Source organism: Patagioenas fasciata, chromosome 2, assembly GCF_037038585.1.
Source record: "Patagioenas fasciata isolate bPatFas1 chromosome 2, bPatFas1.hap1, whole genome shotgun sequence".
NCBI lineage: Eukaryota > Metazoa > Chordata > Aves > Columbiformes > Columbidae > Patagioenas > Patagioenas fasciata.
In genome coordinates, this window is record NC_092521.1 from 125,202,960 (window position 1) to 125,343,072 (window position 140,113).

Consider the following 140,113-nt stretch of genomic DNA (forward strand, 5'->3'; position numbering starts at 1 on the left):
ATGTCCACCCCACACATGGAACATGGAAGATGCCTTTGCAAAATGCTCCATTTCAGCCCCGGTTGTTTATATGGCAGAGGACAGGGTGGGCTGGGAGTCACAAGTCCCAGGAGCTCCCATCCCCATGCTGTCAGGGTCTCGAGGTGCACCCTGAGACAATCAACCACTTTGAGCCACTTGGAGAGGCAGTGAGGCTGCAGGTCAAGGAGAGGATATGGCTGCCCCAAGGGGCAGTCCCAGGCTGTAACCCACACCGGAGACCGCCTGCTTCCATGGGCTGAGCTGGTGGTAGGAGAAAAAGAGAAAACTTAAGGCAGCTTAATCCAGCATTAAAGTCTTCACTAATTCTCTCCTTCCTGAGGACACCTGAGCTGCAGGGCTGGTGTGTGGGGGCTGGCGGCTGCCATTCCAGTTGGCTCAAGCAGCTGCAGCCATCAGCAGTAATTGTCTCCAGCAAGGTACAGTTTCTGCAGGTAGGATGTCCCAGGGTGGGGTCTCTGCTCCTCAGAGGTCGCCCCAGATCTGGGGAGGGAGTGATGCAGCTTTCTGGACAAAAGGCTGGGGGATATGTCACATAAACATCTCTGTTGCCAGGTGGGAAATGCTAAACTTCTGTGTCCCTCCAGTAGCATTGCTTGAGAAGAGGGAGACGTGGTTGCAGGGAGCAGAGCTCTCCCCTTACGCCAGTAGTCTGATCTACTGGGACCCAGGAGAAACATGGGTGCTGTATTGAAAACTCTGCAAAGGGCAGGCAGACACAAGGCAAGGAAGTCCTGTCTCACTGGGGCAATAGCACAGGTCATATTCGGAACAGTTCATGTAGAGATTTTATCCTCAGTTGCTGCTGACAACAAGTGAAATTGTTGAGTCTGTGAAAAGGTGAGATGAAAAAATTCCAAATGGTTCTCAAATGTATGCTTCTAAAGTAGCTATAACCTGTCAGTTATGGCTTTCCAGCTTTGTATCTTTATAATGTGGTGATGCACACACCCGGATCAGAAGTAACATAAAGTAACATGAAAAAAATCAGATTGATGCAACATCTAAAAAGGAAAAAAAGATACAAGAACAACATACTTCACATTTCCCTGTCCTCTTGAGTTGTTAAGACCTACTGAGGCTGAAGCAGCTTTCAAAAATCAAAGAACTAAAAATAACAAAAAGTTATTAACTCATCCAGATGTATATTCACAAGGGATGCCTACTTTTAAAATAAAAGGACCAAGATTGCATTTTTTTTAAATCCTTGCTACATTATTTAAGTGTACCATAGACTGTGGTGAGTATACATACCTATATCTTCATTGACTTTGCTTTCTGCAATTCACACTGATTTTTTTTTTTTTTTCTCCTTATCTTTATTTTCTACTGCTCGGTAAATGAAATCAGATGATTCCTGGTTCTTCTGCCCTTGCACAAAGCAGCTGGGCCTGTTTTCACCAGGGCATAAGCATCCACAACAGGGCTCTTATCAGCCCAAGGGGCAGGGGTTGAGGCCCAGCCTGGAGGATGCTGGCATAGGGCAAAGAAGGTGAGCAGGGCATGAGAGTGAGTACCACAAGTTTCGGTACTGGCTCAACTGCAGGATTGCTGAGTGCCCTCGGGGAGGTCCTGGGCCAAGTCCTGAGCCACAGTCAACATCTATAAAATGGGGATGATATTTTCAAAGCTTACATGGCTTTCAGGATGGTAATGACTATTAACGGTCATGAAAAGCTCCACAGGGATGTGGTCCTTATAAGGGCTGCTTTTTTCTCTGGAGAGAAAACGCTAATTCAAATCAGCTGTCCCCACTGGTATTAAAATTGCTATCACTGTTCGCCTTTTGGCTGTCTTGGTGCAATCTTTCTCATTTTAGAACTAAATCTGCATTTTAAAGCTTTAAACTGGAATTTGACCTCCACAGCTTGGCCAGATTCTTTGAAAATAAGGGTTGGAGCTTGCTTTTGATTTTCAGTTCGCACTCCTGGCCACAACTAGGCATGAAAGCATAAATACTAGCCATCAGCATTCAAATAAAAATGACTCTGGAGTCCGAGGAAAAATGGTACCATTATTTGGAAGCCGTACTACAAACTGTCAGTTACCCTCCTTCAGAGCAATAAAACACAGATAGTTTTAGTGAAGAAGTAAAATTAGTTCCTGAGTTTCTGTCCTGAGTTTCCTACCCCTGACTGCTATTCCAAACTGCAGTTTAATTCAGCTGTTTGTGTGAAGATGCCCTATTGGGATAAGGCAGTGAATCTAGCCAATGTTGCGGAGATGAATGCCTTTATTCTTCCTGAAATAAAAATGGTGTCATGGGATCTTTCATGCCTCCCCACAGACAGAAGCTTGATTTAAAATGTCATCTGAGAGATCACATCACTAGAAGCACATATTGCTTCCCAGCTCAGTGCTAGGGTGTTGACAGAAAGCAATAAAGTGTCCTCAGCCATGACACGCAGTTAGACGTTGTGCTCCAAAGTGCGGCTCAGCACTCAGACACCTGCGCTGTGGCAAGGGACAACCAGGCTCTTTGGTCTCTGGACCACAATGGCAGGATTGCACACCTTCGCTGGAGATATTTTCCTATGTGATTCGGTGTAAGTATGGCTTTGTAAAGAGCTAATGAACTTGAAACATCCCAGCTGCAGCATTTACTCAGCTCGGCTTTTGACAGTGTAATTTACTTTTCCCCATCCACACCGCTATTTTCAGACATAGTACTAGTATTTCAAGTGTAAAGATCCTTGCTAAGCAGAAACTTCCCCACGGTTTATCTGTTATTTAAACCATCCCTTGTGATGTGTTTGCTTAATGGTGTCAACAAACTCCAGCTGACATTGCTGGACCTCATGGACTCCCGTCATGCCCCTGAGGAGGACTGGAGCCTGGGTCACCAGGAAGCAAAGGTGGCTGCTCCTGCCATCAACTGGGAAAGATGGAGCAGTAGGCAACACCTCAGCTTCATCCACCCATCACTGCAGGACTACCTCTCAGTCCAAGCCTCCTGACTCAGCAAAGAGCTACAAAATCTCCAGAGATAATTTGTTTTTGCCATGGTCCCCACAGAGTTTCTTGATTGAGGGAGAGAAGGAAAGAGTTTTGTGGTTAAGAAGAAGGCAAAAGACGGAGTGTGCAAAGGAACAAGGCTTCACTGGCTGGAGTGGGATTGCCCTGAGGAGAGCAGGTCTGTGATGGGCATCCAGAACGTGCCTGGAGAAAAGGGCAGCCCAGACATGGCCCGCTTGGAGAAGCACTTTCAAATGAAAAGTGCTGCTGTTAGTAGCTTGTGACTCTTCAGGCTTCACAAAACAGGCAGCCTGGGGAAATGGAGTGCATTGTGTGTCCAGGTATGCTTGCAGAAGGAGTGAAATTTTCACTGAAGTTGCTAAAACATGATTTTTAAGCCTGGCTTGACATCCTGCCCATCCCATTGCACAGTATGTTTAGGAGAGGCAGGCAACAAGCAGTCAGGGTACTGCTTAACCAACACTTGGCCATGAGAAAAAGGCTACTTTAGCCACAACATGGAAATCTCGACTGCAATGAGGTTACTACCAGAAGTAGAGATGTGTCCCCACTTCCACCACACAGCATGCCTGGCTTTCTGTCCTGGTAGCCCATGTCCTCTGGAGCAAACCCTTTCTCACCCATCTCCAATCTTTTTGTGGGAATTTGCTGTATTGGAGACCAGCTTGGGGCTACTTTTTTTGGCATGGGGTCTCTGGGTCAGCTCTGCTCAGGTGTCCTCCAGAGAGGTTTCCAAGACAGTAAGTGAGCCAAATACGTAAATTATCCTGGAAAAAAAAAAAAAAAGTGTTCTTCAATGATCCGCTGTCTTTACAATGAAGGCAAGAAGTAAATAATATAAGCAAATAAGCATATCTGTGAGGCCACTAATCTGAGAGGGAAGAAGTTGAGCTGATGGGGGAATGACAACTTCACAAGTCAAAGGGTTTAATGGCATGGCACTGGCTCCTCAGCATACGAAATCTGGTTCAGTTTTTGCACTGCTCAAATCACTGTGTTGGTAGGTGCTGGCCTGCATCACTGCTGACCATCTCTGCAAGCAGGGAAAACTTGCTTGTTTGTCTGCAGCCAAGGTAAGGGACTCATCTCATGCTTCTGCCTGCCCCTGTGCAGCATCACTTGGGTCACAGAAGCGAAGGACAGCTTTTCCTCCATGTCCACTCCCAGAAACAGCTTCTGAGACTGGTCACAGAAACAACTCTGTGTGAAGCATGCCAGCAGAGGCCAAGGCAGCAGGCTCCCCTCTTGCACTCCTACAAATGCTGCTGCTGAAACACAACCCTTGTTTTAAATCAGCTGCAGTGAAACGGAAGGCTTTGAGAAAACAAACTCCCTCCAAACATATCCTTAACTTCATTTCCTCTGGTGGCCCTCCTTCTTTCTTGGCTAGGTTTCATGGGTCCCTTTGTATTTTTTTTTCCTTCTTCTAATTTTAATTCGCATCCCACCAGGAGCTGTTCTTTCATAGGATCTGAACTATGAAGTTTCAGATGGCAGTGAGAGCTGAGACAGGGACTTGCCTGTGTTCTCTCTGCTTTTTTCTTTTCTCCTTTTTCTAGGTTTTAAGCTGAGCTCTAACATACTCCATATTTTATCCATTACAGAGGATTATTTTACACCACAAGAAAAGTAGATTGCCTGCCCAGTCTGTAATCATACTAAAAAGATTAAAACAATAATAAATACAGGGTTTTTTCTTAAAATATTTTTTTCCCCAAAACTCTACTTCTATTGAAATACAGCCATTTGAGCATTATTTATTTATTGCATTTCCAAAACCACAGTTGGATCATCCTTATCAACAGTCTCTTCTTACAAAGACAGCAATTTTCAACACCCTAAACACGGGTAGGGTTAAGATCTGCTCACCCTAGCAGTTCAGCCAGAGTAAAACTGGCAGAGCCTGGCACCATTTCTGTTGAAACTGTCTTCTGAATCAGACCCGGAGGAGGAAGGTGAGTGATGGGCTGGCTCCTGCTCTCCAGTTTGCTCTTCCATGGGTGGCCTGTGGACTCCCATAGCCACATTGCAGCAGACACCACCCATGCTTGCTGTGGTCTCTGGGACTGGTTCACACAAGCATGCAGACCATTACTCGCTAGGCATGGTTAATGAGGTCTTTGATACTTTAAGGCAGTGGATTAAATTATTTTTGGCAAAAATCTGATCTTAAGTGCAGTACTCCCAACCCAGGCACTCTGGTGGGCTCCACAACTCCACCAAAATGCCACTGACTGGGATTGGGGTTTACATCTGACAGATTTTCTTCTCTTCCATTTCTCTTGTTGGCAGAGAAAGTTGAGGTTTGCCTCATGAAATCCAGCCCTGGAGCACAACCGTCCACATCTTTGGAGGGCTTCCTCAGGCCTCTGCCACTCCTTTGTGTGTGTGTGTGTATTCATATATATATATATACGTGTGTGTGTGTATATATATACAGATATATATATGTGTGTGTGTGTGTGTGTATGTATATACATATATATATGTGTATATATATATATATATATAAAAGCCGGTTGCAAGTCCTTCCCGAGGCTGAGAGCCCCGTGCTGCAGACTGACCTCCAGCCTGGCGGTGTCCCCGCCGGCGTTCCGCTCCCCGCGGCGCCAAGCCCGGGCAGCGCTCGAGTCCGGCGCCTCTCCGCAGCCCGGGGACCGGGGCGAGGGGAACATCCCTGTGATGGAGTCACCAGCCGCTGGGTGACACTCTTGTCCCGCCAAACCCCGCCGAAAATGCTGCCGAGGCGAGGGCCGCCAGAAGCCGCGGCCGGGGACGCCCTGCCCGACGGGTGCAGACCTCAGCCCGCCCGCACTTTGGTTTCCCGCCCGCCTTCACCTCAGCAAGCAAACCCGCGAAATTGGGCACAAAAAGAGTCCCTCTCCTCGAGAGGGTGCACAGACAGCACTTGCGATGTGGGGAGGTGTTCCCGGTGCCGGCAACGGGCAACCTTTTGATTGGTATAAGGGGTAAGGGTTTTAATCTAAAGTATTCAGGCTAGACGTGAGGAAGGAATTTTTTACAATGAGGGTGATAAAACAGTGGCACAGGTTGCCCAGAGAGGTGGTAGATGCCCCATCCCTGGAGACATTCAAGGCCAGGCTGGACGGGGCTCTGAGCAACCTGATCTAGTTGAAGATGTCCCTGCTCATGGTAGAGGGGTTGGACCAGATGACCTTTGAAGGTCCCTTCCAGCCCAGACTGTTCTATGAAAACACCGCCGAGTCCACACTTTGTGTTTTCTGTTTGTCTGGCTGATTTCTTCCTCCTAAACAAATCCGAGCACTCCGCAATCACTGACCTGCACTGTGGTGGAGTCCATGATCTCCCAGTCCCACTGTTCAGCAAAGGCACAGGAGGCTCTGCCCAAAGACCTATGGCATTGTTTCCCAATCAAAAATGCAGCCTATGGCACTGGGCAGTGCTGACTAGGCATAAACCTGGACATCCAAACTATGTGACAAAGCCCTATCAGAGTTATGCACAATGCAAAGCTGGAGACCCTCAGACTAAGCCTTTATGACAGTATTTAGGTATTTTACTCCCATTGGATTCAATAAGAGTTTAACACTCAGATATCTTTGTGTTAATCACACTAATAAAAGGTAAGTGCAAGAGAAGTAGGTTAACACAGATTTTGAAGTTCATAATTTGGCAGCAGCATTTTACAGCGTATTTTCATAAACTGAGTTCATTTTGTCACTCTGGTAACACTAGTTACTTAATTTTTTCATGTTTTTTATTAAATAGAATGAACTTTTAGATGCAAAACACTAAATCGTGTAGCAGCGGGATAATATTTTAAATTAACGTATTTTCATATTACTTGTGTATGTTTATTTTTAAGCTGGCAAAGAGCAGATGGGCAACTACCAACAAACATAGGATAGTGGCAAGAGCAGCTGGACAATGCATCAGGTCATCACTATTTAAAAATACATAATTGGGACTTGACTATCAGAAGTCTCTTAAAAATGGGAACCAAGTTCTTACTGCAAACATCAAACAAATTTTCCCGTGTTCATCACTGGTGAAGTTCAGCAACCAGCTGTACTTATGGGCATTTCAGTCTATTTAGAGTATTTACACTGATGTTTTCCAAACAAAAGAAGAAACAAGACATGGGAACAACTCAGTAAATACAGATTTCAGATGTAACATCTACTGAAAAAATCATTAAGTACCTACCTATCTGTTTGACCTCAGGTCCATTAATTCCAGAGTGAAAGCTCTGACAACTGCTTCTTGGTGTGGGCTTTTGGAGAAGTCTTTCTTCTTGGTCCACATCGTTCCCCCACAAAGGATGCCCCCATCCTACATGTGCACAGCAGCAATGTCCCCCTGTGACTTCTATATCCACTGGAGGCTGATGAACCCAGATCTCCACTGAAGCTCTAAGACATCATTCCAAGTGGCTGCCAGCTATGCCCAGTCAGAGGAATTCCTCCTGGAAATGCATATATTGAGGGATTGCAGATTTGACGGGATTTTATATGCTGTAGGATTAACCTTTACTCAGCCTATATGCTGGGGAGGAGGATTTAAGTGATGTGCTGCAAAATGTCCTCTGAATATATTAATATTTTCTCCTTCTTTCTTATTTCACTTTAAGCCTTATTCAGGAAATTGCTTGTGGTTTAAAGGTGAGATCTCTGATCTACCAGCAAATACATCTCCCAGGGGCCCAAATGTGCATTTTACACACAAAAACCACACTGGTGTCTGTCAAAGCACCAGTGTGTAAACCAAGGTAAAGTGGAGATGCAGAGAACGGAGAAGTGTGCTCCTGGAACCACAGCAGATGAAATAGCCCATCTCTGGAACTCAGCAGGAGCTCTGAAAAAACACAGGATACAGCACTAGCAAAACCGTTCGAACGGCCAAAGAAACAATTATTTGCCTGAATAAAAAATGGTTGAAGGTTAGATACGCCTTTTCTTGAGCAAAACTGCATGTTATTGTTTGGGTGGTTTGAATTTCTGAAGGTTGGATTTCCAATATAGTCCAAATATAGCCTGAGTGGGAGTTCAGCCATTTATCATCCTGGGAATACAAAGCAGATCACAGACTAGCCCCGAACTGCTCGTTCTTGCAGGGTAATCATAAACATGAAACAGGTTTATGTGCTTCAAAACTGAGTGGCCAGTACTTAGCACGGCAGGCCAAAGAACATTTATTATCCCAAACCCTGCAACAAGCTGTAAAGATTTCAGTTGTATCCAAAACATATCATTAGGTCTTCTCTTGATTTCTGGAAATTAGAATCTTCCCAAATATCTCTGAGTGTTTTCATTACTTCGTAAATTTTCCCCAAATAGTTTAGACAAATGATTTTCAGCAGATGGCTTGTTATGAATAGCTTGTGAATTTTTCACTTTGACATCTGTACTGTGTTTACTGGGTGGTTTAATCAGTTCCTGGGCTGAAAGACTGAAATGTTTGCAAGGGAGGAAAAACTAACACAGGATACTAAATAAAAAACAGTGCATTTCAAGGACAAACATATTCAGCGGACTGGACTCAAACACTTTGAGAGATTTCCAGCCATCGCTGACTACCCTGTGGATGCTGGATTCCATGATGTATGTATACCCACAAATCAAACTCATCTTGCTCAGACAAAAGTGCAATTGTGAACCTCTTATTTTTGGCAGCCATGTTATATAGTCAGAACTCATTAGCAGAATTTTTGCTCCAACGAGTTATATTTTAACCACATGCCCAATCCTGACTGTCTCGACACTGATGTGGAGGTATTGTTAAGCAGAGCTGCATGTCCAAACGGGGCTACTTTTATCTCCTTGCTTTGTCTTTCTCAAAATAACATTGGAAGATAAGGTACACTCTTTCTTTGATCACTAATCTCCGACTCTTGAATGGTGACCACAAAGGATAAGTATGCATTGAACAGAAGTCCTAATGACCAGCACATGATTACAGTTTCAAGGAATGGGAAAATTAAAAGAGAAAGCAAAAACCCCAAACATGGGTGGAGGCTGGAAAGGAGGAAAAAAGGGTTGGTATAAAAAAACTCAAATATTGTCAACAGAGAAAAACCATAAAACAAGCCTATGCATTTACTGATAAGAATTAGCATATTCTTGCTTCAGTGGTGTCCTTTCTTACATGAAGATAGTTCAATTAATAAGAAAATCACAATAATAGGGAGCAAGCCATGAGGACAAGGATTGTCTCTGTGGTACGTTCATTTGGTGCATGGTACCAAGGGGTCCTGGCTCCTAGCACTGCCATAATGCAAATATTAAATAAAAACAGTGTGGGAGGGAGTGGCAGGAGGTTGTGAGACTGCAGTGGCAAAGCCATCTGCAGCAGTGCAGGCTGCAACACGCTCCAGGCTCCAGCCGTGCCTTTTCTCACGCCAGATGCTGCTGCGCCCACCGCCTCGGCTCACCCCTGTGTCCCCAGCATGTCTGGTAAGCCACGGCCGGCCTCGGGTTTCTTGAAGGCTTGTGATTTTCTGCGCTGAGTTGCCATCCAAATGGTAAGTAATAAACCCTTTAATAATTAATAACCAGTCAGTAATATCTTAAATAATTCAACAAACAATTTGTCATCTTTCGTTGTGATAGAAGATGTTGGCAGAAGAGCAGCTGAGAAAGGTTTCGTGTCCATCTCACCTCTTCCCAGGAAGGGCTTTGCCCCAGCCCAAGCTCAGCCAGGTGGGTGCAGCCTTCAGGGAGCCCACCTTCACCTCAGGGGTTGCAAGTGGAGACCTGCCAGTCAGAGGAACACAGTGAGCCACGTTCAGCAATCCTCTCCTGTAAATGACGGGTATGCCCAGAGACCTATTTCTGGAGACATTCTCCTACCCACTGCCCACAGTGATGAGACACTGAATTCGTGTCTCCCTTGTCCCTGCTTTCCTCTTGCAGAGCTGTGCAGACCCTGGAAGCCACAGCTCCTGCTTTGGAGGAGCCTGGTGAGTGGCCAAATGGCCCTTTATTCCCATGTGGTTTAAGCAGCAAGTCCCAACAAGAGGGATGTTATCTTCCAAAGGCATGGAGAAGACCTTGGAGCAATGATTAGTTCAGAGAACCATCCCAGAAGACAAAGCTCCAAGAGAAAAAAGACACCAAACATGCTTCAGTAAAAAACAGTAATCTTACCTGGTTAGACTGTAGCATATGTCTGCATTGTAACCCTGACATCACATTTAGCACAAACAGCACCCAGAAAAGTCAGTTGAGCTCTTCAGGTGCTTAAAATCATACAAATGCTTAAGATTGTAATTCAGCAAAGCACGTAAGGAATACAAGTGCTGTTGGCTTATGCATAAGGAATGTGCAATAAGTTACAGAGAAGCACGTTTTTTATTATGTTTTAAAAGAAGTCTGTGCTCTTATTTCCAAGTAGTTCCAATCCTGCTAACGGATATGATCCCCTGCACACAATCTTTTTTAGGCGAAGATGTTGCATTGGTTCCAGAGAAGTTATGCTGGCAGAAAATGTGGTTCCCTGCAACTTAGCCGTTCCCCATGTCTAAATAATTATTCTCATTTAAGAGATGCATTTTAATTTAATAGCGTCCACCCCGCTATTAAAAGCGCTTAAGATGACCCCAATCTTCTTGCGAGCACCAGGCTGGAGCAAACAGGCAGACAACACACTGGAGCATTGACGAACACCAAGAAGGATAGCAAGGGGACCAGGACAGAGCATTAAAGAGCTGCACTGCCCAAGAACCACACCAGAAGGAAGCATGGGCCATTTCTGCCATCACGACATCCACACTGCGCTTTGAGGGCAAGAGCTGGGGCGTTTTGCAGGGCTTGCTCGCAGGAGATGGTCTAGCCCAGAAAAGCAAGGGAAAATCAAGCAGCACCATTCTTACCCTGCAAACATGTCTGTGGCTAATTGGTACGACACAGCATTTTCAAAAGCTCCAAAGCAGGGCTTAGGTGCTTTACCTGTCCCCAAACAGGTGTAAACCTCTACTTATTAAATCACTTCGAAAATTCCTTCTGGGCTTGAAAGTCACTTTGGTGACACAGAACAGGGAACAACAGCTGTTTTTATCGGCAACCCCAGAGGACAGGGGAGCAGAGGCAGACAAGCCTTTCCTTGCACAGGAGGGTGCTGGTCCACAACCTGCCCGGAATCCCCTTGCACTGAGATCATGAAGACAGCCCCAGCCCAGTGGGAAATGGCTGGAGATTGCAGGCAGCTAGGCTGAGGCAGCCCTGAAGCTTTCTTTGAATCAAAGGATTTGGACTTTATCCCGTAATGCCTTTTCTGTAACAAGTAACATCTAAATTATCTCTCATAGGAGCTAGTATGTGTGTCAGTGCTGGCTCAATGCTGCCATTTGCCAATGAAGAGAACTTCTTTGGGAGCTCCTAAATAATCTCATAAATACATGTCCTTGCTCACAGGTCTGCTCACCCACTAACACCAACACAACACTAATTAACTCCTCAGAAGTGCTCTCCTAGCCCTTGGTTTCTGCTGTCTCTCTCCAGCCCTGCCGATGTTTCTGCTTCAATAGATTTTATCGTGCTTATGAGAATCCAAACATTGTAGGTGCTGTGTGACAGCAGGCTTGTCCCACAGCTCACTCCCATTTGATGGTTGCAATAGTTTTTGACTTCATTTTGAAGCAGTCCTTCCTCCGCTTTACAGGTTTTTCCTCTCAATAACCCCAGAACCTTTTTCGAAAAGATACAAGCTGACACAGTTGGTTGATGTCAGGAAAACTGTCAGCTACTGTATGGGCAGAAATCAGCCTTCTGGGAGATGCAATGCATTATTCATCATCTTCCGAAGATCATCTAAAGGTCAGGCTCTTCTGGCCTCGAGGTACATAAGATATGCGTTCAGCGTTATGGGCTGGCTACAGTTCCTGTACCTGGAAGCCTGAGGTATTACGCAAGGAGCTTGCATCAGAAACTTGAAAAGCAGAGATGGCTTCATAGCTTTGCAGATCACTGTTGCTGGGATCAGATATAGCTATTTATGGGTTTTTGGAGACACCCTCAGTCTACCATGTCAGGAGAGAATCAGCACTTCAGGCTTTGTGAAAAGGTAGTGCTTTTTCTGTTTCACTGCTGAGAAGCTACAGTTTTTACTAGTTTTTCTCCTAACTTTTGGATCTGCAGAGTCAGAGAATAAAAGCCTAACAGAACTTCATCTTAAATGACAAATAAATTAATTCAGTTTCAGGGCCACCATGGCAAGGTGCCCAGGGCACTCAAGGCAGGGCAGATGCTGCCTCAACTCTCAGCTCCTGCTGTCTGGGTTGGGTGTTCTAATTTTTCTGAGATGTCCAGTTTCCTAGGGGTACCCACCACTCTGGGAGTTTTGTTTTGACAGTTATGTAGTCAATCTCAATCATCCCCCAGCCATGCTTTTGGCCAATATTCAAAGCATCTTTGGGAGCCATTTAACATAATGAGAAGTTTAAAACATTTCCGTCTTAGAAACAAAATATAACTACCCAGTTAGGTGGAAGATTTTAGGGTGCTGTATCAAGCTATACCAAGAAAAGTTACAAAATCAATTTAAAAATTCAGGTTTTCGATATCTGGGATTTAAAAAGACAATGATTGAAAAGTTATCAGTTCTAGCATAGCTATTGTCAAGCAGAAATACCGTTTGTATCCTGGAAGTACAAAGCATTCCCTCATACCTCCAGAAATACCAGAGTATTTTCTGTTTGCTCTGATGCTGCCTTTGTTTCTACTGGTGAAGACAGACACATTAGAAAGGCTTAAACTGGACCAGATTCACATATTCAAATTTGTGCTGGTCATTCACATTGCAATATACATACAATTAAAAGGGCTAACAAGTACAAGCAGAAACAGAAACGCATCAGGCTACTAATTGTAGCAATGGTGTAGGATAATGTGTCTTCTTCTTCTACTTGAGGAACATCTGTAAACCAAATACAGTGATTCTTTTTCAATTGCTTGAAAAATAGACTGCAATGCCGTGGATTGATCACTGGTCAAACTGCAAAAGTTCTGCAATTTTAATTGCAGTCATTAACTGCCACTGTCCTGTGTTGTCCCCCCTAAGTAGTACCTGGGGCTTTGCAGGGTTGCTGTTTCCCAGGCTGCACAACACTCGCTGTGACGCTGTGAGTGGTAGCTTCTGCGGTCGTAGCTATCACACTGCACAGGGATCTTCACTTGCTCGTTTTATCTTACTTGAAGGCTGATTTGTACATCCGTCAGCTTTAACCAGGTCTGTGTTTGATCTGCCAGTCAATGCCTGACTTGAGGTCTGCTGTTAGCATCAGCCCACGTACTATCCTGTTTGGATTTGGTTGGTGAGACATAAAACATGATAGTGTTTTGCCTCGTTGCTTGGGTAAGTGTGGAGCACACGTGTGATGGAAAATGCAATATGCATGCACACACACCATTGCTAGTGAAGGGCATTAATCTGTCCCAAATCCAGACTTAGAAATACACTGGATAATCTCAGAGTTACGCTGAGGACCACTCTACTGTGTCCCCCACCACCAGCTGTAAACAACAAGAGGGGTCTGGGTGCTGAGGGGAGACCCGTGTGGTGAATTATCTGGTGTAGAGTTCAGCTGCTCAGGCAAGAACTGTAATGAGCTGCCCTCTGCCTAAATGACATCTAATTTCCTGGCTTGCAGATGGGATGTGCATCAACCCCACTAAGATATGATGTGCCTTGGCCCACAGCTTCCTACCTAGCTGACACCTGACAATGGACTTGGAGAAGCCTCATTCATTGTCTTTCTTTGCCTCAATTCTATTGGCGAGGTCTCAGCTCAGTTCCACAGACTAGGGGAGAGAGACATTCTCCACCCTGCAAGAGGGTCTTGCTGGAGACCACAGAGGTAAGCTGCATACACACAATTCCATGGGACCAGAGGAGGTGCACCTGAAGGTGCTAAGGGTGATGGCCAATGTTGTTGCAAGGCCAAGCTCTGTCATCTTTGGAAGGAATGGTCCCTGATGACTGGAGAAAGATTCCTACCTTCAACAAAAAAAGGCTGAAAGAGGAATCTGGGGAAGGACCAGCTGGTCAGACTCAACCCAGTGCCTGGGAAAATTACGAGGTGAATCCTGAGGGACTCTGTGTCCACATCATGAAGGACAGGAGGGTGGCTAGGAATAGCCAGCATGAGTTATCCAAGGGCAGTGTGTCTCTGATCAGCCTGCCTGCCCTTCTGATGGAATAAGTGACATGCTCTGCAAGGGTGAGGAGGACAGTGGATGTCACTTTCCTTGACTTTAGCAAGGCTTTCACCATGGTCTCCCACAACATCCTTGTAGCCAAACTGAGGTGGTATGGGCTGCATGAATGGACTAGAGAGTGGGTGACAAACTGTCTGGATGCTTAGACTCCAAAGGGAGTGGTCATGGATTCAGAGTCAACCAGGCAGCCAATTATGAGTGGTGAGTTTTGGGGTCAATACTGGGGTCAGATTCGGTTTACATCGATATCACCCACGACCTGAGCAATGTGAGATAACACACCCTCAGCAAGTTCACAGACAATGTCAAAGCAGGAGGAGCTCTTTATCCTTAAGGGCAGGGCTGCTGTTCAGAGTGACCTGGGCAAGGAGGACCTCATGAAGTTGAACAAGGACAAATGCAAAGTCTTGCACCTTGTCTGGGATAGCATCTTGCAACACTGGGGACTTACTGCCTGGGGAGCAGCTCTGCAGAAAAGGACTTGAGGGTCCCAGTGAGCAACAGGTTGAACATGAGCCAACAGTGTGCTCTGGCAGGGATGAAGGCTACCTCCAGACTGGGTTGGTTCTGCAAGTGTGTAACCAGCAGGTCGAGGGAAGAGATCCTTCCCCTGTTTTCAGCAGTAGTGAGACTGCACCTGGGGTTCCCAGTGCGAGAAAGATATGGATATGCTACAGCAAGTACAGCAGAGCATCACTAAGATGGTTAGAGAACTGGCACATGATGTGTGAAGAAAAGCTAAGGGAACTGGATTAATTTAGCCTGAGAAGGCTGGAAGGACAAGAGGCAGCAGTCATGAGTTGCAGGAAGGGAAATCCTACCTGAACGCAAGGAAAAACCTCTTTGTTGTGAGAGGCAGGTCAGACACAGGAGTGGGAGCACAGAGAGGCTGGGGAACCTCCCTCCATAAAGATTTTCAAAACCACCCTGGCAGCATTTTTGCTGCCTGCTAGCAATGCAACAGCCACTCTTCCAGGGACTACAAGAAACAAACCTCTTTTACTCGGCTTATTCTTAAATGCCTAGCAGGAGCCAGAACAACAAAAACTACCATTTACTGAGTGAAGACCTGAACACTTCTTAGGAATAGAGAGACTGTGACTGGCCCAAGGGCAGCATAAGGGCAGGAAGGTGAGTGCCTGGAGCTGTGGCAACACTTGGTCTCATCACCTTGGTATGGGACATCAGGGAATTACTGAGAAAGCTGCTAGTGGTCACAGTTTAGTTGGAATTTGGCCTGGAGTGAAGTCAACAAGAACAAAAAAAGCCTCTGACATCAAAGCTTTCCTTTCAGGGTCAATTTACACCCTTGAATTGTCTGTTGTCTGAGTCAATCTAACAGCTCGCTGCTGAACAGGACGGGTTTGCTTACCTCCAAGGACCCCAGCCCTCTCCTGCTCACCCAGCTCCCTGGTCCCACTACCTCCTCTGCTTGAGAACTCATCAGCCCCTGCTGTCAGCTGTCCAGGGTGTCCACAGACAAGCAGCAAAGTGCAGAAGCTAGAGGGAAGGAGCAGGGCTTGCCCCTTTCTGAAGTGTTGAGCTGTTAGATTGGTTCAGACACCTCCTGTCACCTCCTTGCAAAGGGCTGGGTGGGAGAATGGGAAGGAGGAGCTAAGGGAGTTGTCTAACTGCAAAAGAAAATCCTGCCATTAGAAAGGCAGAAGACAGAATTTCCCTAACTTAGTTCTGACAACATCACTTGGATGGCCTCAGTGTGTGAGAGACTCCCTGGTACGTGGTGGCCACAGATGCAGTAGCAGTCCTCCCCAAACATCCACCCTCCCACACTGCTGGCAGTGCTTAGACTAGCTGCTCTGCTTGGTCTCTGCACAACATATTGCAGGGTGCATTTACTGCCCACAGAGAGGAGGCCACTGACTTTGTCCCCTCAGGTGTCCAGAAGGGCAAAACCACAATTCCCAGATGGATGTTTCTCTTCCATTTACCTATGGACAAGGAAGCAGGATCTCCAGCTATCTAACATCACCTAGTATAGAACCTGGCAAGGAGAGATTACAGATTTACCATTTATTTTTACATAAAAGAAGCTAGCAACATGCATGGGTCAAATCATCTTTCTGCTTCATGCATCACAGCCTAGAAGGCTGCCTTTCCTACCACTGCTGCAAATCAATCCTTCGAAAGTTTCCTGGCTCAATCTCCAAATCACTTATCTTTGATTGTTTCTAGTTCCACTGTATAGTCTATCGTGTCTCAAGGCCACGGGACAAAAGCCAGGAGTTCTACAGTGCAACTGCTCACTTAATTCCTTGGGTGTCTTCCCTGCTGATATACAGCAGAGATTGGCAACTAATCTATATATAGTACAGCACCACAGTCGAGACACAATGGCTGCATTCAGCGTGCATACATGATGATGTCAGCAATGGCTGTTTAATTGCATCATGGGAAGTAAGGGGAGAGAAGAATTGGAAAAAAAAAAAAAAAAAAGAAAGGGGGCCCCTGGCCCCTCCACTTTACCTAATTTCCTTCACCGCCAGATGGGAACGCATGGGAATGCTGGCCCCGCATCTCGGGACCTCCCTCCCCAAAGCCTGGCATGGCCACATCTGTTTCCCTGATTTCCTACGCTTCTGATCTTCTTCACCTGCCCTGCACCCCACCACCTTGGGCGAGCTTCCTGAGATGCTGCTACCGCCATTTGATTTGGCTTCCTGAGGCTCGCTCCCTCCTTCCTTATTTTTACTTCTCCGGCTTGCAGTAGCATCCAAAGGCCGGTAGCTGTGAAACACGGAGGAAGGGTAGGGTCTGCACTGTGGAGACCACACAAGCCCCTTGGCTGCTTTTATTTAAACAAATGAGTATCTGTACTGCCAGGCAGTGGTTCACAAAAGAGGCTGTCAGGCTCAACACAACTTCACTGCTCTGCGGCTAGCAAACAGAAGGTATACAAACTTCTCTTCCCAGCAGCCATCCATCACCATAAATGTACATGGGTTTTATTTGAAAGAAGGAACAACACCCTGCTTTAGTAAAGCAAAAGAGGGAAAAGATCCTCGGAGTGACAGCACTACCCTCTCTGAGACCTACAGCATCAGCCAAATCAACAGCTCTCCAATTTCCCCAAAGCCCTGCCTTCCCTTTGCAGTTCCCACTCCTGCAAACAGTATCCGTGGTATCCTCCATTTTAAGAAAGTTTCCCTTTGTCTTATCCCCCAGCCTATTTATAGCTCCTGTGGCAGAGGTGTATGCAGAAGGATTTACACCAGCAGGCGCAGGGCCCTTCAGGGCACAGGGAGGAGACACGCCACAAAGGACATTTAATAGCCTCCAAGAAATGCACAGCTTCTTGGGGCACATTTTCTGGAAGGAGGCTCTCACCCAAAGGGTTCCAGCCATCTGTTTTCTCATCAGCACATGAGAGGGGCTGTGACGTGAGTGATGGGCTGCTCTTGTAAGCCCACTTTTACGAAGGACCATAGGGGTGCCATTGGGGTCCCACACAGGAGAGGAGACAACCATCAGCTCCCACTGCCAGGGAAAGATGCCCAGGCAAGAGCTTCTCCCTCTTTGGCTCCTTTGTGGAGCACCAAGGAGGGGAAAAGCCTCTTCACAGGCCACTTCACGTTCCCAGAGACTTTGAAGAGAAGCTGGATTGGAGACTCCAATGGCTCGCGTATTTCATGAGCACACAACAGTCTCATCCCGTAACTTGAACTTGGAGGAATCGCATGATGCAAGGCAGCAAAAGGTTCCTCAGAGTCCATCTTACAGCTCTCCCTACAGGAAATGGAATTATAACCACAATAAATACTCACATGAACCAGAAACTTTGATTATCATTCTGCATGGCTGCTGGCTTGTTCATTTGCTCTTGTAAAGGAGCATATTCCCTTTGCATGTATGTCACTGACCAGTGTTGGTTTCAACATACAAAACCTTGGCCATTTCAGGTCCAGACTAGCTCAAAGCCTATTTCCCGCTAAGGACAATGCAGAAATACCTCTGTTTTTCTCTCTCAGCATTCAACTTACGCCTTCGGAACTGACCTGCCTTGGTCAGAGCAGAGGTGGGAAAGAGCAGCACCTGAATGAAGGTCAGGATTAGTGCTGCATGTAACACAAAATCATTTGAGGGCATCTGCCACTTTCCAAGGGTCATGGTTTGACAAGGCAAATGGCATTGCATGGCCCTGAAGGAGAAGTGGTCTGTCCAGGTCCCCCAGGGAATGATGATGAGGCAGAAAGGGATTGTAGAATCATAAAATAGTTTGGGTTGGAAGGGACCTTCAAAGGTCACCTGGTCCAACGCCCCTGCAACGAGCAGAGACATCTTCAACTAGATCAGGTTGCTCATAGCCCCGTCCAGTCTGGCCTTGAATGTCTCCACAGATGGGGCATCTACCACCTCTCTGGGCAACCTGTGCCAGTGTTTCACCACCCTCATTATAAAACATTTCTTCCTCATGTCTAGCCTGAAAGGGATGGGCAACACGTGGATGCAGATAGCCTTAAGATATGGACGATATGTCTTTGCAAACAAGCAAAGAGATGGAAGATACTTGTGTCCCTCTGAAGAGGCTAAACAAGCACCTCACTCTTCCCCACACAAGGTCAGCCATCGCGGTACTGCAGCATGTTAGGGAACACTCACACGTCCTGTTTTAGGGGCTGAACTGGGGGCTGGTAATGAATAGCTGAAGGTGCCAGGCTTCTTAGCTCCCGCAGCCAGATCTGGAAGGGAACAGCTGCCCGCGCCTGGAGTTTACACAGCTGTGGGGAAGCGTTAGCAGCTGACAAGCTACTCTCCCTTGAACGGTAGCATATACCACCTCTTGCGGTTAGAAGCACTCCCCCAGCTGAGCAAAAGTATCTTGTGGATATGAATAAGAACGAAGGTAGAACAGACTTTTGAGTTACAGACGAGTTAACTGTCCAGAGAGGATAAATGTGAAGTGAGGTATCAGAGCAGCAGCGGTGTCAGGAAACGGGAGGCTAATAGCAACACATCTGCAACTATTAACCCATAATGTTGGCACCTGCTTTCTACCTCCATCTGCTCTGAGTTTGCATTTCTTGACCTGCAGAACATGTTTACAAGACATGGCTATTTTGCCAAGCTTTTCCCTGAAGGGAAAAATGATCTGATGGGACATTTCATTGAAGATGAGTTTGAGAGCTTCTAATACTACTACAGCATCAGTTTTTGCAGAAGTCCAGCATGCAGACAGTGAAATCACTTGAGGGCCAAAGGCTGGATTTTTAGGCCATTCCAAATGGTAGGCATCACATCTGAAAGCTGTGACAGGGTTAGAGCAGAATCAGGGTGAGAAGAACAGACATTTACATTTTCTGGCTTTGAGCCCATCCTGGGGGGCAATAGTTGCACTGTCATCATAAAAGATTAAAGCCAACACAGGTACTTAGTCTAACAAGAAATCTGATTGAACAGATGGTGAATAGAGAGAGATTTGAGAAGTCTGGAAGGGGAAACTGGTTTTAGAGATGCAGTCATTGGGAGGTAAAGGTGCTAACAGTCCTTGTGATGCGAAATCCCACTATGTGGTTAAAAAGGGTTGATTTTCATCTGTAATTTCTGAAACAAAGAAGGATGAATCGGAAGGCACAGTAAAAGAAAAAAAAAGAAAAAAGGAAAAAAAAAAAGAAAAAAGGAAAAACAAGAAAAGAAGAAAGATGACTTAGTTTCCTCTCAGAGGCATACCAGGTAGTAGGAGAGTTAGAGCAAGGCTTAAGCATAAAGGTGCTCAGAGAGACTCTATCAGTAGAAATGAAAAAAACTTTCTTTAACATCCAAAAATGACACCTTCACATCAGCTGACTGCAGACCTCAGTGCTGTAAAGGCAAGACAGTAGGTGTTTACTTCTCTCTGAGAATGGAGAGTAGAGGATCAATCCCTAAACCTGGTTGTGTCTCTAGGGCTAAAAGTAATGTCAGCTGTTTGAGTGCAAGATGCCCACTTCCCAAAGCCAGACCTTGAAGGGTGTAGAGATGCAAAAATGCACACCAAGAAGATGTATAGATTTCACTTGCACACGTGTATAGAGAAGGCTATCTCTGTTCCCCTCTGGATCCCATCACATCCTAACAAGCACATCTTTAAACTCAAGGTGACCCTGCTGTAGAGCAGACGGATGGGTGGAGGAGGGGGCATCAAGAACTTGAATTAATATGCTGAGCAAGCCAGTTCCCAATGATTTATACCATGGGGACAACTTCTTTGCTCCCCAACCCTGCACCCTGCTCAAAATCCAGCACACCATACAGGAAGCTCAGCAACACATGCAGAAAGTTGAACTTACTACTGTACTTACTAATGGATCCAATGACAGATATATGGTTGAGCGAGAGTCAGTATGCAAGAGCAGGCATGGCAAATTTGGAATCTGAGGCAAATTTAGAAGTTTGTGCTCACAAGAGGAAAAATGAGGGAAAAAAATAGCACAAATCAGTGCTAAAGTGGCTGGACTTAAATGTCACAGTTGTCCATGAAGTGTAGTCATGATGAAAGCCAAAAAACAAGACGGATATTCCTCTGAGTGTAATTAATAAGTTGCTAACAGTGAGCTAAAAAATGACAGCAAAACCTTCCTTTTTGATTTATCTGGGACTATTTGACAAATGTGAAAACCCCCAAAATTACACCAGCATCATGGTTTTGCCGATGCCTTTCCCAGGGGATAGACCTGTGGGAAGTATTCCCTTTGTACATTGATTTACTAGTCAAATTCTTGAGTATGGGAGGCAAAGATCCAAGCAAGAGGCAATGCTCTGTCTCCTGCCTCTTTCCTGATGAATAAAGAAGGAAGGGGATTCTTGGGTGCACAATAGTAGTTCAGTCCTGTGTGTTTATTATTACCTATGCATGTTCAGGGACTTGGACCAGCTACTTGGCTTCTTCTTTTCACAAGCCCTGCTGAGCTCTGAGCTTGCACAGTGAGTTAGTGCTCAACATAGCAGGGCAAACAGTATCTGACTGCTGGACCACTTCACGCAGGTGGTATAGGGGAGAGCTCCTTATGTGAATGTTTGCCTCTAAAATTACAGTAAAATATCCCCAAGCCCACAATTACTGTACCTGGTTCTATTTAACAAAGCTTTTAACCTCCAGACCTCTGGCTTTTCCAGCTGTATTGCTTTTGGCAGGAACACCGTTCTGTTTGTTCTGTAGTGCTGCTGGCAGAAAGCAGATGCTTTCCTTCAAGCAAACGAAGCTTCCAAGTACGGACAGTGGAAAGCACATCCTGACATTGGAAGCAGATGCTAGCAACTGACTCAGGTGCAGTCTTCTGCCCCAATGTCCTATTTTCCACTAAAATATAAAGGGTAAAAGGAAAAAAATATGTATTTTTAATGAGTACTGTAGCTGCAGTGGCTGGACACTTAGTCAAGGACAGACAAATGTTGCCAAACAGAGATTTTCCAACTAGGTGGAAGCTGGACAATATCCTCAGAGCTTTTTGATACTGTCTCTGAAGATCTGGACAGTCATGCCCAGATTTTAGCATTGTTAGAATGTCTTAACAGCTAATGTTTTAACACAGCCCTGATTTCAACACAGTTTAAATGATGGGCTTGCCTTTAGTACAAATGACAATGTTTCAAATTCAGACCAGCAACAGCATATGAACGGAGGACAAAAGAAAGATGAGAGAAATGGATGTGAAAAATACTGGAGAGAAGGAAATAAATGTGAGAAATCTCAGCATAGCGACACAAAGGAGAACAAGCAGAATGCAGAGAAATGCCTCAGACACTCACGTAAGCTGTGAGTTTTCATTTATTTGGCACAGAGGGACAATAGCCCCGCTAACCAGGATAGCTATTGTTCTTTTGTTTTTAAGAAACAAAAAGGGTAAATGCGAAGCACTAGCTTCCCAGGGAAAAATCATATAAATAAGTTCTCATCCTGCTGTCTACCAAGGAACCAGAAGCCTCTCGTGCTTCACCCATCGCCCTTGTGCTGTTATTCACCCATGTGTTTGTCAGCTTAGAAAACAAATGAAATACATTGAGGCCTTGCTCTGTCTGAGGAGAGCTGAGGCTTTTTTATGGCAGAACAAGTTAATTGGATCGAAAACCATGAAGTCAATGCACTAAGCAGAAAAACACACGGTGCTATCTGCTGTGTAGTTGAGCACACACATGCTCCAGCAGCTAATGTTTCAGAACGGTGTATAATATTGTATTCTCTTTAGCTTTATTCCAGCGTTTTTCATTACAAAGACGGAAAGCCATCTGTAATCACAGGAAGCCTGAAAACTCTGCATTCCTTCGGCAGTGGTGGAGGGAGAAGAAAAGGAGGACTTTGACCTAGAAAGACAGAGGTGCCCAAATATGAGGATGACAGCTGGGGAATAAGGACCCACTGTTCAGGGACAGTGAATTGCTTATAGGCTTTTACAAGCTGAGGGAGGGTGTAAGCTGTAAATGAGGTTCAGGAGCTTTGGCACAAATACAGTGGATCCTGTCAGCAAAAAGGACCTTCTACAGCAGATAGGTAGCCTCGTGAACCCATTAGAGCTATTTGAAGCACAGACCCACAGAATTCCCCTCTTCAGGCAGTTAGCTGGAAAGCAAACAGCTGTCACGGAGGAAGGCAGGGATGTCAGATATGCCTGGAGACATACATCTGGGAATTTCTGCCCAATTAAAGTATTTCTGAACGCAAAAGATGATGGTTTCTACTGAGAGAGCCAGCGGAAAGCATTATCTGGGAAACCTGAACAGATGAACAGCGCATTTGTTGTTCAGGGAGTTACCATTCTTCACAACAAACTGGCTTCATCTGGAAAAGGACAAGCTCCGTGGCACCATAACCCTCTGCAGCAACCACAGGACAAGCAAACAGAGCTGAGGCAAAGCTCAATGATTTTTTGACCTCTGCTAGTCAAAGTTGTGGTGGGTTTCACCTGCATACTCAAATACGAATATATGGATATGTAATATAAAGAACACAGCGCCCCAGCCAAATCCTTTAGTGATACATACAGCAAGTTCCCAGATGAATATACCACTGAGGGGCATAATAAATATTCATGCTTATTTACAACTTAATGCAGGTTAGTTGCCCCATGGACTTCATCAGTGATTCCCATTGCCTGGTGTCACATGATGATGTTAGTGCTCCTGAGTTTCTCAGTTCTCTGAAGGGTTTTTGGTGAGAGATCCTGAGAGATCCTCGCATGTGTAGCTCATCACTGTGTTTGGTCCCTGTCAGCAAAAGACAAGACATCTTTGTTTTTAAGTAGATGATATAAGTTAGTGTTATTTGTGTGTCCAAGGCCTAAATAGCATTAGTTATTTGAATATCTAAGGCCTAAACATGGCAGGAACATTGTTCAATGTATTTTAATAACCTGATTCCTTTTCTGTGTTGTTTGGTTTTTTTCAATTTATGATCATTACTTAGCACTAATTGGTTTTGAGCTTATTTTTCTTACTTACAAACGCTTTCATTTACAAATACATCTGTATCTTTTCGTATTTTTATTCCTTTCCCTATTTTTTTTGGCTTTTCAAACCCTGAGCCAATTTAACGATTTAAAACTTTCCAGCATTTCCACTTGCCCTGCTAAGGGTAAAACGCCATGCGTCCTCCCTTGCTAGCACAAGCCCCACTCAAACAAGAGGGTGGCCACTCAGTCATGCTGCAGCTACAACTTGCCTTTTAGCAGTTGCCGGTTGCGAGGCTTTTCATTAAAACAAAATAATCGTTGCGTTTTTATTGAAGTTCGGTTTCGCAGCAGTGCAAATGGCATCGCCGCTAATTTTTTGCTAACTTCATCGCGTCAGTTTAAAGGAGAGGAAACGTCTGCCCCTGGCGAGCAGCAAACCCCGGGCTCGCCCTCCCGGGCGCGGCAGAGCCGGCAGCAACCGCAACGGCACAGAAAGGAGCCGGAGATCACCCCGGGACTGGGCGTCAGAAAACAATTCATCGAGCGCCTTAATGTTTAAAACTGCATTAACGCCCTGATGCTTTCAAAGAACGGCCCTGGAGCCCCGCTCGCATCTCAAACGAAAAAAGCGCGGGGGGGGACACGGGGGGAGGACGGAATGGGGGTGGAAATCGCCTGAGCCGCGTCCGAAACGCGTCAAACCAAACTGGGGGGGTGGCGGCGTTCCCAGTGCCGAAACCGGCGATATGCACAACTCGCGGGAGGGCGGCGGGGCTGGATGCGGGGCGGATGGAGGGGGGCCGGTCGGGCAGGAGGGAGGGCGAATGTTTCCTGCCCGCCGCCACCGCCCCCCGGCCACCCCCCGCAGCCGGGCGGAAGTCAGCCCGCGCCGTCGGAGCTTAAAAGGCTCCCGCACGCCACGCCGCCCCAGAGCCGGCGGCCGCAGCGGGGCCGGAGCGAGCGCTGCTGCCAGCCCTGCCCGCCGCGCCGAGGCGGGCCATGCGCTGCCCCGAGCCCTGAGCTTTTTCTCTTCCTCGCCCTGGGCCGCCCGGCTCTGCCCCTCCGCACCCCGCCAGGCAGGGGGAAGGCGTCCGGCGCGATGGCTCTCCCCGGATCACACGCCGCCCGGGACGGTGCTGCTGCATCAGTGAGTAATTTCTGCTAATTCACCCCCCGGAGCTGGTGGGCTCCGGCTGGGCACATCGCTGGGGAGACGGGCGTTTTGGTTTTTGCTGCTTTTTCCCCCTCCTTTCCTCCCCCCTTTTCGGGTTTTATATTATTTTTGTTTTCTCAATAAAACACCACGCGAAGAGGCGAGATGACAAAGGAAATGTGATCCTAGGCGCTGCAGGGGCTCAGAGCGAGCGAGAACCGGAGAGAGGAGGAGGGGGTGAGGGTAGCTCTCTCGGATAGCATTGCACAGCGGCTCCAATTTGTGCGAGCGAATATAATACACCCCCCATGAATAATTCAGGACGGCCGGCAGGGACCTGCCGCTGTTCCTCTGCTCGGCCGCGTCCGCCACAGCGTGTGTGAGCCGTGGCGCTGACCTGCCCGCGGCCGGCCGGGAGAGCCACCCCAGCCACCGCGGCCCCGGCGCTGCCTTCCGCGGGGAGCCCGGCTTAAAGGAACGCGTCCAGCGGGAGCGGCGTCTCTTGAGAGGCGAGAGCGGATTGCTCTTCCCAGCCGTCCCCGGAGCCCCTATTTCCCTTCTTTCCTACCTCCTCTGTGTCCCGCCAGCGTGAGTCTCTGCCGGTGGGGTGGGCACCAACGCCGCCCTCCATCCCCACCCCCCAGTCATGCGGTGGTGGAGCAGGCGTCGGCGGGGGAGGACTGGAGCCGGAGAAGTCTGCCTGGCCACTGTGTTTCAGTGCCTCTCTCTCTCCTAGAGCTGCTCTGGATTGCAAAAGTGGAGAGGGGAACTGAAACGAAATTTCCCCTTCCCCCCCGACAAGCACAGGTTTAAAGGAAAAGAGGGAAAAACCCAACACCTCAAGAAAGAGCGAAACTTAATTTAACCCCCTGCTGCCCCCCGCTCGCGTCCTTCCCGCCCGGCCAAGAGGGACTTGCACTGCCGCACCGGCGCCCCGACCCCGTCCTGCGGCCGTGGGAACCGGAGCCGAGACCCGGCGGACAGAGGTCCCGTCCGCGCTGAATGCGGTGGGGATCGGGCGATCGGCGCCCATGCACTTTCTGTTTAGGAAGAAAACAAGTAACCAAACCACGTTGTCAAACTGCTGACCCAAGGGGGAAATGAGAAGACTGTGTGAGGTATTGACCGATCTGGGAATCGATACAATTTGTCTAATGCAACAGGGGATCGGGGGTTAAGTACATGTGAGAGAAGAGAGGATCCATTTGCCGAGAGAGAACGGGACAGCTACACCTTGATACCAAAAATAGTCCTCCCCGCAGCAGCAAGCCCGGCAGCAGCGAGGTACGACGGCGAGGATCCAGCTCCCTGCAGACTGCCGGATCGATGACACCGTATTTGCAAAACTGGCCAATCGATCCCACTTGGCAAAACGACTGATCGATGCCAGCTTGCTCCTAAGCCGCTTGCAGAACTACCTTCAACCCACGCCGCTCCAAACGTCCCCTGCCTCCTCTGCTTTTCTCTCACGCTTTTTTTTTTCTGAGGGAGGTGATATACTTTTTTTTTTTTTTAATACCTCCCCATCGGGGAGTCAGGCCCATCGCAAATGGCTTCGTTTCCCGAGTCCGACTTCCAGATCTGCCCGCTGTGCAAGGAAATGTGCGGCTCGCCGGCTCCCCTCTCTTCCAACTCCTCCACCTCCTCGTCCTCCTCGCAGACCTCCAGCTCCTCCGGGGGCGGCGGCGGCGGCTCGTCCTGCGGGGGCCCGCCGCGGCGGCTCCACGTCCTGCCCTGCCTGCACGCCTTCTGCCGCCAGTGCCTGGAGGCGCAGCGGCACCCCGGCGCGGGGGACGCGCTCAAGCTGCGCTGCCCCATCTGCGACCAGAAGGTGGTGATCTCGGAGCCCTCGGGCATGGACGCGCTGCCCTCCTCCAACTTCCTCCTCAGCAACCTGCTGGACGTTGTCGTCGTGGCCGCCGCTGCAGACGAGCAGAAGAACGGCCGCGCCGCCGGGGCCGGCCCCACCGCCGGCTCCGGAGCGGGAGCGGGCGGCGGCGGCAACAACCGCCACCACGGCCGCCCGCCGCCGCCGCACCGCACCGCCGGCTCCTCGCCCGCCGCTTCGGCTGCGCCCTCCTCGACGTCCTCCTCCTCCTCATCGGGCGGCGGCGGCTCGGCGGCGCTTCTGCTGCGGCGGCCCCACAGCCGGCAGGGCGAGCCCCGCTGCAGCTCCTGCGACGAGGGAAACACCGCCAGCTCCCGCTGCCTCGACTGCCAGGAGCACCTGTGCGACAACTGTGTGCGGGCGCACCAGCGTGTCCGCCTCACCAAGGACCACTTCATCGAGCGCTTCTCCGCCGCTGCCGCCGGCGGCTCTGCCGCGCCGCTCGCTCTCAGCCCGCCCTACCCAGCCTCTCCCTACAACATCCTCTCCGTCTTCCCCGACCGGGCCAGCTACTGCCAGCACCACGACGACGAGGTGAGCAACTGCGCGGCGCGGGACGGGGGTGGCCGCGCTCCCACCCCTCGCCGGCGCCAGAGGGCCCCCGCCCGCCTCGCACCCTCGCGGCGGGCGGGCCGGCCCTTAGGGGCGGGCGGCGGCGGGGACCGGCCGCGGTGTTTCTTCTGGCCGCGGAGACGCTCGGGTCTTGCCGCCCCTCGGGGGCCTGGGGTGGGAGCTGGGGCCGCCGCGCCCCTCAGTGGGACGGTGCGGGGGGCAGGAGCGGCAAAGGGGTCGGGGGAGAGTGTGCGGCGAGGCGGCGGCGGCGTCCCCAGGCACCCTGTTCCCTCCGGGCTTCGCTCCTGGCCGCCGCCCGGAAGGTGGTGAGCTGAAGGGGCGAGGTGCGGGAGCCGCTGTCCCGGTCGTCGGAGCCTCGGGAAGCCTCTGACGCGGCGGGAGCATCGGGCTGTCGCGGGAGCAGCATGTCTGAGAGAGCTTGTCGGGCGCGTAGTGAGATCGTGGAGGTGCAAGCGGGAAAAGTCTGGAGTCCCTTAAGCCCCTTGTGTTTGTAATGTAAAGTTAAATTACTTCGTGGAGTGTGCTTTATACAGTGTTCGGCGTGTAGCCCACCGAAGAAAGAGAAAACAAATAGTGAAGGAAGTAACTGTAGTGAGGAAATTACTATTAAATATATATATTTTTAATTATTTTTTTTTTATTAACGGTAGCCAGAAAGTTAGCAAAGACGTTCACTCTTGCTTATACCAGCTATATCTAGTGCTCTTGGTTAACATTTTAGCTGCCTCTACGGTGCAAACGAGCTTTACTAGTGTAAAGACGGGAACTTGCTTTATGTGGTCTTCATTTAAAACGCTTTGATTGCACGTTTTGCTTCTAGTGATCCCAAGTATTGTCTCAGATCTAAAATAGGCTGCGGCTTCTTCAAAATGTGCTGAAAATGTCTTAAGTTTCACTGGGACATAGTTTCTTGCTGTGATAGTTTGAAACTTGATTTTCATCTGAAATTGGAAAATGGCGGTCTGCTGTGTCGTCCCTCCCTTCTATGGGGTCAACGCTGGGGATTTTGCTGGAATTTTCCAGTAACTTCAGTGTTGGGAGGTAGTTTTCCTCCCAGTATGAAATGGGACAGCACAACAAACTGCTTCAGTGGAAAAGCCCGCCTGAGGACAGGCCTCGTACAAGAGTTTTCTCTGGGATGCTTGCTTAACTGATACATGAAGGCGTTTAGTGAACTATGGTGATGCCCTTGTCTTCAGTTTTCAAGGATGCTTTTCGTATCCTCCAATGCTACTGTATGTCTGAAAAACAATTCTAGAAAGTTCTGAGGAGTTTTTCTGGTTTCTTAAAGTTGTGATTGTCAGAGGACAGAAAGTATGAATTTTGCGGAAAAAGAAAAATCTGAAATGACATTTGGAGACGTGGGGGGATGTGCTTGAAGGAAAATGAAGTTGCCTTTTTTCCCCTAAGAAAAACAAACAACCCCCAGCAACCTTAGGGCAGTTGGGCTGCTTACAGCTTCTTGTGGTATCTAAGTATCTCCCCACTAGTGGGCTTTCTAAAGAACATACACGATAGTGCCAGAAATGAAGCATGGTGTTCTTAACATGCTAAAAAAAAGGCTAAGTTTCTGCTTTCATTTTGGAGTATAACTTTAGACTTCTAGTACGGCCTAAACAGTTTCTAGTTCTTGTGTTCTTATTATCGCAGAACTTCATGTTGAAGTGTGTAAAATGAAACGATGGAGGGCTGTTTACCATAGCATAGAATATCCAGCTTCTGAAGCAGATGTATTCTCCACAACTTAAAAGAGTAGTTGAGACAGGAGCTCGAAGGTGTTTTAGACTTAAGGTGGTGTACAAAGTCTACAAAGGTGTTGTAGACTTAAAAGTTTAAATTGCAAAGGGAAGATATTCTAGCCGTACTTAAACTGCACAGCTTTTCTAGAGGTAACTTCTTTAAAAAGCTTGCTAATTTACTTTAAATGACAAATATCTTGTTTTCAACAATATACTTTGAAAAGGGTACATGTCTCCTAAAAATTGATTTGGGGTGTCCTGCTGTCCTGTAGACCTAGAAATTATTTTAAAACAAGTGAGCATTTTCTAGCCTTCAACTCCTGTTGAGAAAGGCTTTTATTCTGCAAATTAATGATCTACTACCTTGATTAGTGAGTTTTGGTGGTTCCTTAATGTGAATGTGCCTGATCAGTATTTGCAAGTATTTAGTATTCACTCAAGGGGAAACATTTTGGAGAGACTATAACTATTTGGAGCAGTTTGTACTGTAAACCTTTCCTGCTTTTGCTAAAAGTGTGGGCGAGGTTTACAATTTTTTGAGAAGGGGTGGCTGCAAAACTGTGAGGGTTATTGCTTGTTTAATTCTAAGAATGCTATTTACAGCCTCATAAAAGGAACGATAATAGAAAGGCAGCCTTCCAAGAGAGTACTTAAGTGATGCACTAAGTACTTTGTTTGGTTCTCTAATAGTGTAAAAACAAACCTAAAATGCAAGCCTGAGATGCCAGCTTGAAATTTTTAATATTAGTATTTATAAGCTCTGGTTATGCTAAGTATGTAAGTGGAAAAAGCTGGTGACAGAGCAGGATATTCCCTCAGACCAATGTCATGCAGGTAAGTTTGAGCTCAGGCACATCTCATCTGTAAGCTGCTAGAATAGTAGCCCTCCCAGATGCGGAGTTCTTTCCACAGGATGTATCATCTTCACCCTGTTTAAAGTTATACAGAGTTTTTACTCTAACCCTGTCCTTGAGACTATTCTGGGCCAAAGCAGCTGGCTCTCTTACTTTCTGCCTCCTCACCTAGAACATGATATTCCTGTCCTTCCTGCATCACTACTTCACTTGTTACCTTTGGTTCTGTTCCTCTCTGGTCTTTCCACCCCTCCTCCTGGGAAGCACTGTCACTTCCCCATAATTTTCCTTCCTCCTACCCCTATTTCAAGAGTCTTTAAAGTGAGGAGGGAAATAGCAATGTGGGTGGTTACTTACTGGGTGTTCCAAGTCTCAAAACAAGACTACAGATATGTATTTGTAAGACAAGATTGATGTTGTTGCTCATCCTTTCAGTGCAGAGAAGTGCAGATTTCAGCTCTTTACCAGGATGTCTGGAGCAGTCTCTTGAGTTGGTTCTGGTCTCAGTTGAGCTGTTGACTAGTGTAAAACAACAGTGCATGCAGTCACTGACAGCTTAACAGAGAATATTGAGTGTTAATGTAGTGGCAAACAAAAAGTGGAACTCCGAAGACTGCTTTCAGTGTGGCTAGTGCCTGCAAATGCTACAATGATGCATGAAAGGAAAAAGTAAACTATTCCTGCAAAAAAAACGAAAGCCAATCTTTCTTTGTCATGGAGCTGCTGTTGAAACCTGGTCTGGTTGCTTACTGCTTAGAACCTGTCTGAGGTAAAATTGCTGCTGGGTCAGCAAGAAAAATGCTTAATCTCAGTCAAATGCTTCAAAGCATTCTACAAATGTAGCAATATGTGTTGCAGCCCTGAAAGATTTTTTTAACTATGACCATGTTTGTCGTATGGATGGAATAATCAATGTTACAGTAGTAATTAAATGTTATTGTAATGATAAAAGCCACTGGAACAGGACTTTAAACTTGAAAAAGGGTTTTACCTTAGTCTTACCCATAAGTATATCATGTATGCTAACTGATAGAAGTCAAAGTGTGCTTGACTGTCTCATCTCTCAGACCAAAAGAGCACCTCTATTTTTCTTTTCATAAAATTTTCAGTAATAGGCTGCAAACCAAAACAGATGCTTAGAAAATGTTGGAACAGCTGTAGGATACTTGGCTTGCATGATAAACTACCTGAATTCAAATGACTTTGCTGTTGCAGAAAGTGGAAAGGACTTCAAATCTCAAGTTAAATAATGCGGGATTTCCGTTATGCCCAGTCTCAGCTGCTACATGCTTTAGTATCACTTGGTGATAATGGTGTCAGATGGTCAAAACACTTCAATAGCAAACTTCCAACACTTTCTAGGGAAAGTGTGGAGTTGCCAAATTCAGTCAACTTAATGGTCTGTGACCCCATAGTTCTCATTGCTTTACAGATTCCATTTTAGAAGCGGTTCACAGGCTGCAAGGCAAAACCCTGTAGCACCATGGCTCACCCCCACAGCCAGAAAATATTTTAAAGTTCTTTCTCCCACTTGCCCTTAGCCACACTGTTCTTTCCTTTTTACTTGCATCAGTTCTGGCTCTGGTTAGATTCTTTATTGACCAGATTAATTCACAAATTTGGAAGTTTCTTGCTACATAAGTGAGTTGAAATGGCTTATGGGGGTATTGGTGCATGTGGACAAGAGTGGCTAAAATTAGATTGCTATATTGAATTATAGAGTTGCATATGTTCCTTGATTTGTCTTTATAAACTACAAAAAAGTACACTTCTCCTTACCGTTTTACAGACTGTAAAAGATGCAGTTTTTGAAAGCCTGTGTATATATAGGGGAAGACATTAAAACATAGCTGTTAGCTGAACTAAGAGCTACTCATCTAGTGCTTTGGCTGAATTTGCTGATTAAATTTATACCGAAGCCGCTCTAATGTAGAGTGAAGCTCTGATTTCATAGTGGGGAGTGAACTGTCTGAATATCTCACGGCTGCTCAAAGAAGGGGAGCTTGCATTTTCCTTCTGTTCTCACCAACCTTTGTGTGCAATCAGGAGATGCTTCTGTGACCCAATTTAACTCAGTATGGTAGAAAGCTTTTTCCTCCCTCTTCTAGCATTGGTATAAATTAATTTGAATTGTAGAGGAATCTGTTCCAAACTTACCTGGTGTGAGGAAAAGGAGGAATAGTGTGGTTAGGAAGGAAGGCTAGGGATATGGTTCCTTTTGTGTAATGACTTGTCACCACTGCCAGACACTGAGCCCTGGTGCTCTTAATGCTATTGACTCACATGCCTCACCAAAACAGTTGGACTGTTGGCTAACACAAAGGGAATACACCAGTGTCTTTTCTTTGTATCTTGCTCAAGGGTTATTTATATGAAACCATAGCATGTGATACAAATGTGATGCAGACTCTTGCTGTTCCTTTTTCTAATGGTGAGGGTTTTGTACCTCCTAACAAAACAATAAAAACTTTCAGAATTCCATTCTGGAAGCATGGTTCTTAGTGTGTCATACTTCATTGTGTTGCAGCTGTTGTGGGTGCTATAGGTTCAGCTTTACAGGAGAATGTGCACACAAGCTAGAGAAATACATACTTCCAATATAAGTAAGAAACTGTGCATATACTTCACAATGATGTGCACCCTTCATTTATCATACTCACTGTGTCTTTTATCTTCTGATATCAGATGTGCATGCAGGTGCTCAATCTGAAGACAATACTTTGGATGAAGTTACTTCCTTTTTAACGTTTTCCTGATGAAGAAAGCAGGGCAATGAGTTATCTTGTTCATGGTTTATGTAATGTGGACTTAGCATCTTTGGAATGCTGAAGGGTTTTCATAATCTCTAATTTCACACTTTTTAAAAAAATTAGAAATAATGTTCAGGTATCTCATGCTAAACAGGGTCACCTTAGCTTACACTGCTTCACTTTACTTTCAGCTGCCTCTTCCCCAGCATGCCATTATTTAGCTCCTGACTCTCCTCTGTAAAACTATTTTATCTGCTTCTCTTTTGTAAGAGAATGAAAACTTTGGGTTTGAAACAGCTTTTAATACCATACCAGGCAGACTCAGAACCTCCTCTCATTTACCCTGCTTTGGTATGACTGATGTTCAAATACTCTCAATGTTTTAGAGTAAATACAGCAAAGTTTGGGGGTTGGGGGGATGGTGTGTGTGTGTTTGGTTGTTGCTTGTTTAGGGGTTTTGTTTGTGTGCTTGGTTTTTGTGTGGTTTTTTTTGGTTGGTTGGTTTGGTTTTTTGTTGTGTTTTTCTCCCCCTCCAATGATAATCTGATACTGCTACACTACTGGTCTAATTAAACTGGACTTCAGATAGTTTCCAGTGAGTAGAAATTGGAAGAACCAGAAATGTCTTGTCTGTTCAGGCAACTTTCATGGACGGTTTATACTTTGAGAACATCTTTTGAAAAAACAACAGTATCAATACAATAGAAACTTGCAGGCTGCAGCAGCATAGACTTCTGAGGTTATAACTTTCTGTGAAAATAGGACTGGACATGTGCATATAATAGGCATGAAACTAGGCTACTGTACACTGAGAACTTAATTGAACTTCAGTTTTGCTAAAACCAGTGTCTTGAAGTGTACCTCATTACTTGGAGAGAGAGTCTGACTGCATTTTGCTTTGATTTATTGAAGAAATCTTGCATCATGTGTAGGAGTCTCTCCTCAGCTAAATCTTCAGAACATGTAAACATGCTTGCTAGACCATGCTTCCTTAGAGGAAAACTACCTAGTTCCTCTGTTTTAGAGTTAAGAATGTAGCATTCCTCTTTCAATGCTGTCTTGACCCTGTCTTTTCCTAGTTCTCCTCCCATGCTCCCTTCCTTCCTGTGAAGTTGTTGGTGTCTTTCCATCAGATGAGGAATCATGTGTTGAGAGCACAGATCTTAAGCTGTGTGAGCAATGCACTGAATGCAGGACTAGTGTTACCACAGATAAACTTTCACGAAAGGGGTTTATTGTCTTTAGCTGTAATCCACTTTCAATTACTTTCAGTTACTAATGTAATCTTAGATCATAATTATGTAGTAATTTTTAGTAATGCATTTACACTATCATTCTAAGTCTTAATTGAAGTGCAGCAATACTGGATGGGAATGGGGCTACTCTTAGCAATGTGAGTATTGGTTAACGTAATGAATGGATGTCTCTATCTAAAATATGTTATGCATATGTCCTTGTTTTAGCTGCTCTCATCATGAGATCAGCTGCAGCTCTGTCCATGGGTTTCTGCTTTCCTTGGCTGTGCTTGTTGAAGGGCTATGTGGGTGGGATCGGTTTGGTACTCTTATCTAACAAATTATGCTCATGCATCAAATAAATCTTGACAGTCACAGGAATAGAACAAAAACATGTTAAAGAATCAGCAATAGTGTCTGCTAACTGTTTTCTAACTTGAGTTCAAGAGTTTCTTTACTATGCAATATCACTTGGGACAACTTTTCCTTCTCCTGTCTTAAAGAAGAGAAACTGTATGTGGCTAATCCAGGAGTAGTACTTTAGGAAATAAGTTCTTTTAACTCCAAGCTCCTTCTTACTTCCCCTTATTTAGGAACTAAAAATGCTGACCAGCTTTGAATACTCTAGCTGTTTAGTATGAAAAGGAGTAAAACTTGCTACCCACAGATGAGGCTCACAACTATAATGTTCTATGTCACTCTTCTGTTCTGCCTCCTGGATACGTGTAAGAAATAAGAGTTCCATTCCTATTATTTCACTTGGGTGTATAACATGCATTTCTAAAACCTCAGATGGTGAGCTTGTTGGATAGGATGATGTCTGGTCAGCAGTTTGCCTACATATGTAGGTGAAATATTTTTGAAGTGACTAAGACTGGAATTGGAAACTTTAAATGAGAATCTTGTTGGTTTACAATTCTGCATACTTTGTGCTATGCCTCTGCACTGGTGCTGACTTGGAGAAAACTACTTACCTTCCAGCAGTAGGTCAGCAGCCTGAGGCAATCTTTGAACTTGTTTCGCTAGCCATGGGTGAAAGTCAGTTTTCAGAGTTGAATATTTAAAATTCTGAGGTTGGTGAGATATGTCTTCAATGCTATAGTGAAAGTGGTCTGTAATGAACAAACGAACATGTGAGATATCTTGAAGTAATTTCTGAAATGAACAGATTAATCCAGAGGCTGCTGTGCCCCTGTTGTTGCCTCAGTAGTTATACCATGGTAACCAACAGGAATAAGACATGATCTTCACTAAGATAACACTAGTAATCTGCAAGGCTTCTCTCAGTACCAGTACTTTAAAGGACTGTCAAAATAGCAACTGCCTGCCCTTGGATCTCAGTGCTTTGGGGGAAAGAGGGTCCTTTAGCTCAAGGTAATAGCTAAACTTGTGTTGCATCACTTTCTCTTTAATGTTGGTCTCCATGCATAAGCAAAATATTTAAAGGTATTTTGAGTTTGCTAAAACTTATCTTTTCTAGCTGTTTGCTTGTATTTCATGCCTATCCCATACATTTTGTGGATAGCCAATCTTATTATAAACTACCATCTACTGTAAATATTTCCTTTCTATAGTTAAGGTATTGTAAGTGTACAGAACTACCAAATGCTGTGTTTGTCTGCATTAAAATGCTGGCATGGACCTGAAATTCAGAAATCAAACTTCAAGGGGAGCTTGTTGCTGTGTCTTCCCCTTGACCTGTGTTGTCTTGGGTTTTGTGGGTTCTATTTGCATATTTAGGTGCTTGCTGCCCACAGTGGCCGGCATATGCCAGAAGACTTAATTTTATACAGCCTTTTGTTCAGCTGCTCTTGCTTAACAAAAGGCATATTGTTATTTAGGGGAAAATGTCAGCTATCACACTTCAAATCCTCCCATCTTCCCTTCCCCTTTCACTTCAGTGGTTCTTACTACTCGTGCCATTGACAATGTCAGACAGTTAAGTGTACAATATAAAAATGTGTAGGCTTAAATATTTGCAAGCGAAACTTGAACTTTCTGCATTATGGATGCTTTTAAGCTTTATAATCCAACCTAGGGCTGCATGGAGGGACTAGGGAATGAATGCTGCTTTCCTACGCAAAGGTTGGTGGTGTGGTCTGTGAATTGCCAGTTAACTAGTCCTTAGGTACTGCTCCCTGTTGCCTGACAAGGTTACTATTCCTCATCTTCTCTAGCCTGGAGTAATGCCATGCCAGGTGATGTAAGAGGTAAAGATCAGGAAGCTTCTAGGGGCTTGCTGTGTCTTTCTGTGGTTTGGAAGTCAACTATGTAGTTCTAAAATGTTTAAGTAAATGCTTGTGTATGTGAAGCAGACAGAGCCTGTTGCGTCGAAGAAAAATTTGTTAGAGAATGGAAAAAATCATCGTGCCTGCAAGCTGCCTTTTTCCTTTAAAAGCAATGCTGCTAAAGAGTTAAATTTCGCCCCCCTGCAGTGCACCCCGCCCCCACTGCTATATTTGGTGTGCCCAAAGGCACTGGAGATTTAATACATTGAAGTTGGAGCGTGAAGGAAGGGGGTCTGCAGGCTGCTAGACAAAGTCACTCGAATTTCAAGAATACTTGATCCATACAGGGATGTTACTTGAGAAAGGCATGACTTCTCTGTAAGAAACTGGTTGCCAAGTGAGCTGAGTGTCCTAAACACAGTTTTTTGGGGCTATATGAGTAAATTGGAAACCAGATTTTTCTTTAATTGATGACTGATAAGTAAGCCAGCCAAAGCTGTTGTGATAAACATTTCCTTTCAGAGAACAATGGTTACTTGTAGGGGAAGATGAAAATTGTGATTCTTCCAGTGAAGTGCTTGCAAGTTATAGAAACTATTGTGTGGATAACTAAATTCTCTGTTGTATCATTGAATTGACTGAAAAAATGACAAGTATATTTCCCCCCCTCTAGTTACTGTAGAAGCAGCTGTAATGTTGCAGTGGTGTCCCAGCAAAATGTGTTTTGTGTCAGCTTCTGTTAAAGGCTTTTAAATGGATGGGCAAATATTTTGGGAAGAGAGGAGGGACAGTTAATGCAAAAATTAAATTCAGAACTGGACATATCAGGTAGTGGTCTGGAGTGGATTTTACCCTGGAAGAAATAACCAAACTAAGAACAACAAAAAAAAACCCATGAGGGAATTAGAGAGGATCAAGTACGAAAGAATTACTGGAACGCTGAGGTCCCAGCACTGCTCCTTTAATTAATGAAATGTTAATGAGGGGAAGATAAAATACTCTTCCTGTTTCTTCCCCTCTTGTACTTGTTACAATTGTGTTAAGTAATAATCTCCTCTCTTACCCCCCATCATGGAAGTACCTGACAAAAGTCAGGAATTAATTAGAATTATAAATGGTGGCTGTTGGCAGTTCCCCGAAAGGTAACAGCATGCCCTTGGAGTGAAGATGTTGTCTTTCTCTAATCTAGATACTATGTATTTTAATGGACAGTACTGTTTCTTGGTAGCTCTTGTTCTCTTCCAGCAGTACTTATTTTCTCAAAGACTCGGAGCCTCTTACCAGAGTGGAGAACAATGAATGTGTGACCCTTGAGCTTTCTGTTGCTGAAGCACAGCTGCATTACTAGAGTTACCTTGTAGTTCCATTACTTGAGTTACCTTGTCTGGTGTTTGGGTGGGATGGTTATAGTGTGGTTGGGTGGGATAGTTAATGTGGAGGTTAGTGAGCAGTCTAAGCAGGCTGGTGGGAGTGGAAGCAAGCCTTGGAGGATCTTGAGCTGATGTCCTCTGTATACCTGGCATGCTACTGGAGGGCTGTCTTCTCTAAATCTTGGGCTACGCTTGAGAGGTGCTCTTCCCAGTGACAGACTGCATACAAATTTGATATACTTGATGGGATAAGTTTTAGACTATTGCAACTTGTCAAAACAAACATGATTTTTATCTTCATGTTATCGCCTTTCTGGCAGAGGTGGTGTTATCCCATCTTTGGATCTTGTCAAAAAGTAGTTCAGTAAGTACCTTTGAGTCTGAACTGTTGCTCTGTAAACAGTAGAAGCTGTGTCAAGCCAGTGTAACAACTTTGCCTCTATAGCAAAAACAAGTGGAAAACCTCTCAGGCAATGTTCATGTGAACCTGGAGGGGTGGGAGGGTTTCCATGCAGAGTGGGTAATATTTTCAGGGAGCCAGCTGTAACCTTCGATTGCATGGGATGCTGCTAGTTAATTAAAATTTCTTCATGATCCAGGAATATAGGGCTTCCAGATAACTTAGATTCTGTTGAAAGTTCTGAAACACTACTGTTAATTTTAACATGATGTATACATACATTTCCCTTTGCATGAGCCTTTGGTATTGACTGGATATAGGTAAGGTCAGGATGTCTCTGCACAGGCTGGAGTAGTTGGGGTCTCTGCCTTGCCACTTAAGCTTGTAGTGGCACACTATATACTCAGGCTTGGATTAGATCCAGAGGCTCTTCTTTCACCTGGATGCTTCACGGTCAGTTCTCTTCATTTATTTTCTTGTGCTTCTGAGTCACTAAAGTGAGTTCAAGTAGTATGTGCTTACTGATAGTATTTACTAGTGTTCCTATCTTGGTCTCTAGGCAACAATGCCAAAAAAAACCTTCTACATTGAGAATAGAAATGGGAGAGCTTTAAAAGTGCAGATGTTAACATTAAGCTACTAGAACAAAAAAAAATCACCCTGAACCATTCTTACAGTAAATAGCTTCATTTTCATATCTCAGTCCTTAGATGCTGCACAGCAATTGCATTCTATTTATCTACAGGAAGGACATAATTTTATACTTGTTGTAGAAGTAATTTAGGGTATTAAACTGCTCATTAGCTTTATTTTTCATTGGTTTCTAATTGGCTCATCTAGCCATGAAAACTGTGTGGAGGACTTGCTCAGCTGCCTCATTTGGCAGCTGGTTTCTTGCAGAGAAGTCCTACCTTTAACTAACAACCTTGCAAATATGATACAAAGTTAGGATTTTCACCCTGTATATGATGTCACTTCTGAAAGCTACTTAATGCCAGCCTATGCCATTCAGCAATGAACAGGGCTGCTGAGGAGCTCAAGCTGATGAAACCCCTCAATGGTGTAGACTTCAAGCAGGGTCCAGGCAGAGTGTTGATATAATGTTTGATACACAGGCAAAGCAAGGTAGCTTACAAAAAAAAAAGAGGTGCCTCACTAGCCTTTGCATGGGGATCCCATGTCATCTAAATCTGCATTTCTTCTCTACTTCAGCCTCCTTCAGACAGTCTGTTTTATGTCCAATCCCTTCCCATATTGATCAGTAACAAGTGGCAGGGTTCACTGCCTCCAACAGAGGAGGAAGGAAGCTAGTGCCAGGCTGCCTGAAATCAGGGTACGATGGAGGTAGCAATACCCTGCAGTGAAGATGCTGTAGGGACGAAGAAGTACTTGAAGTTCCCTTTTGCCTGTCCAAACTGTTTCATCTTCTCTCCTTCCCCGGCTCTGCCTTAAATCTAACAACCCAAACCCTGAAAGAGAATTAAATAACATGAAAGCTCTCAATGAATTTTTGCTGAAAGCTTTAGTTTCATTTTAATTATAAAGCAGTGTTGTGACTAAACATTTCACTTTTAAATTATTTTTTTTTTTGCTAGTGCAAGTCACTGTCTAAACATGGAGCATGTATTCACTACTCTGAACTATTTAGTAATAAGCTTTTTCTATTGCTGTTCATTTGTCTTCATTCTATATTTGTCAGTATACCTATAAACATAATTTTTTATATAGTATTTGAAGGTTCGGGTAGCAAAGTAAGACTGTCTTTTTCTAAATGAAAGATGTATTGACAGTTAATCTAGGAATAATATATTGAACCAGTATCTGGTCAGAACCGTTGTTTTGTCTTCACCAATGTTCAATACAGGTATTTCAGAAAAAAATATGGAAGGCTGTATAGTATGTAGTTTCGGAGTAACTGGTCCACAAAGTGTCCTTTGATATATTTTTTTAATTTGTATCTAAAATTATAATGGGGAAGCTGTAAAAATGTCCTGTTTTATACTCTTTAACCTTAGTTTTGTAATGTGACCGTAGGAAAAACATAGTCTCAACAGAAAATACCATAATGCATTAAATTTAATATCTTCCTGACTGGACAATAAGACAGTATTTTCATCATTGTTTTTAGTGTTTGAAGTTTAAATTCATCTTAATAACATCCAAGGAGGAAACACAAGAGGAAACACTTCTCAAAAGCTACAGGATAGATTGGGAAGAGGAAGTGTTCCATGTTAAAACAAAGGCCTAAATAATAATAAAAAATAATAGTGATACCTCCCAGCTGAGATTACTGTGTGCTGTCCAAATATGCTATCAGCAGGTGAGACTCATTGAAATAGTGTGCTAGCTTGGAAATCTTGTATATTCTTCTAGGAATTCCTTGGCATATGAGAGAACTGTACCTTGCAGAATTCAAGTGCATTTGTGTATGGCTTACATTGGAATTGAAACGACAAACTACTCAGGATAATTATATATTCTCATAACTCTGGGGAACTGACAGAATTTAGTGTATTCCCTGCTTTGAGAACAGTTATCTCATTCTTTGCTGTGGCTTATAATTTTACCACAAAGTTTGCTGGTATTAATTTTCCTAAGGTGTGTGTAAAGAAATAGTTGCCACCTGTATTAGTGGGCTCTCATTTTTGAAAACAGATTGGCAATTTTCCATTTGGTTCCTTTGGCAGACAGCTGTAGTCCCTTGCCCAAAGGAGGGAAATAATCCAAGGTGACTTTTACAGCTGCAAATCTAGTAACTTGGTTTGGATGCACATATACTGACGAAGTAGCACATGGTTTTGAGCAGTATGATATGGAAAAGGTATAATAATTTATACTTGCGATCTGAGAAAGGAAACTCCGTGTCAGAGACCTTAGTCTGACCCAGGCAAAATGCTGCCAGCCGTTCGCTAGGAGCAAATGGCTGTTGTTGAAAGATATTCTCCTAAATTGGTGAGAGTCAGAATATCATGGTGTGTGGGTTGTTTTTCCTCATTTCATTTATCTGTTTTTCTGCAAGCAGGGGAGACATTCCTGCCAAATATGGATGTCATGGCCCTTCTTCTGCTACAACTAGGTAGAAGTGCTTTCAGAAAAGATCCTTATAAATCAAAGTTTAAACAAACAATTAAAAAAAAAAAAATAAAATAAAATCAGCCAAGCAAATTCTCAAAACACCCAGCTCTCGTGGTCAAAGAAGCCACTTCTTGGAGTAAGCTGACTTGTTTCATGTTTGATCCCATATGGAGTTACAGAGGGAAATCATTCCTTGAGTGCTTTTGTTAAATAAAGCTGTTGCCATGAATTAAGCAACACTGCCCTGGAATGTTTCTGATCATGGTCTTGCAGAGCTTGTGACCTTTGCACTGAACATGTGAACTGAAACTTCATCTTCCAGTGTTCAATAACCGTGTTAAAAACTCAGAGGTGAGGCAGTCTTGGGATTTCCTTAGGCTAGCTTAAATGCCAAGTGAAATTTAAGTACTGATTTATACAGTTACTCTTCCTTTTGTGTAAATTTGTAAATTGAAAAAGCTGAAATCTTAAGTATTTTAAATTTGGGAATTCTTAGTCAAGTTGAAAAAACCTGCATAGACGAATATCTTATGCTTTCATTTATTGGCGCTTACTAAACCACTAAGATATTGTACCTTGTTCAGAAGCATCCCATTACTATTAATCTGGATGGCTGTAGTAGTAAATGACTACTGTGACTTAAAGCAATTGCTCTAAACCAAGAACTGGATATAGCACCTGAAGAGGCTGTTCAGTTTAGCTGGGCTGCAGCTGAAAGGGAGAGAACAGCGATTTAAAATCTGCCTCTTGCAGTGTATCACTGTTTGATGCAGCTGGACTCTCTACCCTACTAGAATGCTATAAGTAATTAGTATTTTGTTTACCAGGTAGAAACACTGCCATCTCTTGGTTATTAATTGTCCTGACATTTAAAAAAAATACTTATCGAGTTTCTTGTGATGTTTTCTGATGCTGTGTTTTTCAATAATCAGTTGTATGATGAAAGTCTTAATATCACATACTGTAGGCTTGATTTTTGTATGAAAATCTTAATCATTTACTGATCCCATCCTGGAACAAGAGGAAGAGGGGGTACTACTTTGTTCAGTGGCTCTCAGCTCTTTCTGACCCATCTCTGTGTATTCTTCCCTTAAAAAAAATATAATACGGGTTTCTGTTCTTGCTAGATTACCTGACCAAACAATTTAGCAGTAGTGCTGGCATCTGAAAGTAATGTCTGGCACAAGGGGATTCAGTCTTAATACCCTAGAAAGGGATTGTCATCTTAGTTTTGAACAAATTAAAATAAACCATATTGATAAAATATTGAATTCTGCAAGGTTGGGGAAAGAGCTTCCTGTTTGGTTCTGACCATGTTTCTGATAGCAGTTTTGGTGAAGCTGGCTTGAGTTGTCTAAAATATTGCAACTGCATTGTGTGGGCTATAATAATTAACCCTTAATTCCAGAAGACTTCCCCTGTTGAGACATGGGTCAGGCTTCTACCCAAATGCCTTTTCTTGCTGTAGGCAGCCTTGTCTTCTATAAACTTAAGTTGTTGTGCTGGCTAAGTGTTTGGTTACACAGTGAAGCATATTCCTGAGGATGTATAGAAAAGATTGACTTCTTCAGCCCAGTCAGCCTGCAAGTATGAAACCTGCCTTGAGGAGCACCCTTGATGTTGTTGATTCTTACTCTAACAAGCCAATCCAATGGCGTGCTGGGGAGACTTTGCACTTAAAACCTGCCCAAGTGAAAGAGAAGTCTGACTTGCTACTTCTTGGAGGACATTTCCCATAGAACCACTCTAGTGCAAAGCAGGGATACCCATATCCCGAAAGGTGCTTAAGGGCTGTAATGGCAGTTAGTGCAACCCTCACCTCAAGCAGCAAGTTTTAGTGGAATGTAGAAGCTTGAGATGGAGACAAGGTGCTTATAGAACATGAGAGGGCTTCAGTGGTTGAGTGGGATTGTCAGGATGCTAACAACATCCTGGCTTCTATATTAGCAAATGGAATTAATTTATTGGTGTGTAACTTAAGCTCCATGGTAGGGATAGAGGATCTGTGTTTCTGGCATTGGTTCAGAAGTTGTAGCTCAAAACTCTTTCCCAAAGGCAGTCTCCTTCTTACACCCCCTACCACAGCCCCTTCAAGTGTGGGGGTAGGAGGTCATGGTGAAGTGGCTTTGTTCTGTTGTATCCCTACTGTACACACCTCTCAAAGATGAGGCAGGTGTAAATCTAACTTCCTGTGAATGAATTTTCAAGTCTTAACTTCTGGGATTGTGGTTTGGAATCTCTCGTGGGAGCCATTGAGCTTTATAGAGCAGGACCTGAGTGACTGGCCCAAAAGCGAGCAAGGGTGAGCCTGGCTTTCCTCTTCAGGAAGAAGGGATAGGGGTCTGGGATGCCAGGTTGTGCTCCACTGGCTCTTATTTCATATCACTAAATTCTTTATCTAAAATTTAGAAGAAAAGAGGACTCAGACTTTTGTATTACTGCAGTACAAACTAGAAAATAATTTTGAGTTGCTTAGAGATATACTGTAGCCATAGCATATAAGGTTTTACTGTGTGATCTGTATGCTTCCTTTTTGCAGATTTGAGAGGAAATAGAAAAGGGTGAAAGATACTATGCAAGCTTAACTAAGCTTCTCTCACATCTTGACTTTTTTTGTAAGCACCATTAGTTGTCTAGTTTTGTGAATCATAAGGTTGAGAAGATCTCTGAAATTTTGTTCATAAAATCATATTGCTGCTCAGCCTTTTGGCTAAGATAAGTGTAGTGAAATTTTGTTATTGGATTTAAATGCCAAGTTACATGACAGTCACAGAGCTTCCTAAAATATTTATTTACAAGCAAAAAAACACTATGTTGTGTTTAGTTTTGGTGTACAGATTAAAGGTGTATTGTGTGGAGTGGTGATGCTGTGTCATTAATGAAACTGCTGTTTGGTGTCTGTTTTCCAACATCCTTATAATTGCAGAGTCGTTCATGCTATATAAGCAGTAGTGACTGAGTTTTAAAATGGAGGCTTGCTGGAGGGAGCAAGGATTGATGAGAGAGTGCATCTGAAAATTACTAGAAAACAGTAATTTTCGGAAGTGTATTTTTAGTGGCAGATTCATTAAGCTAAAATTTTAACTGAATAGTTCTGGCTAATTTTTGGTAAAAGTGAACAGATAATGGAAACTTCACAAATGCTTGCGCAGCTATTGTGATGGCTCAGTATTTTGAATGTAAGAACAAAAACATCTACCTTAAGATTATCTCTTTATTTTCTAGTCTTTTTGACAAAGCCTAAGAGTTTTTAACATCTCAAAACATGTTTGACCTCCCCACCCTTAAGCCATTTCGGCACTCTTTACCATTGCATTTCAACAGGAAAGAAAGATCCTTTTTATAGCCAAATGGCTTCCTCTTCTCCCTCTTTCCCCTTCCATCCCCCACCCCAGAGTGCCTCTCTAGTGCTCAGGCTTCAGCTGCTGCCTGGATACTGGCTACATCTGTCTTGTTTAGATGGTCCTAAGGAAAAACAACACAGAATGTGACCGGAGGGCCAACAACAAGATATGTTTCTCTTCAAATTTGAAAGGAAGCCCTGCACTTGCTTCTGCCTGTTTCCCTAAACTGTTTTAAAATCAATCATGGCTAGGGCTGGTAAATGCCTTTTCTCTCCCTCCCCGAAATGGTCACACTCAAATATTTGAAAAGTCTAATGGGTTAAATATGATGGTGTTCACAGGACTGTTTCCCCTTGTACAACTTCCAGTTTGAAATAAACTCTTTTTATGGGCTCTTGCTTTGAGGCAGCCATTGGGAAAAGTTTCAAAGAGGGATAGTGTTGCTCTGGGTGGAATTTGGAGGTTTCAGCTCCATAAAATGCTTGCACTGACAGCAGACTGGGCTTTTGTACTTGGATTACAAGGGACAGCATTAAAAAGTTGATTTTGGTTCTGAGCAGTGCTTGATGTTTTGTGGGGATTGTGGTGTAAAAGATGGTAACTGTCAAGGAAAAGTAATTATGTGGGGGCAGATGGAGGACAGTGCAATTCCTATTTTGGGATAATTTTCTGGTGTGTTTTTTTAAGTGCAGGGTGAATGCTGGGATAATGACAATCTATGCCAGTCCAGAATGGTGTTATGAAGTTGTAGAGTGGTGGTTTTTCTAAATGTTAATCAGCTTGCAGGAGGTGGGAGGGAGAAGCAATGCGACTTGATCCTGTTCATAAAATTCAGCTATAGTTGAAGTAGAATTGCCCTTGTGACAGTATCTTGTTACACACAGAAAAGGAGTAAACTGTCTGAAAACATCAGCATGTTCTCATGCATTTACATCACAACTTGTGTGTGGCTGGCTGTTCTGAGGTGCTAGCTTTTGGTTAGCAGTCTCTTTACCACCCCCCACCCTGGATAATGTGTATTATAATGAACTGCAGGGAACAGAGGAGAAACAAATAGCAGAAGAAATAGCTCTTGTAAGAACTTGTGTTACCCCTTGTTTTAATAATGGTTGCTACTGTTATCCATTTAAGAACTAATTAGCCATTTCATTTTTTAATAGGCCTATCTCGCAGTGAATAACTACAGGGGTATGAGCTGTATTTTACTGTTGTGATGTTTTAGAACCATGGAATAAAAAAAGTATATAGGCTTAGGAGATGCAACCTAAATAGCTTGCATGTTACTAGTGTGGCAGAGGTGTCTGAGAACTTGGTCCTTTAAATTTTGTGGAAACATTGCTAGAGTGAGATTCTGGGTTTCATTTCAGTGTTTCCTCTGTAGTAGCAGTGCTTGAACTTTGGAATCCACTTTCCTGGCTTTTGTGTGGGGAGTCAAAGCAAAATGAATGTTTGCACTGAACTCAGCACGTGCGCTGAGCTTCAGATAATTATTTGGCCTTTTAACATTCTTGTATTTGGCATGTTGAATCTGCTGCATAAGGTTGTCCTCTGTGTTAGTGCACGAGATGCAGAAAGTAACCTGGTCAGCTCACAGGAGCTTTAGCTTTTATTACCTGTGTGTTGCTGAAAACTGGCTTGTGATTCTGTGCTCAGAGATACATAACCTAACCCAGCTCTGAGCCTTTTCCAGCTTGTGTTGGGGAACAAAATATTCTGAACTTGTCTTGAAGGCATGATAAAGACAGGCTCTACCTCAAGGCAAGTTGTCTCTTAATACATGTTGTAGAATTTGTTCTAGATGGGGTAGTTTAGGCCTAAAACTATAGGAATGCTTTTAAAATGTTTCACTGTGTAAATATGGATTCAACAGGGAAACAGATATGCAAAAAGTGAATTTAATAACTCTATTTCCTCTAGACTTGAAGGGGTAAATTCCGGTTTCATTCACTGATTTAATAAAAATTAGTAGGACATCTGTTGATTCTCAGCATGCCTGAAAGAGGTCACAAACTGAAATAGGCTGTGCTTGCACCTATACTGTTAGGATTTAAGTGCTGGCATAAGCTTGACACATACATTGGTTGGATTTTGACCCAAAAGAGTTGTGGAGCCCACTGAATCCAAATGTTCTTGTAAGTAAACCATAGCTTTGTCTGCAGACTGCTGTTGAGAGGTGTGGATTTCCCTGGCTGAAATGACCTGCTAAAGTTTTGAAACCTGTGTATACTGTTTTACATTCTGTGCTTTTCCTCTGCAGAAAAATGGAGTGAGGGAGAGGAATGCAGATTAGTAAATTAAAATGGAAGCGGAGGCTAATGATTTTAAAATTAGTAAAAGTTTTTTTGAGAGATTGGGCTTTTGACTTCCCAAAATAATGCTGTGAGGACTGGTCTTGCTGCAGAGATCCTGCTCTTGGCCCATAGCTCTGTACGCACACCTCTTTCTCTGGTGTGGAGCCAGAGGGGGCTGCTCAGTGCCCACCTTACTGGGGAGGTAGGCCTGAAGGACAAATGATCCATACTCAGAAATAGCTTATGACTGGGGGAAATGCTCTGGGCATTAAACATAGCCCATGTTGGAAAGTGCTAATATGAATCTGCCATTTTTATTCCTCATCATTGGAAGCTGATGTTTGGCCTCTCCAAGACTGCCCTGAACGCCTTCAGCTCCTCAAAATGGAGGCTGTGTGCCGGTACAGAGGCAATCAGCACGGCTGCCGGAGGGCGTTCCCTCCCCACCACTCGGCTCCTTCAGGCGGTTCTGCTATGTGGTGGCCCCAGCGAGCGAAGGGCACCTCGCTGCCGCGGGGAGGAGGGGCAGGATGGCCCCTCTCCGGCGGCCTCTTCCCACCTCTTGCTTTTACCTCAACACTGGCTCTTACACCTGTAGTAGTATGTGTATCATGTGTATCCTCAACATTGGTGCGAAAAGCCATATTAAGAAACTGAGCTGACTTGTGAGCAATGTTATGGGCAAGTTCAGAGTAGTCTTCAGGCAGATCTGATGGTACCACAAGGTGCTGATGCTTGCATGAGGGACTTGACTAAACTGTGGAGATGCTGATGGGGTGGTGGCTCTTTCATAGGAGGGTTTGCTTGGGTCAGCCTTAAAGCAGTTGTGAAACCCCTGCTGCGTATTTGCAGACACAAATCTGAGGTCGTACTGTTTCATCTTGGAATCAATAAATGCTTTATAAGAGTTTGTAACCTCTTTGGAAGCAGAGCTGACTTCTGACTGTTTCCACAGCATAGCGCTGGGGACTTCTAATGCCAGCTACACTAGAGGGGAGCAATGGTGTGTGATTGGGATCATTACCTGAAGCTGAGGATCTCTCCAGTGTTGCATTGCTCCTGTTTGACACCATGAAACCACAGTACTAAACAGCTATCTCATACGGTAAACCTTAAACCACATGGGTCTTCAAGTCTAATGTATTGCCTGCTGTGAATTTGCTTGCTCTTTTTTTCTTCAGCACATTAAACTATGCTGCTAACAGAAGAGCAGTCTTTATCAAGAGGAGACATTGGTCTGCTGCATGAGCTGAATGCAAAGTCAGTGTTAAAATCTGTAGTAGTGGGTTCTTCTCTCATTCCTCAGTTTACAGAAGCCTTCTGAAAATTCTATCTTGGAATGGAACTTTTACACTTTTAGAGTTGTTAAGTTGTAACTCTTTATCTTTCAGATGTGCTGCTTGTGTCTGGCACCACAACTTTTCACCTGTCTTCTAAGTCAATACTTGTTTTTTGAATCTGGCTTTAATGAACAAATGTAACTTTGGGTTAAGGGAAGAATATTAATGTACAGTGTAACTGGGGCTTCTGTTCACTGTAAGGGTCTTTTGACCTGCTTATTAGTGGGGGCATTGTTCTGGTAAGCCATTCCAGGACCCATCCTGCCAGTCTTCTGCACAGGATTAATCATTTCCTCTTGACCTCCTGCTCTCTTTTCCTAACATGTTGCATTGATCAGAATCCTTAACTCGCAAGTTCGCTCCTGTTTTTTAAAAATGGGAGGAAAAGGAGGGGGGAAGGAATGCGAAGAAATTAGATATAATGTCTGCTGTTAACATTCTTAGTAAGGTTTTTTCCTTCTTGACTCCTCCCTTCTTCTCCCAAGAAAAGAAATCCCTTCCTGGTATGTATTAGCGCCAGATCTCAAACATCTTGAGTGCCTCTGTTTCACTGGAATGACTTTTTTGAACATGCAACTTCCTGCAAGATCAGCTTTGCTTATAAAGGTCACATGTAAAGCTTTACCTAGCTGAGGCTTTCAGCTACTGATCTACCAGATTAGAGCACTATATTAATCTTCTCGATCTGCAATATTTCCATCATAGCTAAGGCAGTGTCAAGATACTGCATGTGACTCTTAATTTTGCTCTATTTTATTTATGCCAACAGAGGGTATCTATGAGATCATACAGGGCACCTTCTAATGGCGAACTCCATTTGTCTTTGACAACATCTCTGTTATGCCTTTAAGGGAGCTGTTGACTTTAAGGTACAAGGGTCTGCTGCCACCCAGTCTCAGATTGTATCAGTAGCAGAAAGAAATACTTGTTCAAATTGCCCATGAGTCCCTGTATTCCCCTTCTGCCTGTGGCTGGCAGCTGAACCAAACTTCACAGGAGTTAGAATTCCAGACCTAGAATTTCACTTTGCCTGAGCTAGTTGTTGTGACCCACTGTGTCCAAGCGTGGTCTGACTTTGGGGAAGGCTGCTTCAGCTTCCTTTCCAAAGGTGTTAATGGCAGCTCCAAGGGAGAGAGTTAGGCTTAAGAAAGCCAATGGCATAAAAACAAAGGGCTGTTTCCTTTTCTCGTAGAACCTCTTTCTGTGAGGCTGTGTTGTGGGTAGTCTTCCACTCTCAGCCCTTGCTTTTCTCCAACCAGGAAAGAAACAAGTGGTAGGACTAACATCTTCTAGACAGAGATAATTTAACTTGCCTCTGAACAATAATGCTGGCTGATGAGCTGTTCTAGGTTCACAGCCTTGCTCAGGTTAGAAGAGTGCTACATGTCTGTGCCTGTTCTTGGGAGCACTTTGTGCTACTTGGGGCTACCTGAGGATTCATCTTTGTACCCTACTTTAGTATTGGAATGGCCCCAAAGGGGACTGAGCTGTGTGACTGACAACACACAGGGTTGAACCTGTGTTTCTGAACATCAGAAATAACAAAGCTAGAAGTGGACCATGAACTGCAAAGTAAAACTGGATGTTATTTTCTTAGGAAAAGCAAACAGATTGGAAGCTCTGCCTCTAGTGAAACTCATAGTCTCATGGAATGGAAGAGTGTGACTAGAAGGCCCGTCCACTGGGCCCGCAGAGTCAGATTGAGACACAATAGCCCTCTGTTTTGGAAGCTGTGAGGGTTATTTGCTTTTAAGTACTTGTTTTGGAGGAATCTCCAAATTTCGTTTCCTGCCTTGAGGTGGGGTTATGGGATCATCCTCTCAGTAGGAAATCTAGGATGCCTAGTGATGTCTTCTCATTGCCCTGAGCAGCATGTTGGGACTGAGCAAACAGATCCCATCACAAGAAAATACCTTTTTATTGCTTTGTGTGCATCACAAATGCTGTGGAGGCAAGAGGGCATTTCACCAGAACACCTCCATGGAGATGGAAATGGGCCTGTTGCTTGGTAAATAGACCAATTAACCAAAGCACCTGCACTGAAAGAGAGGGTTCAGGCTAGTAGTTCTGGCACTCAGCATAGGAGAGCTGGGGCTAGGTGAGAGAAGCTGTACATATTGACTGCTTCCCCTCTCACTGTAGAGTACATGTGGGGTGAGGGTACTTTCAGCTGTGCCCAAGACTTTGCATTAAGTAGTTGTTTTTAGCTGCTGTTGGCCACCACACCCGAATATCCAGGCTATTGTCCCTGGTTTTTGCTGCTGGCTGTTGTGCTCTCTACCAGCCCCCTCCTAGCATCTGGCTCTAGTGATAAGAGGCACAGTAGAAAGGATGAGGAAGAACAAGCAGTCACAGAAGGAGGCCTCCTTGGTCATCCCTGGTTTAACTAACTCCCAAAGGTCTTTCTCCTGAACCTTCATTGTAGAAGGCCCCTACTGTCATTAGGTGATTATGAAATGGGCCCCTTCAGTTGGGGTGTGGAGGGGGGGTAGTTGCATAACACTGTAGCCTTTTCATGGGTTATGGTGATGGACTGTATTGGCAATTATTACCCTATTCAATCAAAAAAATGGCCTATTGCCCTATTTCTGAAACTTAAGCTGTGTGGGCATGCATATGATTGTTTTCATCGTTGAGGCTGGGTGCTTGCACAAATCACTACATCAGTGACACTCGAGGAGTTTCTTGTGAAATGTTTCAAATTTTTGGTTGCTTTTCTTTAGTCCATTAATAGATATGAGAATCAAAATCTAATGGAAAACCTTCTCTGCTTATACTAGAAAAATCTATTTTTCAGTTTCACATGGCAGCCACAATAAGGCTGGGGAAGGATCAGGGCTTGTCAGTCACCTGGAGGATTCCTGTCTTGCTACACTCCCATGCCATGTTCTGTTTCAGAGCAAATGATTACCTGTAAGTGCTGGTCCAGTATCTGGCTGCTGGTTATGATCCAGACAGTAAACCTGAACCCCTAAGGGGCTCTAGGGTATAATCTTGTCTTATTTCTAGCTCAAGCAATAAACAGAACTATGTTTTCAGGAAAGAGAGCCTCCAAGTAGCTGAATTTCATAAGTTTGTGGCAGAAACTGTGTCAGTATAGTCCCTAATTCCAGAATAACTTTATTATCCAGTCTGAAACAGTGTAATTTGATGACTGGCCTGTTCATATGAGAACAAGTCTTTAAACTAGAAATGTGAGGATTAGCTATTTTTTGCAAGGCCTCTTTTGAGCTTTGCACATCTTACATACCTCTTGGGACCATGGAAGGTAGTGTGGCAAGAACTGTAAGAGTTAATTCAAGTTGTAGCTTTCAGACCTGATGCAAGCTTTAGTCTTTCTCTCTTGAAGGGAAATTTGCAGTAGTATAATCTAGCCTGTATATAGGAAACAGTGGGCACATGTGGGCTGCAGAAAGTGAGGGTGACACTTCCATGGTGTCTCTAGTGAATTTGAGCTTGTGCTCATGTGAGTAAGCCAGAATGCTAACCAAACAAAAATCAGTTGCGGGGCGGGGGGGAGGGCTGCTTGTTGTTTTGGTGGGATTTTTTTTGTCGTGCTTGTGTGTTTTATTAGTGTTTTTCCTCTGAAATACTGTGATGGGGAAGTACATGCCTTCCAAGTGTCTTTAATGGCTTCTGGTGTTGTAGCTCCTTCAGTGCTACCTGAACTGGGTACCTACAGAAGGGATTAAGATCAGCTGCCCATCTGTATATCTTAATTTGCCAACAGGATGAACTTTGGAGTAGTTTCCTCTAAGAAATTACCAGTATGGTCTTAACAGTGTTCTGTTTTGGTAGTATTTGTTAAAGCAGACTAATATTATTCCACTGATTTGAGCATTATAACATCAGTTTTTTTTCGGAGAGAGGAGTTGTGCTTCCTGTGGTTAGCTCTGTGACCTGAATGTAACAATCTGTGCTCAGAATGTGTTATGTTTATATTGGCTGTGTGATCTTGAACCTTTCCTAGAAAGAAAGGGTGTGGGAGGAGAGGTTGTTCTACCCATCCTTATTCACTAAGGTATTTGTTAGGGTAGTATGCTTTTCACCTGGCCAGTAAAAATACTGATTGTATTTAAAAAAACAAAAAAACAAAAAAACAAAAAAAACCCACAAAACCAGCACATCTGAGTAGTTAGTAGCAGAGGGGGTGTATTTTTACTCAAGTCATTAATACCTAATTGCAGTTTTCTGAAAATACTCCTTCCCCCACCCGCTGTTAGGGCTTGTGGATATATAACTTTCAGGTCCATGCCTAAAGTCACTGCTGTGACTCTTAGTTTCTCATGTGAAGAGCTGATAAGTGACTAATCCTTGAACCACTGGGACATGAGGAGGGAACTCTGTTCTGTTTGGACAACTTGCTGTTCTTTGAAACACAAAGGAAAGCAGTAGCTTTTAATTTTTTTGTGGCACTTACAATAAGGTGTGGGCTGTGTGGTGCTTTTAGACTAAGGAAATTGTTTGAAATGGCTTTAAAAAAATACACATAGAAATGTCTTAAATACACATAGAAGTCTTTTAACAGCTGATAGTATGCAAAGTGGTTTTGCATGTGTGTGCATGTGCTCAGCTACTAATGGAGGATTGAACATAGTCTTCAAATGTATCTTGGTTGTGTGGGAAAGCCCTTTGATACCTGTGCTGCCCTTTGCCAAGCAGCAGTAAAACCAATCCCTTTCTAGGAACTTGGAAGCAACCAGACTAGAACTTGGCACGTACAACATGGACATTCAGCACGGCAGTTTATAGGCACCAGTCAGGAACTATTACCAGAGGGCAGTAGCAGATGCAATTAAAGGTTGTGGCAGCTAGAGAATGACAAAATGAGAAACTGGCCTTTGCTTTGTCTTTGCTGCTTCAGCTATGTTTAAAAAATATTTTTTTTAAGAAAAAGGTCATTGATGGGGACACAGACTAATGTGGTGTTCTGGTCCTCAGTCTGAAGAAGCATGATCTTGAATGTATTGTTTTAAAAAATACGCAACTAAGTAAACTGCTTTCAGCTGTAATTTCTGACAATTTAAATTGTTACAGGAAAGAAATACCATATTCTAGTATTCTCTAAAGTGCATTCATTATGTTCTTAAACTCTACTTGCTCTCTGCCAGATTAATGAAGGCTACTTGAATGAGTCAAATTCTTGAGTGTCTTTGCTTTAAAGTTTGGTAATTTCATATTCATTATTTGCATTTACAGCTTCACAGTGCGAATTTGGTCTGGAGCGATTAAAGAGTTAGTTTAATCTTTGCCTGCAAGACCTTAAACTCCTCCTTCCCTCCCACCTACCCATTTCAAGGATAATATTCCACTGTGCCAGATTGCCCATATTGCCACCAGAAAATTGCTTGGACCACTTCTTACAAAATCAAAGGTCAACTCCATGCCTTGGTGGCAGCTGGGAAACTAATGATTTAATGCTGCTTTGACCTTTGGCTTCCTAGTCCGTTTGAGTCTGACCCAATGTTTTAATTTTCCAATACTGCTGGGCAGTTGGCTTTTGTCTGTTTCCAGATGTAACTTGCATATTGAGGCCTGTTACTGAAGTGAGAACAAAACAACAAAACATCTCGGCCTACAAAGGGGAAGGAAAAATAACAGTATCACTTTCTTTTTTTTTTAATACTACAAAATACATCTGTCCTGTGAGATGGACTCTTCTACAGCCAGTAAGGTCAGGTTAGGAATAACAAAATGTGAATATTTGTCTAGTATTTACATCTAGACTTAAAGTATTTTAATGGTAATCTTACTGAAATGCTGCTTTATTTTTACAGGTCTGTAAAAAGCACTGGAGTAAAAACAGTAGCTCTTTCCCCTTCTGTCCTCTGTCTCTCCAAAATGGACTTTTCCTCCAGCAATAACAAAAATACTATGTTTGATCTGATACTGGGAAATGTCAGAAAAATAACTAGTTGATTCTCAAAAATGCATGTGCTTGTTATTGGTAGGGGAATAGAAGTGTAAAGTGAGATGGAAAGCAGTGGTGACTTAGCCTTTTAGTGTGATTAAGAAGCTCCTTTTTTTTTTAAAGCACTGTGACACTTCATTATGAGTACTTTGTCATGTAATTTTTGGTGTACACACAAGGCAAATATTCTTTAGGTTTTCACAAAACCTGTAATCTTGCAGCCATTGCCGGTAGAGTTGGAATTTGCTATTAATGATGTGATAATGGCGGGGAAGGCACCCTAAGGTGGCTCATCTTTTCCTAATGGAAAGACTGCTGATTGTTTAGAAAGATCCCCATTGAGTACTGTTGCATATGGAAACTCCTCTTTGCATGAAAGTGCAAATATCTCATTTTGTCTGGTCTGTCTGCCCATCTTTATTCCTGCCTAAACTACTCTGCAGCTCTCAAAGAAAGGTCAGCTCATACCCGGGCTTGTGTGCGAGAGGTTAGTTTTGCAGAGCAGATGGGCTCCTAAAACTTTTATGGTCTCCAGTCAAATCACCTCAAGCTGTAATCTCATTAAATCTTAAGTGAATCGGTGGATCTGGTTATTACTTGAAAGCAGAGTTACAGGAAGCGATGTTCCCCATGCAGTAGGTCTGTCTTGGCAGTAAGGGACCAACGGGATGTGCCTGTGTGTGGCTCTTGTGGCAAAAATGGTGTGTGGGGTGCAGCAAGTTAACCTTTTGGTAGAGGACAAAGGTAGAGAAGCAGCCTTTCCTGCAATCCTTGTGGTATTACCTGTATGGAGTTTTAATTCTCCCTGTTACTCTTGATCACACGCACCCATTACACTGTCCCAGTATGTCATTTGTTGTAGAATAAATTAACCTAATAATTTGCTTAGCACTGTGCACACAGTTGCTGAAAGAACTGCTTGATGGCACTGTCCAAAAGCCTGTCCTACTTTTTTTTTTTTAAATCAGCATATTGTTTTCCAGAGTTCATGTGCTAGAAAACATACATAGAACAATATTCTTAAGGCAGGCAGGTAGCTTCCTTGAAATGCTTTTTGACCAAGCAAACTTGGCTCAATAGGTTAATTGTCTTGTGCTCAGAAATCTGGTTAAGCGTGTTTTGTTCTTTTCTGCTTGGATTGCAGAAAGTCTATTTTAAAGAGGATAAATCTAATCTGTGACCTCCTCAGACTTTTTTCTTAGCAGGCACGGGACATGTAGGACTAGTTTGGCAATACATAAAAAAATTAATGATCATAGCTTAACATGCAAGACCTGTGTGTACAAAAGTCTTCATAAAAACTTCCTGCTGATTGCTCAGAGATATTAAATTTGTCTTGCCTACCTGCTTCTTCCCTCCCAGGGGGTGGGGGAGTGGAACCATACCTTGTGTAAACCCAGACTTTTGGTGAATTGATGTACCTTAACTGCAGTCAGACTCCTTGACAGTGCTTGTTAGAAATAGCGTATTTCTAGTATAGAAGTCCATGGTGCACTTTCACATGCTTTCACTGTAATAATGGTATCTCCTTATATATGTATTGTGCATAACAAAACAGCATGGATTTTATTACAAAATGCCTTTATTTGTAGTAAGGCTAGTGCATATTTTTCTCTTCAAGAACTGGGCAAGGGTTTAACCTTCTCAGCCATTCCCTTCTCCCTTCTTCATTTAATAAAGTGAGTCACATTTTGCTCTTCCTCTTGTATGTAGTTCAGCCTGGATAGCATTTCTTCTCTTTGCTGATGATTGAACAAGCTGCCTAGATTTGCCTGTATCCTGATCTGAAGCTCAAACAAGGCTACAGTTAAAGTTCAGGGTAAGGCTAACTTGCCTACAGAAGCAATCTAAAACTAGTGTTACGTGGAATGGTGGTTGCTGCTATAGAAGACATGTGCTTTCACTCAACGGTTCAAATTATCTAAACATTTTAAAGATTCAAAATGCTTTAAAATCCTTAAAAGGTCCTCAAAATACTTCACTGAACCATAAGAGGGTGGCATCAAACCACTATAGTTTGGTTAGACCAAAATGATAATGCTCTACAACAGAATTTACTTGATGGATGTATGAATACATGCACTATGTACTTGGACCCACAGGAGCCCCATAGAATGGGTTAAAAATGCAGTGTGTATATCAATTGTCATTTAAACCTTGATTGGGGTGGAAGATTGTCCTCACTCTTCCAAAACTGAACATGCTGTTCAATAATGGTGTCTATGGCACAATGACAAAGTGCAATTAGTAGTGTTTCTTAATCATTGTCTGTAAGCACCTTAAATCTGCCTTGCAGTTTGAAGCAATAGTAATTCTGTTCTTCTTTAGTTTTCACTTCACTGAATGCTTATCTCTTCCCACTTCTCCTGAATTCAAAATAAAGCAGTCTTCAATCCTCTCCATAAGGAAAATGGCTGTTAGAGTAGGACACTGTGTAACAGTTAAATCTATGACAGAAAGGCAAAAAGTATTGGGAGAGGGGGATGGGGCAGTGTTTAAAAAAAAAGAGATTACTTGGTGGGGTGGGTGTGTGTGGAAAGATAGGCTTTAAACTTGCTTGTACCTATATTTCACACATTTGGAAATTAGTGTGAGGCAGATAAGTGATTAATCTAGTGTTCTGAAACTCATGAGGTCTTGCTACTGTTTTGTTGCTAAAGAGACAAACAGCTGGTGATATATGAAGACATACTTAAACTGTCAATCAGGGCTTGTCTTAAGTCTTCAGATAGAAATAAAAATACTCTATTTTTTTATGTCACTCTAGAAAACACTTCTGATTCCCTGTAGAAAACAGATCTCTGTGTTCTTGTATGTTTTTATGATTTACAGTATCTCTTTTGGCAGCAACTGCAAAGCTGTGTCATTATGTGATAGATAAGAATTTGCTCATTCATTTGCAAGGGATTAAAGAGTAACCTGCAGTAATGTTTGTTGTATGATTATTGAAATACCCTGTGGCTGTTAAGACAGCCAGGTCTTCCAAAACAAACATTAAATACTAGAGTTCAATTGGAAGTAATAGTGCACTAGCACCCATACATAGGTTAACACTTCCATGAGGAGTCTTTCATAAAATGTAATTGTACAATCCTCCTTAACATTAAGCAGAATTGTAACAAGCCTATTAATCTGACTAATTTAATCTGGTACTTTACTACAAGAAGCAAAGCTTTGATCCTCAAGGACAACATTGTTTTTCTGAGTAAGATACTCAGTATATGTGCCAACTCTTGTGCTGGGAGCAGGTAATGATTATTTTTGACATGCAAGGTACAATTTGATGGTGTTAGCTGAGAAACCCTGTTATAGTATATATAGAATACGCTTTTAGAAGTTACTGCCTGGGTCTGGAGGAAGCAAATGTTTCTTTCAATGCAAGCCAAATTTGTTTTTGCTTAATTAAGAGTCTTCATTTATGAGGAATCCCAACTGAAACCTCAACATGTTGTAATTTTTCTTACTGCTCTGAAACATGTGTACTTAAGCTAGTAAAAGTTTTACGCTTGCATATTTTTAGTGCGTGAGCATTTGGGAGGATGATGGTATAGAGGGAGAACTTGGAATTTTTCTTGTTAGCCATTTGGGGGTTTCAGTGAAGAGAAGTTCCTTCTAAGGCCTTATTCTGTGAGGAATATATTCTGTATGTGGTTACATAGTTGTTGCAAAAATAGTGTTTGGGACACAGTAAGGCAAGAGGAGCAGGGAAAGCAAAGAACAGAGTGGATCATTTCAGTGCTTCCTTTGTGCTTTCCACAAAACCTGTTCCACATAAGCAGTAACAAAAAACATTGCAGTATAAAACACTTGGAATAGGTTTATATGTCAGTTTTCCCAGACAACCATCTTGCCTGTGCTTCCTAATAAAAGGCTATAGTTGGTAACTTTCACTTTGACCAGAGTTTGATGTGCATATGGCACTGGTGGTAACTGGGCTTGTTTAATAGGCATGGATTGTTTCACAATTAAAGAAGGGGAAAAAAAAATTAACAGCTCCTGCCGTGGGGGTTCAGTACCATGGCTGTTCTTGTTTCAGCTTTCCTCTGAGGACATGAGAGGTGCAAGGCAGAAGTGGGAGGAACAGCAGGACTGGGCTGTTCCCATCAGACATCCAGGCTGCAGTAATAGCTGCTGCCTGATGCTGAGGTGGTGGGGGGAAAGGAGACAAGGATGACACTTTTTTCTATGTCCGCTGTCTGCCTCACACCCTTGGCCAACTGTCTTGGCCACCCTTGGCCACCTAGAAAATGTGTGATGGAGGAATTCTGTCCTGTAATATCCCAGGTGAACATTTTATGCCCCAATGCACAAATTTATATTACTGTTCCTTGTTTTAATTGTAACATGGGTTAAATGGCTGTAGGATCACTATGGTTTTGTTTTTAAATTTAAACTTACAGAGGTACTTAATTTTTTGTTATGCAAGAGTATGTTTTACCACAAGGAGTCACTGCAAGCAGCATAATCCCTTGAGTAATTGCTCTTGCTGTACTGATATTAGCTTGCATAATACTAGGTAAATCTCTGAAAAACTGATATTGGGAAGAGGGTTGGGGGTGGCAAGACAGATGAGAACAGGTCAGGGACAGTGTCTTTTACAACTATGTGGAGTGATTTGCCTACCAGACTACTACACAAACTGGAATCACCAGTGTCTAGCAGTGGTGGTGTTAGCAAAATGAAGCAATTCAGATTTCTAAATGTTAATAGCCCCCTTTGTTAAAAGGGCTTTGAGATTTGTTAGTCTAAAAGTTGATCTAGTTCTTCCTTCATCCCAACACAAATCCTCCTTTTTTAAAAAAGTTAGATGCTTTTTTCTTTCTGTAGAAATGTAATGTTATTAAAATGATTTAAACAAATGTTATTAAAATTATTTTAAACAAATAATTAGTACAAAGAAACCTCACAGAATGTTTAAAGATATAAATAAGACATTGAGCTACCTCATACTTTTGTTTATAATGTTACTTCCATATAAAAATGGTTTTAAAGCATTGTTCTGTACTACTTGTTTTGACTCCGGGTTCTTGTGCTCTTCCCGTATTATTAGCAATAAGGGCCACACAAATAAGGGGAAACAACTAAACAGTAAAGCTGTAAAGTGAGCTCAGAATTCATAGTTGGTTAGTTTTTTAGTATTTTCTAGCTACTGTGGTTTGATTTGCAGGTTAAATTCCCATGCTGATTAAACTTGGAGTTTCCAAATACGCACTCAATCTTTTTCTTATAACAAATAAGTTCTAGATGATGTAATTAAAGCATCACACTATGTGAAAGAATGTGTGCAAACTCATGTTCTAAAGAACATTTTTTCTGAACCAGTATTTCTAGTAGTACTGAAAACCAAAGAAGGGGAGAACACAAAATGAAACAAAACCCCAAACAAGCTAACAAACAAAACAAACCAACAAACAAACAAAAAAAAACAACCCCAAAACCCCATACAAAACTGAAAACTAAGATTCTACCTGATAGGTTCTACTTATCAGCTTAGAATAGGTAAAGCCACAGTTTTTCTTCCTCATGCTATTTTTTCCCTAACAACTGAGCATTATGAATTTAAGATGTCTAGCCTGATAGGCTTTCTGAAACCCTAGAGAAGCCCTCTAAAAACATTTATGGGAATCTGTTGCACTAAAGTAAACCTTCGTAGGTAGTGGCGGTTTTACTACAGAATAGCTCTATAAGAAAATTAATCCTACAAAAGACCTGTTTATGCTGAGATCAGGAAACTGCTCTGGCAAATTCCACACAACTCATCAGCTGGAGATTTTTCACAATTGGCTTCTCTTTGGCATGAGTACTAGATGGTCCTTGAGTGAAATCTGGGAACTTTAGGGTTTATTCCTCTTCCCACTCCCCCCATTAAATCATAAGGAATAAGGTTTGTTTCCAGTATATTAAGAAACAAAAACATGTGATAGTTATCTACTTGCAAGGCAGATAATAGTGTTCTTGCTGTCATCTTTCTGTGTGAAGGTGTTGCTGAGGACCTGAATGGCAGTCATGTTCTCTGCAGTGGTGCAGGAACAGTGGTGGAGTTGGGGAACATGGATTTTGAGAGGTGAGGCCTACACACAGAGCGGGATGGAGGAGCCTTGAGTGACTGTCTCCTGTTCTGGCCTTTTCTATGTGTAGAAAGGAAAATTCAGAAAGCTCTAATGCCAAGCTGTGCAGGAAAACAGAAAATGTGTTACATCATAGATGTGTTGAAATGTGGTTCTCTCTAAGAAACAAAATGTTGCGTGCAATAGCAAAGCAGTGTTCAACCCATTACGATTTACGGCATCACTGAAATCATGGCCAAGCTTTAGCTGAGAACTACAAGACACTATAGCTTTTCAGAGAGCTGGAGAGTTAAGGAGGCTCAGTGAAGGATTTGCAGGGACTTAAAGCAGTGACTTGGACAGATGGGCATGAAAGTGCAACTGGGTCCTGTCCCACTCCAATGTCTGCTTCCACGGCAGGCTGTTAGCTTGCTTGCTTGAACTGTTGAATATTTAGATCCACCCACTGTCCCCTGTGCCAAGACCACCCTGCTGCTACTCATGTAATGTAGATTTGGCACAGAAGCTGCATTTAAACAGCTAATGAGTTGCATGTTGAAGCACAAGCTGGTCTCCCCTAGTGAATTTTGTAAAAGAGCTGATTTATCACTGGCTAAGCAATCTATGAGCTACTGATACTATTGCCTTTTTCCATTGACTGGCTACTTTACCTGCTGTAGTGCTGAAGCAGAGGCTGTGGCTTTTATTTTAAAACACAAATGCACCTTTTCTTACCCCAACCATTTTCTTTAAAAGAAAATTGCGGGATGTAGATTTAATGTTATATAGTAATTAAATAACGCACTGTAGGATAATTGTACCTGTGCCACTTCAGTATGAACATCAGAATACTAAGCTTTGCTTATCTGAATTTAGAAAGAATTTGGAGCCAACAGATGCTTAAACCAGCTTTGTCAAAGGTGTGAATTCCTGTCTCCTAGCCCCCGGTTTGCAGCCTGTTGTCATACTGTTACAGTGATGATCTGGCCTTCAGAGTAAAGTGGGTCTTGATTGTCACTTATAATCCCAGTCCTTTTGAATTTGCGGATGCTGTTTGCCACAACTTAAATGGTCTCTGCTTCACTCCTATCTGGCTTTTAATACTCACTGGGTTTTCTAAACTAGATTAATGGAACTATGTGTCTTCCAAAAAAACTTTGCCTTTAACTAGATGATTTGACTGACTCAGCTTGTTCATGTCACCACTCTCTAAAATATGCAGCTGTTTTTACTGGTTTCATGGCATCACAGCAGGATTGAAGGTGGTAAATATCAAGAATTTTAAGAGTATGATGATAGTCTGGTTTAACAGCCTGTTTAGCTTATCGGACACAACTCCAGGTAGATACTGTTCACTCAGTTAAAATTTGAGATGAACGATATCAATGAGAGGGTTTACAGTGATTTAGAGCTGTGAGGTTGGCCAAGTACCAGAACTGAACCACGTACCTTAGCACTGGGGCTCAATCAATATTTACCCAATAGATGTCATCGGTTCTGGCCCTACCGCTTTTCTGATCCCAGGGTCAGCTCATTGAATAAATTGTTTTCTAAAATTATTTTTCTGCTGTTCATAAAGATTCCCAGATCTCTCCACAGAGACAGTGAAGAGGGGACAGAAGGAGTGAAGCAGGGGGACAGAAAGGAGGAAGGCAGGAGACGTAGGGCTCTCTTGTAGAGTGGCGATCAGTTTAATTGTGGAGTGACATGACTGTGTCATTCATACTGGGAGCAGTGCTGGTTAGATCTGGGGTTTTATAAGTGAGCTTCCTTCCCCTTCATGTGGTGGGCCCAGAGATACCTGTGTGGCTGAGGAACTGCAGCAAGGCACAGAACCCACTGGAGCATGTGGGAAAAGTGCTGGGAAAATGTATGTGGAATTACAGCTTTATTTCGTACAGGCAAACTTGCATGAGTCTTAAAGTCATCTGTTAGCTGGGCTTTTATTAATCCATGTGGGGTAGGGAAATCCAGCTGAATTTAACAGACCGGCTGAATGATCCTCTTTCACTTGATAAACTTAAAAATGGACCAAACCCTGTCTCTGTTCATCCAGGTGGCAAAAAGAAGGTAAAAAAATAGCAAACTGGTTTCGCTAATTCCAATTGGTGCGGTTTCCTGTGCGTACTGCATGCCTTATGTAGTATGGGCTGTGATGCTTCAAGGTGACCATATTCTTGTAGCAACTTTTTTAATTAAAGAATATTGACCTGAATTTGAGAATTAACTGTTTTGTCTGCTGTGTAGACCTTCTGGAGTTGCTGTACCATTTCCCATTGCCTCTGGATGCAGTGAGGAAAATTGGTGTTAAGCTAGTCTCTTCTACACCTGAGCATTAAGTCAAAGTACAGATTTGAAGAGTAATTTGATCATTATGTGGTACATAGAAACATGAGTTTATCTCTGAAAGTGAAATGTTTCAGGTATACTAGGAAATAGCCCATAGTTCTGATGTATCACATGGTTTGCTCATACATTCAGTCATTATATTTTGTATTTAAATTATATCAATGCAGATGTTAAGGTTCTTAATACTCTGATGGTGGTGTGAACCAAGGTAATTGTCACAAATAGCTATTAAAATGGAAGCTGAGGACCAGCTTCCTACAGAGTAAAAATATTACTACTTTCCACTTACACTTGCAGCAATGATCTGCACTGAACTATGGGCCAGTCATCCTGGGTGGTGTATTTATGTGCTGCTAAAATTAAAAATAAATAAATAAAAAATGCTGCATGCATGATGCAGGCAAGCAACTTTTTCTCCAGTTCTGAGATGCTGGGGAACAAAAACAAGCATAGTACTGAGGCAGGAGGACCAAAATTCATTGGAAAATTAGTTTATATTAAACTTCATAGTCATGTAAGCTTTACACTCTACCTAACAAAGCCACTGGTGTTTGAGTTACTGTCAAGGGAACTAGATAATAAAACACCTTTAGTAATGGAAAAATTTAGACTATGATTGGGTTTTTTGGTCATAAACTCAAGCTAAGTTAACTTACAAATGCCATACTGAAACTTCTCCATAAGCAAAAACCAAGAGGCTACTGTTTTGTCTGTAGATTTTAATTTATTGTTGTTGGTTAAGGTTGTGTTGGTTAGGATTATAGGGTAGCTTTTAGAGCATCAAATTTATATTTTAAAATAATATGACTTTGTGTTGCTGCCTTGTACAAATTCTTAATGCTGTAGGCTTGAATAAAATCATTGCAAGACGCTAAAATGTCATGACAGAAAACAAATTCTTCAACATAGTTAGATTCCGCATGCTCTATTGACAATTGTGTGCATATGTGCTCTGAAATGAGAGAAATCAAGTGTTTGCAAGCTGGGAGGAGAAGGGCACTGTGAGTATTGCTGAAGGAACATTTATATAAACACAGGTTAAGGATAAGCTGCCTCAACTGCTGTCTCTGCTGAATTTTCCTCTGTCATGGTGCCTACTACATTCCATTGCTTTTGTCTGGGCTTGGTATTTGGGAAATTTTGGTGAGGGCTGGAATGGGGAGGGGGGCACGCTGGAAGCTGGTCAGCAGTAAGGAGAGAAGGGTTGGTGTGGGAATTGTGGAGTGGGGTCAGGGTTTAACTTTAGTGGCCATTCATCAGATGATGATTGATTGCTGTGCAGTCCCGGGGGACGTTTAACAACATCTCCGCCCATCCCCCTGCCCCCTTTGAAAGCAGATGGACCAAAAAATGGGGAGAGCGACACCCAGGAATTCCTGCTGTTGTAAAATGTTTTTTACGGTGCACTGTACAGCCTTTCCTGAAGCAATCACATTTATGGCCTTGCTGTTGTATTTCTTGGGCTGCTGTGGCCGTAAAAGATGAATAGCCCTGTAATATGGTTCACTGATTCTGTTTAAATTGAAGTAGGCTCCCTTTATTGTTTTGTGTCTAAAATTGTATGCCACCAATTCAGGAAATATTTCCTGTTTGGGAAATAATCAACCCATAGCTGATTTATTTTAAAATAAATCACTTTTCACTATCTCTGAAACTATTCCCCTCTTGAGTCTGACTTCTTCATTTAATTTTGATGGAAATTCTAAAATACTAATTCATGTAGTGATGCAGTTATTTAGTAGATACATTTTTTTCTTTTAACTTGCTTATGACTATTTTTCCTTTACTAGGAAGTTACCAAAATGGATGTTGGAAAGGCACCAGTTAACACTATTAATTGCTTAATAGTTACTACAGAAAAAAAAAATCATTAAATGCAATTTACATAACAGAATTTATTTGAAAGGACAAATCTCTCTACTTCTCACTTTTGTTGTCTATAAGAACGTTTGTGTAGTTCGGAAGAAACAACATGTTTGAAGGTTTTGCTTATAAAAAAACTAATTGGAAAAGAGAAATTAATGGGACAATAGTTAATTTACGCTTGCTGGATCTTTGAACTTTATCGCTTCTTAAGGTGGAGGGGGGGACGTTTTAGGACTCTCCTCTTAAGTACTGTGGAGGGTTTTTTTGTTGTTTTGTATGGTGTGTGTGGTTTTGTGTGTGTGGTGTGTTGTGGTTTTTTTTGTTTGGGTTTATTTTAAGCTTAGTATCACAAGCTGATCTCCATAATGGAAAACTTAGTATTACTCTTCCTTACCACTACCCTTGCTTATCCACATTTCAAGAAGCCTTGTCATTTGTCATGTAATGAGCACAGGAGGAGCAATATGTCACTGTATTGATAGTGCAACTGAAATTTGGGGTGTCCTTTTCACTTTGAGATTGGAAGAAGGGAAGGCTCTGCCCACCTTTTAGGTACACCACAAGTGCATCAAATCTGAATTGAGAACATGCTTTTCTATCATCCTACTTCAATAGGACAATATATTGTTGGTATGAGCTGTTTGCAGGGTCTTGTTTGTTGGGGGAGGGTAGGAGAAAGGGGGGCTTACCACCCTCCCCCCCCCGCCCGTCACCCCCTCCTTCCTCTTTCTATTTAGAAACAGGCATGGAAACTTAATCTAGCAGTATGTGACCTTTGTGGCCATGACCTAGGGACTGGGATGTGAGCAGGCTTGAGCATAACAATAAATGCCTGGCTGTGGTTGTGAGCACAGGCAAGATGGAAGCTGTGCTCCCAGCTTCCTTAGCCCAGCTGGCACAAATTCCCCCCTGACTCTTGCACCCTGCACAGCTGGGTACTTTGCAGCTTAATTCTCTGGGAGTGTGGTCCTCCTGCTTGTGGTCAAGCTGATGTACTGTTGGGTGCTCCTGATGGCCAATATGTGAGACTGACCACCAGAGGAGAATTGCCCTTCTTGTTCCTCTGCCAGCTTGGGGTTACTGTTGAAGCCTTTGTGTCCAGAAAGGAGTTTCTGGAAGGTTCATAGTGTATCCTGAAGCTGGCTGGTTCTTCCAGCTCCCTTCCACGCTGAGAGCAGTAGCGTTTATACATTTGTGCTTTCTCACGTGTGTGTTTAAGGTAACTGTTGTCTGTCATTCTCTATTTCTTCTTTGCTCATGCCTGTAAATGCTGTTGCTCTCAGAATTTAAATATGTTTCCACCATTTTCTTTACTAAGAAATAGATGAGGTTTTATCAATGACTTTGTGGTGTTTACCCAAAAGGTTTTTCCCCTGCTATGTCCTATGTAATCTGCATATTTCTGAAATGAGATTGTGGCTTTCGTCTCTCTTCATTCTCAATTTGGGAGTGATGATTTACATGACATTTTGGTGGGTGACAAGAGGCAACTGAACAGCTTAAATTTAGTTTCTCTTTGGTTTGAACAGCTGGGTGACTCTTTACCTTTGGGTGATGTTACCTTGCAGCAGGAGTGCCTGGGTGACAGGACTGATTTGTGGTGGTTTACCAAGCTTTTGCTTCTGGTGTTGACTATTTTGGAGGACTAATAACAGATTTTACTTGCTTCTCGATTTCTATTCATATAGTCACCATTTTCCTTTCAGCTGCTGTGTGTGGTTGAGGCCCCAAATCCCTGCTGTATGTTTTTAGAGTATATCAGATTCATATGACTTAACTTGATACCCAGTCTTGGTTTTCATTCTCCCTCAACTTTTCAGTTGTTTTAAGTGAAGTCGTTTAGGAACATGTAATAAACATTCCCTGTAATTTCAACATCAAAATTACAGAACTGCACGAGCAAGTGAACATTGATACAGATTTAGACAAGCACAGTGTAAAGACAAGGAACACTCTAGTTGAAGGAAGATGATTCATTTGAATAATGCATTTCAGAGCCAAGGCAGCTTTTTTACATCTTTCCAACAGTGTCTCAGATGCTCAGTCTTTGGTAGAGTTTAGTATTTGAACAGAAGCAAAATGTAAGTCTGTTCCTGTTTCCTTGCAGCGAAACAAAACCTTTTTTTTTTAAAAAAAAGGTTTTAGTAAAATCTGACATGTGTGCACAAAAACACATACCCCTTTGAGAAATTAATCCGTATACCGCTTCAGCTGTTGCACTTACAGGAGCTTAAAATGTCACTTTATGCAGCACAGGCAATCTGAGGGAATCACCTGTCCTGTCCTTCCTCTTTCTTTTGAAGGAGAAGGGAATGGGAGATGTTATGCACCATATCATGAACTGTTAGTTGGAATTGGGAGTGGCTGGATGCCAGCTGTGAGAAGACAGTCATATCAAATACTTGTCCAATCTCTTTTCCACTCTTGCTCCTTTCTGTGAGGTAGATTTCAAATCACTGGTGATGGAAAAATTGTAGTATGAAACCTTGTTTGCCATTGTACAATGCATTTTGGACTCTTCCATGATAACCTAGATTTCGCACTCTTAACAAAAATAATGTAGTTACAAGCAAGATTTTGAATACAGAACTTTCTTGTGTTGAAGTGTGGTACTCATTCACTTGCATCTTACAAAAGAAAAAAAACCCCAACCTGATTTCTGCTTCCCTCTACTTGCATGGAAGATGCTATTTCTGTGTGCTGCTTCCCCCTACTGGGTGGAATGGGAACAGTTGTGGCTGATGAATGGATCCCACTTCCTAGGCTAACATCTTGTGTAAGACTCTCATTGTGATTTGAATGTAGGGTTTTGAAGTGCTTTGTGAATAGAATGGGGTTTTAGTGGTTACCCACAGTTCACTGTAGCATTTGAATTCTCTGTTTATTCTGATGTTCCAGTCTTGTATCACTAGCATAGAAACACTATGTCATAGCAAAAAGTTTTTGGCTTTGCTGTTGGGAGTGGCAGAAAGGGAATCTTGCCGAATATTGTCCCTGCACTGAACATAAGGGATTTGCATATTTTGAAAACACAGAGGATTGTTTTTCAGCATGCATAATTTGCTTTCCCTTTCTGGGGTGGGTGTGCTGATGCTCCAGGTCTCCAGTGCAGTGATTATTAAATGACCTGCTTCAGAGAATGTGGTGTTTGTGTATGCAGGAAAAGTCTTCACCTGAATCTTGCCATAGATGACATCTCCAATCTCCAAGTGTTGGCAGATGGTTTCCGCTCTTAAGAGGAGCTGATGTGGACACTCTTCCTAGTATTGTATTGCAAAGAAAACAATGATACTTCCATCTAGCTGTTAGAGTATGATTCGGAGCTTACTGGGAGGGGATAGCCCTTCCTCTCTGGAGAAACTATTGTGAAATCTTCACCTATTGCTACTGCCTCTAGCCATCTCCTTTGTAGTTGAGTTGTTGGATTTTTTTCATCATGGTGTTGTTTCTCTTTAATTCTTTATTAAAGAGTGATACAGTTTTGTTTTCTTCTAGGTACTGCATTTCTACTGTGATACCTGTTCTGTCCCCATATGTCGGGAATGTACCATGGGACGACATGTGGGTCACAGCTTTATCTACCTCCAAGATGCCCTCCAGGATTCCAGGACTCTCACCATACAGCTCCTGGCAGATGCTCAGCAAGGACGACAGGCTATTCAAGTAAGATACTCCCAACTTGAGTACGTTATTTCCCCCTCCTTCTTCCTTCCCCTTCCCCCCATGCTTGTCTGTTGCAGGGCAAGGTGTCAAGGCACAAAGCTCTCTGCTGCTGTCAGTCTTCTCACCCCTTCTGTTCTCTCAGATCTCTGACAGAAGTGACTGTGGAGCTGAAAACAAAGTGATATTATATGAATTTTGCATTCTTGCAGCGTAATCCTGTCACATAAATCACAATATATATGAAGCACTTGAGCGTGAAGCATTTTGAAGAACGTTTTGATTTTGTTTAGCAATGCCAAGCCTGGTTTTGTTTTTAAAACTGAGACCTACTTTTGTGCTTGTTACAGCATCTAGCACTGTAACTACCTATGATTCTGGTTATGTCTTCAGTGTTTCCACCAAATGTACAATACTAATTAGTTGTTTGATTAGTGTGAAACTTCTAATCTGCCTGTGCAGAGGATCTGGAGGTATTTCTGTATGAGGATTACTCTGCACACACAGTTGCATACTATATCTGCCTATTATTGTGTTCTACCCCAGCTATGTTTTATAATGCAAATATAAATCATAGAATGTCCTGAGTTGGAAGGGACCCACAAGGATCATCAAGTCCAACTCCTGTCCCTGCATAGGACAACCCCACAGTTCACACCATGTGTCTTGAGGGTGTTGTCCAGTCTCTTCTTGAACACTGTCAGGCTTGGGGCTGTGACACCTCCCTGGGGAGCCTGTTCCAGTGCTCCACCACCCTCTTCATGAAGAACCTTTTCTTAATGTCCAACCTAAACCTCCTCTGGCACATCTTCCTGCAAATCCCTTGGGTTCTATCACTGGTCACCAGAGAGAAGCAGCTGTAGCTGCTGTGAGTTCTCCCCTCAGTCTCCTCCAGGCTGAATAAACCAAGTGACTTTAGCCACTCCTCATACAGCTCCCCCTCCAAACCTTTCACTAGCTTTGTAGCTGCCTTCTGGACACTCCCCAGTAGCTTTATCTTTTTTTATGCTGTGGTGCCCAGAACCACACACAGTGCTCCAGGTGAGGCCACACCAGTGCAGAGCAGAGCGGGACAATCACCTCCCTGGCCCGGCTGGCAATGCTGGGCTTGATGCACCTGAGGACACAGTTGCCCTCTTGGCTGCCAGGGCACACTCTTGGTTCATGTTCAACTTGCCGTTGGGCAGAACCCCTAGGTCCTTCACCGCAGAGCTGCTTTCCAGCATCTTGTCCCCCAGTCTGTATGTACAACCAGTGTTGCTGTGTCCCAGGTGCAAAATCCTGGCACTTGCCCATGTTGAACTTCATGTGATTCATTATTGCCCAGTTCTGCAATTTGTCCAGATACCTCGCCAGGGCCTCTTTGCCCTCAAGACTGTTGACAGCTCCTCCCAATTTTGTGTCATCAGCAAACATACTTAGTGTTCCATTATATTACTGTCTTTAGATATGATATTACTGGTAGTTTTGCCTGCATGAAGAAACTTTGGATGGAGAAAGCATAGTGGGAAACTTCACTTCAGCCTCAAATACTCTACATTTGACCTGGATATTCTGAAAATCAACACTTTTTGTGTGATTTCACTAATTTTTGCAAGTAAATGTTGGTAGGATGCCATGTATAGAAGTAAACTTAATTTCTGAATTGGGTGTGCTGTCCCAGCACATGCATGGTGCAAACAGTAATTAATAAAAACAAAATGAACAAAAACCGCTGTTATCCACCTGCCCATCATTGCTTGTTTCTAGTAGATGAGGCTTTGAGTGGGTCTCTCAAATTTTCTTACTAAGTAAAATGTGTTAAATCTCTTCCATTGCTGTTGGCAGTGACTACTCCTTCAGTCTCTCCTAGCTCACTTTCCTGCAGTGCTACAGAATTTGTGTACTCTGGGCACATTACTAGATGTAGTGCTTGTGTGTCTTGGGGATCGACTGTTTCGAAGTTGCTTCCCTTTCTGTGATATGACAATTTTTCTGCCTCAATAGTGAGAACAAGCCACACATTTTAGCCTGTCAGCAGATAGCTGTAACTTCTGTAAGCTTGTTCAGTGGGACAGGAACTGCTAACTTTTCTCTCCTTGAGTCTCCGTACCTGTAGAACAAAGTAAATATTATAGATAATAAACTCTTTTTGATGTCTTCCTTAAGCTTGTGATGTTAACTTGTTACAATGAACAGCAAACACCAAGTTTTTGGAGCTGGATGGCTAACTTAAAACTCCATCTTAAGAGAGAATCTTGTACATCTTAGGTTTTGTCAAGATTGGTTTTAAATTGGGTCACGAGACTCGTCAGCAGTATCCATAATGAAACATTTCACATGTCCCCAAAATAAGAAGGAAGTGATTATGCAAGTTTACAGAACCTCACTAGTGCGATGTTCTGAATTTCTCCAGGCTGTCCTAGACAGGCCCACTTGTCTGTTCGTAATAAAATTACTGCTTTTGACCTTCAGGGCTTTTAATCATCTAACTGGTATGGATAAATCATCTAAGAAGAGACTGTCTCTTGAAGTAGAAATTAGCACAATATAATTGAGTACCACTGTGCTACTATTGCATGAATGCTTTTGTGCCTGCTGGGTTTACTTTTTTGTTCCTCCCCTCCATTTTCTTCTGACTTTAATGTTGGAGGCTCCTGCTATTGTGGTGAACTGACTATTTTATGGTGATGCGGGTAGAGGGTGGGTGGTACTGGTTATGTTCATGTAACTCAAACAAGCAGCTACAATGGACTTAGTCTGAGCATTTTGACCCTGGTCCAGCTATAGCCCATCCAGGTTAAGAGGCTATGTTGGAAGCATTAACTGGGCAGAGCTTGTGTACAGATTCTGTAAAATTTACCATGCTTTTCAAGAGCTGAGTAGTTTTATTAGTTGAGTGGGCTTTTTAATCTGGGCTGCTGGACAGAAAAAGGGTAGTGAGTGAGCAGAACAGGGATAAAGTTCAGGAGGTGGTTGTGTGTGTGTGAATATGCAGGAATGGGAAGACAGTACAACTCAGGACACCTGCTACCTAAGCAACAATTAGAAGAGCATGTGATGCAGTTAAAAGCAGGGGTGCTGACTCGAAGGCTGCATAAGAAAGTTTTTACAAAGCAAGCAAGCTCTCCTTGTTCTTGGGACGATAGGGCTATGAAGCTATGTATTTATCCTAGGGAGGAGACAGCATGTCAGCATGAATTTAAAACAAACTCTAACTAGGCTCTGAATTAAAAGAAACTGGCTTGAATGCTTTTCTTAAAGTTTGGAAATAGTCACCAGATAATTAAATGCTAGTACAAGCTCCAACATGAGGAACATAGACTGGAATTCTAAGAAGATTGAAAAGTAATATGGTGCAGTAACACTTTTAGTGGGACTGATGCATACAGCTGTACTAGTAAAATAGGCTTTGAAAGTTATATCTCTGACATGAGATCTTAAGGCTGTATGAGGAGGGGTAGTTGAGTAAAGAGGAAAAGGTGGAATTTGAAGGCTGTTGCAGGACAGAGGAAATCAAGCCATGAGTCAACTGGCTGGAGAGTATCTGGTTAACCAAAGTTGAAGGCTCTTAGGAAGAAATGTTTATTCAAACTCTTCCTGCGGCTTTGGAGGAAAAATTGTTTTTCAGACTTAAAAAAAATGCTGTGAGTTGGGATACATTTCAGCCTCTTGATCCACTGAAGTCCCATCTAGTCTGTCACTCCTGAAAAGTCCAAACCTCACTTTTCAAAGGAGTTGGAAGTCCTCAGTAAGAAATAGCAAGCCTGGCAGCAGGAGACCTGGGGTTTTTGTGTGTTTTGTTTTGTGGAGGTTTTTTCTGGTTGTGTTTTGGTTGGGGTTTTTTTGTGGTTTTGGTAGGGTTTTTTTGCTTTTGTTTTTGCTTTTTTTTCCCCTCACTGAGGTTTTACAGCAAGGGAAAGCTTCCCTTGCTTTCCTGTGCTGCGCTGGTCCTGGCCTAGATCACCTATTTCTAAGCTTATCCTTAACACAAGAGCTTGTGCCTGAGTGGTGAGGTGATTGAGCTGAAAGGGGAACCTTTCTGTAGTATCACTTTTTGGCTGTGTCAGCCCCCTGTCTGATTCACTGCGGTGCTACAAGGACTGTCAATGGTGCCAGGGAATGGAGCAGAAACACCCAACTCTATTGCTTGTAGGACCTCCTTCTCGTCTCAGTGGAAAGCTATATGTTCCTTGCTGGGATGCTTTGCCAACCTTTTCAGCAGCTTGCATTGGTTTGCAGGATGATATGAAAGCCAAAGTTGACATTGGATTAATAGGGTGGGGGGAAGCAGGACTGCTGCCTTTCTATGTGGAGGAGCTTGTCCTGCTGCCTTGTTTTACCTCACGAAAGTGCACGCTTGGCTGTCTTATTTCAGAATTTTTTCCAAGGACCAGGCCACAAACCGAACGTAAATCTGTTATGATGAAAGATAGATGGCTTCTTCAAAATGTCATGATCTTAAAATACATCTATACGTGTGTAATTGTATATATGTATGTATGTGTATGTGTAATCTAATGCACTTGCGCAATGGTAAAGCCATGAGTGCTTATTCCCATTTAGGTTCAATCTCCAGGTGAATATGCTAAAATACAGTTTGATCTGTTCATGTCGGTTGTCTTAGAAGTGTTTTTACTGGAGAACAAACAAATTCTTTCTGAGCTGAGTCCATAGTTGTTTTTTTTTCCTGGGGTGTTTGACAGTGCAGACTTCCACATTTAAATTAATGTGGTGAGACTGGTTATGTGCAGAACATGGAGTGGACCTCTCTTTTATCTACCAGCATTAAAGTCTTTGGGGTTGGTGGTAGGGATGGATCAGCCATTAAGGCAATGCCTCCTCTTTCCAAAATTGTGGGGAAGGCGGTATGAAGTAGATTAAAACTTTTATTCTAGGGAAGCACTGTACGAAACTTGGCCAGCTGGAGGAGGAGGCTGATCTGTTGCCTTAAGGCTCTGCCCTTCAGTGGAAGCTTCCCTGTGGGTTGCCATATGGATCCGTGCTGCCGGGAGGTCGATACCCGAGAAGGATGGCACTGCTGGATCGTTCTGGGGTTGTCACATCAGGTTAGCTCAGGCACCCTCATGCATGGCTTTGAAGTCCGGCTTGTAGGTTTGAGAATCTGAAATGAAGCTTTGTAAAGAAAATTGAGTCAATTGTCCTTTTTTAAAATCTAGGATTTAAATCTACAGAGGCTGAATTTCTTTGTAATTCTAGTAATTTTGTGTTTCAGTGAGTTCCTCAGTGTAACATATGAGCAGATGTTTATTGAGAAAGATGCATTTGACATGTATCACTCTCCAAACTACTGGTCTGCCTAAAACTTTGGGCAAAAACCTGTTCTTGCAGTACAAACCAGAGCGACTGTCATTTTCTGATGTGAGTTAACCTGGCCCCTAGCCCTCCCTCTATCTAAACTTCTTCTAGGATTCTCTTTATGAGGTTTTTTTTTTTTATTAAGTGAGAATTTTTTAGTGTTTTACACTCTATAGAACGCAACTTTTAAACAGGTCCAACTGCTGTGGTTTGTGCTTTAGCTGCACCAATATTAGTGCAAAGCCACTGTGAAGCCTATTAATCTTAGTATCTTTACTGCAACTATATTTTGTATAGGGCCTTCCAATTAATTCTTCTAGTATAAGAACATTAGGAAGTTTATATCCAGTTCTTGATGTTGGAAAAAGCTGGCTGTTATGTCTTGGTTGTTTTAACAGTGATAAGTAATTGGAAGAGGTTTTTTGAAACAAGCCTTCTGTGGCTTTTTGTTACCGTGAGGAACCAAAACCAAGTGATTAATGGATGGTACACCTTTCACATTTGGTGTAAGAGGGCTTGCTTGAGATATATGTAAAGATTTCCTTAAGTTTTTTTGTATTTAATGTGCTTTTAAAAGCTAGAGGGGGTTTGCCAGAGAATATATATCTTGAAGTTTGTGGTTTTTTTCTCTAAGTAGGATTAACTTCCTCTTAAATTTCTTGGTGTTTACAGGGTAAATCCTCCCTACTGAGGTAGGGAAGTGGGTATTTAAGGTTCTTTAGCCATTACCTGTGGTCCATTGGCCCCTGAAATACTGAAGGATTCCTCTGAAGAAAACAAAGCTTGCTTTCAAGTTTGAATTTTCTCTCCAGTGGTTTGTACCTTCTTTGTAAAACTTGGACTAGCAAACTTATTTTTTTCAGGCATTAATTCCAATATTTATACTTCTGTCCCAGCTTTGGATGAATGGAATTAAAAACCCTAAGGACCTTCTAAAAATGCTCACACAAGCTTGTGTCAATGAGCTGCAATGCAGTTACCATAAGCAGCCTTTCCATCCTGTTGTTTTGCCACAATATCATGCTGTGCTGCTGTTTGTTCAAATGGGTAATTTTCTGAACTGAATTGATACAATCACAGAACACCAGGTTAGAAGGAATCACAAAGATCATGTAGTCCAACCTTTCTTGGCAAAAGCACAGTCTAGAAAGATGGCCCAACGCTCTGTTCAGCTGAATCTTAAGTGTCTGGTGTTGGGGAATCCACCACTTCCCTGGGGAGATTATTCCAGTGGTGATTATCCTGAAAAATTTCCTTCTGTGTCCAATCAGAATCTCCTCAAGAGTAACTTGCAAATTTTACCACTTGTCTTTTCCATGTGACTCCTTGTGAAAAAGGAGTCTCCATCTTCTTTGTAACCACCCTTTAAATAATGGAACATGGTGATGAGGTCTCTCCTAAACCTTTTCTCAAGGCTGAACTTGCCCAGTTCTCTCAGCCTTTCCTCATCATCTAACCTCATGGCTCAGCATTTGGATTAACAGGCTCTGCTATTTCAGAGACATAAGTTAGCCTATTTAAATAACTGCATGCCGTGTGGACATAACTCTGGACATACTGATTTAATCTGGGTCTTGGACTGTGGAAGCCATGTGGTGAGGGCACCAGCACATGTACAGTAGCTTAGCATTTCTTGTTTGTAGTCCATCAGAACACGTGCTTTGTAATGGGTTTCTTTTTTCCTTTCTCTTGAGTGTTGTATGCTTCTGATCATAACTTTTCATGGAAAAAAGCAGCACTAGTGAGAACTTGGAGGAGTGGTGTTTTGAGAACATTACAAATAAATATTCTGTAGGAATATTAACATTAAGTGAATTGTAAATTGCAGAAAGATTTTTGTTACCTTGAGGCTCCAGTTCCTTATGTCCAATAGAAGACAGAAAATGTGAAAAATGGCTGAAAACTGATAGTCTGCAAAATGGCAAGTCCTGATTTGGGTCTCTCTGCAGTCAGCCCACATATCCAGAAGTACAGCCAAGTTCTATGGTGCTGCTTTATGACTCCTGGCTCTTGCAGTCCATTTCCTTACAGCTTTGTGTTGTGGCACCAGTGCCCCTCTCATAGCCACTGTAGCAAGCTCATTACTATTTCTTTTTTTCTCTCAAAGTGGTTCAATGTAGCTAAAGGGGAGCTCACAGAGGTGCCCACCTAAAGGGGGCTCGTGAAGGACACCTGTGTCCAATATGACTTTGCACTTCACCTTTTACTCAAAACTGGCTGGAATATGTGTGAACTGGCCAGGCATGCATGGGTCTACCGTCTTCTCCTGGGAAGGGGTGTTTGGTTCAGCATGTATGTAGGCACTGGGTCTTCATGTGCCAGTGACATTTTACATAAGGGGTGTGTTCATGCAGAGCTAGGTCTAATCAGGTGTAGCATGCTGTATGATTATAGGAATAGCTACCTTGAGGTGTTAACAAAATAGCCTTTTCAGTTCGTACAAGATGTTCAGAGAAGAAAAGCTTTGAGACCTGCACATTTAATAACCCTCGTTAAATGCTTTGAAATCTGAAAGTACAGTTAAAACTGCATGCCACTGTCATGTTCTGCTAAAATATGTCTTGAATGTTGTTTCTTACTTGGGTAGGTTTATAGAGAAGAGCAAGTAATTCTGAAATGTGCTGGTAGCAATAGCTAGTGATGGATATTTACATTTCTTTCCTTAGTGAAAACATGCTTGTCTGCCCCACTGGAAGCTCCGGATGCAAGACTTTTTGTTATGGCCCTCTGGTACATATTGCCTGCACAAATTTTACTCTGAGGAACGGGGAGTGTCGGTTTCAACCCTGAAGTTTACAAGATATATCACAAAGTTGTTTTTTGTTTGGTTTTGTTTGTTTGTTTTTTATTTTAAACACAAGGGACCAGTGACATCCTTAATACAATAGAGAGTGTGGTATTGGCTACCTTTGGGCCTCTGAGAGGTCACGAGTTAATAGGTGCAGCTGCAAATAGGCCATTTATTGTATTGGTCAACAGGAGGAAGCAAAAGAGTTTTCCATCTCTAATTCAGTAGCACAGTGTGATTCTTTGCTAAACACAGATCTCGTGTTTTGTTTCCCAAGCATGTGAACTGGTTAACCATCTCATTCACAAGCACTGGAATAAATATGCCACGCCATGCAGAGAGTGCATCATAAAAGCTGCTGTTCTTTAAAAGGATTTGTTGCTAAAAAGATTGTGCAGTGTCTGACCAGAACAAGAAATGCTGCTGCTTAACATGTTTCCTAAAAAGTTGACCTTTCTGAGACAAGTTCTGCACAGGAAATGCCTGCAGAACAGCAGGAGGGAGTTATCATGGCAGAGCTGTGATATCTTACAGCAATCAAAGAGAACAAGAGATTTCCATGTAAAGAAGGCTCCAAAAAGTTGTACTTAAAGCTCTTGGCTTTTGCTTCAGATAGATTAAAAAAACTTGCTTACTGCTGTTCCTTCCCCACCGTACTACTGTCTGCTGCTGTGTGATGCTGGTCAGCCTTCTTCCTAGGCTGCTCTCCCCTCTTTTGGCAGGGTGTGGGATTGTGTGAAGTTGACCAAAATTTTGCTGATATCCTGGACAATATAAGAGCCTTAGTGTTCTGGGCATCATTCACTGATCTGAGCTGTTCAGACTTGGGCAAGTAAAAATAAATCTAGATCATGACACAAGTTGATGGTAGACAGTCTTGTGTTACTGAGTACTGTTACTTGCCCTACCATAACTGGTTCCTACAGATGAAACATCACAGCATCCCCAAGGAGTTAATACCTCTCCTGCTATGATGGTGTTCTGGAAAGGTGGACTTGGGTTTTAGTGAAGAATTGTGAGGGAAACTGAGATGGATATTAGCCATCAGGTGTGAGGAAAGTGTACACACAGATATCACAGTCCTAATGGATACTGCTGTATGAAAAATCTCAAACAAGTAAATCCCAAGACATTCCTGCTTTCGCAGACATGCTTGTTAGAATTGGAATAAGAGTGGAGAGTGCATAGTTTCCTTAATGATTCTCAAGGAGATACCTGTTTCTGTTTGAAAGAAAATGAGGGTGTTTTGCTGTACTTAAAGTATACAGGTCTGGTTTTGGAAGAAATGTGTATCTATTCCCTGCAGTAGAAGCTGTTTCTGTATTTCAGAGGCAGAGATGATAGAGGTACACTGTTCTTGTATGTGGACTCTTCTAGCTAGGACTGAGATATACTGGCTTCTCTGAAGCTTTAATCTGTGGCCAGTTGTGACTCCCTGTCTGCTTTGCTAGTTGTTGAATAGCAGGAAGATGTGCCAGGAGAGGTTTAGGTTAGACATTGGGAAAAGGTTCTTCACCCAGAGAGTGGTGGAGCACTGGAACAGGCTCCCCAGGGAGGTGTCACGGCCCCAAGCCTGACAGTGTTCAAGAAGAGACTGGACAGTGCCCTCAGACACATGGTGTGAACTGTGGGGTTGTCCTGTGCAGGGACAGGAGTTGGACACGACAATCCTTGTGGGTCTCTTCCAACTCAGGACATTCTGTGATTCTACGATTCTTGTAATCAGATTTTTCATGTTCTGTTAGCTTGAAGTGTTGAATCATATAGCCTGCCAGAAGCTTTGTTTGAAGGCAAGTCAGGTCTGCCTGCAGTGGGACTGGGGTATTTAGGCTGTGTGAAGACACTCAGTGTGAAAAATGTAGAGAAGGTGACTCTGACCTGGGAGTTGCATGAAGGAGGAACGCCTGAAAGGCATGCTCCTCTCACTGAACCCTGTGCTGTTGGAGGGGCTGTGAGTAGCATTCCTGTAAGAGACTTCTTTGGATTAATGATCAGAAACATTGCCTTGTCTTTTCTCAGAGTTGTCTGTCTTCATCTTGTCTCCAGAGACTAATCACCTGACCAAGTTAGTCTTCCTTTTCCTTTCAGTTTTCTACTCCCACATGACCTGGAAGAGTATATCTGATTCAAATGAGTTGTCTTAAAATAACTACCTGGAATACAAATGTCCAAGTAACAGTACACTTGTGGTTTTGTTTTAGCATTGCCATTGTTGGCATAAGCTAGATGCTATTGAACTTGCTGGATCAGATGTTTGAAAAGACTAATAACTAATTCCATATAAAATATCAAAAAGCCCTGTCTGACTTTCTAGACAAAGCTGGATCACATTGACTAGTTTATATACTGTCACATCGGGTGGTTATCAGATTGATACATAATCGTATACATAATTAAACTGAGGATATTTTCTGTCAGGCCCTAAATGGTACAGTAAAACCTTTAAATTACATCTTTGCCCACTCCATCAAGCCTGCATTTCTGAAGATTAAAGATGTTTTCTGCCAGAACATTCCCTGGCTACCTGGTCTGAAACAGCTCAGTTCTAAAATGGACCAGTTCCTCAGACCAGAGTGGGGGGAAGGTGTTGTGAAGTCCATCTACAATGCTGTATTTTTAAAACAAACACACAAAACAAACAACCCCATGACTATTTCTATGGCTTTCAGTGTGTAATGTGGAAAACAAAGGTGAGTTTGAGTTACATTCTCAGCTGTCACTAACTTAAATTCTTGCCTGTTGAGCTGCAACAGCCGTGTGTAATGTTTTGATAGGGGTTTAGATGTCTTGTGTGTATTGGTTAATATTAAAGTTGTAGAAATAAAATACTGTGATTTGTCAAGCTTTTGAAAAGAGAAGACAAGTGTTGCATGGAACAGTCATAGAATTGCAGGATGCATGAAGCTGGAAAGGACCTCTGGAGGTCTTGTCCAACCCCCCTGCTTAAGCAAGGACACCTAGAGCTGGTTGCCCAGGATGCTGTCCAGCGAGGTTCTGAATATCTCCAAAGATGGAGACTCTACAACTTCCGTGGGCAACCTTTGCCAATGTTCAGTCACCCTCACAGTGAAAAAGTATTTTCTGATGTTCAGAGGGAAGCTACTGTGTTTCAGGTAGTGCCCACTGGCTTTGGTCCTACCACTGGGCACCACTGGAAAGAGCCTGGCTCTGTCATCTGTGCCTTCCCTTCAGACACTTACATACATTGATAAAATTCTACTCCCCGCCTCTCTTTCCCCCCTTTCTAGGCTAAATACCTGCACATACCATCATTTTGTTCTAGAATTTTGTAACTAATAAACTAGTATTTTTTTAACTGAGAGCTCCACAGCCTCACCTGCATGTTAAGGTTGGCTCACTGTGTGACTGACAAAGGTGTTGAAAAGATTCAGGTAACTGATGCTATTGAACCGTTTAATTGGAAACCATGATCCTTCAAATTTGCCTGCTCCTTATCTTGTTTGGTTTTTTTACCCTTTTCTGTAATATTTTATGAAACTGGGGGGCAGTTCAGAAAGGATTTTTAAAGGAAATACTTTTTTCTTTAAAGGTAGAAAAGAGGTTTGGGTGGTCTACATGTTCCTTCCAGATGCATCCTGTGTATTTGCAGAATACTAATACAAAATGTTTTTTTATTAAATACTAGTATTACAAGGTTATATTGGAAAGAATTTGGCCTGTACAAGGTGTGAATAACTGTATGAAAGCTTTTAACTTACCATCTAATCTTTGTGTTTTCCTTTTAAACTGATGAATTTACCATTCTGTTAGGTATATTTCTTTGCAGCTCAGGTGCAAAGATAAAACAGTCTGTTTGCTACAGTGTTGTTTTTTACTCGAAGCAGAACTATCATGCAACAAGAGTTTGAACCATTTTGAGGGACAAGACGAACTGTATGTAGGAAAACATGAGCATGACTTTCTGTGAGTCTCTTGAGTTTATACTAGCTGGAGTTGTACAAGGAATTCAGACCTGTGGTGTTGGTGCGTGGTACAACGGAGGCATAAACTCCATGTAATAGATGTATTAAAGTCAGCTTGCAGGCTCTGATAAATGAAATAGGTGAAGGCCTGATTAAACAAAACAAAACAAAAACAAAACACCAAAGGAACCACATGCATTTTCATTTTATGTCTTCTCCTGAAGATCTGGTGACATGTAAGCAGCAGTCCTCTGATGCATTTCTAATTGGTGTGGTTGAGCCCTAACTGTGTTGTCTTTCTTTTTTTCCTCCCCAGCTGAGTATTGAACAGGCCCAGGCCGTGGCAGAGCAGGTTGAGATGAAAGCCAAGGTGGTACAGTCTGAAGTAAAAGCAGTGACTACTAGACATAAGAAGGCCTTGGAAGAGCGGGAGTGTGAGCTGCTCTGGAAGGTATGCACCTTACACTTGTGGTTTGAACTGATGACAAGTGCCTTTTCAAACTGAAAACATGCTTTCTCACTAATATGTGGCTAGATTCTGGTAGCCACCCAGGGAGCACTGAGTTGAAACACTGCAGTTCACTGTGAACTCATTTTGCTATAGGTAGCGGGATGCTGTATTTTGGCGCTGGTTGGTTTTGTGCTGAAGGTCTCTCTGAGAAACTGGTTGGTTTTTTTGTAGGGACTGTAGTGTCCTGCCAGAAGCTCAGCCCCACAGGTGGGGTGGGGACTCCCTCTGCTGGCTCCACAGCTCTGCCTTGCATCTCTGTGCCGAACAGGGAAGAGGTTGCCTTTAAACACCTTCTTTAAAGAATGACTTCAAAGCCTCTTGAATATATTACTGTAGAATTGAGTGTGCAGTATATGGATTTCCTTACATGATCCTCTTCAAAGGGAAGGAATAAAGCTGTGTATGCTGTGTCCTTCTTTAGAAAGACTACTAGAAATTCTGTAAGGCTAACTTTCGTTGTCCTTACACCTAAAAACTGATTTAATCTCAATCAAGGCAGTGTCCCTCTGAATTTTTTTTTTACTACTAGTAGAAGAAAAGAATACTCTCCAGCAAGAGTATCTGCACGATCCCAAACTCCTGCACTCGCTTCAGCCACAATACGTCTGTGGTATTTTGAGAGGAGGAAAGGATTTAACAGCAAAGGTTCATATTCCAGAAAGGCATCTCAGTGGTTGTGACTCTTCTCTGGCTGCTTAACACAGACTAGTTCAGATTGGACCTTTGGGTCCCACTTCTAGAATTGAACAGAAAGCCACTCTCTGCTGTTGGATTATGTCTTTTAGATCAGCAAGTCAAACTGACTTGTCCTATGATCACGTGGTTGCTGGTACTGGTATGGGGCAGCAGAAATGTGTGGTCAAGATGGGATAAGTTGAGGACATTGGGAATGCTCCTATACTACACAGTCAGACCAGATAAAGTATGGCAGGAAACCAGGTGCTGTGTGGCTGCTGCTTGCATTAGCAAGGCAACCAGAATGGCATGTACATGTGGTTGGTGAGGCTGCCAAGAAGCAGAGCCATCCTGCTAAAATATTCTTCCCTGCCTTTTGTCCACCAACACTGATCGGAACGGTAATCTTCTGGTTTAGTATCTGTTGCCAGCAAAATGACCACTCTGGTAAGAGTTTACTGTATGGAGACTAATCCCCCTAAAAGGGAAGTTTGTTTTTCTGTAGTTCTTTTGTGTCAGTGGCAAGGTTATAAATGTACTTTATATTGTTACTGTACTTCTAATGCTGCTTTTTTCTGGGGAATTTGCATCAAGGGAGATGAGTTCACTTTCTACTGTTAGCCTTCTCCAAGAAGCTTGTCAGCCTTCTCTTTTGAGGTATTCCTGGTATAGAACAGCTGAACGTAAGCTATTTGTATCCCAAGAGGCTGCATTAATGCACTTTATTGGAATGTCTCCCCTGAGAGGAAGTTCTCTTCAAGTTATAAAACCTTGTTTTAAGAAAGAAACCTGGTGGTGGTAAATAAAACAACAAAAGAACAAACGCCTGACTGTATTAAGCCCTCACGTGAAGAGTGTTAGTGAATAATTTTGGGTACCAAAGCTGAAACCAAGGATTAATTAAGACGAGGCCTAAAATTAGTAATCTCTTTTGGAAATCTATTGGAGGAAGCATCTGACAGTATTTTTTTCAACAGTCTGGCAAAACCTGCATGCCTCAACTTTAAATGAAATTGCATGTTTGTACATCTGTTATCTAGTCAGTATACAACCAGGGAGTTGTCCCTCATTAAAATATATTTGCTGGTATTGTACTGCAGCCAAGCAGGTATTCAGACATAAGGAAATGTATTTTTTGCAACAGTGAAGCAATTACATGTTTTGTTAGTTTTGCAAGGCAGGTGTCATTGCCAGATGGTCTAAGGTGGTTTTTCACAAGTAAAGATAAATACAGGCTTATATAAAATAGTTACAAACAAACCATTTTTGCTTGAGGTTCAGTCCTCCAAGCAGGGACTGGCAGCAACCATCTGTGTCATTTGAAGTGACATTATAAAGCATCTTGTTATAAAAGCACTAGCTCAGCATGACTGTCAGTATTTGCAAGAAAATATTAAAATAATTGGGCCCTAGAAATCCCTGGAGATAGCTGTCTGGGGTTATCCAGTCACACGAAAACAGTTCTGGCAGGCAGGGGAATGACAAGAGCCTGTCTACATTAGCTGATGCTGACTCTCAGCCTCAACTTTGTGTGATAACAGCTCACCCCCTGAAATTGGTCTCAATTCTGGTTAGAGAAGCCTCAGCCTCTGCTCTTTCCTGAGCACCTGCTGTAACCTCTGTCCTCCCTGGAGTCTTAAACAAGACATACCTTCAGATGATTTGTCAAGTACCTTGCAGCTGAAAAATAGAATAGCATTTGAGGAAGCAAATCATTATTAGTAAGCACATGATTCTTTCTTTCAAATGGTACTCTGATGCAGCCCATCTGTGGAGTAAGCATGTGTGATTTTGCGTGTTTGTTTTTTTTTTTGGCTGGAGGGTGGAAGAGAATAATAATCCCAAATTCAGATAAATAATTACTTTTCCTCGTTTCTGCTTGCCTACATCACAGCTTTTAGAGGCTTGTTCTGCAGTTCTGTGTCAACATGCTGCAACAACTGCACAACCATTTTCTATGTAGAAGGGTGACATTAGGAAATGTTTGTGTCATGGATTGTCTTTCCTGATACAAGTGTGCTCTTCTCTCCTCCCTTTACCCCCCAAGGTGGAAAAGATTCGTCAAGTCAAGGCTAAGTCACTCTACTTGCAAGTTGAAAAGTTACGTCAGAACCTAAATAAGCTGGACAACACCATTAGTGCTGTTCAGCAGGTCCTGGAGGAGGGTCGTACCATGGATATTCTTCTGGCTCGGGACCGCATGCTGGCTCAGGTGCAGGAGCTGAAGAGTGTGAGAGGCCTTCTCCAGCCACAGGAAGATGACAGGATCATGTTCACCCCCCCTGACCAGGCATTGTATATGGCCATTAAATCTATGGGCTTTGTCAGTAGTGGGGCTTTTGCGCCTCTGACCAAAGCCACTGGGGAAGGCCTCAAGCGTGCACTGCAGGGCAAAGTGGCCTCTTTCACAGTGATAGGCTACGACCACGATGGTGAGCCTCGCCTTTCAGGAGGTGACATGATCTCCGCAGTGGTGATGGGCCCCGATGGAAACCTTTTTGGGGCAGATGTCAGTGATCAGCAGAACGGGACCTATGTGGTCAGCTACCGTCCACAGCTAGAGGGAGAGCACCTGGTGTCGGTGATGATGTGCAACCAACACATTGAGAACAGCCCCTTCAAGGTCGTGGTGAAATCTGGGCGCAGCTACATAGGCATTGGGCTGCCGGGGCTCTCCTTTGGCAGTGAGGGAGACAGTGACGGCAAACTCTGCCGCCCCTGGGGCGTTAGTGTAGACAAAGAAGGCTACATCATTGTTGCTGACCGCAGTAATAACCGCATCCAGGTGTTCAAACCATGCGGGACCTTCCATCACAAGTTTGGCACACTGGGGTCCCGGCCAGGCCAGTTTGATCGTCCTGCTGGCGTGGCCTGTGACATCTCACGTAGGATCGTTGTGGCTGACAAGGACAATCATCGCATCCAGATCTTCACATTTGAGGGGCAGTTCATTCTGAAGTTTGGGGAGAAAGGAACGAAGAACGGGCAATTCAATTACCCATGGGATGTGGCCGTCAATGCAGAGGGCAAGATCTTGGTCTCTGACACGAGGAACCATCGTGTTCAGCTCTTTGGGCCCGACGGTGTGTTTCTCAACAAGTATGGCTTCGAAGGGGCACTCTGGAAGCACTTTGATTCCCCCAGAGGTGTGACTTTCAATCACGAGGGCCACTTGGTAGTGACCGACTTCAACAACCATCGCCTTCTGGTCATCCATCCCGATTGCCAGTCCGCACGTTTTCTGGGCTCGGAAGGCACTGGGAATGGCCAGTTCCTGCGCCCGCAGGGGGTGGCCGTGGATCAAGAGGGGCGCATCATCGTGGCCGACTCCAGGAACCACCGGGTGCAGATCTTCGAGTCAAATGGTAGCTTTTTATGCAAGTTTGGCGCTCAGGGAAGCGGCTTTGGTCAGATGGACCGTCCTTCAGGTATAGCCGTCACCCCTGATGGCATGATTGTGGTGGTCGACTTTGGAAACAATCGAATTCTCGTCTTCTAATCTGTGTTTGAATTAGGAAGAAACTGTCTCAGGGAAATTCTTCTAAGAGAAAATGAAAAAAAATACAACGTTAATTCAAACCTACCTCATCTTTAATTTTTTTACAGATGAATGTACTTATCTTTTCTGCAGGGAGTGAGCCTGTAAAGTTAAATTCTATCTACCTCATTGTCCTCCCTTCCCTCCCCAGTTTCTCACCCCCTCCCCATCCCCACACACTCACAGTTCAGAACATTTTACCTCTCCCCCAATGGGGTTTCATGCACAAACAAGCATTGCTGTGCACATTAGGTGGTTTGTGTGGTGAATTCTGTAGACTTAAGCCAAAAAAAAAAAAGGCTTTATGTAACTTTTAAAATGGAGAAAATGGTAGTAGGTGTTTGTAGAGAATTTGTGTTCTTGACCATACTGCAGTTCTGTGGGTGGGGATATGGGAGGGGGGACTTTTGTGTTTTGAATTGCTGCTGCAGCAGAGAACTTTTTCCTGTTCTCCTTTTTATACCTCAGTGCGTTTGATTTACTGGTGAGCACAGCGTCTTGTTCCCAGAAGACTTTGAACGTTTTGTGAAAGTGAGTGGGATTAACTCACTGGGAAGAGCAAGTTTGCATGTTTTGTTGTGTTGTGGGTTTTTTTTTGGCATTTCTGTGTATTTTTTCTCAAACACAGTAATCCAACAGCACAAAGTGAAGCTGATGAAAATGCACAAAAATTCCTTTTTAAGTTTAAACCAAATTGTTCATTTTAGTGGCTTAGTGCAGTCATTGTAAAGTTTAGATAAAAAAGCAAGGCTTCCTTAATGTATCCTGTCATTGAGTATTTTTTTACATTTTCACTTGAAAGCTTAATAAGTTTTTTAAAAGTTACTGTTTCTTTTATCAATGCCCCTAAAAACAGGAGAGGTTACAAGGAGCATTGAAACAGGGAGAATCAAACCCTTTTGATTTACTTTCTTGTGAAATGACTAGCTTTTCTTTTTCCCCCTCCCCATAGAGAGACTTTAAGGGAATAACATTTGGATTTTTTGGAACAGAAGTGGTACCTTTTTCCAAAAGTAAGAAATAAGCACAGCTTTGGAGATTCAGGGTGTGTTTTGGAGAAGTCAACAGTTATTTGTGTTTAAAGAAGATTGCAATAACTATATCAGTGACAAAAATATGTATTTTTTTCATCTTCTGGCTTCCCCAAAGAGCTGGACTGAAAAATTCAGAGAGGTCTGCTGTAGTTTTTAGGCTGGCGTGGACCTGTAGCTCCATGTATCTCTTGCTACAGATCCAAGTCAAAAGTTACCAGTACCAGCATAAGGCAAACTGCATCAAGATGAAACTTTGCTGCTTTTCCTGGGGCAGTACCAAAGAATTCCATGTAAAATAAATGTGTATGATCCTAAGAAGCTTGGAGGCAGTGCAAAGTTAGCCCTTTCAGGGATATAAAACCAACTTTTCTGAGAAGCGGAAACTTTTTTGGGGAGAATGGTGATCTCTTTAGCAAAAGGTGACTTTGAGTCCCTGAAAGTATTTGGTTTTATTCTTCAATTTCTTGCATTCCAGTTTAGCTGTTAATGCAGATGTGGTCTCTGCAGAGCTGTCGCTTCACCCTCTGGATGAGGCCTTTGGTGGCAAACAGGAATGGTTGAAGTAGGGAACAGAGGGCTTTTCTGTCTCTCTCTGCAATGGGAAAATTAATGTATCAGTACTCTTAGGCTTGGAGTTGCTATGGGATTTACCTTTCTGTTTGCAAGAGATCTCTGAAATTTAAACAAGGTTCTTATCAAAAAGTCTGAAGAGCCTCAACTGTCCTCCAAGGAAAGGGTTCACCTCTCTGCCAGCCACAGTGCACAAAAGTGACCTGAGGTTGAAAGGCTCTTTACAAGTTTGTGAGAAATCACAAGGTGCACTTTCCTTCTTGCTGCTTTTCCCCTCCAAGGAGTGCTAACATTCTGGGTTTTGTGGAAATCCTGATGATGTGTGCAGACAGACTGCTGCCACTTCAGAGGAGGCTTAAACTAAAGGACCAGGAAGAGACAAGACAGATTCATGAGATGGCAAAACCTCTTTTGAAAGAAGGATGAGGAAAAACACCTAAATCAAATAAGATAACTGTGTTGCCTTTCAGTCAAAGCCTTGAGGAAGCAAACTCTTCAAAGCAGTATGTTTCAGTTAGGCTTAATCTTAGGATAGCACGGTTTAAAGAGTCTCTAAAGGATAATCTTTTATACAGGTGTCTGTTATTAAATTTCTGTTGCCACTCAAAATATGGGTATGAGAGAAAGCTAGTTGACCTTTGGAACTTTCTCAAGTTCTGCTTGTGTGCGTGCCTCCTTGTCTGGGGGTGGCCTACAGCTGTGACATGTCCATGTTTGTCTTGTATTCTTGTCCAAGAACTATTTGCAACTTGGGCTGTGAAAATTAATAGCCTGCAAGATCTAGATACCAAAGAAACGAACTGGTTTGAAAAGCTTTAATGTTTAGTTGGCAGTGTCCTTGCATTTATATCCTATCATGTCTTAAAAAAATGCCGGGTCTCTTTAACACCTTGACCAGAGTGGCTGACAGTGTTGGAGTGTGCTAGAAATGTTGTTTGTGCTTTAATGCTTGTTGGGTTCCCCCCTTCTCTGGGGCTAGAAGGGAGTTGTTTTCCAGGCATTAAAAAAATTAATCAGTGTGCATTCAGGATTGTGGCGAACTGCAGAAACCTTTTTGACCCTCTCCAGCCTGCACCGTGTTGAAAGTGACAGACACTGAAGTTCCCTTTGCTGTTTCTTACGGAGCCATTGCACAAACCCCCCGGTCCAGCTCTGTCAGGAAGAGGAATGACTTTAACTCTTTCTAAGTTGCTCTCTATTTAATTCAGTGGGATTTGCTTACAAACCAAACCTCAAGCATTTGACCTCATGTGTTGGGGAGCTTTTTTTGTTTTAAAAACACAACTGTTTAGCTACCCAGAATAATTCCTAATCTTTGTCATAGTGCTAAGCACACTTGATCTCATTGAGAAGTGGTAGTGTAGCTTATAAAATGGAGTGTTTTATATGCAATGAAAAGAAGTCGCTATAATATACGATGCCAACATCAGATGCCCCATAGGGGCTTTTAGAAAGTAATACTTAAGATTCAAACCTTGCTCTGTTCTTTTCCATGCGTGTTCTCAGGCTATGCACGTTCTCAGGTTAATGCCCCAGTATCACAATGTCCATGCGTGCAGAGAGGAAAAGCAAGGCTTTGAAGCTGGATTGCAAACCAAACAAGCATTCAGAGTAATCGTCTTAACTAGTGGAAGTGGCCTGGAGAAGGGTTGAGGCCTCTTCCTCTGAACTCTGATGCTGGGGAACAACCGATGTGGGTGACAGACCTGTCTGCTAGAACTCCCAAAGGAATTTCACTGTGCCAGGTTAAACCATTGGCTCTCGGTACACTTTTTGCCTGACAGAATGTTTAATCAGCAGTCAGTGTGGCTGCTTCGGGTCCAGCCTGTGAAGCGATCTTGTCCTTTCTCAGAACTGAGCAGAAACTTCAGTAGCAAACTGAAGCAGACTCAATACTTGATAATGCAGGTCTTACAGATAAATTGCTCCTTTTTATTTAGTACCTCTTAAATATAACTAACTTAAGGAAGCCCATAAACCTTGAACTTGTATGGAAAGTGAAGGAAGACAACACCTGAAAACTTAATATGTATTGGGACCAGAGAGAACCAAGTTGGGAAAAAAAACAAGGCACTTGGAGGTGGTGTTCCCTTGGAATTACAGGAGAATGGGCCTGGTCTGTTATGTTACAGTTAAATCAAAATTAATTTCTGAAAAGAGCAGGCTTATAGGCTTATCTTGCCATAACTGATCATTAGATTTTTGTTCAGCTCTGGTTTAAAAAAAAAAGATTGTGCCAAAGTGATTTTGTTTGTTTGTTTTAAAGGAGTGTAAGCCAAATGGTGCCAAAAGGTAATAGGGTATTTAAAAGTAGAGCTATTTAGACAAACAGTTTGGAGCTGTATAAAAAAAAGAACACTGGTACTTGCGTTAGACAAATATTATACCTTTGGTCTTTGAGTCCTTGGGAGTTTGAAACGCAGTTTGCTGTGGTACAAAATGCACAACTAGAGATGCCACTAATCGTTTTCATGAAGTTCTACCTCACTTTGCAGAAGTAAATCATCTACCTCAATTTAGCATCAGACAGGTTTGAGAAATAATAGAGAATCTGCCTGGGGGAAGGATTCATCCGGCCTGTTGGACAAGCGTTTTAATTGAAACAGAGATAATACTGTGTGTGTACAATGTGGTGACTGGTTGCTTTTGGTTTTGCTGCCTGCCCATGGAGATATTAAGCTGCCCTTACTAGAGAATCAACCAAATGTTCAGGCAAACTGGACTGAGATACCTGAAACACTTTCGAGTTTCTGTTTTCACTAAGGAGTATGGAAATGTAAACTTTTTTCAGTATTATGACACTACTAGCTGGCATGACACACTTCATTTGCAGTGTTCTTATGTCCGTAAGACCTTTAGGTCTTCTCTCTACAAGAGAAAAACTTTTCTGCATGCCTACAAATACGTCCTGTTTGGAAAGACTGATGTTGAGTGCTGTAAACACAATGTTATACCAAATGCTTGAAGGGAATAAGATCCTGATTTTATTTTATTTTATTTTATTTTTGACTTGGTGATTGTATTTGTAGCTTTCTTGACTCAATGGGATTTTTTCCACCATGACAAAGCAACCAAGTTCCTATTCCTGGAGGGCAGTTTAGGTTCAGACATTCTCAGGAGAGGCAGTTTAAAATGGCTGTGTTGGGGTTTTATGCAACTTTAAGAGTAACATGCAACATGCCCCTTATTTTACCTGTGGAGCAAAGTTGCAGAAGCACATTTTCAGATTACTATATTGAAAAAGAGTGGTTTTTTCCTCCCCTGCTCATATTAGGGGGTGACAGAAGTGGGTACAGGAGACCCCTAATAATGATAGCCTGTGTTTGGTTTGGTAAATGTTATGGTGGAAAACGTACATTGATGTCTCTAAGTGATCTTACGGGTTAACAAGCCAGACTGGCATCTTTTTCCATCATTTGTTTAACCAATAATGGTTCTAAAAATGCTTTGTGTACCTGCATGGTCTTAGACCTTCTATTAATGATTGTATCAACTTACAAACTCAGGTAGATAATTTTAAGCTCTTTTTGTGGAGCCTTACTGACTGAATGTTAAGTGTCTGTGTAGTGATGTAGTTAAGTAACTTCCTTTTGAACTACCAGACTAGTTTAAAAAAAAAAAGTCCTTTTATAGGTTGTAGAGTACTTTTCAGAAATGTAGTGGTTTTTCCTTCAGAGGGAGAGATGTCTTTCTGGGTTTTGTTTTTAGTTTCTTTCCTGAAATGACTAAAAAGCTTTTTAACTAGTTTGTAAGGTGTGCTTAGTCACCGGAGTTGGTGGGGGTTTCTTCCTGTATGTGACTCTTGTTTGTACTGTGCATTACCTGTCATGCGGTGCTTGGGTTCATGCACAATCCTTCAGAGTAGGGAGGGTGTTGAACACACGCTTCTAATTTTTAAGTCAAGTTAAAAACTGGAAGCCTTGAACAAAACAGAGGTCATCCATGTGAAACTAATGTCACAAATGTGCATTTTTCTCCCCTTGTTTAACTGATAGTATATGTATGGCCCCATGTTATGAAAGTTCATTATCAGTGTAGCATTATCTTGGTGCAGGTTTGCATCGGGATCCAGAATGATTTTTGGCAGTCCTCGAATGCTGGGCCTCTTGAGTCCTTTGGTTTTGTAGTTTCCTCTTCTGTTGCAGTTGTTTCTCTTTTACTTTAGTGATTGTGTTGCTCTCCTAATAATAAGAAGTGTCTCAGCAGGACAGACAGTGCTCAGCTTCTAATGAGCTGGTCAGAGCTTTTCTATGTAATTGGTAATGAAACAGGCTGTGACAAGAAACTTCCATGCTCCAAAAAGGGAATCGCATTTCTACTTGGACAAAACGTGACATTTTTAGATGTCGGATGTTAAGTACTGCAGAGAAGAAAGCATGACAGGTTATGTGCAAACTTTTACATAGAATAAGTGAGCAAAATGTTAGAACCCTTGTGTTAATGGAAGCTTCTGAATGTATCTTTGTGGTCCATAGGGAAGGCTGAAGGATGTAGCAAGGAGATGATGTATCAGCTACTGGCAGCCTTAAAACAAAGTCAGTGTCTCTCTGGACTTTAAAATGTTCCTATGCAGTTTATTTTATTTTTGTTTAATCAAATAAATGTGAGGTTTTTTCATGGCAAATCTGTGTATGTGTGTTTCTGTATTAGCCAACCAAACCCTTCTCTTCTGTCAGGATGCAAAAAGAAAAGCCTCTTGCCTGATTTGAACCTGGCTGCATCCTGGTGGTGGCTGACTGCTGGAAACATTAACCAAGGCACCTGCTTTGAATGCAGAGAGGAGAAATGTTGGGGTTCTACTGAGAGAAGCGTGTGGTATTTTTTGAAGCAGTTTTGCTGCAGTGTTCTTCGTTGTTTGGTCTATTAAAAAAAGGCAAAACAGCCTTACTGTCATGACTAGAACAAGTGGCTTTGATACTGGACTTGCCACCTGTATTCCATGCAGGTTTTGCAGTATTTTGCTAGAAAGTTCCTGGTTTAACCTCGTTAGGTCAGTTTCTAGGTTTCCATTTCTTCACCTTTGCTACTGTGAAAGTAATGGTTTTTCTGACAGGTAATGTAAAGCAAAGCCACCTGAATATTTCATAGTGTATCTGTCATTTTGCATAACAGACTGCCAATGTAAATTGGGTAAGCAGAAAAGCAGCTTTTTTTCATTATTACTTGTGGAAAAGGTTTGAAAAGAAATGGTGAATTGTGGGGAAGATGCTCTTCAGCAAACAGGGTTTGAGAATTAAAGCCATGAACTAAATTCCCAATGTGGGGAGAAGTGGCGGTGGATTCCAGTCTCTGGAAGTGCTGACTGCAGTAGCTCTTCAAAGCTGAGATGCTTTCTGGCTCCAGCTGTGTACAAGTGTAGGGCTGCTCAGCACCATGCTGTGCTCTATCCATCAAAATTCTTAACCAGACCATGGCTCTTCTTCCTGCTGGAGCAGCTGGCAACACAGCAACAGTACAGAGGTCACTCCAAGTTGTAAGAAGGGAGGAGAGAAGATCCTGAGGAGGAGGGGGAAGAGGCTGCTCAGGTGAGTTTCAAGGCTACTGTCCTGGCCAGCTGTGTGTGGTACTCAATCTAATCTGTATTGCCATGACTTCTCTCTGCGTTTTCCCTGGAGACAACTAGAACCTGGAAGCAGGTTGAGCACTGTGAGATGGCTCTGGACACTGCTGAACAAGTGCTGCCAGTATGTGAGCAAGGAGGCTGAGATAGCAAAAGGAGTAGCTCCACTTAAGGGAAGGGAGAGTAACCTGACTGCAAGGATGAGATTCTGAAGGGAAGGGCAGGAGGAGGGGAACAAACCCAAATAATAAGCATTATTGACTTCACTGACTTAAGACGCAACCCAGCCTGTGCTGTTCTGCTGCTTTTGTCACAGGACAGCTTGCCATTTTAGTTGACCTTCACTTCTTTACAGGTGAAGCCTAAAGGCAAAAGTGGACTGTGACTCTGTGCCAATGCTGGAGAGGAAGACAAGCCCTTGACTGCTCCTTTCCTGCATGTGTTTTGATATTTATTTTTCCCTTCTGGTAATGGTAAAACCATGAAGCCTGACAGCTAAAAGTCACCATTGCCCATGCCTCTCTTCAAGTTGCTCTGGTCAGTGCAGCTGCCTTAGGGGAGGCTTCAGTCACTGCTGGGGCTGAGCACTGCTGCTCCCATGTAAATGCAGCTGCGATAAGAGGTCCAAGGGCTGGGGGACAACAGCTGCATCTTCCATGGAGTGCTGGGTGCCTCTGGGTGGAGGTGGGAGCTGCTGGAGCAAAGCATTAGCATCTTTTGCATGTGAATGTCCTGCATTCCTGGAGGGGGTGAGGGGGAAGGGCAGAGAAGAATAATATCTATTCAGGGCCCAGGACCACACAGGGAGCATCTTTAACCTTTTTGTATTTAATCAGTCAATCTACTTTGACTTGAGGGATGTATCAGCTCCTGTGCTCCCTTCTTTCAGAAAGGTGATCTTTACCCACTCTTTCCTGTTTTGTGTCTCTTTTTCTTATTCCTAATTATTTTTAAACTGCCTGCTCCTACCTGAAGACGCAGGGGGTGCCACCTCCTCCATCAACAGAAAAGTCGTTGAAAAAGTCAGTCATTATTCCAAAAGCCTTGCAAAGGAGAGAAGCCAGTTAACTAGCAGAAGATGGAACAGTAGTAATGCGAACTTTCTGCTGTACTGCTTCATGATGGATAGCTTCCTGCTGAAGGGCTGCATGCTTGTGCTCATTCTACACCTTGCACACTGTTTAATAAACTTACTATTGTTCTTCTTTGTGGCTTGTTTGTTTAACACCTTGGGGCAAACCCAGGACTGTCCTGCTGGCTCCCCTCTCCTGCTCCCATTTATAAAAAGCAGGACCTAAGTGGCTTCTTGGAACAGTGACCTTTCTGGTGGCTGGAGGCAAAGTACAATGCCAGCAGCACAGAGAGATAAGGTGTTATCCCAGCTCCTCAAGATTATCTGGGCAAAGTCTCAGAACAGCTGAAATGGCACAAAAGGGTCAGGGAATGGAAATTAGGTAAGGTGCCTGTGTTCTGTGCTGGGCTCTGATTAACTTATGCTTGGGTGAAGTCCCTAGGGCAGAATGGCTCATCTCTTCTTCTAGACCCACCATAAATGACCAGAGCGTCCTTTCCTCATGCTGCTGTCTTACAGCCTTGGAGTTTGAGCTAAAAGGCAGAAATTTTTTATAAGAGAGAGTATTCCTCTGAAATGGAGACTGCTTTAAAAATACAAACAAACACACATCCCAAAAAAAACCCACAAACACCTCATCCTTTTTCTTACAGTGCAGCACTCTTGCCCTGTACCACCACCATTACACCTTCCTTCAGGACAAAGGAAAACTAGGGCAAAGGAAAGAAAAATAAAACCCACCACCAACAGAAAACCCAAACAAAAAACAAATTCCCCCCACCCCCCAGTGCAGCATCTCACAAGACAACAGCTGCACCCTGGCCCCAGGACTCTGCTGTAGCTGGCTTCTCCTCTATCCTCTTGACCAGAAAAATGAGAAAGGGGCACAGACTGGCTTTTTGCAAAGGGTGGCATGTACTAATTATGTAACAACTCAATGACAAGTGACTACAGCTTGTCAGCAGACTGCAGCACAACATCGAGGGGCTGTTAAGGGCCTAAGCGTCTCCCTCCACCACAACCCCTTCAATCCTGTGACCTGCTAGCACTAACTTTTAAGGAGAAGAGAAAGATTATTTGAAAACCACAGCTAACATTGGGGCCTTGCCCTATCAACACTGGCGATGTGTTATTATTATTTCCTCTTAGTCATAATAAGGAGACAACTGGAAACTAAGGATAGAGGGGCAGGGGGAAACACAAATGCCATCCACCCTTGGCTAAGACCTGTAGGAAAACAACAACAAAAAAACAACCACCTCCCCCAACCACAACAAAAAGAAAACCCTGCAACAAAATACACAATACTCCTTTCCCTGTAACTAAGGTCATTCACCTGCTTATTTCCCCCATCTGCACACCTGCCTCATGGGGAACCTTCAACTCCCAGCTGCTGCAGGACAGGGGACTGTACCTACATCACCATGGCACAGTTGGGCAGAAGCCTCTTTGAGAAATACAAACCCATTGCTCATAATGTGTCAAAACCCAGCATCCATAGATCATACACAGCACAGCAGGACTTCAGTTCAGGTAAATGGGTCACTTCCCTTCCCGTCACTTCCCTCCATTTTGTCCTCTTCAAAAACAACAGAATTACACACTTATTTGGTTAACCTTTTTGGTAAATAAGCTGCCACTCGCATTGAAAACAGGTACCAATCTCTTCCTTTGCAGAAGTTATTTCATAAACACATCCAAGCATACCTTTTTGTTTACGTGTTTTATTAAAAATTTACAGAAACAAACACACTCCAGCAATTGGGGTATGCAGGTGTCCTAGGTTAAAAAAAATATACAAAATCCCAAGCCCTCACAGGCAGGGCAGCAGCAGGTTGAAGCACGACCTCACTTCCTTTGCACAGTGGTGAAAGCTGGCATCTGAATGGGCTGGATTGAGTGGACTGGCTGGAAAACAGGCTTCTTCCGCATGTCCGAGAGTGTTTTCACAGAAGGGAGAAGCTGATTTCTCTTGATGATGTGCAGTGCCAGCTGTGTGTTACCTACAAGACAACTCTGGATTAAAAAAAATAGCTGGAGACACTGACCTTTTATCTCAGAGCTGGAAAATGCCAGAGCACCTTCTACATTCCTGAAAGGCACCTCTTATCTGCATAGCAAGACTCTAGATCTCACACAAAATCCCCACATAATGGGACATCACAGACAGTAATGCAACTGTCAAGGGTGTATATAAAACATGTTTTAAAAAGAAGAAATCTGATTTTCAACTGTATGCATGGCCCATCAACTAAATACCAATTTAAACAAAACTTATTCTTTACTGAAAATTAAACCTATAACATTGTGGGAAAAAACTCACTAAGTTCTGAAAAGACCATTTTTCCCTCTTATCAAATACTTTTATTTCACTAAAGTTTTAGTTTCAGAAGAGATGCATCTTTTTGTCGCCATTTATATAACAAAAAAGGTTTTAGCTCCTTAGAAGGGAGTAAGAGACTTAAATCCCATTTTCTACTCCCTTCTGCTCCATACTTTGTTGCCAAAAGAAAGGTTTCCAAAAGTCCAACTTTTAAAGCTGTTTCTAAGCAAAGCTTTGTAGAAGTCTCCATTCTCAATACAAATACTTAAGTCTTCTGCCTGCAGCGCAGGACAACTGAAGGGGAACAAGCACACCGAGCATTTCACAACACTCGGATACTAAGCCCCAAGGCGCACAGGTCTGCAACCACAGCAGCTGCACCAGTCTGCTCATACTGTAGAACTCAATCTTTCCAGTTTCCCATTTTGTAGAGAATTTTTTCCATGCAGACACAGTGAACCTTCAAAAGGAAGGGGTTTGGAAGACAGAGTTATGGATATTACAAAGCTTTGTTACAATACTTGCTACACAGGCCCTGACACAGCTTCTTTGGGAAACCTGGATTGCAGGTTTTTTCATTAAAAAGCCTTTCAAAGCCCTCTTCATACTATAAACCTCATCAAGGGTTTTCCTAAGCCTGTCAGAGACTACTGATTTCTGGGCAAAGGGTATAAGATTTCAGCTCAGAGGATGAACATTTAGGAATTCTGGAGTGTATAAGAACAGGATGGCAATAAACAATGGAAATGAAGGTGCGGATACGTGGGTCCGTAGCAGTGTAAAATGGAGATGGGGCCTAAAGGGTGTTATTCCAAATACTGTCACAACTCTATAAAGACTAGAAACGATGACTACCGCCTTCCTCTCCTTGTATCCCAAATCTAGGTCACAGAACATTTCAAAACTTAAGAATTTGTTCTAACATTTTGCCTATGAGGGTTAGCTGCAAATTTCAAGGAAAAAAACCCATAAAAACGTTTTAAGTACCAAATCACATTCGACGTTGCAGCTTACATGTTAAATTAGGGTTTTTAATGTTGGAGGAAAAAAATAATAACAAAAAAACAAACCCAAACTCCTTCTTACCATTCTGTAATTCAAGATATACAGCCAGCAAAATAGCCTCTGGAGGAATCTCTTTGGGGTGGATCAGCGAAGCAGCCTTATTGAAAAAGGAGAGTGGGGAGAAAATTGCTTAAGAGAAACATCTAGCTCATAGAAAGTGCCACTTGACAAGATTGTTACTGCCGTCTTAGCTAACAAAAAAAAACCCCAATTAATAAACTAAAATAAGCTTTTTCAAATTAATTTTTTCTAACTAATTATGCATGCAAGGGGAGACTGCAAGATGATCTGCCTTGCAAGACTGCTTTGCACTAATTAGCAGCACCATCTGCTGTATACTTGTGTTAATACGAGTCTGTAATTCTTGGGCCAATCTATGGTGGGCTCCTGATGAGATGACAGGTGAAGAAGGTAACCTCCACTGCTCCAAAGTTCAGAATGCAAAGTTACCAAGGATTGTTTATTAGCTTTCCATTTACAAATATTCTTCAGTTATGAAGTCAAGGAATTTATTGTAGATGGAGACACCTACTACACTTTACATCCACAGATGGCCTTGGACTCCTTTGGGCTTTACACGTGTGCTATAAAGCCCAAGCACAGACACCTGCCCAATCCTAAGAAGCTTCAGGAGGAAAAATAGCAAGACAACTGCCTTAAGCAGTTGAGAACTTCACAGAATTTGAACCTGTTCACCTACACAACTACTAAGAAGTAATTTCGCAGACTGCTGTTTCAATTTGCAGCTCAACAATGCATTTGAGGAAGGAAGTATATTTGTTCCTAAAACCATCTCAAGATTTGTTTTTCGTACCTGATGAAGACACTTTCGAGCTTTGTCATATTCACTCCTCAAGCAGTAAGCACTTCCGAGGTTAAACAACATCATTGTTCGTGCCGATGTGACTGAACTAGGATAACACTGCGGGGTCTGTTTGCCAGCTGCAATTAAAAAAAAATTGTTTTGTTTTTTCTTACACTTTTATTCCAAATTGGCCAAATAAGTTCCTGTACTCTGCTGAATATGGCGGCTGGTACTTACAAGATTCCATTGCTTCATTCTCTCCTTTGTCAGAACCTACAAAGAAAAAACCCACAAAACCCATGAGCTTTTTGTACTATTTTTGTGATAAGCTTTAAAAGATAAATTTTACTTTTTTCTTCATGGTCTGACATTAAAGAGGGACAACACAGTAGTCTGCTCAAGTGCTTATGCCACTTAAGACTTCCTATCTTTAATGTTTTCCTTTTAGCTTTGCAGATGAGTACAGTGAAGTTTAAACTGAAGGCACATCACTGAAATTAGAGTTAACTATACAGATGGGCTCTGAAGTGTTTTCCCGTAACAGAACACACACACTGCCAACTGGAAGCACTGCAAAAAGATTAAGATACAGATTGACTAAATTCTCCCCACTCATCTCTTTCAATAAAAGCAGTAAGTACACTTCACTGGTGCTCCAAAGCTGGTTTAGAGACTAAAAAGCTAGAAGGGAAGGTATGAAGCCCAAACTTGACCATAATTGCATATTTAGCAAAAGCAGCTTTCAGAAGTTACCTTCAAACAAGCCAGAACGCTACAATATACAGTTGTATTTATGTTACAGAACTAGTCACTTCAAAGGAACGACAAACACGCATAAGACAAACCAAACACGAAGTAGGAACTAAAGCCAAGAAAACAAAACCACAACAACAAAAACACAAACAAAAAAACCCAAGCAACGTACAGTCTTAAAACAAGGTGTCTTAATTATCATTACGTTTGTATATAGAAATTTATAGCAGGAAGGCAGCTGAAAGCATAACCAGTTCTAATGAAGTATGGATTCATTAACCTTGATCCTGCTCATTTGAAGAGATTCCGAGGGAAACATCAGTGACGTTCTCGGGGTTCAAGTGAGTGATGGCATCAGATATTCTGTCTAGAGAGATGAGAGCTTCTGCTGCATACAAATGCCCAAGAAACCTGCAATAGCAAAGGGTTAGGTACAAATGTCAGCGTACCAACCCCTCCATTTGTTATGCAAGACAAACTGAATGCAGTTTTTAACACAAGCACATGAAAACTGTTACTTGAAACACTTGCATGAATGCTAGCTTGCTTATAAAGTGTTGTCATAATACCCAGTTCTGCCATCACTGCTTTTTAGGCACTGATGTTGTGAAAAGAATCTACACCTGAGTAATGACAATCAATTCATGCACACGAATTGCCATTCCAGAAAGACAGTACCTTAGTATGGTTTTATCTCTGAGAATTAAAAAAGAAATACTTAAAAAAACACCCTGGGATCTGGATACATCTATAATTTGAGGTGTTAAGTGACTTGACATTCAATAAAAAGTCAAACTAATTCTGTGAGCAGCATTTCTAAGGACAGCAGCTATACAGGCCTGCCCATAGGGCACAAACACCTTTCCAACTGCAGGTTTTGCAAAAGAATTAAGCAAGCTTTCTTTTTCAACTTTGGAAAAGAAGGAATCCTGTCAAATTGAGAGTGTAGTTAGTTTGCAAATATTTAATCTGAAACAAATGTTGAGTGAAAACTTCATATTTGTTCGAAGCAGCTGTATACAGTACACTTCAAACTGACTGTAGTTGGTAAAATATTAGTCAATCATCCAAAGTAACTGCTACAATTTAGATCTGATACAGCAAACATAGCTTTCTACATGCAATTTATTTCACTTTAGAAAACAGGAACAGTTCAATGCTCCCAATCTGTAGAAAATCCTAGTTTCCTGGGACCAAGATACACAGTGCTCTGCCTTTGCAAAAAACTCTCATCTGCGTTACATAATGGTGACACCGCCTGCACAAAACTGTGTGCTACCTTGCAAACTCCTCCAAAATCTTGCTTATACAATGACTGTGCAAAAAGATGAGCTTCTGCAGTAGTTTGAAGCATGTGAGCCAAAGAATTTAATTGGCACTGACCACTTTAGAGTATGCTGCCAGCATATAAAAATAAGTACAAGTTAGCTTGCTTTCTGCAAGTACCTTACCAGTTCTGAAAAAGATCATTTTTACCATAAAAACCTCTGCTATTTTTTATCCTCTGGGAATCACTGGAACATAGGAATTAAATGTACAAACAAGGTCAAAAGGATGGGGCTAAAGCTGCTTTTTTTTTTGTTATTGGCAGAGATGTATGAAAACTGCAGAAACAGAATAAGCTTTGAGTATCTCTCCAAAAAATACAGTACCAAATAAAGAACTGAAGAAGCGAAACTCAAGAACAGAACCTATACAAGCAACAGTAGCAGGTGGAGAGACAATTTGGCACCCCCAAGAGCAGTTCCGTACTGACTGAGCAAACCTTCCCCACCAAGGCTGTAGTTCCACAAGCTTTCAGCAGCAGGCTGGCTTGGGCTGACATTGTCCACCCCCAGCTGCTCATTCATGCCCCTCCTGCTGTGCCAACAAGAGCATAGGCAGCCCCACACCACATCAGAACAGAGAATGGATGGTCCTGAATGGGACCCATAGCTGGAGATCAACAAAAAGCACCAAAAGCAGCGATAGAATCCAAATTACATGGAATTTGTACACAAACGAGGGGACTCACGTTCCTGTGGGTCAATGAACACTTAGTCAGGGCTTCAACAAGAACAGAAGCAGGCCAAGCAACTCTTTGGATCAGATACAGAATTAGCAAGCAGCTACAGACATTGGAAGCTTCAACTCAGAACTTACCAGCAAAAAAGCAGGGCTGAGAAAGAAGAAATGACCAAATCAGACTTACTTAAGAGACCCTGACAGCTTTGGTTGCTGAAGAAGTTTATCTGCGTGATTCAATGCCATAAGGTTATCACCCAAAGCCAGAGCCACGTAGGCACTGCATGCAAGTATTGAGCACCTGGAGGGAAAAAAAAGAGAAAAAAGGGGAAGGGGGAAAGCCAATGTGTTAAACGGAGAGTTCTGTGATTCCAAATGCAGCTGTTCAATTTATTTCTTGTTAAGTGCTGAAGAAATACATCATAAAATTTCAATAATGTATTTGTATCAAACGATGAAGTAAAGGAGCTAGTGTTTCATTATCTATGGCCTCAATCACATTCTCTGAATTAGGAGATAAATACATTGTGTTCTACCAGTAAAACCCAAGGACCACTGTGCTGTGCTTGGTAAGATTTTGCAATTTTGACCATAAATAACAGATCAAAAAAAGATGGACCTCCCCACATGCCATTCTTCTCATGGAAAGACTCCATTTCTCACCCTTTTTTTATTCTTTTTCTCATGCACTCTCATTTGTACTTCCCTGCCCTTCCCTTTTGCTGCAGCAAGGGGTAGCAGATTTGTAGACTTCTATGATATACAATCTACAAACACATAGTAGCAATCAATTAAGTTGTAACATATTTCACTCTTATGTTGTACAACGTTTGCATACAGGAGGACAAAACACTGCAGAGTTTTGGCATTTCCAGTTTGGTGTTCCAGTGAGAGCTGTAATCCACTGCCAAGACTCTGACTGACATGTGGCATTTTGTTGCTGTCACAGACTTTATCTTTCCAAAACCACAAAAATCACTGGCAGTACTGTAATGAAATCTGAACTACTTGTATTTTCCATCTTCAAACAATAACCCCACATCAGGATACCATCATTAGACCAAGCTTCACACTTAGCAATGACTTCCCCCCCTCCTCCCCAAATGCAGCCCTTGGGGCTATTTTCCACTGCTTAAGTCATTGTCCAGCACAGGCTGTCTTGCCCTCTGGGCACAAGCCTCTGCCCACCACGCCTTACTGTGAGCACGGACCCTGTCCTTTTCCAGGAAGGTCTCTTAGTGAGGTCTCATGTTGGAGCGATGGGAGGAGAGCCTTCCACTCTGCCGCTGGTAGGTGGGCTATTACCACGCCAACCTTCTGGCAACTGTCAAGCCCACTTTTGGTCCAGCAGTAAGTCATGTAATTCATGGCAGGACCTGGGGTGCCTTTATTCCCCTTTCCCAGGAGGCATGCTCCTTAATTATGCGCAAGGAGGCTAAGAAACGTCTCCAGTGTTTCTGTCCCTACCCCCCACTTCCTCTCCCCCATGCCCAGATGTCACATCAAATCTGAGCACATACAAAAGCTTGAGAGAGGGAGAGGAAAGCTTCTCCAGCTCAAATCCCAAACCTAAAATATTTCTGAAAGGTTGCGACTGCGGAGGGGGAGGGAATGGGGAAAAGAAGAAGAAAATCTCTGTAATGACAGCCTGCTTCTAACTCGCCTCTTTTCATCTCTGCCTAAGGAAGCACGGCTTTTAAACCAGCAGAGATGCGAAGCGTCACCAGCTAAATGCCCTTAGACACAAGTCAAGGCCTGCAGAGTTTGTTGCTACTGCCCTTTACATCATTATTTTTACTTCTGAAAGTACAAATTCAAACACAAGATGCACTCCAAACACATAATAGGTAAGTCCAGCAAAATTGCCACCTAGTCCTCTGCTCTAAGGACTCACTGTTTACGCTGTGTAAGAGCTGGCGAGATTCTTCAGCAACAGCCATCTAAAGAAAAGCAAAATATTCAGGTTTGCTTCCCTGCAGTACTGTTCTTGTGCACTTGGGTCCATTGTTAACCAGCTAAACCAAATGCTCAGGAGAGCTGACAGCTAACCGGAGCAGAAGAATTGCACCACAAGGGAAAAGACAAACTAGTTTTTCACCCCGGTCAGGATTCTGACAAAACTCCCCAGGTCGCCTTTGAGCACAGCAGACTTCCAGCATCACTGAGCCCCTGCATGCCCTAAATAAAACTGCCTTTGCACTAGGAAAAAGAAAAATGTTTTTTTTAACTGCCAGATTATGTCAAACAGCCTCTTGTGCAGGTCTGGGCAACAAGATTTGTCAGCCCACACTGACCATACATTTACAGAACCCAAATTCTACATCTGACTTGGCTCATTTCTCAGGCAAAGGGCAAGCCAGAACAAATCCAGTTTTTCAAAACTTACCATCAAGGCACTAAACACAGCACTTGCAAACCATTTAGAGAACATAACTGATCTAAAATAAAGTAGCTAACCAAACACAACAGTGCATATAAGCTCTCCACTTTTCATGTTTCACTGCAAACAAAGCAATCCAAAATATTAAGAAATACAGAATGCAGACTGTGCTTACTCAATAGGGAAACGCAGCACCAGCAAAGGGGAAATTGGGGAGAACTATGCAGTGGCTGACGGTGAGGAACAAGAAACAGCTACAGGTGATAATAATTTTAAACATGTTTGCAGCATCGTGACAGGGCCAAACAGACCAATGCAACCTTTAAGTGGACAAATGAGGCAATACTGGGTAGGTGTGGAGAACAGACAAGGTATATTGGTGAGCAACGGTCATCCCAACAGTATTACCTGTGAAATTATTAGCAATGTCAGTGATGCTACTGGAAATACTAGGATATGCACGCTTCAAAAATACGTAAGTAAATAAAATAATTCAAGCATAGCGATGGGTTGGAGAGGGCCAATGGAAGTGTCAAAAGAAAAAAAGATTAAGTTGATCACATGCTTTATAGTAAGGGTTTGCAGTTCATGTCTATTCAGGACAAAGCTGCTGATCAAACTATCCCTGTAGACGCTTTGAAGAGGAAAAGAAACATTTTCACAGAAAGTTGCTCAGTCTAGGGAGAAAAAGGCTACAACAAGGTCTGGTGCTATCCATCTCAACTTCTACAATAACATCCACAAAATTTTTCAAAAGTAGCACTGTGATCTACCAGAACTCCTTTACTCTTGGTGTATGCTAACGGTGTTGGGCTGTTCTGGTGTGGTGAAACAACCACAGGCTGAGAGCAGAGCAGGGGAACAGGCTTCTCAGAGGATGAGAAAAAGCAAAGTGCAGAATTGTTTAAAAGAAACCCCAAAGAAAAGTCTGGAGTTTCTACTTCCTATACATGAATTCTCAGCAACATTTCACATCCTCAGACTTCTGCTCTTTGCTTTTAAAACCTTGCAATTGAAATACTGCTCGTTATGAGAATAGTCTGTTCAACTAATTTGTGCACAGGTACCAAACAATACATATACCAAGCCTTTTCTAGATGGTATTTTTAATTTTTAAGAACTATTGAGGGGCAAAGTCAGTCAGTCTTTTTAAACTCTTAATTAGGATGTGCAACTCTACAAATAATGAAAAAAAAAAAAAAAGCATTTAAGCTCCCCATTTCAGTTCTAGAAGCAATAGAGGTTTTTCAGGCCAGTGACTTAACATGGAAAAACTGAATTGAATAGACACCTGGTTCCTGAGGATAACACTTGCCAACATTCCGTATTTTTTCTTACTTTTCTCTGACTAGAGAAGAATTTTAATCTTTTCACTTAGATCCTTAGTGAGCAAGGCTAGTGCAATATATTAACATTTGCATGTAATGTATTTTGCTTTTCATGGTTATCTGCAGAAAAACTGGAAGTAGGTTTAGCAGAATCACTCTCTGTGGATGTCTAGTCCTCTGGATTTAACCACCAAAGCAAGTATCTCCAAAACAAAATAAAGCAATGCTTTTCCTTTCCTTATATGATGTTCTTTACCAGAAGCAGCATTATTCTTGCCAAATGGATAAGTTTTTCCTGACATGTTGTCAGGTGTCATCAGTAGATAACAACAGCTGATTGCAAAAGAAAAGACTATGTATTTTTAAAAGAAACACCACAATGTGACACCAGGTAATTTTGACATGTGGAAACCACACAACAGCCAGGAGGAAAAAAAAAAAAAGACGTCAAAACTAAAAAACCACCACAACCAACCCACATCACTGTTTTCAGTTCAGTACCTTCTATTTCAAGTAGCAAACCCTTGTACCACTTCAGAATAAATGATCAAGGTCTCAGTAATGCCTCCTCACAGATTCCTGCTAAATTGCTTTTAAGCGAATACAAGTAGATGTGCTACACATAGTGAAGCAAAGTAAAGGTTAAGCTGGTCATTATAAAACACAGGTTACCTGGGGTTAGGCTGGAACTGAGTGTTTAGCCAAGAGTTTAAGTGGGAAATTACTGTATGCTTTGTCCATAATGGAAGCTTAAATAATATTTCTTATTTCTAAACAGGTGCAAGCTTTACAGTGAGAGAAATCTTCAGTGGGGTGGCAGCCACCTGAAATAATTAACATTGCCAGCAAATGATAATCTTGTTGGGGAAAAGTAAAGAGGTTCCAGGTAACATGATATTTATTTAGACACATGGGAGTTATTCTGTTTATAGAGCACTCAAGACTGCTAAACAAGTAGTTTAGGGACCTTTGAGAACACAAAAATATCTACGGTCAAATTTTAACTATGTTCTTCCATGGTGAGAAAGTCAAATGCCCGGACAGCCTATTTTCTTTCTATTTTATGAAAACTGTGGATTTGCTCCTGCTGAAAGGAGCACCATTCTCATTTGAAAGCAGCATAGCTTCTTTTACCATTTCTTTTTTTTTTCCACCCAACAAGCATATAATGTTGTGGGGGCTGAATTCCAAACTAGTCTTATCCAGGCCTTAAAGGGAAAAGGCACCATACAGTAATTCCCACCAATCACAACAGCCATTCTCAGGATTTTAGCTTTGCCATTTATAGGACTTGATTTTTTTGGTTTTGCCCAATATATGATACCAAACTTCTAATAGTGGGATCAAACAGACTGATCTACCTTCTGAACTGAAATTCTGGATGCTTTCTATTTGTTTGGACTCAAAGCCCAAGAGAAAGGAAGCATGTGAATTTTATTTTATTATCCTTACATTAACAGCTACAATTCAATCTTGCAAGTGCCTAAAAAAATAAAAAAGCTAGAAATGACTCCAGAATCATAGCACAGTTTTAAGATGGGGCTCATTTAGTGGTGAATATTTTATATTATTTAACTTACCTTAAATTTTCTAATTCTTGTTTCTTCAAAGGCGAAGAAGGTGGAGCTGCAATGAATTTATCCCCTTCATGACTCTTATTGCTAGAATAAAACCAGTATTAATTATAAGGAGTGACTGGAAATAATTAGTTAAAAAATTCTCAGTGTAATAAGCATTGATATTTATCCAACCCATTTAAAAGGACAGCAAAAATTCTATAGCCTAAAAAACAGGGAAACAAAGAGAAGGAAGAAGGGGAACATTTGCTGAGAAGGATTTGACTGACAGACCAAACAACCCACACCATTCTTCACAACCTTAAGCTATTTTTGAGGTTTAATGTAGAATGAGAACTTTAAACTGGAGAGACACAGAATTTGCTGCATTTGTAGCCTCTCTTCTTTTAGCCTGTAATAAAAGCATTAAACTAGTCCTCTCCCTAGACATCTTGAAAACTAATTACACAAATATTCTAGAACTAACCCACAAAGTGCTACAGCTTCTTTAGACTTCCAGCTCCCCTTCTTTTTAAATTATTCTTTCAAAATGTGTTTTTTTAAATAAAATCCCACTTTTAAAAAATTATGTTTGGCTTTTTTGAGGAGCAGGTATTTGCTCTATTTAAAAAGTATGCAGCTTTGCTCTCCAATAAGCTGAGGAAAAACTCCTTCTAGAATGAGAATTGAAGCCTGACAGATGTACCCTGGCAGAGAGAGACACTGAAGTTTAGAAACAGATTAAAAAAAAAAAAATTGGAATTGAAACGGAGTCTGTTCACTTAACAAGAAATTTTTAATTAATGGTGTTTCATATCTGTTCATTACAAACAGGTACAGTAACTCCAACTTAGACCTTCAAAACAGATAGCAACTACTCCAAACCTGTACTCAATACTGTTGTAGTGTATATATTTCATGCCTTTGACAAAAATTAGATTAAAAATACCTTTAACCACTGAAAGTATTCACTGTTTTCTTGTGAATACGAGCAGAATCTGCCTCAGAGTCAGCCTGCTCAATTAGTGGGATTTGCTTCAAAACTATCCTGTTCAATTAGTGTGATTTTCTTCAAATGCCTTATATGTTTTACTTGCTCTCTCACAGAAGGTCCCTTGTCAGAAGGGACAAATCCTTAGAGATTTCAGAATGTGACGCACGAATTCAAGAACAGCCTGCTTTGTTGCTGGACATTTTGAAATTGGCAATGACCACTGGGAGAGATGAGGGAGTCTTTTTTCTTTTAAGCTGAAGAAGCATCTGGTTTTGAAAGCAGAAGGCAGTAGAGGATCCTCCCATACAGAGCATGTTTTCCTTTTCCCACTCCTATAAAAGCAAACAAAAACCTCCCCAAAACAAAACAAAACAAAGAGGTCTTGTTTGAGTAAGGGCCACCTTAGTGGGTCCCATAAGCTTAAATTTTAAGTCTCACTTAAACCAGAGAAGCTTCATCTCAATAGGCTGCATACAGCTTCTTAGGGAAAGTTGGTTCACAATCTTCGACCTCAGTAAGGAGAAAAAAATAACAAACAAACAACACAAAAAAACCCAAACCAAAACAAAAAAAACAATCAAAAACACCACAACACCACCACCACCTCACCACACAAAAACTCCAGACTTTTATAAATCATTTGGTCACTTGACAGGAAAGATTGTCATTGGGAAAAAAGCGTTACAGAGAACAGCCTTCAAATATTGTTTCAAATATTGCAGGCACTGACTCCTAGCCTTGGTCTATCCTCAGGGAACGCCAGAATCTATGGGGATGTACCTTGTGTCTACACAACACAGCATATGTGCAGTAAATCCTGACAAACGGATCTTCTTAAAATTTATCTGTACTTGGGTCTGACAAAAACATTGTGCTTTCTCACTCTCTAAGCAGTTAAAATTTTAATATTGCCACTTTTTTCAGATCAGTTATTGTAACTCTTCCCTTCTCAAAATGGTCATTAATGAACATGCAGGCTACAGCCAAATTTACTCTACAAAAGGAAGTTCAGAATGCATCAGGATCAACACAAAAAATTAAAACACCTTCCTGCTTTTTAACCTTTGACATAAATTGTCTACAAGTTACTTTTTCTGAAGCTTTAAGAAAAACACATATTTTTCTTAAACTCTTTTTTTTTGTAAAATACAACTTTCTAAGCAATAGCTTTATGCTGCTTTCCTCCTAAAACTAGTTTCCCCTTTCTAGTCTAAAACAAACACAACAAAACATACTAGGGCTGATGAACATCAAATCTGATCATGGGGAAATGTCTACAACTGAGCTGCTAGACATTTACGTATTGAATCAAGTGCATGGCGCACATGCACATACACACAAAATCACTGTAATGTGAAACTTCACTTACAATTAGAGAAATAACAATATGCACTGCGGGAGGGTGTGGGAAAACATAACATACGCAGCACAGAAAATAAGATGGCCAGTGAAAAAAATAATTTCACTGTCTAATTTATTAAAGTTGTTAGGAATGGTAGGAATCAACTCAGTATTTTATTTTTAAATTTAGCATAGCAGCAATTAAAACAATGAACAACTAACCAGCTTCCTTGGATCTCCCAACAACGCTAAGAGAATTTACAAATATGTTATTTTTTCTGCTGCCCAAACAGGACAGGTAGCAGCCACAGACTGTCAGCCCAGAGTTACTTTGGTCAAAAAGTTTTATATGCACTTGTGTTTACCTGCATGTTTCACTGCTTTCACTGTTTTCTGTATTTCCCCCCAGCTGATTACTGGTTTTGGATCCATTTTCCTGCTTTGACTCCTGCTGATCTTCTGGCAGTAGCAGCAAGGCATTTCTTAGACAAATCGCTGCAAATTCCATACTGGCTACAGGTATTGCTGAGGACTGCCCATCACTTAAAGAGACACAGAAGTTAGCCAGTGAGTAGCAAACCTACTAAATTAAAAAAAATAAAAGCAGAGCTCCAGAAAGACCTGAAAGCAAAAAAACTTTACCCTAGAAAAAGTTAAATCATGTTTTAATAGATATACATCTAATTTATGAAGTCTCCCGTATCTTGCTATTCTTACATATGGGAAGTACACCACAATGCCCAAATAGAGTGGGCAGATTCAACTACATAATTTCAGTGAGTTATCTGGTTTTACTTGACTTCACCTCCTGAAGTTTCACAGAGCAATTAGATTTTTCCTGCACTTTTCTAAAGTGAAAACATATATATTTTAAGTGAGAAAAAAGACAACAAATTTTGATAACTGGAAATAGGAATTTCAGAGAAATCAATTTTAAGCTTTAATGGCCTTTTTGTTTACAATGAATACACAGTTAAGCCCTCTGCTGGCCATCATAGAGGAGGCATCCAAATGATGTTTAAGTAGGGCTAATCAAGTTTTTTGTATGCCACTCTCTTTGCTACCTTAATAATTCCAAAATGAACAGTTATTCCATTACAGTTTAAAAAACTCCTGACAAACAGATACATGTCCTTAACAAAGATATGATAACAAAATAAAGAGCAGATGGAAAACATACTTACTTATAAACAACATTCTGTATTGACTGGGATGCTAGGACTATCTTACGGTGGTAGCCTTGACCTACTATAGATTGCACAATTCCCTTTTTGCTGGGAAGACCTTTAGTCTCTTGTTCTGATGTCTAAAAGGAAAAGGAAAACAAAACAAAACACTAAAATATCAAGGCTCATGAATGAAAGCTTGACAAAATAAGTGAAAACTGGAAGACTTTGAACCCTGCTAAAATGTAAGAATTAATAGTTTATATGGGTACAGTTTTAAATCTTGGGTACCATGAAGGATTAGGCACCTTCTATTGTCTTTGTGTTGCAGAGGGATTTTACTGCACACAGTGTAACCGCAGATTAGTGCTGACAGCTTGTCTGATAGCCTACTGACCTAGTTTCTCCTCTGTTTTGAAAGCAACAGAACAATGAACCAAGTAATATTAAAAGAACTGCTAGGATATCTAAAAGAAATCATATGATCAGTCAAGTAATATTCACTGTAATGCTTGCCATCTTTTCTCCCTGCTTACACAGCTTTCAAAGAGATCTCTGAAAAAGCTGCTCTCAAACCCTTCCACGGGGAACATGAATCTGAACTACAACATATGCCAAGTTAAATCCTGTTTAACAGATTTTTGAGTATATAGACATTCTGGGGGTCAAACAAACTTAAAGCACCATAACTGGTAGTTCCAAGAACTCTCTCTACAGCATATTTACTGGGGCTTGTTTGTTCTACCATGAGCCTTCTCAACATCTTTGTTGGTAAGTAAAGTTAGTGATGAAAAATCACAGCTGTAAGGAGAAACTTATTCTAAATCTGTATTTTAAACGACTATTACTGTTCAGAAAAATTACTGGAACCTATTGTGGAGAATATTGATGCTATAATGGCATTTACTGTCACAAAAAATACACACAATGAGTTTGGATATGAAGCACGTATTTTGGAAAAGATGTTGAAGAATACTTCAGAAAGGGAATCATCTTTCATCTATATTTTATAAACTAAAATGCTAAAGCAGATGAAAATTAGTTTTAATGAAATTAGTTTTCTATATGGTGTTCACAGCATGTATACATGAACCCACACTTAGATAACATGCACTATCATTGCAAATTAAGTTACAAGGTCAAATTAAACACACTATTCATTTTAGGGCCTTACTTGTCGTGTTGCAAATCTATCTTATAATATAAGACACCTCCACTTTGCCTTTAATATTAACAGCATCCAAAGTTAATTTTTTTTCTTGTAAGAGTACGAATTTAGGAAACAGCAAGCTTGTTTTGTGACTTGAACACAAGCTCCCTGGTATATGACACAACATCACAACTGTAGAAAACTCTGCTTCAAAGAGCCTGGTATGAGCCACTGCTTTGGCTGGTCTGTAGTAAACCAAGTGCCCCATAAGGGTCTGTTTTTCCCTCTTCCAGACTGCTAAACACTGCCCTTGTAAAGGAAATTCTAGCTTTGTTTTTTGCCACAAAACTTATGCTAATCCAGTCCCTCATACCCAGTTTTCCACTAGACATGATCAGCTGTGTCTTCTTTACCTATGTGTGACTTGTAACCAGTAGGATAGACACAGAAAATTGCAAAATTAGAAAGCTGTTCTTCCTGCATTTGTTGTGCTTCATAAAACTCAGAACTACCTGACAACAGCTAGCACATACATAATGGAAGTTGGTGTGGTTTTGACCAAACACTCCTGAAACTTCAATGCTGTGAAATGAGGATATAAGCAAACCTCATCTATAAAGCTATAGATCTGCAAATATATTTCTTAATATTTTCTGAAATAGAGACACCAAAATAATATGCACCACTGAAATCCCCAGGTGTAACTTTATAGAAGAGCAGCTCTAACAGCCACTTACGTGCTTTTGTTTCATCTCACACCAGTCTTTGGAATAGCTGACTCAAATTTTTCTGAACTTAGAAAAGTCAACTGAACACTGGATCTCAAGACATTGTTTCTATGGTGTTTTCCCTCCACCTGTGGTAGCTTCAGATTAAACATGCAAACAGACACATACACAAAAAAAATTAATCTGAACTTTGACAGAGGTGTTGCAAAATCAGGCCTTTAAAATGCAGAGTTCGATTCAAGGTATTATTTCTTCCTTTCTCTGATCACATGTATTTCATAACTACAGTCAAAATAAGGAATGTGCAAATCCACTTACCCCTTTATTGGCAGCAATGCAGCATTCTGCTATTCTCAGCCAAAGACGAGGGTTTGAGTGATAAACCTGGACTGCCTCAATCAGGCACTCAAAGGCAGCTAAGGGCCTCCCAATATGCAAGAGCTGAATTCCACAATTGTAGAGCAACTCATACCGTTTGTTAGTCAGTAGCGTACACATGGGTCTCCCTGAAAATTTTTTACCTGCAGAAAAGAATTACATGACATTGGATGTGCAGCTCAGGAGAACAGAAGACGTAACTCTAGGAGGCGGAGGGAAGCTGTATGAAACACCCCAAAACTACCAAGGCCCACCTTTCATTGCAGAAATTCATTGGTCTCCCTCTGTAAATAAATTCCTACCACATGAAAGCTGATACCAAAGACTAATTGTATTCTTAGTAAAGGCTGAAATACATTGAATGCTAACCACTTATATTCCTTCTCGTTCAAGCTAAATGTTATATAATAATTGAATTCTAGATTTGTGAGAATACACATCTTTGTCGCTTATAGAAATTACAGAAAAAAATAATTTTGCTGTTAACAAACATCAAAAATTTTCTGTCTTCACATTGGTACCTAATACTGCACTCAGGTACAGAGCCAGGGGAGGAATAGGAGAACAAAATGTGTGATAATAACTAGATTTTAAAGAAAATAAGAAATGAAAAAAAATAACACTTCATCATCAAATCATTTACTTGGAAGAGAAAAAGCCTTAAGAAAAATTATAATGTTTCTTTTTTTTTGCCTTTTGTATACTTACAACAAAAGTATATAGATAAAACTAACCATAAAACTAAACAATAGAGGATTTCTCATACAAGTCTGAGCATTGTTCAGTAAGAAAGTTTGAGAAACTCACTTTTTTCCAAATGCTTATTTAATGGTATTGTCCTCCACTTTTTTTTAAACTTAGGAGATACAGAAAAACATGCACTTCAAGTCCTGAGGATACTGCCTACTATCTGCAGAACTATTAATAATATCTTTAAGGATGCACAACAGGTCACAGAAAATTTGGTCATACCTCCCTGACTGACAGTCAAAGACTACAAATGAGAGAGAAGTAATTGCCCCAGCCCCATGCCACATAAAAGAAAACAGCAAAAAACCAACATATTTCATCATCATCTGTTTCTGTCAACAGCAACTATACTCTGAAATCCACTTACAATCAAAATTCTTACCTTCCTTATCCTGTCCTCTGCAAAGATACAGAACAAGAATTTTGCTGAAAATTACTGAAAGCTTCTATCCTCTGTTTTATTAATTCACCCACCCTCTTCTACCATCTGTTTTCAACTCTTAAAAGCCTTACCTGGATCCGAGCTGCCCGTTCCTAGCTGTGCACACGCATTATCATTTTCTTGCAAGGCTTTTTTAAAGTAAAAAATTCCTAAATTGTGCTTCCCCATTGCAAAGTGGATGCAGCCAAGATTGTTCCAGAACATACACCTTAAGCATTCACCTGAGAGAACAGCAAAAGATCATTTTCATAAACTGAAAAATGTCACTGAGCCCATAAAATGCTCCCACTGGTCTTTCATGGGTCAGCACATTATGGTAGTGTATTAAACGTGTTCTTCAGCAAGATGTTCGTGGATTATACAGTTACATCCCTGCCTTACAAGCATTTTAATAACCTACATTTCTGTAAACCATTCTAGTTCTTTTGGACAGTTGACCTGAAATTACCTATATATAGGCATGCAGATTTCCAGATCTTATGCATCAGATGCTAGGAGAGCCATGTATAAAGCCAATTTAATAGACTGCAAGTTGAAGTAAGTTCACCTGGAGGTTCTCCTAGCATTTAGCATACAAGCACTTCAAGTTTTGTAACAGATGGCTCTTGTGAAAAAGAAAGCTTTCATATTACATCACCTGCCTAAGTTTTATAAAATCAACACATTTGTCAACTAACCATACAAGCAGGAAATGCACTCTCCCCTTCCTAAATATATTGTGTTCAGGTAACACTGTAAGAAGCTCCTTCTAAACAATAAAGGACATAAAATTAAATTGCTGGCTTATCTGCTGGTAATTGAAGCTTTACAAGGTTGCCACTCGATAAGGAAAAACCAAAACAAAACACAACAGCCTAAAAATTCAAACAACAAAGAAACGAACCATTAAGAAATTAACCACACATGATTTTAATCACGACCTAGGAAGACAATTAAGTAAACATTCTACTGTGCAAAAAAGCTAGTGCAAAAGAGTTATATAATAATAAAACATTCCAGAAAAATAAGTTATAAAAAGAGCTTTAAACATAAAAATTGTTGACAAGATAAGTTACAGTAAATTCTAGAAGTGTCAAAATATGCCAGAATAGGCAAATATTATGGCAAATATTTTTAATGTTTTCTATGAAATTTATCTGTAAATACAGAAGTCTACAAAATGTATTCAGTCTTGTGATTTTCAGGGCCAACTCTGTGACTTCTATCATCTAATTGCAATCTATGCAGCAATATCTGCTAGATAAAATATCTTACAGCACAATAAATTAAGACTACTATCACAAAACCAGCACTGAACAAAGTAGTAAAGAAATTCAGCAGTTTTACAGGATTTCAAAAAGTACTTGCACTAACTCCCTATTGTCACAAGACAGAGTTTTCTCTCTGGATTTTTCAATTGATGTTTTAACAGTAAACTAAAATCTCAAATATATTTAACTAATACCATATACAGTGAATGTATATATATACACACAGCATACAGAATTTATGTACTAAAAATATGTATCTAAAAAAGTATACATATTTATGTGCTATTATATCTCTGTGCATCTGTATACATCGACAATTTCTAAATACAAAACCTAAGATGGCATATAGTAAAAGTCAAACCTTTACACTTTACAAAGCATTTGTTTCCCCCACAATATTAATTACAACTGCTATAGTTGCCTCCCCAAGTACAACCTGAAATCTCATTTCTAGATCTAGTACTTTGCTTTGTTTCATGTCTTGATTTAGAGTCCCAAATATAAACCTTACAAATATTACATTTACATCTTCACAAATCCATTTTCTTAGACAACCACTGCATTGTCTAGAAGAGTGTTACATGAAGGAGCACAACAAGTAAGATGAACACACATCCAGTATACAAATCCATGATATTCAGGACCTACTTAAGTAATCATTAATATGCTTAAAATTAATATCAATGAGTAGTCCTATTATTCTATACATTTACATACTTGCAGGATGAAGGTTTTCAATTTTACCTGTTTTCATGAAGCCTGGATGTTCAGCAATGTTTGCACTGTTTAGAAGTTTCACTGCTTTACGATAATTGCCCCTCAAATACTCAAAATTACTTTTAAGAAAGAGAGAAGGAGCTGACTGTGAAGGAGAAAACAACAGTTAATCATCTCTTGTTTCATGATTTCTACTGCTAGTGTTAAATCACTCCACAAACTCCTTGCCCCTGCTGCCATTTTAAAAATATATGGACTTACGCCTTAATGCTCTCGTGAAGTAGCATTTATTTGTTGAGCACATGACGAGCACTCACCTCCTCCAGACTACAAAACTACGCACACTCTTTGTCACTGCTCTAAAACCCAGCATTATTCTAGACAACTCTGTCATGGCCATGGCTAAACACAAGAGAATCTCCTTTTTGTTTAAGAGGATCTTTCTCCAACCTGTCTTCTAGTACACTCCTCCCCACGCTTCCCTCCCTGGGGAGTTCAACAAGTTCCTCCTGGGCTGTGATCTTCCTGGTCTGCCAACAGAGACCGCATGGTCCAGAGGGATTTCTGTCAAACTAGCAGCTGTTGAGACTGGCAACAAAAAGGAAGTGCTCTCCTCCTATTCCCTGCTCCTCAGTTAATGCAGAATTTATCTGGGATGGTGGACGTAACTCTGAGTTGAGAACTCCTATACAAAAAAAGAAACTGCTTTCTAGCAAGAAGTAAGCCTCTGAGAAACTTCAACATGAAGAAAAAAAAAAACAAAAAAAAAAACAAAAAAAAAAAAAAAAAACCCCCACAAAATCAAAACTGCATATCCCAGAATCAACATTTTATGAACTGGTTTAAATAACCAATGAGATCAGAAGCTTGTAATACCCACAACATTTACAGTAAACTAAAACTTGTTTTGTGCTGCTTAAATTATAAAGCAAACAGAACCTGTTTATTGTAGCATTTCACTGTTATTTTGGTATCATTAAAAACAAAGTGCATTTTTCTGAGCAACTGAAAACAATACAAATAACAAAATACTATGTTGGTTACACTTGCAGAAGAGCTAACAAACCTAACTGACTGCATAAAGCATTATTTCAGACATCCATCCTCAATAAGACCTTTCTTTGCAAAGAAAGTTAGCAAATTCAGCTTTACGACTGAAAACAGATCTAGATTAGAAAAACTATAACCTTAAGAATACTTACATTCCCAGCTGTATTCATAACAGACTTGATCTCCCTTTTGCATGCTTTTAGTGACTTCATCTGGATATAGGCTCTCACCTTATACTGTTAAAAAATTAAATTTGTTAAACAAAAAACAATCAATAGTGCAAGATGAACTATATCTAGACATTTATTACAGAACATTTTACATACATCTTTAAAATAAATAGTAAAAAGCTGTTCAAAAAGACTTCCTAAAAAAGAAATTCTATTCAGACTTTCAACAAAAAAATTATGGGTTTCGTATTTACAGAAGGCAGATGCACATATTGTTCAATGCTCAACAGCTACTCTATATTCAAACACAGACACTAGCACCTATAATCACAAACTAATTAATATCTTAATTCCAGACATTTACCTAATAAACTGAAAACACCATCAAGTATGTGTTGATACAGAAGCATTTTGTTTCTTCACATATTTTTCCACAGAACACTACAGTGAAATAAAACCTCAGCTGACTTAGAGTGTTTGAGGTCTAACAGGTATCAAGTCAATGCAGCTAACCGCAGTTTAAAAAATTATAAACTGCAGAGATTTAAATTGTTGTTATAAATCATATGCAGACACTTACCTGATGTATCTTAGATTTAGCAACTTCTATTAGAGCTCCACTTTCAGCTTTTTGATTCGAAGAATCTTTATTTGTATTATTACCTGACTGAATGTCAAACAACAAAAAAGAAAGTGTTAAAGTGTTACTGTCACTTTTTAAATTCAGTTCATAGGTTCTTTCATAAACTATTTTCATCAGTCTCACATGAAAAAAAATGAGTATTTAACAGTAAAAAAAATACACATCCCAAATACTGTAATTTGATCTTAACAATCAAAATCCAAGAACCACCACACCAGCCTATGAACAGCAGAATCCTGTATTAACATTAGTGTTATGCCATGTTGCTCTGCAGTTGTGGTATTTTAAGAGGATATGCACATTCTAGGGTCTCTCTTTAATATTTTTTTGAGTAGAATTACTATATACTTACTGATAAAACTATTCAAATAAAGTGTGACCCTTTTCACTTCCAAGCCACTACTCACTCTACTGATTTTTCCAAGCGACACATACAAAAATTTCAATTGAAAGTACAGCTCATACTTTCAGATACTATGTAAAAGAGATGCTTGATTCCCCATACTATGGTATGCAAGTACAATTCCTCTCTGACACTGACTTCCCTTTCAAACTTAGGATCTCATATGGTCATAATCCAAGACAAACAAAGAAAACTACATATATTTGGCCCTGAAGATAAGCATATTTCCAATGCAAGTCTCTAACTTAAGAAATACTTCTCAGCCTCATGGGAGTAAGAGAAAAGGGTGAAAGAGAGGGAATAAACAGCTGCTGTACAAGATTAACTCAGTTACCAAGATGTATAAGTTGCTGTGTGAAGTTACAAGTGACCTAACAGTTTTATGATTCAAAAGTATTTTAAAAGAGTAATTTTGGATTGAGTTAAAGCATAGTTCTGGTAAAGACTTAGTGGCAGCCATATAAGTCTACGCTTACCTCATTTTTTCCATTCTTGCTGTTATTGTTGCCCTGTGAAATCATTTTTTCCAGAACAGCAAGCAGATGCAAGGCTTTCTCAGCTTGGTAAGTTAGCAGGTACAAGTCTACAAGCAAGAAGCACACAGCCTGGGCAAACTTCTCTTCTGTATAAAGCAAAGAAGGAAAAATTGTTTTACAGCTCTAACACCAACCCTTCCAAACATGACTGAAGAAAAAAAAATGGTTATAAAGTGCATCTTTACAACATTATAAGAAAAATCAATATATCACATAAGGAAAAAATGCAGACATCTACATAATGTAGATAAGTATGTATACTGAAAAAAGGTAATTCATTCAAATGGGATCAGCATAAAAGCACAGACTAAAGGCAGCTTATCAGGTACTTCATGTCTATAGATTTTTGAGAATTGGTCTAGGCAGATCAGCACCCAACATTCAGCATCTAAACAGACAGATGGAATCACATGCATATTCTACAGAACTTGAAAGGATTTCATACAAACACATCTCTGCTTGGCTGGCTTTACAAAGTCCCAAACAGGCATATTGAAAACTGGGAGGAATTGAAGTTCAAACACAGTAGCATTTACTTAATGTATTGACACACGCATACATCTTTCAGCCTTGCGACCCCTAAAATGCAACAAGGATTATGAGGTTATTTCATACAAGTATTGCAATCTCACTTACACAGGGTGCCATAGCTCATAAAAGCTGGAGACTCCATTTTCAGGCATGAGCACATACAATTATGTATGACCTAATGCATGTCTTTAAAAATGTGAGTGTCCTGACAAATAGACACCTACCCATGAAGCTGCATGATGACTCAAAATACTAGATTTTAAATAAGGCTGTACATATTATTTATATAAATACCTTTTTCAACTTGGAAAAATCAATTTCTGCTTCCTTATACTTGTCTGCTAAATGCCTCTGAAGTACCTTCCACCCAAATTCAATTGTTGTCCTTGATATAAGTCAAACACATTTTTCATTCTGAAGCCTATCTCCTCTTTTAGAACCATATTAGCCAATTTATAAATCAGTTGTCTGATAATGAGAAAGACTGAAAGATCTTTCCGTAATTATTGCATGAACAAAACCCTTCATTCTGTCTACATACCAAAAGGCTCTATAAACTGGTACAGCTTCTCCCCAACTGATATAGCCTCAGTGTACTGACGCAGATGATACAAAATAACTGCTTGATTGTAGTACAGCATGCTATTCTCAACATCATCTAAACCATCCATTTCTTCAACAGCAGAGTGAACCTGAAAAAAAAGCCAAACCACTCATTTCATCAAACTTTTGATACCCATGTTTTTTAAAAGTGCCAATTACTAATAAAAAAAAATAAAATAATTCAAAGGTCTAAAGATAGGCCAGTAAGAGTTATAAGCGAATAAACTTTGTGAAATAATAAAAAAGTGAAAATGTTACTTTACTACTCAACTGACAGTTTTCTATTTCGTTGTAATTTTTTTTTTCTGGATGTATGTTGAACAACGAACTGTTTCAAGGTAAGGAACTTTCTATAACAGGTCTTTCTACAGTTACAATCTCTGAAATTCAGCTTCAGGTCAATTTCAACAAAAACTAAAAGCACAGCTATAAAAAGAGCGTCCTAAACGATTAAACACACTCAGAGGTTTAAAATGAATATTACTTTCTTATTCCTTTACTTAATCTAGGGGGCAAGGGGCAAAAGTTTTATTCCTATTTCACTATAAGATCTTGCCACCATTAACAGTACTCAAAATCAAATACCATGTCAATATGTTTGCATTACCTGGTTCTTCAGCTGGTTAAGGGTTTGTCTCAAATTGTCTGTTGTAGTCTGGTTACTTTTACAGAACTCCGCAACAGCAGTATTCAAAGTTATTTTGTAGTCATCTTTGTTTATGTCTTGAAGGGTATTTAGGTGTTGTAAACAAGCATCATAGTTTCCAGCCTAGAAATTGCACAGGTACCAGAAACACCATTAGAAGATACAAAGTTTAAACTAGCAGGCTACTAAGTTTTAATGAAAGTATCCACTGTAAATTTATAGAGCAAAGTAGTATTTTTCTCTATCAAAAGCAAGTGAACTAAATGTCTACAAACATAGATAATAATCTACATAAATAATGAAGTATAAAGTCTAAAAGATGACATCGTATCCAATCTTCAAAAATAATTTTGTAGAGAAAGGACAAATGGAGTAGGCAATTATTATCAACAGATGTTTCCATGAAAAGTGTTATTCTGATTTCTCTTCATTGTATTGTTTTGAGTTTCAAGATTCTTTATTGCCTCAGTTTTCATGATGTTTCACACGTACACTGAGTGGCTGCAGTTGCTTACGTAAGTCCCAGCCCATTGTTTTATGTTAATTCTTCGCTTCATCTGGAGTGACTGTGAGTTACAATCTAGTCTGTGGAAGTCAGCTTAAGATGGGTTTGGAAAAGACGGTGTCACTTTCCTGGTACATGTTCAAATAAATATTTTTCCATGTTTCAGCAGTTGTTTGAAGTATTCAGTCATCTAGGCATGCCGAAACAGAAACCATGGCCCAAGCATGATGCTCCTCTGAAGTGTGATTTAATTAAAAAAATCCCTTTATTTGACCTCAGAAATAGGCAAGGATTTCAGAATGGCTCACCTTTCTGCCTTCAGTTTCAGTCTTTTCTGTGTTTGTGTAGGAGGAATTTACTGGCATGGAGGAATGAAAGAGAACTCCAGACTCTTTCAACTATGTTAAGCCTAAATGATCCTTCACTCTCTACTGTTCAAATTCCTATACAAGAATAATCATCTTCACCACTTCCATATCAGGGTTAATTCCAATCTGGTGACAGATTTGTTTCCATCTCTGTCAGCGCTTCACAAGCAAAAGCTGTGCTCTTGAGTACCATGACCACTTTCCACTTCCTCCTCCTTTTTAAGTGCTGTTCCACGGAACTTCTCCTGGGCTCCTGCCTAACTTCCTCTATTAGGGAAGAATTAGAACAACAACGGGCTCTGCGGTCCTTCTGCTCTTCCTAAGCAAGCTGCCATTCTGCGGCTACTCTCAACAGAACCATCCCAGTTCCTTCAGCCTCCTGTGAAAGCACAGTTACACAGTTTACAGAGAAACACATCAGGACATCAACATGCAGCATTTCTACAACTAAGTATCAACAGCATGGATTGCCTAGAGACTATGTGCATAAACACAGGGACCTGCAACTCAACTGTTGCATGTTCTTTAACTGAGACAGTTCATCTCCCAAGAATTTTCTTCATGTGTCACACACTTGGAGATTCTTTTCAACAGGACTAACTTTCAGATCACAACAAAGCATTAAAGTACAGTTGGACTAAAAATCTTGAACCCTTAAATGCTCAGCTTAATGTTTTTCCTTAGCCAATAGTCCTTTAATCTATTCTATTGACAGGATCTAGAATATGATATATAATTTTATAGTAATTCTATCTTGACTAAAATTGGAAATGCAATATGATAAAGCAGCATGCAAGGCAGCCCACAAAACTATTTTCAGCAACTTAACAGCAAGCAACATTGGCAGACAAGGCACCAGACTAATTCTGCTGACATCTGTCATCACCTCACAATTCCATGACCTTAGAAATTAGAAAGTTCTTAAAGCAAGAAAAAAAAAATCATGATATGAACAAGATTCATTGGACCAGTATAAAACTAAAGACAAAGTCATCAGCGCATCAGAAGTATTTTGGGCATGTTCATCTGTGGGCAAGGTGGAAAAGAGAGAACCTTCTCCTGTGCCTTCAGTTCTCAGGATCAAATGGTGATGAGCAAAAAGTTATTGAAAAAAAAGTGTAATTGAGCAAGAAAGCACTCATGAAAACATCAGTGAACATCAGCTGTGGCCAGTTTAATGACAAACTTCATGCACTTTATGTAACAACATTCCACACAAAATAAAAGTAATGAGTGAAACATACAAGCAGGAATCTCAAAAGACAGTGTTTCAATTCTTGCCTTGATCTATTTAACACATCCAAAACTGAATTATGCAAGGCATTGTGGAGATATAGATATAATAATTAAAAGGAAAAGCAATTATACTACTTGTCACTTGCTACACTAAATAAAATTAGGAGACAATACAAAGAAAGAAGTAAACTGAAAGAGCCGGCACCTGAATTTTAACACACACACACACACACACAAAAAAATCTTCCAAGAAACACAAAACGGGTAGTAAATACATACAGTGTTATGTTTTGAAGAATATGTTTTTAACATAAAGTAACAGTATACAGTACACAACGCTTTTTGTGAAAGAATACAGCAACATGCTAAAACAAAAGAGGTTTGGTTGGTTGCTGTTTTTTAAATACATATTTTTCCTTTAAACCCTTAAAAATAATATTTTTATCTTGAAGCAATACATTCTTCAGAGGGATCATATATTTCCAATGCTGATACAGAATAGCAGTCTGCTTCTTCTAATGAACTCATTATACAGCTTTTAAGGCTACTAAGTTTAGAGAATCAAGATTAAAGGTGCTCTTGTACACTCCATTCAAGTATCCCCTTCAGTCTTCTCTCATCGTAGAAGATAGAAAATGCATATGCTGTCCTTATAACAGAACTAGTACTACTTTTGCTATAATATCCCATTAATACATTTACAACCTTGCTAAGAACACAGAAAAAAACACAATTACACAAGCCCATGTAGCAGCTATGTGGTAAATTAGAAGTCTCAGAGTTCGGCTTTGTCTTACCAGAAAAGCTTGTAATGCGCTGCTCGACAATTCCTTTTCCTGATCAGTAATCCCAGAAGCACCCGCTCCTTCATGTTTCTCAGTACCTTGATCTGTAAAATGGACAGAAGATCAAAACAAAGTTTGCAAATGTGCTGACAGCTATTCAGTTTAATAATTTGTTTCTTCCACTTCTCAACATCCTCCTGCCAGTACAAGTAAACTTCCAGATAACTGCAGCACTGTCTCCCTGGTACACTAAAATATCTCAGATTATCCTTATACTCCTAAGGAATATTTTTCCATAAGATGTACATGCATTAATCCTAGCTAAATTACTGTGCTCAATCAGTAACCAAAGTCCAGCAAGTTAAGTGACAAAGCACGCATTTCAGATTTCTCTCTAAAGCTGCAACCATGCACTAGGATTGCCTTTATTTGCACAAAAATTAGCCATGAAGGCCACACATCATAAAAATACATACCACATTGGGTTAGATTAAACCCTATGCACCCTCTATGCTTCTTCCTAAAGAGCAAGCAAGGGATGCTTTAGAGAACAACATAAAAAACAAAGCAAACACTAGAACCTTCCACCCAGCTCCTTGCTTGGGAATAATAAGTCTCCCTAAGTAAGAGGCTGCAATTGAACCCTCATTGTTAATAACCAATGACAGACTGATAGATATTTTTAAAACTCTATGTACTTTTGTATTCTTCACTGTAGTGATTATACAGCAAGATATGAGCAAATGCTGCCTATCCACTTCTCTTCCAAGGTGAGCAGGCAGAGTTTATTCTGCATCTTCCTCACATGTTTTTTTCCCAGATTCTTCTTCAGTTACACTATATCCTTTTTCCAATCAAGACAACATGCACAGCATGTGGCAATTATGATGGTGGCCCATTTGAGCATTTACAAAGCAAGATAATAAGGTTTTAATTGTCTTCAATTTATATTATGTAGAAGTCCTAAAGTTTTACCTTTCAGTCACTATTGAGCATATTTTTCAGCAAGGAGTCTACTGAACAGTTTTGTTATCACGTAATTAAGAATTCAGTGAAGTTGCATTAAAAACCACAGTACAGATATTCCATTTCAAAGAAGCTGAAACCCCTACTCACCAAACCCTTTCTTGAACTGAACACAAACTGAAAAAAAAACAACCAGCCAAACAAACACAACAAACACACACTATATGACCACCACACCAGTTTATTTCTAGAAGCATTAACGCATGTGCTAGAACATATAAAAATCATTTAATGTTTTTGAAACAAAGACTTTATAAACCAGCAATAGTTTCCACTTTGCAGAAAATGATTTCTTGAACTGCACAGTGGAAGCTTTGCTTTAACCTACCCTTTGCTACCTTAACAGCCTTGGTAGGCTTTGTAAATTCAATGTCTTCATTCTCTTCCCTAGAATTCTCAGATGTAACGCAAACTTTGCTAATTTTCTTTCTACTTTGAACACATGAAAACACTTATCTGTGAGCTCCCCTGCAAAATCAATTCCCCATCATCACCAATATATCTGGATCATCTGCTACTATGAATATTTACCAAATATAAGGCAAACAACACTAAGGGGCAATTAAACCTCAGCAGATTCATCAATTAACATCCACAGCAGGAATAAAGCAGACTTATTAATGTATTCATAGTTTGTACTTGTTGCTGGGAAAATAGCGAGATTCTTTCCATTGCCCCATGCAATAACACATTTCAGCAAGAACTGTAAATACTTGTTTGTGACTTTCATCCTTCATCAAGAGGTCAGTGTATCTGAGAATTCAAAATCTCAACAATCTTACACTCACAAGTTACAAAGTAACCCACAGTGATCTAGACAAAATTCAGGATTCAGCAATTTCATTACTCTGGAGGGCTGGGTCCTCAGGGGGCCACAGAACTGCATACACCTGCTATAGAATCTGGCTGTGCATAAGGCATTGATCAACACCACTTGCACTGCCTTCTCCTTGAAAGGGAAACAAGAGAGAAAAATAAAACACAAAAAAGCTCAGAAATTTTTTGTTGTGCCATGGTTTTCCACAGCTAAAGAGGAAAGGATCAAGAAGCACCCTTCCTCCAAGCTAAACGTAGATTATATCTGAATCCTGCTCTAAATCTTGAAGTTCTGCAGCTGAACAGAAAGCTATCACCCTCCAAGGACCTACAGAACAGCAGTGAATAAGCAAATGTATTTTCTCTCAAACTTATCATAGAATCTAAGGTCATCTAGTTCAACTTCCCTGCCATGAGCAGGGACATCTTCAACTAGATCAGGTTGCTCAGAGCCCCGTCCAGCCTGGCCTTGAATGTCTCCAGGGATGGGGCATCCACCACCTCTCTGGGCAACCTGGGCCAGTGTTTCACCACCCTCATCATCAAAAAATTTCTTCCTTGTGCCTGACCTGAATTTCCCCTCTTTTAATTGAAAACCCTTACCCCTTGTCCTGTCACAACGGGCCCTGCTAAAGTCTGTCCCCATGCTAACAGTTGCATTACCTGATTTACTCGCTCAGCGTGCCTTTCAGACTATGCTAGTAAAAATAACCATAGTGCAGAGACTTGAGACTCTAAAACTTTTGAAGTTGATAATGCTCAGTCTGGTCAAGAGGTTCCTCACATCCCAGTTTACTTCCCAGTATGCCATCAACTACGGAGTGCATTACTGATAGCTGCCATTGCAAGTTCATAAAATAAGCATCTCAAATCAAGGTGGGCTTATGGAAATCTGAATCCCAAAGTAAAATGTCTTCAGTTGAAATGAAAGATAAACTGCAGAGATGGTTATCTAAGTTGTGTAATAAAAGCACCAGTTCTATAGCGGTTTGATATATTTCCCAGGGAAAAATCAGAACAGGTCTACAGATTTCACTATATCTGCTGGTAAGTTAGAAAAACAAAAACAAAAACACGAAACTGGGGACTATTTTAAGCAAAAACAGAGCTGTCCTTTCTCCTGTGAAGTCAGTTTTCTGGCTGTAATCTGATCAACTGTAACTACCATGACTAGGTAAACAAAGCAGGTTTGCAAAACCTGAACTAGAAGCTTATTGAGAGAGTAAAAGCTTATCAAGAGAGAATAAAACTAAGGCCAGCTGATGTAGCTGACAGCATAGGTCCTTCCTACGGAAAACAAAACCAAAAAACCCCAAATCTTTGGCTACTGTCTACCCTTTTTGCCCAAACATACTTGAAACCTGTTAAAGACCTAGAGGTCCTTCTAATCTACTGTGATCCTGGCACACTTGTTTAGACCAGGATCTACTGCTTCAGTTGATCTTTATTATTGAGAGATCTCACAGACAGGAGTCACCTAAAAGATGGCTGGCACAAGATGCTCAAAAGAACCCTCCAATGCCATTTAAATGGGGGGAAAAAAAAAAAAAAAAAAAATACTCTGGCTCTTATGACTGCAAATGGTTTCCAAGTGCTTGCAAACAAAACTATTATTTCCGTATTTCTTGAGGCATTTGAAAATGAAACATGAAGGTGCACTGTCCCCTGGCAAAACACAAAGCATACCAGTTGCTCACTCAGATGTGAGCATGGCACACCAGTCACTACCAACATACTCTTATCCATACAGTAGCTACAATTATCAGGTGAAATACCTGAAACAGCACAGATTCTCTGCTTTACAAATGATAGGACTCAATTTATCTCTGTAAATTGTATGTACACATGGACTTGTTTATTTAACTTTTCATTTCCTCGAACTTTCACAAGTACAGAACAACTCTAAAACTAATACTTTTCAGGTGATGAGAGACAAAAGGGGCAACCTGGAAAAGGACATAAAAATCGACTGCTCAGATTTTGATCCAGAGAAAGCTGCTGCACTGAGTTTGAAGTTAAAGAAGCCAGGAAATTATCTTCTTAGTTAGCAACCCCAGAGCTGAGCAGCAGAAACACTGTCACGGCTTCTTTGCTTTGCACAAGCAGGCAGCTGGTCCTGCTGGAGAAGTTACATCATGGTGGGCAGAAGAACTTTGGGAACACTGGCTCTACAAGAGGAGAACAAGAAAAGGCATGAGACTGAAAAGGGAGATTGCTCTCCTCATCAGCTTGCTGCCACAACATCATATAAGCAATAAGAAGCCACATGTCCCACATACACAAACCCAAAGACATTTGGAGAGGGACTGCAGTCATCATCCTTCTCACACCTGTTCTCCATTCCTCCAAGGACTGCTGTTCCTGAGCTCTTGTTCCCAGGCCCTGCAAATTACATCTTGCATGAACTGTATTGTGGAATACCAGAGTACCTCTGGAATTATTTTTTATTTCCAAACTCTATAGGCAGGGGGATAATCTCTTCCTTTGAAGGTGAGGAATCTATCACACAACTCTTGTGCCAAAAGCATTTTGAATCTTATGAAGACCAGCCAGAGTTTTCAGCCTTTAGAAAATAGTGACAGTTCGTGGCACCAAGACTACATTTTTCTATGAAGCACCACACTACTAGTATAAATATAATAGACTCCTTAAATATTGTACAATAAAAAGTAAACACTTTTCAGCAGAAAGTTATTTGTAACTTACTGCTACAAACAAGTATGGTATGTAGAATAACTTGCCATAGCTCATGTCTTTGATTCATTTGGGTACACACACTTTTCCTTTAAGAAAGTACAACTGAAAGTTCCTTCACCTCTTCCAAGAACAACAAAAATACAAAAAACGTAATGTCTTGTTCTTTTCTCTTGTAGTTCCAGAGAGTGCTTATAAATAAACCTAGGATAGTTTAGTACACATCACTCAGTACAGTACACTATTTCTTCCCACAATCTTTTTCAGCTACTGAGTGAGGAGTTTGACATTTAGCACCCAGAGAAAAAATGCTTGAGGTGATTTTAAATAACCACATAAAACCAACTGAAAAAAAACCAACAGAGGACACAAGTAGATGACTTTGGCTTTCCTCCACATTGGCCTCTTCTCCAACCCCATTGAGGGATTCTTGGGAAGGACCTTTCCTGCTAAGAGGGCTTCCCACATGAAGGGCAGTCTCATGGGAGAGGGACGAGCATTAGCTTATCAATGCTAATAAATTACAGAGCAACTGTACTTGAGATTTATTTCAGTGTTTACCAGAATATTATTAATTTTTTTAATCTCAGTAATTTCTCTGAACAGAGTCTTTCCAGGCCCAAGTTTAGGAAAGTCCCGCTTATCCCCTGAAAGCAAAGTGGCAACTTGGAGGGAATCGGACTGAACCCCGGAGATTCAGTAGCAACCCGAGGCGTTCAAACCTTCGAATGCCTCAGCTTAACAAATTAACCCAGAAGCTCAACTTTTGTAGCGGTTATTGAGCTCTGTGAAACACGCACCCCTGCCAGTACGTGCATAACGACTACCACACCGAGCCCTTTCAGGCCAAGGACACGGAGGGCCCTGTCCCCACAGGGCCCTGCCGGTGACCCGCCAGACACAGGCCCCACCGGCACCTCACACTGGCCGCCGGTGGCCCGAGCGCTGCCGCCGTGGGGGCACTAACTTCCTCGGCGGAAGGAAACAAAGCAGAGCAGGTCAGGTAACCGTCGTTCCTTCCGCCCGGGACGTACCAACACTCACCGCCCCCCACGCCGGAGCATATCCCTCCGCACCAGGCGGCCCAGGCCCGAGGCGGGCACGGCGGACACAGCGGCCCGCGGCAGTTCCCCCCGCACTCACCCGCAGCCTTGTCCGCCGCCATCTCCCCTGCTGCGCGGTGCGGCCGCGCCGTCCGAGCGAGTCGATAGGGCCGAGGCTCCCCGCACCGCGCCGAGCGCACTACCGCCAACCGGCCGCTGCCCCCAGGGACTACTTTGCCGCCGCCACCGCCCTCCGCGCGCGGAGCCCGCCCCGCTCACTGCACCACTCGCTCCTATTCGCCCGCTGCTTCCGGGTTCCTGGCGGCCTCGCGACGTCCGGCCGTTGCCGGGGGACCGCGCAGCTGACGTCATGACGCCGCAGCTCTTCCCCTCGAGAAGGGGTTGGGGAGGGCGCTGCGGCGCATGAGCGACGCGTCCCGCCCCGGGGGTGGGCGGGGCAGGGCCGGCATGTTGGCGGAGGGCGGCCGTGTGAGGCGCAGGTGTGCGGGAGCGGCCGCGGGCTGGTTCTGTGTAGACGCTGCCCTCCGATTCTTCCGCGGCACCGACTTGATTGGCAGGTGTCGGCCGCTGTCTCGAATGTATCTTTTCTGCCCGGGACGTGCTAAGATCCTACCCTGGAGCAGCCAGTGCCGGTAGCGGTGACCCGAGCGCTTCCTTCAGGTGTCACCGGCTGGTGATGAGGAAACCTTCAAAATACTCACTAGTTTTTGCGGATTATCAGCCTGACGATGTCCAGCGTTGTCAAGGTGCTCCTCACCACAGCAATGGCGGCACATGAGGTGTCCACATCATAAGCTCCTTTCTAAGGGGTGTTTGAGCTCTCGAGGGAGCCCAGTTTCACTGTGCAAGTTTGAAATATCCTTGGAATTTAGTGTACTGGGGGGCAAAGTAAGCCTCATTAGACAGCATTTGTTATTGTTTTCATTATCTTTGTCATTAAAGTACCAGACATGGCATAAATGACAGTGGCAGCATCATAAATATTATGTTCATAATGACTTGGATATACTCTGTATAGTATTTAAGTGCTCACCTTTGATAAGATGCATCTTTATAGGCTCAGTGGTCTGCCTGGGGACAGACTTTTTAGCATGGCCTGTTACAACAGGACAAAGGATAAGGGTTTTCAATTAAAAGAGGGGAAATTCAGGTCAGACACAAGGAAGAAATTTTTTTACAGTGATGGTGGTGAAACACTGGCCCAGGTTGCCCAGAGAGGTGGTAGATGCCCCATCCCTGCAGACACTCAAGGCCAGGCTGGACAGGGCTCTGAGCAACCTGTTCTAGTTGAAGATGCCCCTGCTCATTGCAGGGGGTTGGACTAGGTGAGCTTTGAAGGTCCCTTCCAACCCAAACTGTTCTATGATTCTACATATTTTCCTGGGTCTTGGGCATGGAGTCTGCACATGAGTGTGGAGGAGCCACCTTCTCCTCTGAGCCCCCATGGTTATATACAATGGGAGGTGGGATGAGGTCAGGAGAAGAGGCCTCAGGGTGTCCCATCTTGGGTGCCCAAAGGCTCTCTGTGTTTCTGCCCCTTGGAGTCAAGCTCCTGAGGCATAGGGACAGTTACCCTTAATTGCCATTCTGTGAATGTGAGCTCTCCATGTGCCTCCTCTGTGTCACAGAGAGATTCTGGTAAGACACTGCTTCCATAATTTTGTTGTCTGTTAATGTGTGAACACATTCTTGTATTATGTCTCCAGATGTGGTTCTCCAAGACTTTTCCCTGAGCTGCCTGAACTCTGCAGTCAGGCGGCTCAGAGAGGTAAGGTTTGTAAGGAGAGGGGATACTTTGTTTAACAGAGGGATACAGTTGCAAAGAAAGAGACAAGCTTTTAGACACACCAGCTTTGAAGCCTTTAATTCATCACTGCTTTTAATGAACCAGGCCCTGTAAAATGAAATATTCTGAAAACATTATTTCAGGAATTTGAAGAGCAGGATGATTCTTTTCATTTTGTAATTGGAATTCTGAATATTCCAGATTATGTTTAATGACATGTTAATCAGTACTTCTCCAATTCCCCTTCCCTAGACTCTGATCTTCAGACTTTCTTTTAGATAGACATACATGAGTGAATCCTGCATCGTTATTCCTAAGTATCTTATTCCAAGTCTCTGAATTTGTTGTATCTTCTTCTGTAAGAAATAGCTGCTGGCTGGGACCATTAGGCCATACCTGTATTAGAGAATATCTGCCGATAAAGTTGTAATAACAAGTCCTCCTAATGTGTATATACTTACTAATGTATTTATTTATTTATGCTGGCATTTTATTTATTTGTGTATACAAAAAAGTATACGTATGTGTAAAAAAACCACACTGTTTGGTAAGCAATAGAACCTATAAAGGCAAAAGCACTGTACTACTACTGTAACTGCATATTCTCTCTGACTTTGTTAAAACAAAAAAGTCACCAAAAATCCACACAGAGTGACACAGCAAGAATGTCTAATGTGGGCCTGACATGCATGTACATCTCCCTCTCAGGTCTCGTATGGTGTTTATTGCCCCTATCTAAGCAGTAGTCTGCTTGTTCTGGAGCATGCAGTGTCAAGATGGGCACCACAATGAATTTACTCTTCCCTACTGTAGCTTTTCTTCAACAATCTTGTCAAAGTTCATTCAGTTTCAAGTATGGCAGCCCTGGTATCCAGCTTCTCATATCTTTTACCTCATGACATCTAGAGGATGGTCATAAGAGTTTGCTTTATCCACCATGCTCTGATTTTACTGCATGGCTTGCTTACCTGAGGGGTACTTACAACAACCCTTGGTATCCCTTCCAACATTATTTCACCAAGTTTGTGGCTTGAAGTTCCACATGTATATTTTTTTCCATTTCTAAGGGCCATGCAAGGCCGTTTTTGTCAGCTGGCCTTTTTTTTTTTTTTTTTTGCCAGCATAGATGCTTTTAAAAAGGAACTTAATCAGGTCTTTCCCCTCCTTCATATTAATAAGAAAATCTCAATTGCTTATGTGAGCGGAGGGTACTAAAGGGAAGAGACAGTGGCCCTTTATTACAGTTCAAGAATACAGTCAAGCAAACAAAAACGTTGAGATTTTTCCTTCAAAAATATGATAGCATCACTACCTTCCTCTAAGGACAGGGGAGAGGATTTCTTGACTACATGTAGGTATAATTTGCATACTGTTTTGAGATATTGTAGATCTTGCCAAGTGAGCAGATCACAGAAAGAGCCTCTGGTCTCAGTGAGGCAGGTATGCCATCTGCTGTGGAAGATACAGAATAAAATCAAGCGCCACTTGAGAGAATTTTAAAAGTGCGTGAAAAAAACCACTTGTCCTAAAATATTACGACTCCTGGAGTTTTGATTTTTCAGGAAAAAAATGGCCACAATTCAGGCTTTTAGCCCAAAACTCAGTTTGAAAAAACAAACATGGTACAGAGATAGCCAGATTTTTCCTAGGTTTCTTTTACCCATTTCTAGGCTAAATCAGAAGAAGCCAACTGTAATTTGTAATATGCAAGGGGAGGAGGGGGAAGTTTCAAAAGGAATAAAGAATATCTGCTCACAGGGAGAGAGTAGTCCCAGCATCTCATTAATTCTTTTACAGTACCTTCCCTTACTAGACTAGATTAAGTAGAAAGGTTTCCTCTCTGATTTCGGCCTCACAAAGCAAACTTTTCTAGGCTCTATTTGAAGTTCTTGCAGACTCAAAAGCAGCAAGACAGCAATCTCCTACTTGGCCTTGCAGCAGCAGATGTAGATAACCTCTTCACAGATCATACAAGCGAGATCTGGCTAGTAGAGGAGAAAATCAGGCTTTGTGACATTCCCAGTTGCTTCCAGACTATGGAAGAAAGAGAAGAGTATGGCCAGCTCCAAAGGGAACTTGGACAGTTACAATTCTTTTGCCAGACACAACAGTATGGAAATCTTGGCAGTGCTTTGTTTGCCTAGTAAATTCCAAAATACAGATGATTTAATGTAAGAAATACTTTCTCTGCTATTAACAGGGCGTATTAGCTTCTGCCCCTCTAAAGTTTAAAAGCCTTTAACCCCTAGGTGGCACTACACAATAGAGCAAGGTGTGTTTAAGTACTATTCTTCCCCTACAGATGGAGTTCTTATTTAAAATGCAAACCAGTGTAAATTTGAGTATGTTGAATGCAGCTATTAGTCTCAGCTTGGTAATTCTCTTTTTTTGAATCTGTCTCTCAAAGTCAATAAAATATACCACTGTGAATCTCATTTAAATACAGTCTTTTTGCTTTCAGAGTGCTATGGAATATATTTTCCTGGAAAATTACAGTGCATCACAGAATATTGCTGGTTTTGTTCTGTCTGCGAGCAGTGAATAAACCAGCATAGGCTGTTTACTTTAGCAATTCACTTGGAGCAGCAGGAATAGATTGACAGCTGTAAACAGCCGGTGCTGAGGTTCCTCACATCTCTGGTATATTTTTCACACAGAGGTTATTTTGCATTAAGTGGGAACTTGCCCAGTACCACACGTCTCCATTATGCATTTTGAAACTCCATGAAGTAAAGCTATCTCATGAAACTTCTGAGCCACGGGACCTCTAGGAAGCAGCAAGTTCCCCTTTCACCTGCCTCACACAGACATGTCCACACCAGCCTCCACTGCCTACATGAAAACATCACAGGCAGAAGGAAGCTCTCTAATTTTTCTCACTCCTGCAGTTTTTGAGTGACACATTTTACTTGTTTCAGATCCTGCTCTTCACTCTGATGGTAGAACATGCACTGCTCAGTGGCACAGGGGAGGAATGTTACCCTTCACCCTGCAGCCACAGCAGCGGTGCCAGGAAAATACCTCAAGTAAGGCTTTCTTACACTTGGCTTTCACAGACAAAAAAGAGAGGTGGAATATCTTTCTGACAGTGCTTACCACTGTGACAACTTTGCTCACAATCAAGTAGAGATGCTGAGCCTGGGAGACAAGCTTGGACAGACAGGACCTCATCAACATTGGGATGTGGAAAGAGAACAAGCTGGTGTAAAACTCTGAGAGCACCGAGAAACACAGAGAACAATGGAGCACAAGGGATTTAGAGGAATGATGCCACAATATCCTCAATAATTTATATTTTTCCCTTTTGAAAACAGGTTCCCATCTTTTCCTCACATTGTAGTACCTGATAAATAACTCCTTCATGACATCACTTTCCTCCTCCTTCTCTCATTCTATATCTGCTCTGATTTTGCTTGTATATGGTATTGTTATGTACTTTCCCTCCACTTGGCTCTCATAACAGCACCATTATCTTTTTCTGTTAATGGGCTTAAATCCAGAGATCACTCAAACTGTGCCACATATGGCTTTCCTAGGATAAGAAACAAAAAATGGTTTTACATAGTCTTTGTTGTTTTTCCCTTCTGGTATCATCAAGAAGAAATTTGTGCACCTAATTATGATTACTCAGGAAATCAAGGTGGTTGTGGAAGGAAAATTATATACATATCACCATACATTTGGGGTTGTTTACTGCCCTGTAGAGAAGGCTACCCTAAAGCTCATGAAACTTTGACTTACACTTAAACAGTCAAATTGACAGAAAAGACTTTATTTGAACAGAACTTTAGTAAGGCTCAATCCTTAATTTGCAGGGGGGCAGAATTTGCAGTGCTGCACACTTAAGAGCAAAAGGATCAGGTCTCTGAAACATTTTGTGATTACATCAGTGCCTTTTAGCACAAGCAGAAACTGATTTATTCATAACAGTAGGATGTCTGCATGACATATGTGTTTATGTCCAACGTGTCAAGCACTACTTTATGCCCTTCTACACTGCAGAGCACTTTGACCCTTCCTGAGATGTAGAAATAGAAAGTGAATGTACCTCTGTCAAACCAGAGGCTTTGAGTAAACACTGTTTCTTTCAGCCCAATTTTAAGAACTCTTCCTGTGCTGGCCTAAGGTGATACATACACTTTGTAGGAAAGCATAATGCTTGATGTCCTTGGTATTGCAATAGATAGGAAGCTGGAGTTTATTGAGAAATTAGGTCTCCAGGCAAGAATAAACTATAAATTCGAAAAGATAACTAAATTCTTACTAATTACTTATTTGTGGTATTTATTATTCTCAGTCTTATTCCAGACATTCAGAAAGAGACAGTTTCTCTCTTGAGAAGTATAAAGCAATTATTTTTTCACTAAAGATACAAATGGAATATTTTGCTGATAAAGCCTAGATGAGATGTTGCAACAGCCAAAGAATCTGTCCAGTACAGTTTTTCTACCTTCACATAGTACAGTAGAATCTTTGTTGTATGTTCTCATTATGCTTTTTTCTTTAAGCTCTTACAAGCATTTAACTTTAAAATATTTTTTCCTCCAAAACTTTTAGGAACTCAAGAACATAAGGTTGAGTATGTTTTATGTGCCACACAATTTGATGAAAGATGTTAAGACTATTCTGATGGAGTTGTTTGTTTTGTTTTTAAGAGATAGTAGGTTTATCCATTATTTGCCTAAAGTAGTAGGCCTCTGTAAAACTTCATTTAAGTGTTTTCATACTGCACATCTGCAGATCATATTAAGATATCCAATTTTCTTGTTTGTTGTGAAAATGAACAGGAAATACCCTGTTGGCAGCTACCATTGTTCTCTGTATGACACTATAAGGTTCTGTCTCAGGCTGTCTCCATTTCCAAGTTGAAAGCTCAGTATTTAATGATACATAATTAAAAACAAGTTTTTTTCTTTTTTTATTATTATATATTAAGTTGCTGTGTTACCTACCAGAAATAAAATATTGTATATGATCCTGGATGAATCCAGGACAAAAATGCCAATCCATATGTTTTCTTTAAAGATTAATGTAGATTTTGTTCTGTTTCAATAGTTCATGTTAGCTCTGCAAGTTCCAAATACATTTGACTGTAGTAGTAATCTCTACTTCAGCTTCTTTCTATCGGTCCTTTCTGCCTAATCAAAGTCATTTGTAAATGCATGTGGCTTCAAAGGAAGGAGAAAAAAACCAATGAAAATAGTCATATTTCAAAATGTTAAAAAGATGGAAAGCTATTTAAAGAACAAAACATGTCTCAGGAGCAAGAGGATCACTGTGGACTGACATATGGTAATCGTATGTCAGCATATGCCTGTGCTGCATCTACTGCATATACCCATTTGCTAAATTCTATTTGTGTCCAAAGCTGTAGCAAGGAGATCAAGTTACAACGCAGTTAGAAAAATGTAGACGCATGATCATATGTTTAATTTTTAATTATCTGTAGAAAAATCTTGCACATAATTTATTATTTCCTTGCTCCTTTCCCTGACCTCGGAGACCATCCTGACAGTTACAATAAATTTACCTATTTCACCCCATGCTAAATTTTCAGTGTCAGGAAAGATGGGACCAACACTAAGATTAACTAGAGAACAGGCACTACAGGCTTTCTAAAGTTGGGTTGTTTTTTTTTTTTGACCTCTATATGAGAACAAAACTCTGATCTCTTCAAGTTGCAGGTAGAAAAGACTCAAAAGATGCAACACATTCAAACACTTGTGGAATTAGGAACAGTTTCAGCTCCCTGCTCCAAACCTAATCATTTAATAACCTAACCACTGAGTCATTGTGTGTATTTGTTTCTGGTTTCTAGATCAGAAATCCCATTCTAAACCTGAGAAATCCCCCTTTGGAAAATGTTGCTGAAATTAATATAGTTTCAGTTTCAATGCAATAAAAATATTAGAAAAGTGCTGGGAAATTTCCAATGCTAGTCAGCTGTGAGACACAAGCTAAATCAAATCCTCATGTTGTTTCTCAAAGATACATTCCTTCCTCCTTCCCAAAGTTGAGAACAGCTGTTTGTTCCAGTTTTAGAGCCCATATTATAGCTGATAAACTATATGTTTGACTATTCTGGCAACTAGAAAAGTAGGTTATTATGATCTGCAAATAATACCAACAATTAACAGTAATAATAGTGAATATTGTGTAAAACTTAATGGATCTAAAATTTCTCTCATTGCTCAAGTGTCAACAGAAAGTGAGCATTTCACTTGAGGGTACTACATGACTATGAAACAGACTTGAGCAAGGAGACAAAGCTATAGAATTTCCAAGTGTAATACAGTGTTGTTGGAGTTACACAGATAATGTAAATGGAGTGTGTGTTTCCTCTCTCCATGGACACATGCATTGAAGAACTTAGATTTCTAGTCAGAAGGTCAGGGAATGGATTCTCCTGTCAAGAATAATCCAAAATAATTTTGCCAAAGGAGTATCGCTAGATTGACACTGCGATACTCAAGATGAGAAATTCACCCATATTTCTGAATCTCAAGCATGAAAGAATGCAGCAGATCAATGAGGCAATCATTTAATCATTTGGTTTCACTAAACAGGACACAGGATAACTAGATGTGTCAAGAGCTAGAAAGAGGAAAGCTACTTTTAACATGCATAGGTCCTGGGATTGGCCAATCACCAGAATTTCTGCCCAAGGATTGTTGCACTGAAATCTACTGAAAGTTATTATCATAACCAAACACGGTGGTGGTGGCTGAGGAGAGGCTGTGTTAACTGCAGTTTCTGCTTCACTGCATCACTTTGTAATGACATTAGCACATATTTTACATTCTGCGAGGGGAATGCTTTCCTACTCCTCTCTACCGCTTAGAAACAGTGAAGAGATGAGATCTGACACTTGAAAATGCTACAGTGCTATGACCTCGTCAGGGTATAAGATGGTCTTAGTGGATGCAGAAAATTCAGCTGCCCGAAGTATTTTTGCTTTGTCCAGCTGGTGTCCTCCCATCTCCAGTACGATCTAAAATACAAAGCTGCTTCCAGACAGCACTGCTTTGTTATTCACTTGACTTTACTGGCCTTGTCAGAGTTAACTGGATTTGTGACAAGGTCAGATGTTTATTTCTTGATTCTGTTGTTCCTTGTCTTACAGGACACATATTCCAGGGGAAACTACAGCATATCTAGCAAATACTAAAAAATACAAAGAGATACATAGGCATGCTGTCAACGTTTTCAGGAACTAAAATTTAAGGAAATGTGTGCTTAAAATACTTTTTTTAATTCTAACCTATGCCAATATTGTCACTTAGCTCCTGATTTATCAACATAATTAGATCATTTACAAATCCTTTCATTTAAATATATCCATACCTCTTTAGATGGTCTAATATCACACTCATTGGTTTGGCCAAGCATAAATGCCAAAATAAATTTTACTGTAGGTGAGTGCTATTTTGGGGAAGAATGCACATAAATCACAGAAAAAGGAGGTTACACTTCTGGTAAAACCTCTTAGATAATTAAGTACTAGAAAAAAAAAAAAAACTATAATGTCTACTAAAGCCACTGCCTACAGCCATAATTTTATTATACTTTCCTTTGTGTAATAACTTTCATGTTTTTTATATGAGAAGACAGTCTCAAGGCTATAAAATAGCTCTTGTGCAATTTGCTTTCTATATCTCTGCTAGTGTTACTAATGTATTTTGCTGTAAATGTTTTTAAATACAATAAAAACCAGGTATCAATAACTGTGATAAACATTAAGTGATTTAAATCAAAAGCCACAAAAGAAGAGGATTTCATTTATACCTACTGCAAAAAGCATGAGTCTGAGAGCAGATTCACTAGAAAGGATTTATTCCAAAATGCAGTCTACCTGATTACGGAAGTTTTGGTTAGAAAAGAGGCCCATACATCACCTTTGAGAACAGATACACACATACACACTCACACCCAGACCATATCACTACGAAAGTCACAGTGGATACAATCTTCAAGCTTGGAACAAGAGTTTTGGGTACACAGTTTTGGCTACAAAAAACATCTAGAAATAACTGAACATTCATTCATATGTCAGCATGAGCTAAATTTCATAGATTCTATACGATATTAAGAGCAACGAGGGATGGAGACAGATCGAAAAAGCGGTTAAGCATGGGCTTAACTTTAAGTTTCTATCTAAACCCTCATGAAGTCAACAGTTATGCAGTTGGAGTTATATCAGTATGTACCTGAAGATATGACTATCATAGTCTATTTTATACACGTTGTAATTAAGTTTGTAAGCAGAAATGGAATCAGGCAACTACTTTTTATCTGTTAACGTTGTGAAAAACGTAAGCAAAATTTTTATATTGACTGGTGTAAAAGAATACCAAAATCAAAGAGAAACTATTTGTCATCATTTCAACAAGAAACGATGTGTATGATTTCTATTTCACTCCAATTTTACTATTAGCATAGCTCCAATGCTTTCAATATACACAGAGCTGGAATAGAACAGAGCAAATCAGTTGAGCTTGGTTTCATTTTGGACATCGGAAGTATCTGCTAAATGTGCAAGGCCAAGCTTCTCCACACCAACATATTGTATTAGCTGAGAAATAGGAGAGGAATGTGTTCAGTGTTTGGGTTTTGTTTGTTTGTTTGTTTGTTTCTATCCTTCATACTGATTTTGATGAGCCATTGGTCCAAACAAAGAATGCAACATTTGGTTCTTCAGTTCTTGCACTGCTAGATAATACTGTATAAGCAAACTTGACTAGGAACTTCAGGAATGGACTTAGTAACTCTAGGGGGGCAAGGTACAAAGTAAAGTTACTTAGTAAAATTGCTGAAAAAGTTACTAAGCTGGAGAAAATCTATCAGAATGTCATCTTTTATAGTACCGTTGTTTCTGTTTGACTCATTAATGATAAGAAGCATTAATTATCTTGTGCTCTAGTGTATTAGGTTAATTAAAACTTCTTCATTAAATTTCCTTTAGGTAATTACAAAAAAAAAGTATAATCTCCAGGCAACAGTCTGTAAAATATTGGGTGTACCATAGTTGCCTCATAACAGTAGACTAGAGATTTATTCATTTCTATGGCATCCAGTAGCAATCTACAAAGCAATAGCTGGAGCAAAAAAAGAAGTTCTTCTCCAACCATGCCTCCTATTGTGGAATTGATTTATTTTTGGTGGAGGGCTCCATTAGGAGCTCTAACAAGCTATTTAAAATGCAGTGAACTATTAAAGAATAATCATAAAAAGAAAACAAAATTGCTTTGTGTGCTTTTTAAAATTTATTAACCTTTTGAGTAATGGTTAGCACTTTTATACAAACATGAAGAGTTACAAACCTCGAAATATCACTAGTATTGCTCTGTGCTACTAAATTGTACTGCTCTCAGCACTAAAAATATAGGAGAAAAACTGTTGAAGTCAACAACCATGTACACATCAACATAAAGCTTATCAGCTTTGATTTACTGCTATGGCCCTTCTACAATACATTATTAATACTAAGGGTGTCTTAACTACTGTGAATATCTAACTGATCAAAAATTGCACGTTAGTCCACAAGATATTGCTGAGGTCTGGTCAAATCCAAAATAAGATTAGATATTTGTAGGAGAAACAAGAACATCTGTTAAAACAAAATGAAAATCCAAAACCTCAACAAAACCTAATGCTGTCAGAAGCCAAATTCCAGAAGCAACATTTCTCTACACAAACTGTTGCTTTTTGTGTCATTGCTACATGAACCTTGGAAGCAGGACTGCTACTAAGTGATATGTTAAATGCATACATCCCTCTTTTCAGGTACAAAATCTTCCTTAGTGACAGTAATAGGATTTCCACTTAGAAAACAATTTCTCAAAAAGCTACTAAAAGCTGGCACAAGATGAAACATCTCCAGACCAGAAAGTTCCTTAGCCTACCATCGTGGTAGGAGGCTGTCTGCATAACACATCACCCCACAATGACAGGGACCTTTTGGGTTGTACCTCAGAGGAAGTCCATCTGGCCACCTGCTCTGGAGCCTGCAGCCCTGGAAGTGCTGCCATTTCTGATGCAGACGCAGCTGCAGTTTTTGGAAGGCTGGGCAACCTGCCAAGTGGATGATGGGTAGATGAGCTGGCAGGGAACCAGCAAGTTTCTGGCAAAAATCTGACAAGCTTGGGTTCCACAGGATTTCTTATTTGAAACATAGGTATGCTAGTTTCCATTCACACCAAAGTATTAAATAGTTTATAAGAGGAAGTGCATTTAGTCCATTTTCTACTTTCAAAATACATCTTGAATAAAATTTAAGCTGACAGTTTTTCATGATGTTCAGATAGAGATACACATTAAGCAATAGACAGCTAGAAAAACTGGCACTGTAATAAGCAGAACCATATAACCCACCTGGTAAGTTCATGCCATTTATTGCCTGCACTGTGCAATACAGTGCACTGTAGAAAATCCGCAACTAGTTCTCAGAGACATTGCTGATATATCACAAGCAATGTATTTTCAGAGAGAAAATATCTGGCAAAAGACAATGAGAAGTGAAAAGCCTTGTCTCAAGGATTCCGGTTTATATATTCCTCAATTTAACTTCTTTGACCAAGGAAGAAGCTGAAGGCCAATTCTTGTTCCTTGATAGCCAGCAGGAATAATAGAGCATAGAGGTAAGTCAGTAAACATTTTAATGTACTGCTGTCTTACGCACTCTCTGGAGCACCAAGAGAAAGTGTGCATTCCTTGGAAGGTTTGCACTATGGAGAATCTCATCTGTTTGGCTCTCTTTCTAATAATATCAGCATCCACATATATGCTCATAGTGCTTTAGAATATAACAATTCTGTAAATGTGGAAGAGATCCACATTTTCTGAAATCAATGACTGCAGCTAGCAAAAGCCATATCAGCACTGCTGGAACTGGTCAGACCACCTTGCGTAAGTCATGTTTTTTTCTACAGAGAAAGATACCTTTATTTCATGCACTAGTATTAAGCTGAATTTCTTTTTCCATCTTATATGTCCTTGGTCACTGGCATTTTTCATGAGACAAAGGAAATGCTGATCTTTATGGGCTCTATGGGAAAACAGCTGCTAATAGAAACAAGGGTTTTGAGAACACCTGGTCAACCTGAACCTTCACAGAAGGTTTGAGTACCTCCAGACTGTATTACATCTGTTAACGTAGCAGCAAATACAACATAAAATGTAGAGTAGGTCTAATTTTTAGTGTGTCAGTAGAATCAGGCTGCAGTTATTTTTAACTTCCTTGGAAAGCTTAACAGGCAGATACAGTTAATCCTTTAAAGGATTTGCAGGTATTCATAGCTTAATAAGTAAGCATAGTGGATTAAGCCAATAGAAGACTGTAGACAGTCAAAAACAACCTTTACATGCTAATATACAAAAAATAAAAAGAACAGTGTCTTTTATATACTTTTTCCTGAGAACGACTCTCAACTGTTGTTATGTGCCAGAATCCCATACTTGGATAAAATAAAAATGTTAACTACAGCCATTAA

General features: G+C 41.5%; 2 protein-coding genes across 4 annotated transcripts; one reads left to right on the plus strand and one right to left on the minus strand.

Annotated features, from left to right (window-relative positions):
• The first annotated feature begins 24,531 nt into the window (after positions 1-24,531).
• Positions 24,532-90,624, plus strand: TRIM71 (tripartite motif containing 71). Of its 2 annotated transcripts, none has more exons than XM_071804918.1 (5): positions 24,532-24,737; positions 25,480-27,165; positions 67,499-67,666; positions 79,989-80,123; positions 82,906-90,624. In XM_071804918.1, exons 2-5 carry the CDS (start codon positions 26,293-26,295, stop codon positions 84,355-84,357), a joined length of 2,628 nt encoding a protein of 875 aa, XP_071661019.1. In that variant the 5' UTR covers positions 24,532-24,737; positions 25,480-26,292; the 3' UTR covers positions 84,358-90,624. The 2 variants fall into 2 exon arrangements, with proteins under 2 accessions (XP_071661019.1, XP_065688748.1); XM_065832676.2 differs by having other exon boundaries at positions 25,551-27,165.
• Positions 90,625-94,340: 3,716 nt separating this feature from the next.
• Positions 94,341-127,201, minus strand: CNOT10 (CCR4-NOT transcription complex subunit 10). Of its 2 annotated transcripts, none has more exons than XM_065832257.2 (19): positions 126,918-127,201; positions 121,251-121,342; positions 118,306-118,467; positions 117,637-117,787; positions 116,505-116,650; positions 115,563-115,649; positions 114,965-115,048; positions 113,790-113,907; positions 111,867-112,016; positions 110,544-110,746; positions 108,366-108,487; positions 107,547-107,723; positions 104,871-104,951; positions 99,770-99,883; positions 97,859-97,989; positions 97,063-97,098; positions 96,835-96,962; positions 96,042-96,117; positions 94,341-94,635 (listed from the first exon to the last, which is right to left on the minus strand). In XM_065832257.2, exons 1-19 carry the CDS (start codon positions 126,937-126,939, stop codon positions 94,481-94,483), a joined length of 2,235 nt encoding a protein of 744 aa, XP_065688329.1. In that variant the 5' UTR covers positions 126,940-127,201; the 3' UTR covers positions 94,341-94,480. The 2 variants fall into 2 exon arrangements, with proteins under 2 accessions (XP_065688329.1, XP_071661021.1); XM_071804920.1 differs by lacking the exon at positions 126,918-127,201 and adding an exon at positions 119,158-119,596.
• Positions 127,202-140,113: the final 12,912 nt, after the last annotated feature.

What these genes read in the sequence shown, in the direction of transcription:
- CNOT10 (XM_065832257.2), bottom strand. Translation starts at nt 126,939, where the DNA reads ATGGCGGCGGACAAGGCTGCGG. An exon ending in TTATGAATACAGCTGGGAAT is followed by an intron (nt 113,908 to 114,964) that starts GTAAGTATTCTT and finishes TCTCCTTCACAG; the next exon opens with TCAGCTCCTTCTCTCTTTCT. An exon ending in CAAGAATTAGAAAATTTAAG is followed by an intron (nt 99,884 to 104,870) that starts GTAAGTTAAATA and finishes TTTTCCCTCCAG; the next exon opens with GTGCTCAATACTTGCATGCA.
- TRIM71 (XM_071804918.1), top strand. Translation starts at nt 26,293, where the DNA reads ATGGCTTCGTTTCCCGAGTCCGACTTCCAGATCTGCCCGCTGTGCAAG. An exon ending in AAGGACGACAGGCTATTCAA is followed by an intron (nt 67,667 to 79,988) that starts GTAAGATACTCC and finishes TTTCCTCCCCAG; the next exon opens with CTGAGTATTGAACAGGCCCA. An exon ending in AGTGTGAGCTGCTCTGGAAG is followed by an intron (nt 80,124 to 82,905) that starts GTATGCACCTTA and finishes TTACCCCCCAAG; the next exon opens with GTGGAAAAGATTCGTCAAGT.